General features: G+C 34.8%; 6 protein-coding genes across 9 annotated transcripts in view; 3 read left to right on the plus strand and 3 right to left on the minus strand.

Annotated features, from left to right (window-relative positions):
* Positions 1-8,031: 8,031 nt before the first annotated feature.
* LOC144968606 (uncharacterized) lies at positions 8,032-30,425 on the minus strand. Its single transcript, XM_078907109.1, has 12 exons — positions 29,020-30,425; positions 27,435-27,568; positions 24,152-24,300; positions 23,518-23,626; positions 22,691-22,764; positions 21,687-21,756; positions 21,308-21,449; positions 18,218-18,349; positions 17,393-17,529; positions 16,904-17,038; positions 15,225-15,296; positions 8,032-14,170 (listed from the first exon to the last, which is right to left on the minus strand). The coding sequence occupies exons 1-12, from the start codon at positions 29,513-29,515 to the stop codon at positions 14,054-14,056; spliced, it is 1,767 nt and encodes a 588-aa protein (XP_078763235.1). The 5' UTR covers positions 29,516-30,425; the 3' UTR covers positions 8,032-14,053.
* Positions 30,426-34,637: 4,212 nt separating this feature from the next.
* LOC144968607 (E3 ubiquitin-protein ligase SHPRH-like) lies at positions 34,638-68,613 on the plus strand. Of its 2 annotated transcripts, XM_078907110.1 has the most exons (31): positions 34,638-34,848; positions 37,578-38,179; positions 40,065-40,236; positions 40,630-40,857; positions 41,617-41,689; positions 42,302-43,166; positions 43,652-43,759; positions 46,258-46,384; positions 47,193-47,272; positions 48,948-48,992; positions 49,710-49,788; positions 50,202-50,365; positions 50,746-50,853; positions 51,463-51,537; positions 52,077-52,159; positions 52,444-52,570; positions 53,898-54,074; positions 55,195-55,302; positions 56,082-56,218; positions 56,979-57,152; positions 57,387-57,455; positions 58,000-58,130; positions 58,633-58,706; positions 60,141-60,284; positions 61,804-61,908; positions 62,370-62,435; positions 63,282-63,467; positions 64,335-64,427; positions 65,866-65,952; positions 66,301-66,479; positions 67,068-67,917. In XM_078907110.1, the coding sequence occupies exons 2-31, from the start codon at positions 37,595-37,597 to the stop codon at positions 67,786-67,788; spliced, it is 5,370 nt and encodes a 1,789-aa protein (XP_078763236.1). In that variant the 5' UTR covers positions 34,638-34,848; positions 37,578-37,594; the 3' UTR covers positions 67,789-67,917. The 2 variants fall into 2 exon arrangements, with proteins under 2 accessions (XP_078763236.1, XP_078763237.1); XM_078907111.1 differs by lacking the exons at positions 34,638-34,848; positions 37,578-38,179 and adding an exon at positions 39,399-39,450 and having other exon boundaries at positions 67,068-68,613.
* Positions 68,614-79,246: 10,633 nt separating this feature from the next.
* On the minus strand, positions 79,247-91,124 carry LOC144968608 (akirin-2-like). 2 transcript variants are annotated; one of them, XR_013644613.1, is made up of 5 exons: positions 90,674-91,124; positions 87,409-87,732; positions 85,782-85,853; positions 80,852-83,885; positions 79,247-80,307 (listed from the first exon to the last, which is right to left on the minus strand). XR_013644613.1 is itself a non-coding variant. In XM_078907112.1 (4 exons), exons 1-4 carry the CDS (start codon positions 90,852-90,854, stop codon positions 83,875-83,877), a joined length of 588 nt encoding a protein of 195 aa, XP_078763238.1. In that variant the 5' UTR covers positions 90,855-91,109; the 3' UTR covers positions 79,247-83,874. The 2 variants fall into 2 exon arrangements, 1 of the variants encoding a protein (XP_078763238.1); XM_078907112.1 differs by having other exon boundaries at positions 79,247-83,885; positions 90,674-91,109.
* Positions 91,125-98,418: 7,294 nt separating this feature from the next.
* Positions 98,419-121,440, plus strand: LOC144968609 (uncharacterized). Of its 2 annotated transcripts, none has more exons than XM_078907114.1 (18): positions 98,419-98,670; positions 102,541-102,666; positions 103,474-103,640; positions 103,846-103,913; positions 105,515-105,621; positions 106,880-107,014; positions 108,267-108,333; positions 108,961-109,440; positions 111,368-111,480; positions 111,774-112,257; positions 112,778-112,853; positions 113,467-113,702; positions 114,222-114,397; positions 114,728-114,936; positions 115,246-115,413; positions 116,099-116,180; positions 116,796-116,896; positions 117,583-121,440. In XM_078907114.1, the coding sequence occupies exons 2-18, from the start codon at positions 102,639-102,641 to the stop codon at positions 117,643-117,645; spliced, it is 2,760 nt and encodes a 919-aa protein (XP_078763240.1). In that variant the 5' UTR covers positions 98,419-98,670; positions 102,541-102,638; the 3' UTR covers positions 117,646-121,440. The 2 variants fall into 2 exon arrangements, with proteins under 2 accessions (XP_078763240.1, XP_078763241.1); XM_078907115.1 differs by having other exon boundaries at positions 98,451-98,512.
* A 2,324-nt stretch (positions 121,441-123,764) lies between these two features.
* Positions 123,765-124,304, minus strand: LOC144969361 (uncharacterized). The gene has a single exon (XM_078908470.1). It carries the CDS (start codon positions 124,302-124,304, stop codon positions 123,765-123,767), a length of 540 nt encoding a protein of 179 aa, XP_078764596.1.
* Positions 124,305-131,049: 6,745 nt separating this feature from the next.
* Positions 131,050-144,179, plus strand: part of LOC144968610 (transportin-3-like) — a 24,497-nt gene continuing 11,367 nt past the window's right edge. Inside the window, exons 1-16 of the mRNA XM_078907116.1 lie at positions 131,050-131,299; positions 132,840-132,929; positions 133,494-133,535; positions 133,891-133,962; positions 134,716-134,789; positions 135,651-135,708; positions 136,384-136,485; positions 138,230-138,376; positions 139,239-139,313; positions 139,923-140,023; positions 140,821-140,896; positions 141,369-141,431; positions 142,016-142,162; positions 142,556-142,663; positions 142,920-143,014; positions 143,345-143,484. Of these exons, the coding sequence (XP_078763242.1) occupies positions 131,183-131,299; positions 132,840-132,929; positions 133,494-133,535; positions 133,891-133,962; positions 134,716-134,789; positions 135,651-135,708; positions 136,384-136,485; positions 138,230-138,376; positions 139,239-139,313; positions 139,923-140,023; positions 140,821-140,896; positions 141,369-141,431; positions 142,016-142,162; positions 142,556-142,663; positions 142,920-143,014; positions 143,345-143,484 (1,507 nt within the window). The 5' untranslated portion in view covers positions 131,050-131,182. The remainder of the gene's footprint in view (positions 131,300-132,839; positions 132,930-133,493; positions 133,536-133,890; positions 133,963-134,715; positions 134,790-135,650; positions 135,709-136,383; positions 136,486-138,229; positions 138,377-139,238; positions 139,314-139,922; positions 140,024-140,820; positions 140,897-141,368; positions 141,432-142,015; positions 142,163-142,555; positions 142,664-142,919; positions 143,015-143,344; positions 143,485-144,179) is intronic.

Raw genomic sequence — 144,179 nt, forward strand, 5'->3', positions numbered from 1 at the left:
TATCTTCAAAACAGGAAAAGACTCATATATAAACAAAACAAAAATAAACCCAGGCTGTTTCCGTCTAGAAAAAGACTCCAGACAGGGCCGGTGCAAAAAATCAAATGATCTTATTCCATTAAAGGGACACAAGTCACGTGGAAAGAGCAATTAATGATATGTTGTGAGCTGGGTAGACATGACTAACGGTAAAGAACTCAATAGCCCAACATGACCAATCAATCTCTCGCCAAAGGAAAATGCCATCCATTGTCACACTTTATGTTACAAAATCGAATTATTATATTTTAGACACGTTGAGGTCATTTCATCGTCAGTAAAAATGAAGAAGATGGGATAGTCTAAAAATAGTGGACTTACAATTAAATAAAAGCCCCCGAGAAAAACGTAAGACAAAGGGGACCTGAGCAAAAAATGGGGATTAGAGGTAGATTTCAAAATGGCACTATCATTGTGCTTAGTTTGAGATCGCTTAAAAGTCCCATCCAGTCACAAACATGGAATATGACTGAGGTTTACACTCAAACCATTACAATATATTATATTAAAAACAAAAAAATAAAACAAAAAAAAAAACAATATCATTACATGACAGACAGATAATTTAAAAGGGAAAAAATATTACCTCCCAAAAGAAATTAAATAATACACATTTGACTTTCTCTCTTAGCTAAGGACTCCGACCAGGGCCAGGACAAAACCAAGTAATATCATTCCAAAACAAGGATAGAAAGCAACATTCAAGAAAGAGGGGGGATATTAGGTAATAAAGCAAGAGTGACCTCCCTGCCCACCATGAGAGGCAGATCTAAAGTTCTGTCACTGTCAGTATTGATAAGTAACCCAAAATAGAAACTACTCTGGGTGGTTGCTGACTCGCTTCCGGTGGAGAACACAAATCTCGGGGAAAACTATTCTATCTCAGCAGAGGATAACTTAAGCTTGAGAATTTATGTAGTGCAATATCCAATTAATGTGCTAAAAGGGCTTCATAAGGGTCCCAAGCCAACATCAACAGAAAACGTGTATGACGAAGTTTGCGACATGACGCCTATAAAGCGCTATCTTATGTTTATTTTTGTTTTTAAGGGTTTTACGACGCTTGCAACACGTTAAGGTCATATCACCGCCAGTAAAAAGGAAGAATATGGGATAGTAAAAAGTTTTAGAATTACAATTAAAGCATCCAAGAATAAGGCAGACAAAGGGGAATTGTTTCAAATAGGAAACAAAAGCGCTATCTTATGACAGAGACAAGACTATTACGGGTCAGGACACATGACTACAAAGAGAGAACGCGACTAAAGAGCTTCCTCCAACGACTCAGTTTTGCGCTGCCCACAGTGGGACTAAAAGGGATCCCAATAGTTCAGTTGATAAATGTTTTGTTTGTTTTTAAGGGTTTTACGGTGCTTGCAACACATTAAGGTCATATCAGCGCCGGAAAAAAAAGGAAGAAAATGGTAAAGAACCCAAGAAATTTTGTTTTGTTTTTTAGGGGTTTTACGGCGCTTGCAACACAATCAGGTTATATCAGCGCCAGTAAAAAGGAAGAAAATGGGATAGTAAAAAGTTCTAGAATTACAATTTGAGCACCAAAAAAAAAGTAAGACATAGGGGAACTGGGAACAAATAGAGATCAGATGTAGATTCCAAGAGCATATCACCAATGTACTTAGTTTGATATCACTTATAAGTCTCATCCGGACACAAGCACAAAATCCAACGAAGAGGAATACACTCCAATGCTTACATTATACATTCAAAATAACAAATATAATATTACATGACAGAGAGATGATTTACAAGGAAAAATATATCATCTCCCAAAACAATAACTATGCATTTGACTGTTTCCCTCCCAGCCAGGACTCCAACCAGGGCCAGGACAAAACCAAGTAACCTCATTCCATGACAAAGACAGAAAGCATGTTGGAAAACAGATATAAGGGGATAGAAGACACAGTATGTACCTCCCTGCCCAATATGGGAGGTCAGGAGCCCCACCCAGTCGGTTGATAAAGCACTCGCTTCACACACAAGGGACCACCGTCTGATCCCTGGTGCAGTTGAGATTTTTTTTTTCTGACCCCCACCCTCCACACAGCAGTGAATGGGGAACTGTTAGAGCACTTTGTGATAGACTAGCATCCTATCAAAAAGGTAGCAAGTAATTTCTATTGTCCGTTTCATGCAATAGAAGCCGGGATTATCTCCAGCTCCATGAGCCTAATGGCTCTGAAGGACAACTGGACTTAAGTTTGTTTTTGTTTTTAAGGGTTTTACAACACATTGAAGTTATATCAGCGCCAGTAAAAAGGAAGAAAATGGGATAGTAAAAAGTTCTAGAATTACAATTAAAGCACCCAAGAGAAAGGAAGACAAAGGGGAACTGGGAACAAATAGGGATCAGATGCAGATTCCAAGAGCAAACCATCAATGTACTTAGTTTGAGATCACCTATAAGTCTCATCCGGACACAACCACAAAATTCAACAAAGAGGAATACACTCAAATGCTTATATTATACATTAAACATAATATAATAATACATAACAGAGGATGATTTACAAGGAAAAAAATATCATCTCCCAAAACAATAACTATGCATTTGACTGTTTCCCTCCCAGTCAGGACTCCGAACAGGGCAAAGTAATCTCATTCCAAGACAAAGACGAAAGCATGTTGGAAAACAGATATAAGGGGATAGAACAACTGGACTTAAACCAAGGACCTAAAGGCCAGCTGTGTAGTGTCATAGTCATAGTACAAGACCACAAAACTGCACGATTGACTGGAAGGATAAATAATAACATTGAAAATATAAATAAAGAAACAACAAACGCTTTTCAGAATATTAAATTATATTATGTAGAACCAACCCATTACAATGTTATAAATGATTTTAAATGTTTCTACTGTACATAAGTGAAAATTGAGTATATTAAAACAAATATAAGAGATCACCAAAAACAAAATAATCATCTAATTTATTTTCAAACCCCCCACCCACTCCCTAATCCCTAAACTTCATAAAAAGGCAAACAGAGGCATTCGATTTAAAAGAATAATAAATTTAAACATTCAAACAAACCGTAGCCTCCGTAAACTCATAGCCTAACACTGACCAAAAAATATATGTCAAAAGACAAGCCGATGACCACAAAAGACAACAAATCATGAGTTGTATTTAATAGTTTAACCAATGGGATCAGTTGTTTCTCTGAACATTTCTAACGTCAACTCACTAGGAGCTGCAAAAACCTAAAAAATATATGTCACAGCGGGTCTTTGTGTCAAGCAATAAGCTAACGAAGGCTCCAAACAAACACTGTATGGCGATAAGTGCCTGAAATAAATTCCATTTTTTTTTTTAAAGGACATTTGCACATTTTCAAGTTTTATATTTACAGTATTTGAGCATACTTGAAATGAACTGGTGGAAATTACGAGGGCATATATCCACGTTCTCCTGGTGTAATGTAACTTGGTCAACTCATCTTCCACCCCATCCAATTATTTCTTGTTTTTTAAACATTAAAAAAAAAAACAAAAAAAAACAAAAAAAAGAGTACCAACTCTTGCCCCAATACATCTCGCAGATTGTCTTTAAACTATAGAATGATGGATAAAATTGAGCAAAAGCAGAAACAAGTATGAGGGGTGAAAAGTTGTGAAAATGAAAATTATTCAAATGTTTTTTTCTTCTCTACATATAATATATGGTTGTTTCTTTTAAAAGACTTTGATAGAATCAAAAAAAAAAATTGAAACTCCCTTTATTCATTATCAATAGAAATTCATTGGGATCTAACCCGAGAAAACGCTGAGATATTGTTTTTGTTTGTTTGTTTTTAAGGGTTTTACGGCGCTTGCAACACATTAAGGTCATATCAGCGCCAGTAAAAAGGAAAAAAATGGGATAGTAAAAAGTTCTAGAATTACAATTAAAACACCCAAGAAATAGTAAGACATAGGGGAACTGGGAACAAATAGGGATCAGATGTAGATTCCAAGAGCATTCCACCAATGCACTTAGTTTGAGATCACCTATAAGTCTCATCCAGACACAAGCACAAAATCCAACAAAGAGGAATACACTCAAATGCTTGCATTATACATTCAAAATAACAAATATAATAACACATAACAGAGAGATGATTTACAAGGAAAAAAAATATCATCTCCCAAAACAATAACTATGCATTTGACTGTTTCCCTCCCAGTCAAGGACTCCGGCCAGGGTCGGGACAAACCGAGCAATCTCACACCAAGACAAAGACAGAAAGCAAGTTGGAAAACAGATATAAGGGGATAGAAGACACGGTAAGTACCTCCCTGCCCACTGTGGAGGTAGGGAACCCCACCCAGAAACGCTGAGAGAACCAGGGCATCAGCTGCAGTGCTGGTTGTTGTAATGCTTTAAAGTCATTTACAGTGAATGCCTCTCTCCCAGATAACGATCCAGCCAGGACCAGAAAAAGAACACAAACGAGTGATCTAAATCCAAAATAAAGATTTTTTTTGTTTTGTTTTTAAGGGTTTTACGGCGCTTGCAACACATTGTTGTTTGTTTGTTTTTAAGGGTTTTACGGCGCTTGCAACACATTAAGGTCATATCAGCGCCAGTAAAAAGAAAGAAAATGGGATAGTAAAAAGTTATAGAATTACAATAAAGCATCCGAGAAAAGGGAAGGCAAAGGGGAATTGGTTCAAAAAAGAAACAGGTGTAGATTCCAAAAGCACTCTATCAAAGTACTTAGTTTGAGATCACTAAAAGTCTCATCCAGACACAAGCACAGGTCCCAACTAAGAGGAACACACTCAAATGTTTACCAATCATATAATATAATGTGTAAACTAAATATAATACAATGCATAACAGAGAGATGATTTACAAGGAAAAAAATATCATCTCCCAAAACTATAACTATACATTCGACTGTTTCCCCTCAGCCAAGGACTCTGACCAAGGTCAGGACAAAACCAAACAATCTCATTCCAAGACAAAGACAGAAAGCAATTGGAAAACAGATAAGAGGGGATAAAAGACACAGCAAGTACCTCCCTGCCCGCTATGGGAGGTAGGAACCCCACCCAGGGCAACACATTTAGGTTATATCAGCGCCAGTAAAAAGGAAGAAAATGGGATGGTAAAAAGTTCTAGAATTACAATTAAAGCACCCAAGAAAAAGTAAGACAAAGGGAGACTGAGAACAAATAGGGATCAGATGTAGATTCCAAGAGCATACCACCAATGTACTTAGTTTGAAATCACCTACAAGTCTCATCCAAACACAAGCACAAAATCCAACAAAGAGGAACACACTCAAATGCTTACATTATACATTCAAAATAAAAATAATAGTACATAACAGAGAGAAGATTTACAAGGAAAAAAATATCATCTTCCAAAACAATAACTATGCATTTGACTGTTTCCCTCCCAGCTAGGATTCCGGCCAGTGCCAGGACAAAACCAAGTAATCTCACTCCGAGACAAAGACAGAAAGCATGTTGGAAAACAGATATAAGGGGATAGAAGACACAGTATGTACCTCCCTGCCCGCGATGGGAGGCCAGGATCCCCACCCAGTTGCAACACATTAAGGTCATATCAGCGCCAGTAAAAAGGAAGAAAATGAGATAGTAAAAAGTTCTAGAATTACAATTAAAGCACAAAAGAAAAGGTAAGACAAAGGGGAATTGGTTCAAATAGGGATCAGATGGAGATTCCAAGAGCACACCGTCAAAGTACTTAGTTTGAGATACCTAAAAGTCTCATCCAGACACAAGCACAGGTCCCAACTAAGAGGAATACACTCAAATGTTTACCAATCATATAATATAATATGCTGCGAAATCGAAAGAGAATACAAACCCAACCCCCAACAAGCTCACCAAAGAATAAAAGAACTATCAGGGAAAAGGAAAAGCAAAGCAGCAGGAAGTTGTATCCAGAACAAACAAGGGGAACTGCTATTTGAAGAACAACATAGAGAAAGCCGATGGGTAGAATACATAGGCGAACTGTACAATGATCCAAATAGAAATGAACCACCACTGAAATTCAAAGAACCATTAAGCGGACCAAAAATCACCAAAAGTGAAATTGAACATGCCATGGAATGAATGAAGGATGGTAAAGCAACAGGCCCTGATGAAATATCTGTAGAGGTATTAAAAAGCCTAGGAGATCTAGCAATTGATGAACTTCACATATTATTCAACAATATATACAACACTGGGAAAATACCAGAAGATCTCTGTAACTCTATTTTCATAGCAATACCAAAGAAAGCAGGTGCAGTTAGATGCGAAAATTTTAGAACTATAAGTTTAATAAGCAACATCAACAAAATACTGTTGCGTATAATTATCAACAGGCTAAGGAATAAGATTAACCCGAAATCGCAGAAGAACAATATGGATTCCAACCTGACAGAGGGACAAGGAACGCAATATACCTCCTCCGTGTTTTAAGTGAAAGAGCTATACAGGTTCAGACCCCACTATACCTCTGTTTTGTCGACTACAAAAAAGCTTTTGATAGAGTACGCCACGAAGAAATACTAAAACAACTGCACTCCATTGGCGCTGATGAGAAAGACCTCAGACTCATGCAAACATTATACTACACCCAGCAGGCATCTATCAAAATCGGAAACTCTACAGGAAATTCCATTCCTATTAAGAAAGGAGTCCGTCAAGGGTGTGTTGCCTCACCAGATCTGTTTAATCTATACCAAGAAACAATCATGAGGGGCATAACTAATATGGAGGGAATAAAAGTAGGAGGTCACAACATAAATAATATAAGATATGCAGACGATACGGTACTCGTTGCAACATCAGAAATCCAACTTCAAAAGATTGTTGACAAAGTGGTAGTAGATAGTGAAGCCAAGGGAATGGAAGTGAATATCACCAAAACGGAATGCATGGTAATACAGAAAAACCCCGAAAACAACAACACCTGCAATATAACGATTCACGGCAAGCAACTTACCAACGTAGAAAGTTTTAAATACCTGGGTTCAATAGTGACAACAGATGGAAGATGTAACCGAGACATACGAGCAAGAATAACTCAAGCCAAACAGGCCTTTATGGACCTCGGAGACATTTTGAAAAACAAACAGATGTCGTTCGGGATTAGATTCCGAGTCTTGAAGTGCTACGTGTGGCCAATCTTGTTATACGGATGCGAAAGCTGGACTACAAATGCAGAAACACAAAAGAACACTGAAGCTTTGGAAATGTGGTGTTTGAGAAGGATGCAGAGAATATCGTATACTGCACACAAAACGAACGAAGAATTGCTAAAACAAACATACCAACAAAGGAAACTAATGCCCTTAATAGCGGATCGACAACTATCCTTTTTCGGACACATAGTAAGGAAAGATAAGAATGAATACCTGGCAATATGTGGAAAAATACCTGGTAAACGCACCCGGGGGAGACAAAGAAAAACACTCATAGACCAACTGAAGGGCTTCACCAACCTAACAATCCAAGAGCTGTTTGAAAAAGCAAGAGACAGGGAGAAATGGAGAGAGATAATTCATGCAGTATCCAAAGCCTGGACCGGGCATGGAACCTAGAAGAAGAAGAAGAAGTAAACTAAACATAATACAATGCATAACAGAGATATGATTTACAAGGAAAAAAATATCATCTCCCAAAACTACAACTATACATTCGACTGTTTCCCTCCCAGCCAAGGAATTCCAGCCAGGGTCGGGACTAAACCAAGTAATCTCATTCCAAGACAACGACAGGAAACAATTGGAAAACGGGTATGGGGGGGATAGAAGACACAACATGTACCTTCCTGCCCACTATGGGAGGTCAGGATCCCCACCCAGCAAAATAAAGACAGAGAGCAATGTTTGTTTTTAAGGGTTTTACTGCGCTTGCAACACATTAAGGTCATATCAGCACCAGTAAAAAGGAAGAAAATGGGATAGTAAAAAGTTCTAAAATTACAATTAAAAAACCCAAGAAAAGGTAAGACAAAGGGGAATTGGTTCAAGTAGGAAATAGATGTATATTCCAGGAGCACGCTATCCAAGTACTTATTTTAAGATCACCTTGAAGTTTTTTTTTGTATATTCCAAGAGCATAACATCAATGTACTTAGTTTGAAATCACCTATAAGTCTCATCCTGAAACAAGAACAAAATCAAACAAAGAGGAATACACTCAAATGCTTACATTATACATTCAAAATAACAAATATACTAATAGATAACACAGAGATGATTAACAAGGAAAATAATATCATCTCTCAAAACAATAACTTTTGTTTTTTGTTTTTAAGGGTTTTACGGCGCTTGCAACACATTAAAATCATATCAGCGCCAGTAAAAAGGAAGAAAATGGGATAGTGAAAAGTTCTAGAATTACAATTAAAGCATCCAAGAAAAGGTAAGACAAAGGGGAATAGGTTTAAATAGGAAATAGATATAGATTCCAAGAGCACACTATCAAAGTACTTAGTTTGAGATCACCTAAAAGTCTCACCCAGACACAAGCACAGGTCCCCACTAAAACGAATACACAAAATTTTACAAATCATATATAATATAAAGAAAACATAATACAATGCATAACAGAGAGATGATTTACAAGGAAACAAATATCATCTCCCAAAACTAACTGTTTCCCTCTTAGCAAGGGCATCCGGCCAGGACCAGGACAAAACCAAGTAATCTCATTCCAAGACAAAGACAGAAAGCATGTTGAAAAACAGATATAACGGGATAGAAGACACAGTATGTACCTCACTGCCCACTAATGGGAGGTCAGGAACCCCACCCATTCATACTTATACAAGAAGCCCTATTGTGTACTACTCAATGTTGATTTAAAATAACATAAGCTGCCTCAAGAGTCCTACCTGTGTAGATAGTAACAATAACAAATTGATACATGTATAAGTTTATGCAATGACGTCATATGCAATCCCTTCTATCATAACATTACAAAAGTGTAAGAGCAATTGTATGAAATGATATGAATGATGATTCCAAATAAATTAGTTTATTTAACTAAAACAATTACTGAATGTCTCTAATGTGTTTCTTTAGGGTTCCTATAATATTATCATCATTATTTAAGTTTTTTAAAATGAAATATGTGTTTTCCTGTGAATGTACGGCAATGATCAAAATGGAAAGAAATCAACTGAAGTGATTTGGCTCATGATAAATGATTACAGTGATCGGATCTGACATTGAAAAAAAAAAAGAATTAAATAATAATTATTTCAAAAGCATTCATATATAGCGCAATATCCACTAAACATGCTCAAAGCGCTCAACAGGGGCTCCCAATTCAACAGCAACACAAATTGTAAGTCAAGACATAAGGCCTTTAAGGCTTTTTTGTTTTAAGGGTTTTACGGTGCTTGCAACATATGTAGGTTATATCAGCGCCAGTAAAAAGGAAGAAAATGGGATAGTAAAAAGTTCTAGAATTACAATTAAAGCACCCAAGAGAAAGTAAGACATAGGGGAACTGGGAACAAATAGGGATCAGATATAGATTCCAAAAGCATACCTCCAATGTACTAAATTTGAAATTACCTATAAGTCTCATCCGGACACAAGTACAAAATCCAACAAAGAGGAATACACTCAAATGCTAACATTATACATTCAAAATAACAAATATAATAATACATAACAAGAGAGATGATTTACAAGGAAAAAAATATAATCTCCCAAAACAATAACTATGCATTTGACTGTTTCCCTCCCAGCTAGGACTCCGGCCATGGCCAGGACAAAACCAAGTAATCCCATTACAAGACAAAGACAGAAAACATGTTGGAAAACAGATATAAGGGGATAGAAGACACAGTATGTACCCCCCTGCCCACTATGGGAGGTCAGGAACCCCACCCAGAAGGCCTTTAAGGGTGATAGACAGTGAGTATAATATAAACATTGATAAAGATGATCATAAGACATTTATTTTGTGTCCTATGAAAGTCGTTCAGATGATAACCAATTAAGGCAAAGAGTGAGAGAGTGAAGTGAAGTGGCACGATGATCTGATAACATGTAGACAATGAATACAATTACAGTATTTACAGCAGCGCCTCCTGTTAAAAAAAAAAATGATGTATTAGCAAAGGGTGAACATATAAATGCATGTTGAGGGATTGATTTGTCACTTGTGTCAGTCTCTTATTTCTAACATTACATCGCTAACTGAATTGTTTGATTTTAATGGTTTTCCTGCGCTTGCGACACATTTAGGTCATATCAGCACCAGTAAAAAGAAGAAAATTGACTAGTCAAAATATTCTAGATTTACAATCAAAGCACCCAAGAAAAAGTAAGACAAGGGGAATTGGTTCAAATAGGGAACAGATGTAGATTCCAAGAGCATACCATCAATGTGCTTAGTTTGAGATCACCTTAAAGTCTCACCCAGACACCAGCACAGGATCCCACTGAGAGGAACATACTCAAATGTTTACAGAATGCATAACTAACAATACATAACAGAAAGATGATTTACAATGAAAAAAAAATCATCTCCCAAAACTATAACTATACATTTGACTGTTTCCTCTCTCAGTCGAGGACTCCACCCAGGACTGTGGCAAATCTAAGTAATCCCATTCCAAGGCAAAGACAGAAAGCAACTCGGAAAACAGATATAAGGGGATAGAAGACACAGCGTGACCTCCTGCCCACCATGGGAGGTCAAATGACCTCGCCCAGCTAACTGAATTAGAAATATAATGAACCATGCCCTTAAGGCTAATGATCAGCTGATGTGGTTTATTTTATTTTAAATGTATAGGATTTTTCTACCCTGAGAAAAGAATGCTCCCTTATAATTATTGGTTTTTAGATTATTTTTTTTTAAAATGTGATTTGTCTCATCACTGCATAGACGAATCTAAGGGGCAGAAGCAATGACATAAACATTAATTTTATAACGTGTAGAATTCAATTTTAAAAAGGCGCATCTCTATCAATGATATATGAATCAGATGTTAACAAATTGAACATCATGGATCAAACTTACATTTCTTGAAGAATAAATTATAAAAAGATGTGATGTAAATATATCAATAAATAAAACAATATGAATAACATTGTAAATTTATGCTTAACATTGACAAAATGGCACAATCTTTTCCAAAACAAATATACAACATAGTTTAAAATTGGTATAATTATCAAAATAATCTGTAACAATTTTTTTTTTAATTCCAATTTAATGACAAAGTTTAAAACATCTCTTAATGATTAAATATGTACTCATTATCATGATCAGCCAAAAACTTGATAATAAAACTCATTGGGGAATGTCAAAATAGACATCTAAATGTTTTGTTTGTTTTTAAGGGTTTTACGGCACTTGCAACACATTTAGGTCATATCAGTGCCAGTAAAAAGGAAGAAAATTGTATAGCAAAAACATTCTAGATGTACAATTAAAAGGACGAAGAAAAAGAAAGACAAAGGGGATTGGTTCAAATAGGGAATCAGATGTAGAGTCCAAGAGCACACGATCAGTTTGAGATTACCTAAATGTCTCACCCAGACACCAGCACAAGATCCCACTAAGAAGAATACACTCAAATTTTACAAATCATATGTTAACATAAAAAAATACCAGTACATAACAGAGAGATGATTTACAAGGAAAAAATATCATCTCCCAAAACTATAACTATAATTTCGACTGTTTCCCTCCCAGCCAAGAACTCTGGCCAGGGTCAGGACAAAACTAAGTAATCTCATTCCAAGACAAAGACAGAAAGCAATTGGAAAACAAATACAGGGGGATAGAAGACACAAGTACCTCCCTGCCCACTAAGGGAGGTCAGGAACCCCACAAAGTACTTATTGATGATTCCTCATCATAATAAATTTGGATGAATGATTTTACATAAGCGTAACAAACACACTGGTTAAGAATCATGCTCTTTAAATGAAAACACGAACAAAATCTGTTACAAAATGGAATTATATATCTATATATTTACAAACTATTTATTGATGTTTCTTCAGCGTAATAAAGTTGTATTATTTGAATTTGTAAGAATGATAAATAAAAGTATAACATATACACTGGTTGAACAGTCTATAGAATGGAACTGTCCTCTTATTGTCAACTTTCTGGATTACGAGAAGGCTTTCGACAGTATTGACAGAGCAACATTGTGGAAAATTCTGGCACAATATGGACTCCCTGAAAAGATAGTAAACCTCATTAAGGAAATGTATGAAGGATCAAGTTGCAGGGTTGTACATGAAGATCAGCTTACTGACAGCTTTGAAATTAAGACTGGTGTCAAGCAGGGATGCTTGCTCTCTCCATTCCTGTTCATCCTTGCCATTGATTGGCTAATGAAGGAAACCTCCAAAGGGAGAAGAAATGGGATACAGTGGACCCCCTGGACACAGTTGGATGATCTGGATTTTGCAGATGATCTGGCTCTTTTGTCCCACACCCAGGACCAGATGCAAGCAAAAACCACAATTATAAACAGCCTCTCGGAATCAATTGGTCTAAGAATTCACCCTGCAAAGTCAAAGGTCTTGAGGATAGGTACGCGTCAAAGGGAGCAGATCAAAGTAAAAGATCAGGAACTCGAAGATATAGACACTTTCTGCTATCTCGGAAGTATAATTGACAAGGATGGAGGCACGGAAGCAGAGGTGAAAGCACGAATAGGAAAGGCACAGGCTGCATTCACATCTTTGAACAGAGTTTGGAGAACTAAAGATATCTCCCTTCAACTAAAGCTAAGAATTTTCAACTCAAACGTGAAGTCTGTCCTACTGTATGGATGTGAAACTTGGAACGCATCACGGGCATGTATAAGGAGGGTACAGATTTTTGTAAACAGGTGCATGCGTAAGCTACTCAGAATAAAATGGATGGATAGAATAAAAAAATGAAGAAGTATGGAAAAGAACACAGCAGAAACCAGTGGGAGAGGACATAGGAAGAAGACGATGGAGGTGGATTGGACACACGCTTAGAAAAAATGACTCAACTATAACAAAGAAAGTATTGGACTGGAACCCTCAGGGCAGAAGATCAAGGGGAAGGCCACGAGGAACATGGAGAAGAATTAAAGAAGCTGATATACAGAGAAGTGGTAAGACCTGGAATGAGATAAAAAAGTTGGCTCAGGATAGAGAAGGATGGAAACTGTTTGTCTGTGGCCTATACCCTGACCCAGGGTGAAAAAGGCAATGATGATGATATGCACTGGTTAAGAATCACACTTCTAAATGAATACAAGGAAAAATTTATCCAAAAAAGGAATTCTATATATATTTATACAGTACATATTGATGATTCTTCATTGTAATCAGTTTGTATGAATGACAAATAAGACCCATTAATGCCTGTGACAAATTGTAATTCATTATTACAAAAAGTAAAATACAAAAAAAAAAAAATGAAATTAAGTGAGCTTTTATATAGCACAATATTCACTACATGTGTTGAAGACTCTATACAATGGGTGCCAAGTCAACAGTTCACACGCCATAAGACAAAACATGATGCCAATAAGGCATTATTACATTTTTTCTCCGACTGAGAGAATTCTGTAGTCATCTAGGATCTCATTTTACACCTGAGTATAAGATAATGTGAGCAAAGAGAGCCTTTTCCAAGGATTCCGCTTTGTGCCATCCACAGTGGAACTCAAAACTAAAGACCAACAGATTATAAGTTGAGTATCAGACCATGAGACCTCAAATCCTGACAAAAACATATTTTCATCGTAACAGGAGCTGTCGCGTTAACAGGGATTAAATAGATACATCTTTGAAAATATGCATATCAACATTTATACTCAGTCAGTCAGTTGGTTTAAATGGAAAGGAGAAACAATTATCAAAAATGGTATAAAAACTCTTATTTCAAATGTAACTGGTCAATACATTCCTACTTGACTTCAATTTATTAACCCATTGTAATATCATGTTAAGTTATATCATAGTAAATTCAATAAACCAGAAAAGTCACTTCCAACAGAAGAAAGTTCAAGAAATCCACACTAATGACTTGGAAACTGAATATAATTGATTGAGGATGTGCTTTGCCTCCTCTGATGGCAGATGTCGATAAGGAGCTGATTCAACTCCTCAAGAACAGGCCGCTTGGTCCTTTCCATCTGGTTTTAAAAGTGAAAAATAAAAAATATATAAGTTATTGATCGCCTTACATAACATATCCCAACTCATTCATGTAGCATTCCTTCAAAGGACAAATGAGACGTATACTTTTCATCTCTTTGACTGAAATAGTAGTATCATAGCGGTGTTGTAGTTCACACCAGTCATTTGTTTTTCTGAGGAAAAGTGTTGACAGATTGTTTTTCTTTATTAAATAAAATACCTTTGTATTTTTGGGGGTCCCAATAGTTTAGCTCAGTTGGTAGAGCGCTCACTTCACTTCACACGCAAAGTGATCGAGATCAATCCCAGGTGAAGAAGAGATTTTTTTTTTCTGACCCCGATCCACCCAGCAGTGATATTGGCTCGCTGGGTCTGTTAGATCAGGTGAAAAGTACTTTGGGATAGACTAGTGTCTTTCCAAGAATAACATGAGCTTTTATATAGCGCAATATCCACTAATGTGCTCAAAGCACTTTACACCGGGTCCCTGACCAACAGCAACATGTAATATGTAGAACGATACATGATGCCTGATAGGTGATATTACAAATTTTTTCATATAGAGACAACACTGTTTAATGGCCAGGTACTCATTTTACACCTGAGTACGGTGAGAGAATGTGAGTAAAGAGCCTTTTCCACGGACTCAACTATGCACTGAGCGAGGCTCAAACTCAGGACCTTCCTATCCGAAAGCGAACGTCATACCACAGGACCACATAGCCGCACAAAACCGGGATAAACTCCAACTCTATGGGCCTAATGTCTCTGAAGGACTATTTCTTCTTTATTGTTGTATATTTGGATACAAAAACGCCTCAATGGTGGTGAGTCATAATAAAGGCATGGTCTATCCGTACTCCATGGGTTTTTGTACACATAATGTTCCCTGTGTTTCTACATTTTTAAAAATAATATTTCTCAATTTAACTAGAGCAAAACTCAATTTTTAAAATGAAACACATTAAACCAGAAAAGTCACTTCCAACTGGTGTATCCAATAATTTGTAGGTTATTTTTTTATGTTGTGATGATAGAAAAAGCACTAACCTCCCAGCAAGACTTGAAAATGATTGTGAGTTCTTTCACACTTGTAGGAATCACAGGTTGTTGTTTAGTGATCTGAGGTAAGTATAAAACAATCACAGATTAGTTGGATAATTAAAAGATTTTACCCTTTTATTTATCCATAACGATGTGGAAACTCTTAACATCTATAAAAAAAAAAGAAGACAAATGATGTAGAAATTCCTTTTGACCAGTTTACACACCAAAAAAAAAAAAGACAAAAGATGTAGAAACTCATTTTGGATGACCAGTTTACACACACACACACACAAAAACAAAAACAATAGGGAAAAAAAGACAAGCGATGTTGAAACTCCTTTTTGATGACCAGTTTACAACCAAAAAAAAAGAAGGAAAAAAAAAAAGACAAGAACTGTAGAAACTCATTTTGGATGGTCTGTTTACTCATAATGAATAACGGTAGATCAATATCTACTTAACAAAAATAATTTCATGAAATTATTTTAATTTAACAGTTGAAATGTAAAATATTTTGACACAAACCAACACAAGTATATAGAGTTTCAAAAATCTAAATCTTTGAGTAAAAATAATATATATCAGCAACGAAATAAAACTTTGGTGGATTTGAGGTAAAGTCAACAAACAAGCACAAAAAAAACGAGAACTTAAACATTCTTTGTAATAACCATAACTAAAAGATTAGTAACTAAGAAAAAAAAATTTATTTCAGAGTATTAATTGACTGGTAATGGTATCATTTGTTAAAAAGGTGCTAGAAGTTTTGGACTAAAAAGTATTGAACCAAAAATGAATTTAATAGCTTCAATTAGATTTTAGATTAATTGATTTTGTTGTTGAAGAATAAATGTGTCCAAAACATTATGCGTAAAGTATTTTTTCTGGACATAAAGAGATAATATATTTCCATGTCTGAAAACAAAAAATGATTATTAGATTGATTAAATAAATGATAAATGGTGGTGAGATTGTTTTGTTTTTGTTTTTAAGGGTTTTACGGCGCTTGCAACACATTAAGGTCATATCAGCGCCGGTAAAAAGGAAGAAAATGGGATAGTAAAAAGTTCTAGAATTACAATTAAAGCACCCAAGAAAAGGTAAGACAAAGGGGAATTGGTTCAAATAGGGTACAGGTGTAGATTCCAAGAGCACACTATCAAAGTACTTAGTCTGAGATCACCTAAAAGTCTCATCCAGACGCAGGCACCCACTAAGAGGAATACACTCAAATGTTTACAAATAAAATATATATAATACATAATAGAGTGCATAACAGAGAGATGATTTACAAGGAAAAAAAATATCATCTCCCAAAACTAACTATACATTTGTCTGTTTCCCTCCCAGCCAAAGCCAGGACAAAACCAAATAATCTCATTCCAAGACAAAGACAGAAAGCATGTTGGAAAACAGACATAGGGGGATAGAAGACACAGTATGTACCCACTATGGGAGGTCAGGAATCCCACCCAGGGTGGTGAGATTAATAAAAAATATTTTTTTAAAAACAAGTAATAAAATGAAAATTAAATAGCAAAGAAATAGAATTAAAAAATATACCTCATTAACTTTTTTGAGAAGTTTGTATTATATAAGCGGAACTAAAATGGTGAGGATGGAACTATGTTAAAAATCTCTAATTGACAATTTCTAAGATATTGACAAAACTTCCAAATTACCTTACGACGAAGTCCTTCCAGCGTTTCATGCTGAAACTGATACCACACAGGTTTTCCAGTGACAATCTCATGCAACAAACACCCAAGACCCCAAACATCACTGGACTCATCAAGACTTTTCGCAGATGCTAATAACTAAAAAAAAAAAAAAAAAAAAAAACACACACACACATAAAAAAAACTACACTTTTTTAATACTTCCAAAAAATCAAATTCCTCTGTTTTAATATCTTGTGGTAACAAATAAAATCACAGTTAAAATACCAATTGTTTAATGATCAATGTTATGTAAAAATGCTTAGAGCCTTATAAAGACAGTCAAACATTCTCACGTTCAATCAGCTTTATTAGCTGGATTCTCATTTCTTCATTTGATTTTCTCAACAGAACTACACTTAAAATAATTTATATGTCATATTACTGTCATGACATTTACTAATTATGACTTGACCTTAATTTTGCTGAGAAAAAAGAAATTGAATCTCTTACCTCTGGTGGATGGAGGTGTAAAGGTAGGTAAGCGTCCAATTGTGCAATATCATCCTCAACCTGTTCTTTCAATGTGGAGGCTGTAAAGTCTGCCAGTTTCACTTTTGTTAGAGTTTGGTCAATTATTATATTAGAACCTACAAGAGTTTCAAAAAGATTAGAAAAACAAATGAACATGAAAGGTTAATTTTAAAATATTATCACCTAAATTAACTTCTGCTCCCAATCAAAATACTACTGCTGCTGCTATTACTACTACCACAGAAACGGAAAAAGGATTATGAATCATTCACAATTTCACAGCCGAGTAACTGGTATATCATGATGCCATGTGCTCCCCACAGAATAAACAGTAGCACTATTTTATGCGAAAATATTATTGTGAGTAAATTTTTTTGTGCAAAGTTTTTATCTATTGAAAATAATGAGAGGAAATTCAATGGGGAAAAAAGACAAGAACAATATTCATGAATGAATTAAACTAATTAATTCTAGTCCCTTTGCTTAAACAAAAATATGCCTCAACTAAAAAGGATAAACAAGTCTCTTGAATTTCCGTTTCAGAGACTTTTATTATATTTAGCTCCCTGTCCACCCAGAAGTGACTGGCTAGCTGTCTGTTAGACCTGAAGGAAAGTAATTTGCATCGACTAGTATCTTGTCCAGATGGTAGCCAGTAATTGCTATTGTCCATTTAATGCTATAGGAACTGGGATAAATTTCATCTCCATTGGCCTTATGGCTCTGAAGGACTACTACATTAAATCTGTAAAAAAAAAATTAAAAAAACAAAAACAAAGACAAAGAATAATGCAAATTTCATACCTGACCAATTAAGGAACAGGATCCCTTTACAATGAAGATATTGAAGTATCTCAGTCAGCTTCAGCATAAGATTAACAATCATATCAAGAGACTGGATGGGCTGTCTTTCCACCACCTCTCTCAGAGATAGATCTGCCATGAAAATGATGTTCAATAAAAAAATAAAATAAAAATAACAGCTAGGGGGCCAGCAGTTCAGCTTTTTTTTTAATCTGCAGACTTCAGACTAAACTTACACAGTATATCAAATGTGTTAGCCGGCAAACAGATTAAATCAGAGGCAAAATACTGACAGACCATTATTTGGAAGTTTGAAAATGTTGGCAAAATGACAATCATAATAATATGTGACCCACTGCCTCAAAACGGTATTATGTCAGCAATAAAAATTTTGAATATTTCATATGGTACAGAAAAACCAAGGATTGATTCGTTGACTGATTAACTGATTAATTTATTTAATGTAAGATTAACTGACCAATTGATAATGATGATAATTTTTGGTGTCGAATTGCCACAATCGTAACAAATTGAAAACGAAATGAATATGTTTATGTTGTGTATATCGCACGTGTGAAAGAAAGAGAGGAAGAGAGAGAGAGAGAGAGAGAGAGAGAGAGAGAGAGAGAGAGAGAGAGAGAGAGACAGAGAGAAAATAAGTAGGAGTGAAATATCTGTTCAATGTTACAGTTATCGTTTAACGTTATAACAAGTGTAACTAAATGACAAATTGCCATATTTATGGACAATAAAGATCTATTATTATTATTATTATTATTATTATTATTATTATTATTATTATTATTATTAATATTCTGAAAATGAATCTATAACCAAAAATATCAGACTTGGGTTGAGCTTAAATAATCTATTGAAGACAATGAGTATTCTAATTTGAGATTAAAAACTGGGATTTCATATTTTTGCTCACCTTGGCTTGAATTTGACTTTTTAGCATCCGGTTCATCCTGATATAATACCGTTTTGACATGAAGGGTTACATATATACATGTGTATAGTGCTTTTCATACAGAAGCATCTCAAAGTGGTAATTGCCTAAGCTCTGATAAACAATAGCCTAAGATGTAATGATAGAATATCTTTAATAAACTAAAAATAGGTTCTGCTCTCACAACCCTGCATACATGAGAAATACAGCCATAATCTAGCAAAATCACTGTATATAATCGGATACATAAGACATAAATTGATAATGTTGAATAAAACAATATTAAATTAAACAAGCATGGGGTAAGAACAAAAATACTTTTTTATATGCAGATAAAGGATTAACAATACGATTTTTGTTACTATTAGAGAATAATATGGGCATAAAATCATCTATGATAACATAATCTTGTAGGTGAAATGGATCTTATATATCAGTAAAATATTCAAAATTATAAATGAAAATCAATGGTTAAATTATTAAGATTAGGATAGTAAATTTTGTGATGTCAAAAATTGTATATCAGATCCAATTTGATTGTATCACATTTTGAATTATGTAGGTGCAATGCTAAATCAAATATTGCCTCCTATATCTAGAGCCTTAAGAAAGCAAAATGTTTCTTTAGTTTTTCAAAATAACTTAGTATTGGAGTATTTTTGTGGCAAACGTAACAAAAACGACCTTTTGCAAAGCTGCCGTACTGAAATTTGTAGTTTCTTAGGGAAAAAAAGAAAAGTCACCAATAAAGTAGATTGTTTTGTTTTAGTTTTTAAGGGTTTTACGGCGCTTGCAACACATTTAGGTCATATCAGCGCCAGTTAAAAGGAAGAAAATTGAATAGTGAAAAGATTCTATATGTACAATAAAAAAGGACTTGAGGAAAAAGGTTAGACAAAGGGGAGTGGTTCAAATCGAGAACAGATGTAGATTCCAAGAGCACACTATCAGTGTACATAGTTTGAGATTACCTAAATGTCTCACCCATACACCAGCACAAGATCCCACGAAGAGGAATACACTCAAATGCTTACATTATACATTCAAAATAATACATAACAGAGAGATGATTTACAAGGAAAAAAATATAATCTCCCAAAACAATAACTATGCATTTGACTGTTTCCCTCCCAGCTAAGCACTACGGCCAGGGCCAGGGCAAAACCAAGTAATCTTATTCCAAGACAAAGACAGAAAGCAAATTGGAAAACAGATATATGGGGATAGAAGACACAGTAAATGCCACCCTGTCCACTATGAGAGGCCAAGAACCCCACCCAGAAAAAAGGAGATTAAAAAATTATAAGTTGCCCTCAGCATGATCAAAAATGCTCCGAAGTTCTACATTTTGGCTCTCTGAGAAGGCACTTTTCTTTTAAGTATTTTAAGAAAGATTTATTGACCCACAGACACGATTTGCAGCTCTGGAGCCGGAGCCAAAAATTCATAATTCAACGGATTTTCCATTATACAAGGCAGGTCCTGCTTTTGGCACAGTCTCATATACAGATTAAATCTGTATAATTGGTAGGTCTGTATATTGCCCTGTTTGGGAACGTGGTAAAAACTAATTAATAAAGGGTTGGCACTATATCATGGGATTGGATGGATCTTCAGAGTCCTTCAGAACCACTGGGCTCAAAGAGCCAGAGTTTATCCTGGGTTCTCTAGTGTGAAACAGGACAATAGCAATTGCTTGCTACCCTTTGGAAAGGTTGCTATCTATCGCAAAGTACTTTCCACCAGATCACTGATAGGTGGACAGGGGGGCCAGAGAAAAAAAATCGACTGGACATGATTCAACTCAGCCCCTTTGCATGTGCAACGAAAGCTCTACCAACTGAGCTATAGGGAAACCCTGGGGTTGGATGTATAGCAAGGAATTATTGATCATAGTAACAGTACAAAAGAAAAATGTGGGGGTGAGTTAGGAAATTTTTTAAACACACTTTACTTACCCTCAATATTGTATTTCTGATAACCATGACACTACAAAGACACACAGAAAAAATATGTTGAGATGAAAAGAGAGAAAGTTTTGAACATACATAGACTCAAAATTGCAGTTGGTGATCAAAGTGCAGTGACAAGACAAAATAAAATCGATGTGAGAATAGAGAAAAAGTTTTCAATAAACTCACCCTCAAAATTGGTACAGACAACAAACATTTCAGGGTTTACGAATAATGCAGCCCATAAATGTTGGATGACGCCGGGATGTTTTATTTCAAGTAGGCTTTGGTAGAGCCTTTTTTGACCATCACCTTCAACTGGGGCTATTACCTGTATTGGTGAAAAATCAAATTTTGTTAATATGATTGCTTGGTAATCAGGATAAAACTAGGTTTTAATTAAAAATCTGCCATGATAAATAATTCCCCTCCAATGAAAAATAAAACACTTAACAGAAAAAAATACACAAAAACAAAAAATAATTTTGAATTGGTATAAATGCGACTTAGTGTTTTCATTTCAATCTTCTTTTTTTTTCTAAATAATGGAAGAAGGGTTCAAGCTCACCTTTTTAATCACCCAATAGTCAGTACTGTTTTTTTGGTCTTCACTTGTAGGTGAGACAAGAAGAGTGTTTCTGAAACAAATACACACACACACACAATGGATATAAAGCATATCAATAAGTCATTGACTCCAAGCAACATATTTTCTCTCCTTGACCATCACAAGAAATAGTCAACTGAAAAATTAGGTTATTGATGAATCAACTCGATAGCCAGGAAACTAAACATTCATATAATAACTTTTTTAAAAATTAAAGACAAGAAAAATATAACCAAATGCATTTCATCACCTCACAGGAAATGTTATAATTTGAGTTGATTTCAAGAAAATACAGTTGTTAACCGCAGTGCTCAAAGTGAATAATAAGGAACATCCCTTAAACTCTTGTGTTCAACATGAATCAACAATCAATCATTCGTTTGATTTTCAGTCACGTTGATCTAATGTTGAGAATGAGCTCTCAAAATATTTCTTGAGTTTTTGTTTTGGCCTTACTCGACTTATCCCCATCTCTCCTCATGGAGAATTGGGCCTTTAGGCCCATGGAGCCAGACTTTATTCTAGTTTCTATAACATGAAATGGACAATAGCAATTGCTTGCTATCTATTGAATAGGATGCTAGGCTATTGCAAAGTACTCTCTACCAGATCTGACAGATCAAGCTACCCAATTACGGCAGGATAGAGAAAATCTCAATTGCACCTGAGATAGATTGCAGTTCCCTTTGCAATATCAAACAAAATCCTTTCTTCTTGATGTAAAGCAGTTGACTAAATAGACAAAGAATTGTTTGTTACCATCAAGCTCCAAATTGAGCATTTCACTACACCTTCACCACCCCTTGCCACAAGTAAGAATATTTGACCCAAAAAATCTTAACCAAGGATTTTTTTTTCTTTATTGTGTCTGTACATCTAGTCATCAAATTGTCTTTGTTGAGACATAACAGTGTCAATCTGGAGAATTATCTGTTCAAGAAAAACACCAATACAATAATCCTCACCTCGAGTGTCCTAAACGGACGAGAGCAGTCCAATCAACATCCTCCTTCATGTATTCTGGGTAATCTGAGTGTAGCTGGAATTCAAAAGCAAATCTAAGAGATATTGATGTCTGCAGTTAGGATAACATTGAGACATTGAACATAGGGATATCATTTAATCAATAGGTAAATAAGTGCAACTGAAAAGTGTTTTTCTAAATCCACTCCATGCCATTGAGTTCGTCACAATATTCCATTTAACCGCTTGGCAGACCTCAGCTCATGTCATTTAAATGCAGTCATTTTCCGGCATTTTAGAAATAAGATGGTCACAATAGCTCAACTAGGAGAGCCTTACATCAAAACGCATACTACAAACATAAAATCAAAATTTCTAAAGAGAAAAATCAAAATTTAGAGGAGGAAAACAGTGTCAAAATCCGGTGAATAATTTCAATTTTTCACCACATAAATTATGACTTAAAATACATTTTAAATTCAAGAAAAAGTAGTGAGCTTAAAATCCAATCCGACAAGCTCATATTTGCATGTCTAACAACTGAACGCGATTATGACTTAATGTTGTAATGGACAATATTTTGCTTTGGTTTGAGAGTATTTCCATAACAACAATGAGACAATATACATGTTGATCTAAACAAATCAATTAGTAAGCAAAACAAAAAAATTATTTCTTCAATTGTTGTCTAAAATTCAGGTTAATAATCATATTCTTCAGGAATAAAGTGCCATTTGGTGAAATTCAATGTTTTATCCAGTTAAATACACTCCTTCTTTGAAAGAAAATCCCCAACAGTGGGAGGCAGTGAAAATGAACATTGCTTTACCTTGATAAATTCTACTAGTTTAGCACTTGTAGGAATGAAAGCACCAACGGCAAAATTTTCTGCTCTTTCTTTCATAACACAGACAATCTCTTCAGGACTTGACAAGTGTCTGGATGACGATTGAAAAAAAAAAAAAAGAAAGAAAAAAAATTATATGAACAGCGGCCTGTGATTAATAAATAATTTATAAGAACACCCATTATGCACATATCATTTGCATGTCAAATAATCTGCATGTAAAATTTTAAGTCTGTTTTATGAATATTGATTTTTTAAATTGCCTTTTTTAGTTCTAGAATAAACATACTTATGAAGAGTCCACACAATTAGCAACAGCTTAATATAAATATTTTGTAATTGGTTGAAAAAGGATTTTGAGCCCAAAATGATATGAGTTTAACATTTTGTTCTTTTGTATTCATTTTTGTACATAACTTAATAGTGTTTGTTAATTTGTTGAAAGTCATAATGAGCTGCAATTTACAAGAACTTTGCCAATCTGCTGAAACTAACAATTGTGAGCATATTGAGCACAGTGAAGTGTTTTAAAACTTTACAGTGATACGAAATTGATCTTATGATATTAATCTTACATTCATCTTATTTGATATCAATTTTGTAACATAAATCTTACTTTGGAAATATATCACACCAATAATAAGGACAACGAGTCAGGGAACAATTGGACGAATGCAAGTACATATTTATGAGTATCGATTCTTCTTTTGATGCGCTCTTCACAGGAATAGTATAGTCCTCCAATGTCTTCATGTATTTTCTGATCTGAAAATAAAGATTGAAAAATGTGTTGAATTTTGAAAGATGAGGCTGTTTAAAGTCACATTGATTTACAGCTTTGATCCTATAATTGTTTTGATAATCAAACAGTATTTCTGAAACTTTTAGGTCCAGTCGTTGTAGTAAAAAGTCTCTTAATAATTACAGAAGGTTTCCTAAATGTGCAACTATATTGTGTAAGAAAAAAAGAGCTGAAATTCGACAACTTATAGCTTCAGAAATCATTGCCAATATCTGACAATGACAAGAATAGTGACATGTAAAGCAACGAAATATTAACATCATAAAAACAGTTATGATGAATAATCTATCAATACTTTAAGAAGATGTAAAATAAACTAAATATCATAATGGTACACTAATTACAACTAAAAATATCAATTATTATTTACGATTGCTAAATCATGGCCTACCTTCATTTTTCTTTAGGAAGACTGCAATGTTAATGAATACAGTGAAAAAACTCAAAAATTTGATTTTTAAAATGTTATCCTCTTTAAAGTTATTGAACTTCAGTGCTTAATCCATCTTTCTCAAATAAATTTAACTTGATATTTTTCTCTATGATCTATGACCATCAACTTATATTGAATTATGCAATAGTTTAAATAAAGAAATATAATTGTTGTAGTCTTATCAAAGTATTTTCTAGACAGAAAATGTTGGACAATTGTTCTTGCTACAAATAATCTCACTATCTAAACTCTACAAATGAGACTCGTTGAATGTTTAAGCAAGACAATTCCAGCCTATACCTGAAGATGAAACACACTACTGTGGATTCATTAACATTGCAGTCTTCCTCAAGAAAGAAAAATGAAGATAGACCATGTGTGTGTTGAACCCATGATCTCAAGACGTCGGGGAGAGTGGCTCAAGATAGACTAGAGTTTGAAACCAATTTTTTTGGAGTGGTGGATAACTCATATGGTATAGTCACACTCTCCCCGGCCAAGCGGAGTTGTCATTCCATAAGGTTGCAGTTTTGAGCCCCCATTGCTGCCAAGAAAATTATATTCTCTATTGTCTTCTGACACTTTCCTACTCACTTCATTTCTTGTTATAATCAACATAAGTGCCTGCTCCACCCACTTCTCTGAAATAATATTCACCCCAAATACTAGAGCTTACTCCATGTCTCAATCTTTTCTATACATGTTTGTATTGATAATATGACCATTAAGCTTAAATTAATGTTGGCTAACAAACTTGGGGTCCTTTGTGTGTGTTGAACACCCATGACCTCAAGAAGTGAGGGAGAGTGGCTCAAGATAGACATAGAGTTTGAAACCATTTTTTTTTTTTGGAATGGTGGACAGCTCATACAGTAGAGTCACGCTCTCTCCAGCCAGGCGGAGTTGTCATATTAGTAAGGTCACGGGTTCGAGCCCCCATCACTGCTGCAAAACTTTTATTCTTTATTGTCCTCTGGTACTTTCCTACTACTTCATTTCATGTTATTATCAACATAAGTGCCTGCTCCAACACTTTTCTGAACTAATGAAAATAATAGGTTAAGTTCATTAATGAAAAGAATTAGCCTCATAGGAATTGGCCAAAATAATTTGGAAAAATTCTGCTCACTTATTTCCTGCTATACTTAAGTGGCACTGTAAACAAAAAATTGTCTGGTAACACAGATTAATAAAAACAGCATAATGGTTCTTATGCAACTTGGAATCTTCACCAATTTATTTTAATATCACATTATTGATCAAGACCATATTTATTTAAGGCTGTTGATTAGTCTTTTAAGTCAGCCCCAGACTTTTAAAATTGCTTAAAGGAAGACATCTTAAGGTGAAAGAGAGAGCAGGCATAAGAACCTCGCAAATCTCAGAGTTGAACAGTTAAAAAAACAGGGCATCATGGAAGAGTACGTAGCATTTGACATAAGGCATACTAGCAAGATACAAGCAATTCAAGTCATAGCAGCTATCTCCAGTCTGGTATTAGTTTGAAATTTCTTCTGAGCCTGGCCTAAATTAATTCCTTTAATTATAATAATAGTTATACAATACAACCGCTCTCTATAATGACGGGACCAGAAAAAAAATGTCATTATAGAGAGTGTCATACCGGAGAAGCCAATAATGGGGGAAATGAGAGAGCCAGCCATTGCTTTCTTGAAAACTTATCGCTCTTAGCTTGTCTACAATTACCATCTCCTGCTCTATAATAATCGCTCGACTATGAACTACACAGCATTGTTGCACCAGTATCAACATTTGTCTGTAGTCATCACTTTTTTCTCTGTGGTTCAAATCATTGCTGTGCAATTTCCTCCTGGTTCTTTATGATCAAGAACTAGATGTAATAGTTAATCCTAAGGCTTGATTCATAGGTTAGGACTTCAAGTTTCAAGTTTACTGTTAGGCTTTCGCCAATAATTCATAATATTTAATGGCAATATACAAGAGATAAATAAAGCAATACAAAAAGCTAGCTTAAGTGGTGCTGCGAGTTGCAAAAGCATTTACTAACTGGTTGACTGACTAGTGGACATTCATGCAATGCCAAATGCCAGCTAACTTTTCATCATGCTTTATTTCACCTACGAAACAATAAGGGGGGTGAATATCATTGGTAGGCCAATCAAGCATTTTATTTAGCTACAAACTATGGTATTTCATTGGCCAGAAGGCCAGCATTTTCAGTGAACCAGAAATTTTGTCCTTGCCCGTCGATTTACAAGTTGACAACTACTACTATACAGGATCTTTTCTAAAAATGTATGTTGCTATGGCGAGTCTTTTATCACTTAAAATATATATGGTAAAATTCGAGTTGAAGAGAGGATGACATAAAAACAGATGTCTTTATGAGTGGGCTGCACTGTATAAATTTTATGTGTTTCTACCGTATCTATTTCTCTAGAAAAAAAAGAATGATAAAATAATCTCAATCTTATATTTTATCATGAAGTGATAAGGGAACATAAAGTAAAAAAGTGTAAAACAAACTGAAAATAATTTAACATTACTCAGTAGTTGCCATATTCTGCAGCCATCCTATATTTCGTCTTTAGTTTTCATTTTAAATATCTTAAGCTTCAGCCCCACCCCCTCCCCCCTTAAGATTCCCTGCTTTATTATTTCACATTACAAAGTCAAACATACCTCAGCACATTTATGACACACAGAATCATAACATCTTGCTGAAGTCTCCAGAAGTCGCTGGATTTCATGATCAATACCAGAATCTATGCTTGAAGAAAGTGTGTCCTTGTTATCGCTTATGGATTCTTCATCAACTGTGATAAAATAGGAAGCAAAAGAGGTAATAGTATTATCTAATACTAATATCAATTACGATATACAGCGTGTTAGAACTCGTGCAATTATCTGACAAAGACAAATCTTTACACCAGGAAGGCTTCCAAATTTAATGTTCCTCTCAGACGGAACAAGGAAAATATGTGCCATATGCCTCTCCTAAAAATAGTAGCCCTTCAGTGCCATTAGTCCCATGGAGCTGGAGTTTATCCTGGTTTCGGTAGCATCAAAGCAATTGCTTGCTACCCTTTGGCTAGGATACTAGTCCATCTAAAAGTACATTCCATCACATCTAACAGATCCAGCTACCCAATCATTGCTGAGGGGAACTTCAACAGAGATCGATCTCTGTTCCTTTGCATGTGAAGCGAGTGCTCTACCAACTGAGCTATCAGGACCCCAATGCCTTTCCTAAGGACATACTACAAAAGAAAGAACAAGAGAGATGACAATAATTGATTTATGACCCTCTACATCAATCTGCTATGTTAGAATAAAGCAGGTGCTGAAAAATGAATTAAAGTTCAAATGAGCAGAAATTAGAAAGATCCAATTTTAGCCTTTTGCAGCCAAGAAAACCACAATCATTCTCCTCAATAACGATAATAAAAGATGCATCCAAAATTTCATATTTTGTAATATGGAATCAATTTTCAGCATTTCATTAACCCTTGCATAATAGCGGTTTGAGGTCATATTTAATAAACTAAGATTTTCCCTCAGCAGGATTGAATAAGACTTCAAATTCTGAATATTTAGACTCTGGCAGAAACTTTTTCTTTACTTCAGTTTTATTAAATAAAACAACAATAAGATAATATGCTTATGTAGTTATGCAGTTGGAGCCAAAATTTGTAATTCTACCAATTCTGGCTTGGACCCTCCAACCTAATTCAGGATGTGCTGGGAGTCAAAGGTCTCAACATAACATAAATAACGTCAAATGTTTTTTAATTGAGCAAAAAAGGGATATAGTAAACAATTGTGAGAGAGTTAAAGTATACACTTTTAGCTTGGAGCCCCATGTAAAGTGCTTTAATCACATTTATTAGATATTACACAATGTAAAAGCTAATTTTTTGCAGGTTTAATTTTTTTTTATTTTAGCTATGATCACACTGTCACCAAGTTGAAGACAAACTGAAACAGGATAGGAACAGAAAAGATCAATAAAAATAAAAGAAAATGCAGCATTTCCATCCAAAAGATTTTTCTTTTCATCCAGATTTTCTTATTTTATTCTTATTCACAGGCAATACGTGAATATTTCTTTGTTCTCTGACAGCTCTTATGTCATTGATGGATTGTCCAGATGATCAAGAGAATTCTTAGATTCTTACTGTGGATCTTTGATAACGGCAGGGTGTCATAGGCACCTTGCACCCACATATAAATAAAATGATAAATGAAAGTATACAACCACATTTACCTGCGGCAGGTCTTGTCGTGTGTCCAAAGCTCGTGTCATCAGAATTTGGAATGAAGTAACTTACTGAGGCAGAAGTTAAATGACTCTGATTTCTTCCTGACATTAAACCTACTGCCCCAACTGAAATGGATCTATGAAAACAATGGGAATTATCATGGGAAACATTATTAGTGGAAGAGTCTGGTCCGTCATCGCAAAGGCCATTTTGCCTCTCATTGTCACTGGAGGTCTCATCCGTGGTTTCTTGTACAGCCTTAACTTCATTGAAAAAATAAATTGGATCCGATTTTGATTTATGAAGTCTTGGGTTGTCTCCTAGCCCACTAGTGGTAACAGCATTTTGTTTTAAAAGTGGATAATGGTGGCTTTGATGGCCAGATTGATTGGGTGGGTCCATTTGTTCTTCGGCATCTGCAGCTTCCTGAAGACGTTTCCTCAAGGCATTTCGTTTGGAAAGAGTAAGACCTGGAGAATAGATTGCTCCTTTCCTTTCCATTTATAAACTCTGACTCATAACTGTAGGTCTACATAAGATCCTGTATACCCGATTAATTTGCCTGAATTTTTTGTCACAATATCAACAAATCCTTATCATAGAATGAAAAATAGAGCTTCTACTTCTAGCAAAATCGATATTTTTTATTAAAGTTCCAGTACCATACAACTCTAATCGGAATACAGGCCAAACATGATCTTTTCATAACTCGGCCAGTCATAGCATTCTTGTTTTCTTCACTCTACAGTAAAAGCTGAACTTGAACAGTTGATTATCATAACAATAGGTAACTTGGAAGATGGTTGATCAGGATCCTCCTCGAATTAACAAGTCTTCCCAGCACAGTTCTAAAAGTCAATTGCGCGGATGGTGAAGAACGATGGCATTTCATTAAATTATACGAATCCTCAAGATCAAATGAATTAGGCAGTTCAGTAGGAATTCACATCATCATAAAAAAAAAAGAGAAAATTCAGAGAACAGTTCATCCCGAGTCCTTTGTAAGGTCAATAGAAAATTTCCAATCTTACGTAAAAAAAAAAGTCATTATAAAATTTCAATCTAAAATAAATCCCAGGACTTTCCTTCGGTTTTCTTTTCACTTGACAATATCCTAATTTGACAGATGAGAAAATTGGTTAGCTTGGTGGGGTTGTATCATCCACATCACAATAAAAAAAAAAAAGTCAACATAAATTTTGTAAATATTGCCTGCACGTGTATGCATCGTAGTTTAAAATTTCCTTTGCAATGTGTCTGTGGGTATCTATCTCATTAGATAACAATCCTTGTTGATAAGCAGAACAGATAAAAAATGCACTTTTTGTGTGGCAACATCTTGTTCTATCTCACGCCCGTGATTTCAATTTCCGACTTCAGACTTCAGTTTCAATTTCCACGAAAAGGACGAGGCGATAGATTAGAACTTGAGAATATAGAAAACTGCAAATTTTCTTAAATGATACGAATCAATTTTGACCAATTTAATACAATTTGAATTTATTAATTTTTTTTAATATTTTTTTTTTTAGTAAGTGACCCGTTTATTCAAAGTCGGGACAATAGCTTCATATATAGGTATCATTTTTTTTTTATATTATTATTTTAGACAGTAATAATAATTAGTCAATCCGAATAATAATATTAGGTATATTACCCAGTCTGTTTTATATAGCATGTCAATATGAAAAGAAGAAGAAAGAAGAGGAGGAGGAGGAGGGAGGAAAGGGAGGGGGAGGAGAAGATGAAGACGAAGTGTCGGGTGCAAATCCTTCGTCATCGCAATAATAGAAAATAAAAAGGAACATTGAAAACTAATAGTGCGAGCAGTAGCGTGTGTACTCCTGGGTGTATGGAGTATGGAGTATGAATGAAACAGGACCGTGGCGTCAGTGTCAGTTTCTGGGTAAAGTCTTGGAGTCCCCATTACTCTCTACATAACTGGTAATAATGGTATTGTAGAAATATGTTGAGCAGCAAGTGATTAACTGCTCTTTCCAGTTACCAAAAGCAGAAAGGGCTCCAATCTTGGAAAAGCTCGATCCAGACCCAGTCTGAATATGATTGAGACACTTAAATACGACCCTTAGTAATAATAGTAATAATAATAATAATAATAATAATAATAATAATAATAATAATAATAATAATAATAATAATAATAATAATAATAATATTAATAATAATAATAATAATAATAATAATAATAATAATAATAATAATAATAATAATAATAATAATAATAATAATAATAATAATGATGGTGATGATGATAATGATAAAAATAATATAATTATTATCATCATCCTTATCATTATTATTACTATTATTATCATCATTATTATTATCAATTATTACATATTATCATTGTCATATAACTGTTTTTTTTTTATTATCAGCGTTATTGTTATTATTATCTTTATTCCTGTTACTATATTACTGATGATGATGATGATGATGATGATGATGATGATGATGACGACGACGACGATAGAAATTCCATCATCTTCATTATCATCATCATCATCGTTATCATTATATCATGTATGTCCATTGGCAATACAATTGAAAACAGATTACTTACGTCATGATCAGATCCGAACTATCAACCAAGCGATTATACACCCCGACGATATGATGCATTGCGTTTAGTTTAAAATAACTCACAACATCCGCAAGTCTGATTTCACGTTTCAACAAACAAAATAATATGTAATCCAGTGGCGATTGGTAATAGTGGGCAGGGTGGGCAAAGCCCAATACAGGCTGGGGGTTTTGTTAGTTTTTTTTTTTTTTTTTTTTTTTTTTTTTTTTTTTTTTGTTTTCTTTTTTTTTCAGTTACAAGATGATTTACCACATCTTGAAAGCACTTAATTTACTCGCGTAAAATTAGCTGATAAAATTAAAATTTGATTCTTCGGATTCATGGAGCTTTGATTAATTTCGATATGTTTTAGGTATATCGTGAATCAGCACGCACTCCACAATCCACAAAGCAGTATACGTTCCTGCTAATTTTACCCCTACATTTCCTTCACCTCTCCCACACTATGACCTCCGACATTCTCGGCGAACGACGGTATCATGTCTGAGCGCTGTCTAGGTAGGACAAAATTTAAGAATCTATGTTCTGACCGACTCGAACTTTGGACCTATGAATAATACATACATAGAATTTGTTGATAAAGATAGTACATAATTGAAATATTGCTTGGCTTATGATAATACTATTATGCAAAATATGTCCTTAGGAAAATCACAGTATGGTATTAGTGTTATTTATTCACTTATTAATCTTATTTAGTAATATATGAATTTACAACTACTTCCATTACCACTACTACTACTAATATTACAACTACTATTACTCACCACTACAACAACAACCACTACTACTACCTACTATTCCCACTACTACTACTACTACTACTACTACTACTACTACTACTACTACTACTACTACTACTACCAGCGGCGTAGCCTGGTCATTTAGGAGCATGGGGCTGGATTTGAGATGTGTTGTCGCATGAATATTATCTTTTAGTTATGGATATGAGAGAGAGAGAGAGAGAGAGAGAGAGAGAGAGAGAGAGAGAGAGAGAGAGAGAGAGAGAGAGAGAGAGAGAGAGATTTGATGCACTCAATTATTTTACCTAAGATTTGTGTATTCTTTGTAACTTGTTCACAATGCCTGGCTAAGGATAAGCGATAGCCACTGTCAATCTGTGCACCTATGTGAACAGTACCAACGGTTTTCAATCTAGTGGTGATATTTAAATGTAAGTTAGACTTCTGATGGTTCAATGCTCTCTGTGGTAAATTTTTCAAACAGGTAAATCCATTTCTTGTCCAACACAATTTTGTATTGCTGTTATCGCCAAACAAAATACAATTAAAACAAAATAAACTCTTCTTTTCTATTCTCACCGTAAGCCAAGGAAAACGACTGTACCAATCTTTATCAAATTAAATGACCGATTCTGTTTCCCGTCTTTAATAGTGAGTACAAAATCGTTTGGTTGAAGGGGACCACAGACTACTAGGAGTCTTGTATTCTCTATGATGGGGACCGAGACTTTTAATCAAAAGTTTATTTTCCCTTTTCAAAGAACTGGTATTGATAGTCAACAGGTAATAGACGTGATTCATCACACTTAATAATAGCAATTAATTAAAATTTAAAAAACAGACACTGCACACATCAGACTAACACTCGAATTATCAGTAAACATACATACAGTCTCACACTCAAGTTAAAAGGGACAAGTGGAATTCAATATCACATGCCTGACACGCCTCGAAGAGGGATGGGTAACAGGTACAACACGATTGCCATTAATGGAATAATTAGGTCATTGTGTGTGGCTGCGAGTAAGAAAGCCACAATGACTCAGTTCAAAGTCAAGATGCCTCTTCATGCCCACAGTCATAGCACACGGCAAACGTGAAATGCATCGCCTGGTTGTACCGTGGGAATATGGCTGGAAGCCTTCTCAACCTTTAAAGCCACACGCTGTACTGATTGGTCAGGGGCACGAGTATGACTCGAGCTGTAGTTAATTCTAAGCGGTGTGATTGGCTCAAGTTTTGAGGCTCTGTAAGGGTTTTTCAACACCAGGTCAACAATGAATTTCATTGTTTGTGAAACAGAAAATTAAAAGTGTGACTTTTTATTGTTAAATTATTACAAATTATCAAGACAATGACGACCTGTGGCTTAGCCTTAATAGCCTTTAAGGCCCTACGCCACTGACTACTACTACTACTACTATTACTTACCACTCCAAAAACTACTGCTAATACTACCACTTTTACTACTAATACTACCACTAAAATCATTACTACTACTACCACTACTAATCCTACCACCATTACTGCTACTACTACTACTACTACTACTACTACTACTACTACTACTACTACTACTACTACTACTACTACTACTACTACTACTACTACTACTACTACTACGACGACGACGACGACGACACCAGGAATGGTAGTTTTTTTTTTACTGCAAATTATGAATCAAAAGCCGACCAGAGGCGGTTGGAAGAGTTGAAACATCTGACTGTTGCGAAACTTCATTCAGAAATGTACTAAGATTTTTATCATAAAGCGCGAAGTTTATGAAAATGGTTTGTGATATTCCTTTTTTATCATTACAAAAAAAAAAAAAAAAATACAAGTGAACAGAGTGTAGACATTCATTTTGTTTAGAGATTCGTTGAATCGATCTAATCTAGGACTGGGAGTAGGAGGCGACTAGTACTAGTGAGTTTACGAAACTTTCTGTGACGAATCATCCAATAATCTAGATATTATTAACAGGAGATTACATGAAACGAAAAGCTCTCAAATTAATCCTTGCCATTATTCACACAGCAAAATAAATAAACAATGAAGAGTAAATAAGTTCACACGTTTGCGTTTATTAATCAGATGTGTCAACAAGCACGAGCTCCCTCTCATATTCGGCAAACATTTTAAGCCCGCAACTGCCGGGAGTCACGTGACACGTGACATCACTCCCCATTGTCAAGCGGCGTGAACTAGCCTAATCCCATTTAGAACTTATAAAACGAAGGAGTGAGAATACGAGCGGTTAAATTGTATAATCTTCAGAATGAAAGATTGAAAAAGCCATTTCATCACAAAAACAATGGAGACTATCGCAAATTTTCAGTTCTCTCACATCGTCGTACATCTCCTTTCACAATGATATTCTTTTGACTCAGACCTGCATTTTTTTTTTAATGTGTGATAAATAAAACTTTTCATATAGTCTGCTAAACGAGGCTTCTCTTCATTTCATCATAGATCAACTTACAAAGGTAAACGTCTTCATCAAATTTTAGAAGATTGGTGCTGACCGGCTGACCAGCCTCCAAATAAGTCCGCCCTAGTCCTAGCCTAAACGCCCAAAAGGCTGTCTTTGCTGACTCAGATATAATTAATTTTAGAAAGTGATAAGCATTGTATTTTAATACAAATGCTGTATGTGGAGAATGGTCAACTTCTGCTATGCTGACTCAGATAGAATGCATTTTTAATTGCAGTAAAAACTGGCTTAACTGTATTCGTCGATTAGTAGTAGTTAGAGGGAGTTTTGAAGTTGAACAACATTTTAAAATTTAACTCACTTGAAACCAATGTCATATGAAAGACCTGGCAACACTGATTACAAAACAGTTTGAATTTTGTTTCTATCTTGATTAGAAATGTAGTTACGGCAGTTCAAAGCCTGAAATTTCAGACTGATTTTGACCCCAAAATTATTACCATTGAAAAGTTGTGACCGAAATCGCGTGCCTTTGCCGTTAATAAAAAATGGTTAAAACAGTCAATATGGAGTTCTTATTAGCAGATTATATACTAAAATGCTCGTCTTATCGAGGACAATTCATATAAAGAGAAAGATACAAATTTCAAAATAACGCATTATTACTACATAATATTACGCAAATGTTACATAATTAAAAAATTGGCTAGATATAAGAAACATAATTTTCTATTTCACTTTTTGATTTATCCCCAATATATCTCTGAAATAATTGCAAATATTTCCCCTCTTTGATTTAATACATAGAATAAAGAAGGGTTTGAGAAAGTATGAAAAGATATAAAAATGTTGCGTATTGACATAATGAGTTTATTTTTATCTCTGGCCATTTCATTGCAATATAAAATGGCAGAATGAAAAAGTTCAAATAAATTGAAACGGATTCACACAAAGGCAGCTTGTCTATTTTGATTTGAAGGAAAGTTCTTTTTTTTTTTTTTTTATTCTGCTAAACCACTTTGGGTTTATTGCTATTACTATAACATCATTTGGACTGACAATTTAGATAATTTTATTTCCCCCCCCCCTTCTCTCTCAATGTGTGGGGTGTCAAGATTTATAACTAATAGAACTTACCACAATTATTAAGACCTTTAGATTGTGAATACAAACGATAACAAAATATCTAAACATATTATAGGAAAGAAACTTGATGGCAAAATGAAATTAAGTTGAAGCAATTGGTATTTTTAAAATATCGATATTATTATTATCGGATTTTACAAGAAAAGAAATAATTGGATAATGTAGAGAGATTTGAGGACAAAAAGAGTTTAAGAAATGGAAATTGTTTCTTATATTGTCTTGTAGGAAGAAAAACTAAGTACAAAATCATGTGGCGAAGTTACCCGATGTGCGGCGATTGTACCCGACAACAGTGGCAGTTAAAAAAAGGACCCTTGTGAATAAAATACAGTATGAATCTACGTTAACACTTCATGAAAATATAATTAATTGGCCAGGTAAACCAATTGTCAGTGTTTGGATTGCCCGATTGGCAAACTAGCTGCTCACGGCAGGCCAGAAGTGAGAAATTGAAAAAATGGCAAAATTACTCAATTTTACCCTAGTCTTTGTCCCCTCACTGAACACAACACTGTATTATTTGTTCAAAATGGCTTGAAGTTGAACATTTTGTGTGACTTAGAATTGAGATTTTGAACGTTTCAACTTTTCCTTCAAGTCTTAAACTTGACAAGATCATGTTTTGTTTTGTTTTTGTTACCCCAATCCAATCCATGAAAATTTCCTCGTCCCCACCTCTCTACGATTATTTGTTCACATCTTGAAATCTATCAGCTTATCTGTCAGATTACTTTAATCAGAATAGTTCTGTCCCTGTTTATTGTATTATTTACAGTCAATAAAAAAAAAAAAATTAATGTAGTTTATTTATATTTTGCGCCCAATCCTCTATCCAATAAATCTACTACTGCAAATATAGAACGAACCCAAACAAAGCATTTGCAGTACTACTGCAAATAACTGAAATAATGATATCTACTATTCGCAGTACTACTACGAATAGAGGAAATCATTATTCGCAGTACTACTGTGAATAGAGGAAATCACTATTTGCAGTACTGCTGCGAATAGAGGTGGCTTTAGGTTAATACTACTTATAATAATAATAATAATAATGATTAATAATAAGTTGAGAGTGAGAGAGATTGAAGAAATGTCATTTTGTGTCATATAAATCACCCAAGAAATGGCTTCCAAATAGCCGACGATAAATAAATATAAATATGATACTAGATTTGATATATTATGGAAGATAACATTTTTATTTTCTTTTATTTTAGTTAATATCAAAAACTTTTAGAATTTAAAAACTTATTTCATAACTACAGTCACAGTCAAATTGATTCATCTGATGAGGTAGTAGTAGTGTATGATGACTAGAATCTGATAATCTGTTAATATTATTAGGTCTGCAAGTCAAGTGAAAAACATCTCTTCATTATTTATTTAGTTCCCTGAAATGAAAATAAGATGGTGATAGCGTTTAGTCTTTTTATACACTTGAAATTTGAAAATTTGTTACCAGTCACTTGTTTGCACTACAAGAATATGATGTTTTTGACATATTCAAGAAGGTTGCATCCATTGAGAACCAGTTAATTGTCAACATTTGAGTGATAAATAGATGAATTTCTTTTTTTCCAGAATGCTATTGGAACTAATTCATTTTGTTCTTTGTTTTTGTTTCCTATTCAGCAATAATACAATACACAATGGGGAAACGAAAGCAGTCAGTCCCCAAGCAAGCTGATGATGCTAAACGGCAACAACTGCAATGGAACATGACAGATTTGACCGGTGGCTCTAGCTCATTTATTGACAATGCAGACCACCCCTTGCAAAGTGAAGAAGCCAATTTAAATGACTCAACTCATTCAGAGAGTCTAGGCACATCGTCAGTAGAAAGTGAGACAAATTCACACACTCCTGTACATGCATTACGTGTGGATGCATTTTATCAAAATTTAGCTTCGTGTCAGTCAAGGTTGACCTTGATTAATGGAGACACAGTGAGAAATAGAAACGACATGCTCTACTTTGGAGATTTTAAAGTAAGACTAGTGTCTCATCCATCAACAACTCCATTACCTGATTGTCTTCCTGAATTTAAGGAATGTTGGCTTTACATATTAAATGTTGAAGATTCACACATGTTGTATTTTGAAATGGAAGACAATGATGAAAATGTGCTTCAAAAAAAGACAAAATCAAGACAATCAAAGTTTGGAGTTTATTGGTTTGCTTCATTAAGTGTCCCTGTCAAAGTTGTATCTGGCCTGAAAACCAAGTCTTTTAAGGTACGTTGTTCACACAGACTCTTCAGTTCTATCTATGATTTGACACTTGTAAAAAGTAATGAACAAAAGTAGTGCAAATAACATCTTTTAAACAAGAGACTTAAAAATCCTTCTTCAGTCAACAGCAGAAATGATTGATTTAATTTTAATTTAACTGACTTTTTTGATGTCTGAAGAAGGGTTTTGAACTCAAGACTTCTATGTTAAGTACATTGTGCTCTTTTTTGAAACTCTTTTTTTTTTTTGTTCTATACAGTTTACAGTTCATAATCTCTAACAGCTTTGTGCACACCCAGTGTAAAAAAAAAGAAAATGTCAGAAATCATTGTATTTCAATTAAGTTGAAAGCTATTTCCAATTATTTCAGAGGTTTTATACTTTACATCACCCCCTCACACATAAACACACAATTCCAGATTTATAGAGTGACAAAATCACTATATGTACTATTTGAGCTATATCCAAAAACACTGCCAAGATTTTTGATTTAATGACTCTCAGATACAAGATGAAGTTTTTATATGCCATCTAGTTCATGATGAAGTAACATTCAGACTAGAGCCACAATTTCCCGCAAGATTTTAGTTGCTGGCAACATGAATACCAACTTCCGTAAGTAACCACCTCATGAATACTTTCGAACAAAAGGTAAAATGAGGCAAATTTTCCTCTGATCTTTTCAGAGCAAGCATTTTGATTATTGGTACCACATGAATCAGCGGATAACTTATTTTCTTGCACAAGAATGAGAGACAGAATAATAATAATAATAATAATAATAATAATAATAATAATAATATATACTTTATTCATCCAAAAAAAATGGAAATTCGTTTACAGACGTGGCATGCATAAAAATGTATAAACACAAAGTTGAGAATCTATGGCGACAATACATATATACCTATATGCAAATGCACAAAAATGTAAAAATATACAACCAACAACCAATACAACACTTTATATTATATTAATTTGATAAATTGAGATAGGCCATACCTCTGGCAATCAATTTTGCAATCAAACATAACTTTTACCATAAATTTTACATCAGTCGACAACAAATACCAGGTCTGTAATATTCAAGCACAACACCAGATAAAAAATATTCAAACAATGACACACCGGATCAGGTTGTTGGCTACCAAAGTAGTCAACAACCAGAGCTGGAGGTCACGAGATAAGAAAGGTCAATCTTTTTTCACCTCGATTTATGTCAGATTGGCGAGGAGCTCAAAATGTTGTACACAGAGTTTTCTTCATGTTTAATGGTGATATTTGATTTCTATTAAATGCGTATTATAGCCAAGAATCTTTTATGGCGTTTTTACTGAATAATTATGAATATGTTAGAATTTTTTACATTATTGTTCCGTTCTAATATAAAAATCAGATCTTGGTCTTTTTACTAAAATAATTCTGGCGGATTGAAAAGTATTCATGATCTGAGATTTATGTCAGATTGATGTTTGATAGTCCATCGAGGAGATCAAAATTTTGTGTGTTTTCTTTATGTTTACAGGTGATATTTGATTTTTATTAAATAAGTATTGTAGCCAAGACTCTTCTATGGTGTTTTTACAAAATAATTACAAATATATTTGAACTTTTTAGATTATTGTTCTGTTCAAATATAAAAATATTAGATTGGTCTATTTACTAAAATAATTCTGGCTGTATTCACATATTCATGAATACATTTGGTCTGGGATGCAAGTTGTCAACACCTGCGATCTGCTGCTTGTATTCGAGTTATCCAGGATTCATTCACTTATTCATCACAGGTCTAATTCAGATATATATATGTGTGATTATTAAAATGAAGGACAATGTTGTTCAAATTTATTTTTATGTTTTTTGTTGTTTTAAAAAAATAAATATTCAGGTTGTGTTTAATGAATACTGTGCAGTAGCACATCAACTGAGCCTCAGCATTTATGGAAATGATGGAGTCATAATGAGTCTGTCTCATCCCAGTGAATGTATTCGCATTAAAGGAACACAACTAGCCGTTCAAAGTCTCATGGAATATTACTATGATGTTTTTTACCCTTTCAGTAAGTGTTTATATTGAACTTCTTCCAGTCCATATTTGTTGTTATTGTTTAAGATGTTTTTGTAATTGTATTCAATATTTTATTTAACCCCAAGATTAATTGCTAAAATTCAATTTTTGCTTGATCTAAAAATGAACATATGTTACATTGATGATGATAATCAATTATATACATTTTAAAGCATGATTATCATCATCGTCATCATCATCATCATTATCTTTATTATAGTTATTATTTTATTTTAATTTTAAACCACTATTTGAATCTTTTTTAAAAATCCTCAGTCAACAATGATGGATCATAGCAGATACTTATAATAACTTATAATAAAATATTGATATCATTTATTTTTTACACTATCTTTCAATGCTTTCATTTTCATTCCTTTTCCAGATTTCGAAGGGCGTAAGGTTGTAAAAGGTCATAATTTTTCACACCTCTATGAGAGTGTCATGCTGATTCAGAAAGAAAACTTATCAAATGATCTGTTGTGGCCAGATGAAGTGGAGGGGATTCACCACAGTTGTCTGAAACCAGTTTTGCGTCCATATCAAAGGGAAAGTGTGGCTTGGATGTTGAGACATGAATGTAAAGGCCAAGAGATTCAGTCAAACAATAAAGGTTAAATGTCAAATGCCTTCAATTTCAGTTCAATTCAATTCAAATATTTCATTAATTATTAATTGTCAGCGTGTTGATACAAATTTATTAAGACACATATAGAAAATAGATAAGATAAATTTCCGTAGTAAAGCTTCTGTTTGATTTTGACTGACGGTTTAAAGAATATATCGTTTATATTAATTCAATATACTTGCATATCACAGGCTTTAAGTGGATTTTAAACTTTGTTATAATAAGCATATTTTTTCCTTCATATGTCAAAATCTCAAGTTCAGATGTAAATATCAATACACAAACACACACACACACACACACAAAAGGAGGATTAGAAGTAATACCTTCCTGCTTAAGTTTTCTTTTATAGTTGTGTTTTATTATTAAGAGTTGTTTAATTTAAGATTGTTTAATTGTTGTTATAATTGTAAAATTTAAAATTTCATACCGACCTTATCCTTAGTGAGACTTAAAGTCAAACTATAAATATATATATGTAAATTATTTTTTGAGGGAGTATAGTTTTGTTCTGCTGATTTCTTATAATGCTGATCATTTAATAATTTAAGCAAAAGAAAAAAAAATTAATTAAATAAAAGTATAGACTCAATATGCACAACTAAATTTTGAAATTTTAGATTTTTTTAATGATCGTGGAGATCTGATCTTTTGCTTATATTTTTTAAATCATGTTTATATAACAGTTTACAAGCCTTGAGATTTTACCAATTTTTCCTTTTTTTTTTTCATTTATTATAACAGCCATTCACCCGCTTTACTCTGAAGTCAAATTGAAAGATGGAAACATTTTGTATTATAACAGATGTGGTGGAAGGTAATTTTAAAAACAAAACTGATAATTTCCTTCTTTTTTTTCAGGCATCTATTGATAATGTTAGTTAAAATTACTATTTTTCTTGTTATTAATCTTTTATAAAGAACGTTTACATGAATTATTTGTTGTTAAATTTATGGGGTATTGGAAATGATAATGAAGAAAATAATTTTTGAAAAACCAAACAAAAAAAAACACAATCAAAACTATCAAACTATTTTTACAGATTTTGTACTTTGTATGACTTAATCCTAAATATTTTTCAGAAGTTATCTATACCCACGGTGACAGGCTCTCAATGTAAAATAAAAATCACATGTCATTTTCAAACAAACAATAAACACAATTTAAAAAATTTTGGATTTAAAAAAAAAGGTTTTTTATTTATATTAACATTATTTACAGGATCATTTTGATACATTCAAGCAATTTTAATTAAATGAATAAAACTTAATATGTATGATAATTGTTAAAAATTCCTATTCTATAAGGAAAATCTGTCTTTGCAATTTGCAATGCTAACATGGCCACGCTATTTGTGTCTCGTAGTTATAAAATGAGCATTTTTAATGAAATCTTTAAAAAAATAAAATTCTTTATTCTTCTTCTCAGTTTTATCAGAGATCGTCCAGAAATGTTGAGATCTTTAAAAGGAGGAATACTGGCAGATGAAATGGGTCTTGGTAAAACAGTGGAAGTCCTCTGTTGTATGTTACTGAACCCCCGTAAGGATGTCCAGTTACCAGATCAACTTCCTGCTTTAGATGACGAGGAGGAAATCGAAGACAGAGATGATTCAAATATGGAGGATCTAAATGAACGTGCAAAACAAATGTCTCAACCTGAAGATACAGATTCCACATCAAATTCTGAAGTCAATAATAAAGGGGAGAACGTGACACAAAGTGATGTAGAAGTTCCTAATAATAAAGATTACAAATCTAAGCAAAATGTCACAACGTTACCAGATGTGATATCCTCTTGTGAGGAAACATCTAAAAACACAGCAATTAGGGACAAAATTATCAGCAGTCAAAACCAAGAGAGTTCTGTTGTTTCTGAAAACAGGGAAAGGCTATCAATTAACTCTGAAAAAAGAATGGATATTACTGTTAATAAAAGTGAAAGTCGGGTAAACAAACATACTAACTCCAAGGAGGAAAGTAAAATCAAGTCAGCAGGATATTCTTGTCAGAATAACTCAAAGAAGAGAAAATCAAAGGGAACAGTTGAATATGTCCCTCGATCAGAGGATGACGATCATTTCAGTATTTTTTCATCCAGACCCGTCCAAAGAAAGCAATTTTTTGAATGCAGTTGTGGTCAGTTAGACAATGAGGAGGAAACGATACGCAAGGGTCTTCACAAAGTCGCATGTCTTAATTGTGGAATGTCTCAGCATGCAGAGTGTATGAACTATGACCTCAAAGATCCCCACAGGGGTTGCTACCTTTGCCCTCATTGTCATGCTGTCTCAGTAAGTAAAGTCATCATTGTCTTCTCCTTCCTTCTCCACCTTTTCCTCCCTCACTTTATTCTCTGTTTCCCCTTCTCCTCCAATTTATTTCTTTTTCACCAGCCTCTTCTTCTCCTCCTCTCCTCTCCCCTCTTCTTCTCTTCTCTTCTTCTTCTCTTCTCTCTTCTTCTTCTTCTTCTTCTTCTTCTTCTTCTTCTTCTTCTTCTTCTTCTTCTTCTTCTTCTTCTTCTTCTTCTTCTTCTTCTTCTTCTTCTTCTTCTTCTTCGTCTTCTTCTTCTCTTCTACTTTATTTCAATTTTCTTTAATATATTATTTCTTGTATATCAACCTGAAATAAATTTAAAGCCTCGAAAATTATATTTAAAAAGGCTTTTTGTTTTTTTGAGGATTTTTTTTTCATATGATTCTTCATTAGTGAATTTTTTGGCAGTATAAGTTCTGATTTCAGTATTTATTTCATCAATGTCTTTCTCTGGATGTCACAGAGTAAAATCAAATCAGGGGCAACTCTCATCATCTCCCCTTCCTCCATTTGTCACCAATGGATTGATGAGATCCGAAAGCACATCAAAGAATGCAGCATCAGGGTATTTGTAAGTAACGTGACAATATTTTTAACTTATGTTTTGTTACTTCAATTAAATTATTTGAAACTTTGTGACTGTGGTGTTTTTCTTTTTAACAAAATTTTGCTGCTTTGTTGTCTTATGGTATAACAGTTGGCTTCAGGTAGGTAAGTACCTGGCTCAAGTCCCGTTGTCGGTGACACAAATTTGAGTCCTTTAAGAAGGCTCTTTACTGGCATTCTCACGCTATACTTAAGTGAAAAATAAGTACCTGTCCAATAACAGCATTTGTTTCTGTTGAAAAATATTTGTCTCATCCGACATTTTATGTGTTGCTGTTGGGTTTGGACCCTTTGTAAAGTACCTTGAGCACATTTAGTGGATACTAAGCTATATTAAAGACCCATTTTTTAATTGTTGTTGCTTTTTTATTTTCATATTTTATGTTGGATTATGTTTTTATTAACGTTATTCTTTGTCGCACATAATGGTGTTCTTAGAGTCTGTTTTCATATTATGTCTGGGAAAGACAGTAAACTAATCAATTTCAGCCTGCAATAAATCTGTGTAAACTTTAGATCAGTTTCTCAAAGGGAGCAGGTGATCAGTCAAGTGTTTTGTTTGAACAGTATAATAAAAGAGTATGCTTGTCTAAGTTTATGTTCTAGCTACGTATAAAGATAGAAAATTCTATTTTGTGTTAATTTTAAAAAACCAAACTATTTTTAACTATCACGTTGTTTAAGGCATATGCAGAGGAAGGATATTGGTCTGTAACTCTTGCTGCTATTTAGGTCTTTTTCAGATTTTAGTAGTGCTATCACTCTTACTTGTCACCAAAGCTTTGGTATTGTGGACGATTCAACACAGTTTATAAGAATTAATAACCACGTCTTTGTTGAGGGACTGAAATGCTTTATCATAAAAGATCTACTTCCTGTTCACTTCCTTGGGCGATCTTTTCCATTTCCCTTTTCAATTCCTTAAGTTTTCCCTTTTCTCTGCGAGTTGGTTCTCCATTTTTGATATGTTGGTTTGCTACATCGTTTGGTGTCACTGCTGCAACTCTGGTTTAATAAAGATTTGAACAAGTGTATATGAAAGGTGCCAGACGAAGCAAGAAAGAAAAATTCAAGAAAAATAAAATCCCAAAAAATCAGTCTCCCTCAACTGGGGATCGAACCTCAGACCTTCTGATTACCGGTCAGACGTGCTGGTTTGTTTGTTATTTTCTGTATTTAGTTTTTTTATAGTTGATCAAGCTTTCTTTCTGCTGTGGGTTATGTTTGTGCTGGTTATAATTTCCTTCCATTTTTCTGAATTCGTTTAGTTTATTCACCTCTGCAAATGCCTTAGGAATATTGGCAAAGGAAAAGGAGGATGTGATTTCTTCAATTTTTAAGCAAATTATGGAGAAATAGGCCTCTTTGAAATCATTATACTTGTAATGTTTCACGGACTGCAAATAGTTTGTTAGATTATATGTATAGATGTGTTTAGTTTATAAAGTATCACGCTTACTGGTTGGGGTTCTGTCCTCCCATAGTGGGCAGGGGGGTTACTTACTGTGTCTTCTATACCTCTATATATCTGCTTTCCAACTTGCTCTCTCTCTTTGTCGTGGAGTGAGATTACTTGGTTTTGTCCTTTCCCTAGTGGTAGTTCTTGGCTGAGAGGGAAACAGTCAAATGTATAGTTTTGAGAGATATTTTTCTCTTTGTGGATAATCTCCCTGTTATATATTGTTATATGTGTTGTTTTTAATGTCTACTGTGTAAGCATTTGAGTGTGTTCCTCTTTTTGGGATTCTGAGCTGGTGTCTGGATTAGACTTTTAGGTGATTTCAAAGTACATTGATGGTATCCTCTTGGAATCTACATCTGCTCTCTATCTCTGTCTTACTTTTTCTTGTGTGCTTTCAAATGTAAATCTAGAATGTTTTTAACTATCCCAGTTCCTCCTTTTTACTGGTGTGATATGACCTGAATGTGTTGCAAGTGCTGTAAAACCCTTAAAAACAAAAAACAAACAATATAGCGCTTGGCCTTCATGAGTTAGTAGCTATGGTTCATAATAAACTTTTTAAACATTAGTATTAGGCCTACTCAAGACTTATGGAATCATTTAAGGAGGTCAGTGAATATTTGTTGTCAACATAAACAACAAAACCTGGCAAAGGATTTAAAGGTAGTTTTGTAGTTGGCCTATATACAAAATATTATTTAAATTGATGTGTTTGGTGTTGGCTCACTTGTAAATCAGTATTGCCTGAGAGATCCAAAGACCTATGTTGCAATTCTTAATTTTTTTAATGTGGCACTTATTTTTTGTTGATTTGCAAACCCGATCGGTCTGCGTTTAGAGGTCTTGAAAAAAATGATGGTGTCTTGAAAATTTTTTCAAGATTGACTGGGGACCCTGTGTATACATAAACCTCTTTTTACTGAAGTGTGTGGGTGAGGAAGGTGGGGGGGGGGGTGGTTGCTGATCAACCTGACATCTTTAATGTTTATCTTTTCATTCAGATTTATAATGGTGTGAGCAAGCACGGTTACATTCAGCCACAGACACTAGCCCACCAAGACATCGTTATCACAACCTATGATGTGCTGAGGAGGGAATTAGACTTTGTGGATCTACCTCACACCAACAGTAAGTTATCTATTTCAAAAAGGGTAATATGGGTCAATTTTTTTCCGATTTGAAATCATAATAATGATTGAGATTAATATTTTTTATACTAGTTATTACTGCACATAATTTTTGGTACTAAAGACAATACTTATAATCGTTTTGTTTGTTTTTCTTTTAAGGCTTTTTTTTTGATTTTGTGACAATTTTAAGGTCATTTGAGTGCCAGTAAAAAGGAAGAAACTGGGATAGTAATTTAAAAATTATAGATTTACAATTAAAAGCACCTGAGAAAGAGTAGGACAAAGAAGAATGGTTCGAATAGGGCACAGAATGAGATTCCAAGAGCAAGCTATCAATGCAAAAGCATCGTTAGATTAAAAACTAAATTATAACAGTACATAACAGAGAAATGATTCACAAGGAAAAAGGTTATCATCTCCCAAAGATGTATCAGTACATTTGACTGTTTCCCTCTCAGACAAGGACTCTGGCCAGGGCAGGGACAAAACCAAGTAATCTCATTCCAAGACAAAGACAGAAAAGCAACTTGGAAAACAGGTCTAGGGGGATAGAATAAACATATTACATACCATAATATGAAAAATTTGCTACAAGTGCTTTATGGGAGGACCAAATACTCCACCCAGATACTGGTAATCATTATGCTATTTACATGGCTCATAAATTCAGTGTATATATTTATCTTCTGTATAAATTTTCTTTATCATCATCACTGCATTCTCAACCCCTTTTTCTACACTGCTATTATAAATGTATAATCATTGCTTGACAATATCCACCTGTTGGTCCTTCTCATTTGATGTAGGTGAATCTGGCAGGCGATTTCGCCATCCAAAACGTTTCTTGGCCACACCCTCCCCTTTAGTAGCTGTTGAATGGTGGCGGGTAAGTATACTTTAGAAATAGAATTATAATAATAAAAATATTGCATCTTACTTGTTGAGCGCTCTACCATATCACAAGGAAGTGCTCAGAGTGCTTTACAGGTATGTCATCACATTCTTTTGGGAAAAACGATATCTTAGATGCTTTTTAAACATGTCGTCTGACAAACAATGTCATGTATATTTTGGAATGTGGTTCCAAAGAGTTTTGATTCTTTAAACTAAAAAGAGTTTCTTCCACATGAGATCCACAAGCTCTTCCTTGAAATGGCAAGCAGTTTTCCATTGGATGACGAGCAAAGAGATTGAGTTAAAACTCCAATGTGCTGTATAGAAGTGAATGATTAATTGATGACCTCAGTATTAAAAGTACTTAAGTCACGTTTTTATTATTTTTAAGCTCAACATTGATAACCTTAAAGTATAAACCTTTAGTTCACTCACCAATTATTTTCATGATAAACATTGAGTCTTATCTCAATACCACAATTTTATTTTTTGTATGCTCCCCATAGCCAGATCCAAACTTCAGTCTCCATCTTATCAAAATTACTTCTGAGACTTAACTACGTTTAGCACAAGGAGGCTCTTTCATTTATGAAATACAGAAAGTATCCCACCTGTAAACTTCAATTTTGTAATCCAGTCTGTCAAAATATTTTATTCATTAAGGATGCTTTTTGAGGGATTACAGTGGTTTATTACCAATATCTTTTTCCTTGACTCATTTAAGACATAAGATTTTGACCTGCCAATTTCACCTTCGTGTTTTAAATTCTAAAGTCTTGTTTAAATTAAGGTAAGGATTAAAAAAAATTTTGAAACGCTGATCATGGAAAAGAAAATAAACCAATAAAAGTCAACATCAACTGTTTGAAACACTACCATAATCGTTTTCGAGAAAGTTAGTTTTATTGTGCAACCATGTGGTATGACACTTGCCTTTGGGGCAGAAGATCCAGGAGTCATGTCCTGCTCTGAGCCACACATAGTTAGATCCTTGGAAAAGGCTCTATACTCACATTCTCTTGCCATAATCAGATGTGCGGCTATGTGGTCTTATAGTATGACACTCGCTTTCAGATCGGTAGGTCCTGGTTTCGAACCTCGCTCGGCGCATAGTTGAGTCCTTGGAAAAGGCTCTTTACTCACATTCTCTAACCGTCTTCTTCAAGTACCAAGTCTGTGCCAGACATCGGTGATCATGGTACGCCATTCATCTCTCTGATCAGATCTCACCGTACTCAGGTGTAAAATGAGTACCTGGCCATCACCAACATTGTCTCTGTCGGAAAAAGATAGTAACATCGCCTAACAGGCGTCATGTCTCGTTCTTCATGTTACGTGTTGCTGTTGGTCAAGGACCCGTTGTAAAGCACTTTGAGCTCGTTTAGTGGATATTGCGCTATATAAAAGCTCAAGTTTAGTTTAAAATGATTACCTGGCCATAAATGTGTTGTCTCCATTGGAAAAAAATCCATAATATTCCCTGATTGGCACCTTATCTCGTCCTACATGTTGCTGTTGACTAGGGAGCCCTTGTAAAGAGCTTTGAGCGTGTTTATTTGATATTGTGCTATATAAAGGCTGAAGTTAGTATTTTTTAATTTTTAAAAAAAAAATAATAATATGAAAAGACGAAGTATTGATTTATTACTTTTTTTTTTTAACTCTAGATTTGCTTGGATGAAGCTCAAATGGTGGAGTGCGTGACTGCAAAGGTAGGTATTCTCAATTATCTTGGATCTTGTCAAATCATGAAACGTTTGTTTGTCGTGACATTGATGCGATGGTCAATAATGTCTTTAAGGTTGACTGATTTTGTGTTTGCTCAGATCACAGATATTTGTGTTAATACAATAAACTATTGTCAGCAATACAATCTTTGCTATGTGCTCAAACTCATAATGAAAAAGCAGTGACCACAATGTAACTTAGCACCTAAAATTGGTATTATTTAGGGGCGAAACTTGTGCTTAAGTTAATTTAATGTTAAAACAGTAATAAATATCAAATTTTTCTTTTACACACTTTAAGAAATTATACTCATCTTTCTCAATAAAACACGTAGAATTCACTTTTTTTCATATTTTTGACAATAAATTCAATTTTAAGCCTTTAAATCATTATCTTAATCTTAAATCTCTCAACGTCAGGTTGTACATTAGGCCTGAACAATTTCCTTCCATTTCATCCAGTCCTTGGCCACGGTCCTGGTCCTCTGTCAGGACTGCCTTCCAACTTCGTCCCTCTCCAGCACTCAAATCATCCTGACATAATACCATTCTGAGGCAAATGGTCACATTTTGTAAATTCAGTCATATTTGATTGGTTTGGAGAAACGAGAAGGGAGGGGTGGGGGGTAGTCTGTGTTATGTTATTGGAATTCAGCAAGACATGATCTTTACTGTCATGCTTAATTATCTTTTAATTTACAGACTGCTGAGATGGCTTTGAGACTTAAATCTGTAAATCGCTGGTGTGTCACCGGAACCCCACTAATGCGTAGTGTTGAAGGTAATTTTCTGACATTCTGAAAAAAAAACAAGATCATTTCTCATTACCCCTTTCATCTTTCTCTCCCTCATTAACAAAATGCTACATCTTTTTTATTTTTCATCCTTTCCCATTTCCCTCCTTATTGTCTTACTCATTCTCATTTTCTTGTTCTTCCTTTCCTGCCCCTCCATCGCTTTCACCTTTCCCTCCTCATTTTCTCCTTCCTCTTCTTTTTTTTTATTTGTCCTTATTCTCCTTGTTATTTGTGGTCCATTGAAATCCCATTTTGATCTTATTTTACGATTAAATTATGATTAGTGTCTAAAAATAGAATGTCTGGAAATAATAATTGCCTTCTTAATACAATTGATGACAACAGTTGGTCAAGATATTTATTTCTGATCCAATTCTTTACTCTCTCTCTCTCACAGACATCTATGGCTTATTGTTGTTTCTGGGAATGGATCCATATCAGGTACAACAATGGTTCAAGCTTCTAGTATGGGATCCATTCTGTCATGGCATTTTGGCTCCAATGCATCACACTCTGGCCCAGGTGCTATGGAGAACTGCAAAGAAGGATGTCATTGACCAGGTTGATTTTCAATTTTAATTCTTTACTTCATTATTCACACATTTTGAAATACTTGTCCAAACATAATAAAAAACAACAACAAAAAAAAACAAAAAACAGACAAAATAAAAACAGAATTGGAAGTTTTTTTGAGGAATGTGGACAATAATAATTTTTGAAAACAAATATTACTATTAAGGTCTCAATTCAAAGATTAGGTTTGAATTTTGCGACTGTATCTTTTTTTTTTCTCTATTATTATTCTCTATTGTTATTTATTTTTTATGCATTACATCAAACAGATTTGGAATTTAGATGTTTATGATTTTATTCATATTCTTTCGACTTTTACAATTATAATCCAAGGCTTAATTTTGAGACTTCTTCGTCTTGATTTACAGATTGATTTGCCCACACAAATGGAGGAAGTGTACTGGTTGACCTTTTCACCTGTTGAAGAACACTTTTACCGTCGTCAGTATGAAGTCTATCAGAGGAATGCTTTGTTGGTAAGAAATAGAAGTACACTCTGTTGTGGACATTGGGAAAGGGAATTAGATTTTAATTAAATTTTTAGGTTATTGAGTTTAAGAATCAGATATTCTCTATTGACCAAGGATTTATATCCGAATTAAGTATATAATGGGTAATTGCAATGGGAGAAATTGCAAATTAGTCAAGTTTACCACCCCGGTGTGCAAAAGAAAAAATAGTATGTGATTTTTTTTTTCATTATACACCATATGACGAACTCTTTGGAACATTCAAAATTTGTATGTTATATGATTGTAAAATATACAAAGGATGAAAAAGGGGGAAAATGTAACTTAAGAAATAGTTAAATATGAGAGCTGTAAAATGTGAGTTCATTATACAATAATAATAATATGATCTCTCTCTCTCTCTCTCTCTCTCTCTCTCTCTCTCTCTCTCTCTCTCTCTCTCTCTCTCTCTCTCTCTCTCTCTCTCTCTCTCTCTCTCTGGTGGTGGTGGGTGGTGTGGTTATTATTGTTACTATTGTTTACCATATATTTCAAGTGTTTTTTAAAGAGTAATCAAAATGACGAGAATAATGATTGATGGACTGTTGAAGATTTAATGCTTTTTTTTTTTAACAGAGTAGAAACAGAACCTCGCGGGGCCAGGATCCTTGCACAAAACTGCACGCCTTAGACCGAAAGACAATGAATGAGGTACCTATCCATTGATCGTTAATTATAGGAAAAGTGATAAGACAATGAATGAGGTACCGATCCATTGATCGTTAATTATAGGAAAAGTAATAAGACAATGAATGAGGTACCGATCCATTGATCGTTAATTATAGGAAAAGTAATAAGACAATGAATGAGGTACCGATCCTTTAATTGTTAATTATAGGAAAAGTGATATTTTTTTTATTTTCTTAAGACACCAACATTCCAGAGAGATATTTTTTAGAGGAAAAACAGTTTCAAGGTAGACAAAACAAGCTGTTTTATATGTTTGTCAAAATTCATTCACCTCTTTTCTGTATACATAGGCAATTAGTGTTTGAACCAGCTTTTTGTTTGGACAGCGGGGCCCACCCACAATTAAAAGGGTTAATTGATGACTTTATATGAGCTTAATTTACTTATAACTAAGTCTTGATCTACCATAACCCAAGTCCTGTTACATGTTTGCCTTAATCCTGATTATTATAGATACACAAAAATTCTTCTTTACTTACTCGCAATTCTCGTTTTCACAGCTTCTCAGTCCATTGTTTCGTCTGAGACAAGCTTGCTGTCATCCTCAAATTGTGAGAGGGGCATTTCTGCCCATTAACAAAACGTGAGTGTTACAAAGTGTTATTTGTTTTTATTCATTTTCTATTTCATTGAAAGAAGATTTATGATATAAAGTGTTTAGTGTTGTTTCGTGGATTGCATCTCATTGGGATAGTCTTAAAATAATAACAAAACATTGGGTTGTTTTCCATCTAAAATGTAATTTTATTTTTGAGCTATTTTGCTTCATTTTTTTTTTATTTGGTCATTTATTTTTCTTTTAAAAGAAGGCGTCAGAATTTTACAAGCACTTTGAAACTCAACAAATATATAATATGAATTATTCAGGATGATGAATATGGATGAAGTGCTTGATCACATGACCAAAAAGGTCAAGACAGAGTGTGAAGAGGCACACAGACAAATCGTGGCCTCCCTCAATGGCATGGCAGGACTTGCTATCATCAGAGGAAAGGTAAGATATGCATCCTTATAGTTATAGTCATTCAGCGGACATATTCTTAGAGAAACAGATAAATATTTTCTATTATAAGGTAGCAAATGAAATAGATTTGTTCAGCAAATTTTATACCATGAGCACGGAATAGATGGAATTAATGGAAGCTTCAAGTCAAGGGGAAATCAAGCAATTTTATATTTTCAAAAAGAAATGAAAACCATTTTCATGTATAATTAAAATTATGTGTCTATCAAGAAAATGAATGTTGTGGTTTAAAAGTGTAACCGTGTTCGTACTGAAATAATGTAAGCAGCACTGTACAAATTTATATCATTTTATAATAATAATAATAATGATACTAATAATGAGTTATTTATATAGCACTCAACTTCCACATAAGTGCTCAGTGTTCATTGGCATGAAATAATCATAATATCATAATAAAAGTCTTAATTATGATATTTTTTTGTATAGAACACAGACACATGCCAGAGAATCCAAGTCATTATTATCAAGTAGATATTTAACCCTCTGCAAGATTATTGTAGGGCAACTTGTTCTATACACCAGTGCAAACCTTACTAATGGTGTGTGACTGCCCTTTTTTTTAATCACCTGGTCCTCCAAGTTGGGGGTTGTTGAAGGGCTAACATCCCTGTTACAGAAACACAAGACAGACAAAATCAAATCCTTTTTTTAGCTTGAGGGACCGAAGACATTCTGCAATGACAGAATTTATGAAGGACAACAAAGCTGTTGACCCAGATGACATCTTCGCCAAACAAGCAGCTTTGAAAATTGCGTCGTGGAATGTTCGCACCATGTATGCAGATGATCAAGGGGAAGGCAAAAGGGAACATGGAGAAGAGTTAAAGAAGCTGATAAGTTATTGAAAGAGATAAAAAAGTTAGCTCAAAATAGAGAGGGGTGGAAACTCTTTGTCTGTGGCCTATAGGCTTACCCAGGGTGAAAGAAGGCAATGATGAAACCTTACTACATTGTCTTAAGAAAACAAGCACTTATCCAAAATTGGAGGTCCTGATAGCCTCAGTTGGTAGAGCACCCACTTCATATGCAAAGGAACTGGGATTAATCCCGGGTGAAATCGAGATTTTTTTTTTTTTACCCTCCTGTCCACCCATCAGTGATTGAGCAGCTAGGTTTGTTACATCTGGTGGAATGTGCTTTGCAGTAGACTAGCCAAAGGGTACCAAGCAATTGCTACTGTCTGTTTAAAGCTATAGAAAGCGGGATAAACTCCTGCTCCATGGGCTCTGAAGAACTGATTTTGTCCTACATTATTTTCCAATATTTTTTACCCTTATTTTTTCTTCTTTGTCAGCTCTTAGTCGCTGTAGAAAAATATAGAGAGGTCCTTAGGTCAGTAGAAGAGCACAAAGACCAGTTTCGTACTGATGACCTACAACAGCTTCATGCAATGGACAATCTGGCATATGTTTTAGATCAGAAACCAGAGGGCCTTGCACCCACTCTCAGGGATGGCAGTCTCCGAGAACAAGTAAGAAAATCAATTACTTGTAAGCTGCATATGGCTGTATTTCTAACTTTTTTTTTCATTTCTTTTGTATACATGTGTAGAAACAATGCTTGCGTGTATGTTTGTGTATGTCTGTGTCTGTATTTGTAAATGTGTTGATGTTCATACCATGAACCAAACTGTTTGAGCATTGTTTACCTCACATGAATTGCCTTTTATTTGGACAATAAAGATTTTATTTATTTTATTGTTTTTTCCTTCCCCTAAAGTCCCTAAATTTTCCCTAAATCATCTTAAATTTGTTGTTTAATTACTTCCAGAGATGACCCCATCAGTTTGTTGCCAGGAACTCAATGTTTTGGTCTTTTTGGGAATGAACATTAAATGGAAAAGAACCCTTCATGAGTGTGTGTGTGTGAATGCATTTTTGTGTGTTGTGTGTATATATGATTTGTTTTTAATACATGTATTCTCATAATTAAAAGGCTTGATGCCAAGTAGAGAAAGAAATATGAGATAAGGTTTTTATCGAAAAGAGGGAGGAGACAGAGAGACCGGGGATGTGAACAGTACTGGGGAATGAAGTCCAGAATGTGGAATGTAGACATAAGTGGGAAGTGAACCAGGGATGTTATAAAAAGTGGAGACAAAACCCAGGACTTTGAGATATGAACACCAGTGGGGAGTAAACATGGTGCTATGGGATGGAAATGCTAGATAAAGTGCACAATAATATTTTACTAATAAAGAAAAAAAAGTGCCTTTGCATGGCTTTGTCATCAGTTGTAGTTTACACACTTCACAAAGGAAAACAGATCCAACAATCTAATGTCAACAGGAATAAATCATTTTATCCAAGTGAGCAAATTGGAAGTTAATAATCTTGCCCAATGAAAAAAAAAAATCCAGTGCCTGAATAGGAGCTCGAACCTGGGACTGCCTGGGCCACATTACAATGCTTCAGCTACTCTGCCACCTGACCTCCCTCATTAACTTATCTGTTTGAATGGTAAATAGCGCCTAGAAGAACATAACTTTCTCATCACTGATAGAAATATATCTATTGCTTTGGAATGTATTGCTATGTTAGAAGAAGTGTATGGATTTGCTATAACAAATGTTTTGATTCTATCTATTCCAGTGTGAGGAGCTGAAAATAAAATACATGGCAAAAGCTTTGTCGAAAGTGACCACCAGTGAGGAAGCCTTGAAGGTTGTGACCATCTCCAGGGATGAATTGGTACATCAGGTGAGGATATCGGTTTCCAAACCATGGAATTTCAATTCCTCTTGAAACCCTCAAGTCACCTGTTTTTGTTCTTTTAGAAAACATTTAAATTTGAAAACTGAATTGGTTAAGAGTTATTTCAGATTTGACTTATTTTTCTATTTTAAAATGATTTGAAATTTCATTTAAGATATTGTTTTGTAAAAATCTTACATACTTGTATTTGATCCGTCAAATAGATTTAAAGCATAAGTAAGTGTAAGCACATTTATATATAACTGATTTATTTTAAGCTCCTTAAATTTTGGATAAGTATGTTATACAAAACAGCTTGCTATTTAGTTAATGCTATTTTAAATACTATTGTGTTTTTAACTCTCTTTATTGTGTGATATGGTCAAAAGTCAATATTCTTAAGTCTTTAACTGGTTTGAGTATGTCAAAAGTCAATATTCTTAAGTCTTTAACTGGTTTGAATATAAGATAAGCACCTGATCATAGCTTCAAAAGAACTCTTTGCAAAACTTTCCTTTTCAATGAAAATACAGAAAATACAATCCACAAAAGATTACATTTGCACGAGTTCAGTCTGATGATGACATGCCCATCTGGCAATTAGAAGGTTTGAGGTCTGATTCTCAATCGAGAGAAAAGGCTGATTTGGAGGGGATAATTCTTTCTTTCAGTATGTTTCCTTTGTCTGGTGTTGTGCTTGAATTTATTTTTTAAACCCCATTACCTGCTTCTTGATTTTTCAATTTCATGTATAAATTTTTGCTGGTAATGTTTCTCCCATGTAGCTGGCCGAGTTGGATGGAGACTGGTGGGCAGATATCGTGGATGTAACGGTACAGAGGGGGATAGACGAAGATTTGATAGACAAGGTCAAAGATGATTTGATGAAAACCTCCACTGTCAAAGGATCCATTGTTGATGTGTAAGTGACATACTGATTTAAAAAAAAAAAAAATTTTGGTTTTATTTAAATCAGACCAAAGATATTTCTCATTACCAATTCAGGTAACATCTTTTGTACAGCTTTATGGTTTTGTGGTGTGATACTCAACTCCTGATCTGTGATCCCTGTTTTGAGATACATTGTCTGCAAAGTTTAGTCTTTGGAAAAGGCTCTTTCCTCACATTCTCACCCTGCTCTTTGGTGTAAAGTGTGCCTGGCAGATAAAAGTGTTGGCTTTAGTTTTTAAAATTGCAATATTGCCTCACAGGCGTCATGTATACTCCTTCATTTTAAGTGTGCTGTTGGCTTAGGACATTTTGTAAAGTGCGTTGAGTACATTAAGTGGATAATCCTTAATGTTCTAATTGCAGCTTATCATTTTATAGCTCCTTGTTGTTTAATCATAGATTGAGCACTCTAGCTCTATACTTTGATAAATGCTGAGAGCCATTTAGAAAATGAATCTCTATATATTGTCGAATGTTGAGAATCAATTAGAGAAACACCACCCACAACCTGATTACAGTCAATAAAGATCTGTTGCATTTGGAGGATGTGTGAGAACCATAGAAGCTGTGGAAGCATTGCTTACAGTTGACTGATAAGTTTAAGGCCTGTAAGTCAGATTTGTTAGTCAAGTAAACATTCTAAACAGATTTAAGGGGTTTTGGAGGTTTTATTTACTTTTGATTTAATTCTGTTTTTAAACATTTTCATTTCATTTTTTTTCCTTCTCTAGATTCAACCAAGCCAATGGGCTAATGTACGTCATTGATACGCATCTACAAGCAATGGCTAAAGCCAGAGACACTTTGAATTCAAAACTAACTGAATTGGCAGCAAACGAGTCGTCCGATTTGGTTCAAGAGGCAGCCCTCTGTTGTATGAGACCTGTCAAAGACATTCTCAATATGTAGGTTTTTCAATGTGGTCTGAAATATTTTGTTTTGATAGAGAAAGCACTCAAATATGTCAGCACTCACAGGTTTTCTCCCCTGTGAGTCCTAAAAATCTCAAACTGAAAATGCAACTATTATTCCTGTCAGATAAACAGTTCATTGTTTACTCATATTTTTGGAGTATAATGTCGCATCTTTACTCTTTATAAATTTTAATGCCATATTCCTTTTCTTTATTCTTTCTGTAGATGTCCATTCTGCAAAGTGGATGAACTTTTCAATGAGTATGAGTCGAAATTGTTCTTGTATGTAGAAAGGTAATGAAATGTTCCTTAGTATCTAGTGATACATCTAAATTATTCATGTATGTAGAAAGCTAATGGTATGTCAATAGATATCCATTGACATTTCTGAAATGTTCATGTATGTAGAAAGCTAATGGTATGTTAATAGGTATCCATTGACACATCTAAATTAAATAAATTGTTCATGTCTGTCGAAAGCTAATGAAATATCAGTAATTATTCAGTAAGATGTCTGCAGTGTCAAGTAAATGTATAATGACTGCACTGTTTTTCACTTATGGTTTCTCAATATGTAATTTATCAATTTGAATGAATATTACTGTCAAATCTACGTAATAAGTAAAGTAAAACTTCAAGGGAACAAATGCAATATAATTATCATCAAAATATTGAGTGCAGATGGAGATATACTTCTATACTATGTTAAGACCAAAAAAAACAAAACTTATCTGGGACAAATTATGGTTTCGCCCTGTATGAGGTTCTGAGCCTAAGATTTTCTCTTCTAGAATTTAAAAGTTTGATGCCATACCTTTTACAATATAATATTTCCCAGAGGGTTGACAGTAGCTGGGGATGAGTCGTCAATGTCCTATCAGGTCAGCACCAAACGCCAAGGCACCTGGGCTGACAGTGAGGTGGAAAAAGTACTGAAGGCCATCCTAACCTTTTACAGACTTAATTTCAGTGAGTAGAACAGTTTGCATCAGCAATATTATTTATCTGTTATACAAAATGCTAAGGTTGATTGTTTTCTTGTTTGTTTGTTTGTTTTTTTTTAGTCATTAAAAAAAGTCCAACAATTTTCTGTTAGAGGAGAAGGAGGGGTTTGAGTGTATATCATACCCCCCACCCCAAATTAAAACTTTAAAAATAATGAATTTTCTTAAGATAGTATCATTATTGGCAGTAATTCAGCGGTGTGTCGATTAATGAGTTGTTATTTTAAAATCTGATTCAGGCTTTACCTCATGTTTTTCTTCAAAAGGTAGAAAAGGATTTAAAAAAGAATCAATGAAGGAAATCTACCCTTGCTAAACTCTGATGTTATTTTAGTGATGACTTAGTATCAGAGACTAAGCTTGAAATTTCCCTTTGAAAAAAAACTCGATTATCATAATATATGAAGATAATGAAATTGACTTTCTCTGCAAAAATTTGATCTTTGTTTTTTTTTTCTGTACTTCAGATACTGACAATGACACTTTGGAAGCTGCAAATCTACAAATCAAATATCTGGATGTATTGAAAAAGGAATTTAGAGTAAGGTTGCTTTTATTTTAAGCATTAATTATTATAACCTGACATTTTCCTTTATCAATTAATTTTCTGCTTTTTTTTTTTTTTGTTTTTTTTTTTTTTGGGGGGTTTTTTTTATCATCATCATGGCATATCCCTCCTGGACGTGGCCTCTGCAACTCCCAACCGAAACAAGATTCTGTCATGCGCCATCCTTCCACATTCAGTCGCTGGCTTATGTCATCCATTCGCTGATGTCTTGTGACCATCTTCTTGGTCTCCCTTTCCCTCTTTTACCCTCCTTAATATCCTCAAGGGTGTCATGTCTTTTGATATGTCAAAAAATAAAAGCAAGTTTTAGTTTCTGTATCATCTTGATGAGATATGGTGTTAGTTTCCTTTGCTGTCCAGGGAATGCAGATAATTTTCCGGCAGCATTTCATTTCAAATGCATTGATTATATTCTCATCGGTTTTTTTGTGATTGTCTATGATTCCCATCCATATAATGCTGACGGAAAATGCATGTTCTTCATATTTTCATTTTCAGTTGGATGCTTTCACTTTGCCATAATTTCATCATTTTTGTCAATTTTGTTTGGTGCTATCCTCCTTTGGATATCAGGGGTTGATTTTTCATTTGACTCTATTCTTGCCCCAAGATATACAAAAGTGTTGACTTTCTCCAGTTTTTCTCCATTAACCACAGTCTGAACTTTAAGACTTTTATCAGTATCCATTACTTTGGTCTTTTTAGCATTTAGGAGTAGGTCTTTGTCCTCACTATGTTGTTTTACAGATTGCACAAGCCTGTCTAATCCAGGAGGCGTTATTGACAGGAGTGCAATGTCGTCAGCATATTTCAGATCTAAGATTGACTTGCCCATTTTTTTTTTAATGGGCAAGGATTTTCCTTTTCTTTGTTTCAACTGCCCAAGTTTTGAATGGTTTGCTTGATGAATGGGTTTTTTTTTTTTGTCCTCCCACAGTGAACAGGGAGGTCACTTCCTGTCTTGTATTCTCCTATATCTGTTTCTAACTTGCTTTCTGTTTTTGTCTTGGAATAATTAAGTTTACTTGGGTTTGTCTTAGTCCTAGAGTTCTTGGCGGGAGGGAAACTGTCAAATGTATAGTATTAGTTTTAATTCATCAACTGTTTCATTTTGATATGCGGTATGCAAAATCTGTTCCATTTTTTTCTCAAATTTATTTTTGATCAGCTAAAAATATAGAATATTCATTTCACCTCTCTTTTGTTTTTTGTTTTTTTTTTTTTTGCTTTATTTTTTCTTCTTTTTTTCCTATCAAAAGTAAGACCGGGCTTAGCAACAAAATATAACAAGATTTCTCTATTCATTACTCTAAAAATGCAATATAAATGGTTTGTTCACCTTTGATTTTATTGAAATAGCATCATCCTCATGAGAATAATTGTCATCTTCATCATTGTTCTTCACAGTGTTTGCGTTCTGTGTGGCTGGCACACAGAGAGAGAGTTTCAGCTGTAGATGAGTTAGCAATGGCAACAGAAAGATTGAGGCTGAGAGAAGACTATGAGCCAGAATCTGCCACCAAAATTCTCAATATCATCGAACTTCATGAGGTGAGTACAACTCTTTACTTTCAATAATTCTGTCCCTCCTGAAAAATGCCATTTAAAAAAAATTAATCCATTTCTCTTAACCTCACAATGTTATCAGGCCTACCTTTGTATAAAAAGTCTTTTGTTTTCTAACATACAAAAAAAAACAACTGTTTTTCTTCACAAATGTAGGAAATAAACCCAATAGATTTATCTCAATGTTCTTAAATTTTATAAATTTCAATTATGATATTTCACAATACTAAAGCCATTAAAAGCCAAGCATACCATCACATAAAGTAGATTATGTTCCACTCTTATGACGTGATTTCATCATAAAGCAACTTAATAATTAAGTTGATTTCGTCACAAAAATTACTCCTATTTTGTACTTCATTTGCAAGTTGAATATGTCATTCTATTTTTTTTTTTAAACAAAAAAACCTTGATTGACTAACTATGCTACAACTTGTTTAGAGAAAAGAGCAAAATTATATATCTTAGTTTCAGTCCCTAGGGTGACTTTGCACCCCAGGCCTATGTCTTTCTTCACAAAACGGTCAATTTTTAACGCAGAAACTTCAAATTTGGTGACTTTTCCAAGCTTGACACGCAAATGATGTGGTCTAATTTTTTTTACCTGATGTAAATATGTAGTTTGACCGCTACAAATGAGTGATGTACACCACGGAAAAGTTTCCATTTCCTGGACAATAAAGATTTATAACTATTAATTATTATATTTATTATTATTATTATTATATATATTATTATTATTATTATTATAATATTATTATTATTATTATTATTGATTATTATTATTTATATTTATTATTGTTTTTATATTATTATTTATATTATTATTGATTATCATTATTATAATTATATTTTATTTTATTATTATTATTATTATTATTATTATTATTATTATTATTATTATTATTATTATTATATATTATTATTATCATATTATTATTATTTATTATTATTATTATTATTATTATTATATGATAATATTATTATTAAAAATTTGTGTTTGTATTATATTATATTTGAGCATTATTACATAATGATTAAATCAATACATACCATCATTACTAGTACAAACATTTTGGCATTGTACATCAATTCCCACTGACATGTGGCGACATTTACATAATGCTAAATCGCCTATACCTCAAAATATCAACAAATGCTTGGTTAATAAATTCATGTGATTTTAAGAGGGAACATCCATTTGCTCAAAATTTCATATTAATTAATTTTATTTAAAGTTAATTATATGTTATTTATATTATTTATCATTATTTTATTTATCCTCACTATTTTATCATCATGCTCATTGTCAGAATTGCGAATTGAATTCATCCTTTTCCCATTTTGGGGAGAAAAGAAATATACAGAAAGAAACCTGAAATGTTTTCACTGTTTGTCATCATTAATTAATTTGAAGCTTACAATCAAATTTATCATATTTTCTCAACTATTTACATTCGTTCTTGTTTCTCAATGTGAATATTCATATTCATGTATTAATCAGATGAATCATCATGAACTGAAGTGTTCATCAGATGAAATCATTGGACGGAATGAACTGAAGAAAAAGCAAGGACAGTTGATTTATTTGACCAACTTGGCAAAGCAGGTCTGAACAAGAAATGTGATTTTCATGTTATTTGGCTAATGATAAAAGCCTGTGTCTCACTTACTTTTTTGAAAAAAACAAAAAAACCTACAGGTATTAGTTTGTAAAAATATCTCTCTATCATTTGTTAGTTTTATATATAACATTATAGTATTAATAATAATGATGAACTTTTCTATTGGGCCATGCTCCTCTCGTAATCAGGAAATTCCGTGTACATTAGAGCAAAACATCATCTAAAACATCATTGATAAGCACAGGTTGTAATAAAATTAAAGATAAATATATTTCATTGTTGATATGCTTCAGAAAAGAGCTGGGTCCTAAGACATTTTTAAAAAGTGTTTTCTGTTGTTTGTTTTTTTGGGTTTTTTTTTGGAAATGATAATATTCATATCCTTTCTGGTATAGAATTATGTTTCTATATTAACTCCATGACTATCCATTTTTATCTGTTGTAGAGTCACAGCGGAACTGAAGATAATCCTGATCTCTGCCCCATATGCCAGGGTAAACTTGGTGTAGAGGTAAATTAAACAATGAAAATGTGACTCACCATGTCAATCTGGTATTAAGTCGGAATGAACTATTTGAAAGATATTGAGTTTAAAGCCAGAATATTTTAGAATTTTGAAATTTAAATCGTTTAAAGTTTTAGAAACAAAAGCCATTCTCCTTGTTGCCGGATTTTATTTTAATCAAATTCTATAACCTAAGCTTAAAATTAAATTTTATGCATTTAAGTTTACTCAGACATAATACCATTTTGAAAAGCTTGGTTTTACATCCTCATCAATTAATTGTATTACTTTTTTAAAGTGAGTCCCAAGTCTGAATAGATGTTTGGAATTGATTGTTCTGACAGCAAAGCAATGTTCTGGGTCAACAATATTATGTGGATGACCAGTTATTTTTCTTTTCACGTTGCTTTTACTTTTGCCAAGTCTAAAGATACCCAGCTACCTATTTATTGTTGGGTGAATTGAACAGCAGGATCCAGTCCTGTCCTTCAGATAATGCAGGGACAGGGAATGCACCAAACATAAAACCACCTACCCTGTCATTTGTTTATATGTTTGTATCATTAAATACTTTGAATGATTTCTTTATGTTTGAGCTATCAATTAAGATGATAAAACTTCTATTATAGACTTCAGAACTGAGGTTAACAATGGATTAAATGATAAATTAATTGCATTTATAAGGGAATTTATCATTTAAAAGAGCATAATTAAATAAAATGGATTTTTTCCATGGTAATTTTAATTTGAATATACAATTGTTAAATGCTTTTTTTTTCAAGTGCACCCTTTGCCTCAAAAGCATTTTTTTTTCAGCTCATCTTAATTTTATCCTATATTATTTTTTTCCAGTGGAGTGTGTTGTTGTGTGGGCATTGTTACTGTCTCCAGTGTATGCGTACTATGATTGACAGAGTTCTACTACCATGTTTGTTGCACCGGGAACAACGAGTTAAATGCCCCCTCTGCCGAAATGTTACAGTAGTCAAAGAAATAGCTTACGTGACAACCAAAAAAAGAGAAGAAACAGAAGTGAAGGTATGGCCTTTATTATTGTATGGTTTAAATAATTTTCTTATTTGTTTGTGAGACCATTTTATTATGAAATCATTAATTTGCATAAGTTAATTTTAGATTTTTTCATATCCTAAACGTATGGTTCAAATTTGCAACAGGTGCTTATTATTGAGAAAGAAATAAGGTCATTAACATTTAGAGGCAAATAAAGAATTGAAAACCTTAACTACACGACAGCAACATACACAATAAATTTGAAGAGAGATGAAACTAACTTTTTGCAAGTTGTGTTGGGTCACATATGTATTATTTAAAACTTTTCATTCTTCTTTACTTTTGTTATTATGAGTTCATGCTGTGTCAGGGTCAGTTTTTGTGGGTTTTGTTTTTTGTTTTATTTGAGGTTGTTTTTTTTTTTTTAGATGATGTTTACTTGGAATGGAAATGGCAATAAATGCATACATATATACATTCTTTTCAACTCAACCTCTCAACTAAGCAAAAGGGACCTCGTCAGTCACACATGTGGCTATGTAATCTTGTGGTGTGGCACTCGCTTTTGAATTGGAAGGTCCTGGGTTTGAGTCTCGCTCTGAACAGCCCATAGTTGATCCTTGGAAAAGACCCTTTACTTCACATTCTCCCACCATACTCAGGTGTAAAATGAGTACCTGGCTGCTAACAGCGATGTCTCAATCGGGAAAAATAAATAGTAATATCGTCTAACAGGTGCCGTGTTTCATCTTACATATTGATTATTGCTGTTGGCTGCGGATCCCTTGTAAAATGCTGTGAGCACATTGAGTGGATATTGCGCTAGATAAACGCTCAAGTTTCTTTCTTTCTTTTATTTTTTTTTTTATTGATGTGTCTTTTTTAATTGAACAGGGGAGCCACTCAACCAAAGTTCAAGCTATACTTGACTGCCTTATCAAAATCAAGAAAAAAGATCCTGCAGCAAAGTCCCTCATTTTTTCAATGGTACATAAGAAAACTTTTGTTTCTTTGCTTAGCTACTTCATTGTGGTACCAGACAAAAAAAAAAAAAAAGAAAGAATAGATTTATGGCTCTGAAGTTAATTCACAAGATAAGATGTTTGTTATTAATTTATTTTATTTTTTGAATGAGTAAGGTTTTTAATATTTCATTCTGATTTGGATGGGTTAACTTTTTCGGCTGTACTGCTGTTGTCACTTCCTGGTTCTAAGTCTTTGTAAGATAGGAAGATTGAATGTGGAGCCATCACAATATATATATATATGAGGGGAGTTAGCTGGAACCACGTAGAGTGCTCAACATTTTCTTGGATTTATTCTCACCTCGTTTTTTAACATATTCGCCAACAACGTTGTTTCGTTCAGGATTCCTGGAGTCATAAGGGAGGTCATTTAGAGGTGTCTGGGAGGAATGTTGTTGTGTTCTGTCAGTTGGCGCCAATGAAGTTAGGCATAGGTTCCACCACACAGTAAATACAAAAAAATGCAACCCTATGCCTAGAAGAGAAATATCATATAGTACAAAAAAAAACCCCAAAAAACGCCACACTAAAAAGAAAAAGAGAGATATTCGGCACGTGCTTACAAAGGAAAAAATGCTTACTGTCCAATACACATTACACAACCCAATGATACAACCACTACTCCAGACAACCCCTCCTTCAACACTACACCACACCCAGTTTGCATACATATGCACACACATGCGCAACGTACATTGGAAACAGCATTGGCACCAACTGACAGAACACAACATTCCTCCTAAACACCTCTAAATGACCTCCCTGGTGACTCCAAGAATCCTAGACGAAACAACGTTGAATATGTTAAAAATCGAGGTGAGAATAACTAAATTAATAAATTGATATATATATAATATATATATAATATTATATATATATATATAATATTATATATATATATATATACACAAGTTACAGAGGCATCAACATTTGATCTTATTGTTAAGCGAAAAAGCACTGATTGCTGGCTCAAACTCTAACTGAAACCTCATAGAGGAGCTGCTTTTTAAGTTACAGTCAATCTCTCCTAAAGAACAAATATTTTTTTAATTTTAAGTAAGCACTATAAGTTATAAGGTAAAGTTGTATTGTTTGTTTTTTTATTTTGTTTTTTTATTTTTATTTTTTTTGTGTTTTTGCATTTCAGCCTCTTGATTTTTATCATAAGAACTGGAGGCAGAACTTGCCACTCTAGATTTCAACTGGAATTTTGTTTCTATGGATTAAGTGAAAGAAAATAAGATAGACTAACGTCTATAGTGTAATTAATGAGGTTGCTGTTATACCCGAACCAGTTAAAGTTAAATTGATATCAATTTGTTGTTCAATTTTGCAAATTATGAAGTTGACAGAAAGTAAACCGTATTTTTTGTTTTCTTTTTTAATCTTTAATTATTCAGTGGATTAGTGTGCTTGATATCCTAAGTGCTGCCTTGGTGGAAAACAACATTCCCTATCGAACCCTCCATGATCCAAGCCATTTTCAGGTAAGTAAAGAAGCTTGGAAACATGAGTTATTTTTAGAGGATATGGTCAGTAACATTGATTTTTTTTCCCAATTGGTAAAATCTGTCTCAGGCTCCAGATATTTGATATTTTTAATGCATGGAGTTTATAGGTCTGAAGGACAACTTTTTACATGGGTGTAAAATAAAGAAAATTTCTCTTTTTGTCAGAAGTTTAAATTTCACTGCTCTTTCATTTTGAGGAGATGATATGTAAAATAAACGCAAGTTTTATGAGTTTTTATTTAAACTCTTTGAACGTTGTAGGTCTTCAGTAGCTATGGTGACTTGTTTTAGATTATAAGTGCCATACATCTCTGTTCCACACAGAAAAATCTTACAAGTTTCAAGAAAGATAACTCCATCCAAGTGCTTTTACTACCTCTTCACACTGGAGCCAATGGTTTGAATCTTATTGAGGCCAATCATGTACTCTTGGTAGAGCCTGAATTGAATCTGGAGGAGGAAGCACAGGCAATCTCTAGAATATACCGCATTGGACAGACTCGGTAAGAAGTGTCAGGAGTCTTTTGACTTCCTACGATGAGCTGAGAGATCACTATAACTGTGTCTTATATCCTCCTGTATGTTTTCCTTTTCCAGTTAGCTTTCTGTCCTTGTCTTGGAATGAAATAACTTGGTTTTGTCCTAGCTTGGCCAAAGTCCTTGACTAAGGGGCAAATAATCAAATGTGTAGTATTAGTTTTGAGAGATGATATATTGTTCCTGGTAAATCATCTCTTTGTTGCGCATTGTCATGGTTTTTGTTTTGAATATATTTTGTAGATATGAATGTATTCCTCTGAGATGGATCCTATACCTAATTCTGGATGAGCCTGTATACAACAGATTTATAGAACAAGAAAACGTTCGACAAGCGTCATTTTAAGTGTAAAACTGAAAATGATAAATTAAGTCAAGGTAGTTGTAGTTTGAAAGTTGTATCTGTGTGATAAATTGCTTTCTTCTATTCTTTTAATGGCTGCACTCTCACATGCGTTAGGTATTATTTTGACAAAATGCAGCATTTGTGTACCACTCAATTTTATGCCTTATTGATTCTTTATGGGAAATTTTTTTTTTTGTTTGTTTTTCAGACAAACCAAGATCCATCGCTTCTTGGTGCGTGGGACAATAGAGGAAAAGATTTTCCATATGGTGAAAACTTTGAAGTCAAGCAAGGCAGGTGATGTTGAGGATGCAGATAATTTGGAGCTTACCGTTGGTCACATTACCTCTTTGTTACAACAGCCAAGCCCTGACAACGATGACGATGATGGTGATGAAGATGCTTTAGAGGAAAGGGTGGGTAATGGAGAGTCAATTCAAGGACAGACTTCATCACAAAGTGAGCCAGGGCCGAGTGTTGAACATAGTTACAGTAGTGTAGGTAATAATATTCCCCCTGTTGAAACTAATGAGGGGGATAACGATCATGATGTCACAAGAATTGAAGAAACGTTACCCAATGCAGAGCACAGTTACAGTTTAGGTTATCCGGTTGACTCAAATAGTGAAGAAATTGAGTCAACTGCCCTTTCTCAAACTGACTCTGCTGGTGACAACAATTTGGTGGAAAGATCAGGTACTGAAGAATTTGACTTGAATATTGTGAACAGTTTAGAAAGTGACAATGATAGTACGGAAACTGTGGAGTATCAGACTGCACCATCGTCTTCAAATGATGGAAATCAAAATGGGGGTGATGTTTATGCAAGTGAGAACAGTCCTGGAGATTTGAATGATAATATGGACGATGAGGACCAATCTCAAACCAATCTTCCTCATTCAAGTAGTGCAAACGGTGATATGAGATAGTGGAATTCCTACAGTACCACTGTTTGGGTTTTGAGTCTTGCAACCACACATGATATTAAATGTTTTATGCAATGGAGTATAATTATTTTCTAAATGAAAATTGTAAAATAAATGAATATTTTTACTTCATTTAAACTATTGATTCCATGAGTATGTTTGGCTTTGTCATGTAAGTTGAATTTGTAATGATAGATATTGATCCATTAAAAATGATATTAACATGACTTTGAATGTACTGTATGTTCTTTGATTTGTCTTTTTGAACCTGCCATGGTGCCTCGAATATCATGTATGATCATGGTAATTAAGGTAACTGAAGAGCTGTGGAAAACATCAGTTAGATTAACTCCCCTTTTTTCTTTTGAGGGGGGGGGGGGGGGGGGGTGTAAGTGCTCGTGAGAATGTGTACATCTGGCAAAAGTTCCTCGATTGATCTGAAAGAATTCTCATTTATTGCTTCCTTTTGTCTTGTCTTTTTAATTTTTTTTTTATTGCATACCAGTTGTTATATATATTCAATTGTATAGAAAATGGTTTTGAGTTATTTATACTCACTTAAATTGATGCATTAGGATAAAAATTTACTAATTTAGCTGAATGAAGTAATTTGGTCATATGTATTATTTTCTTCTATTATTGCAACATAAGAGAAATTATCCACATGTCGCTTGAAGTACTTTTTGAGATATGGCGGATGAAAGGTGTTTTGAGACTTTCCGATTAAGATTGGGATCTCCCAATAATATATATGGTCGGGGTTTGTTTTGTTTTTTTCAATTCTGCATACTGTCATAACATTTTAAAGTAAAATTGGATTTTGAACAATTTAATGTTTTGTTTTGTTTGGGGTTTGTTTTTTTTTTTTGTTTTTTTTTTGGGGGGGGGGGGGATGTTGTGTGTCTTTTTCTAGGGTTTTTTTCTGAGGGAACTTAAAACATTGAAATGATGTTACATAAACCTTGAAGCCGTATTCTCCAAAATCTCCTCTACAGATTGTCTACTTCAAAGGCCATAACTCAACCAATGTTAAAAATATTTTTCATGAAATGATCGGCAAAATGTATGGAATTGTCCACTCTTTTAAAATAACTCAATGTCCATAAAATGCAACATGTGGACGATTTTCTGAGAATACCTCACATATTTATTTCAACTGATCTCAAAGCAAATTACAGTGGAATCCACATAAAGTCAAAACTCTTAGAGTCAACGTTTCATTAAAGTCAACTCTTCTCATTGCTTCCAAATTATCTGTCCTTTCATTAATAAAGAAAAAGTCAACCAATCTCTCTAGTCTGGCAGTGTCTGCTTTATCAGGATTCCACTGTATTTATATAGTCACGTGCAAAAGTAAGTTAACGCTTATTTCCTCCTGTATATCTTTTGACACAATCCAAGCATTACGTTATGATTTATATCATTGGAAAGGTTAATTTAATACCTATTCAGTAAATGAAATCATTTTCCTATCTTTTCATTTAATCTAAAGATGCAATGCTTAGAAATTGAAGGACAGAAAGTTCGACATTGCAAAAATGTGTGCAAGTAAGAAATTTTGTAAACGCATGCTGCTGCCAACTGGGGACATTTAAAAGATAGGATTTTTACAACAATTTGAAACTTCAATAACCTTATTGAAATATACATGACTTCACTTGATTTGGTTAACAAAATATCAACAGTATCCATCTTTTTTTCTCTTTAGTAAGTATACTGTTGCAAACAATAATCATCTCTCCATTTGATTGGGCATGTTTAGGCTGGGTTGTCTGTTGCAAAATATTCACACATGTTTGAGTATATCATGAAAGGTTAACTACAAATCTAGAGCTACAGTGAAACCAGCCAAGCCAAAGACATAATATGAAGGGCAGGTCGTCCAAAGAAAACAATCATAGAAGATTCTAGTATTGTGCACAGCATCAATAAAGTCCTTTTAAATCAATTGTTTCAACAGCTAGATAGACTGACATTAGTATGTTCATCATTAGTTGCAGATTGCTATCTGTTGGAATTAGAGCAATGATAGTGATAGAAGTGCAAAAACCTTTATTGACCAATTTAAACAGAACAAACTGTTCCAAGTGTGGACATGTAAATATCTTTGGTGATCCCAGGAACAGTGGGCAAATGTTTTGTTCACCGACAAGTCAAAATTTGAGACTGATTCTGCTGGCAGACGAAATTTTTGTTACAGGAAGAAAATATTCAGATCAGAAACAGGTGATGTGGTGTTGTGGTAGACTAGGGGGGGGGATTATGGGAGGTCAAAAGACATCCTTTGTGAGAATAGATCTGCACACATGCTGCACGTGCAAGTATTAACTGTTTATGAATAAAAAATTATTTCAAAGCACAAAGATAAAACTTGCAACCATTGACAATGGGGCACACAATAACAACAACTTCACACACTGAAAAGTACTCATAATAGTGGTATATTTTTAATATGTTTTTAAAGTCCACTAGTATATAACATAATTCTAACTATTTTGTACCAAATTGTATCATGACTGTTCTAATGAGTGTGAACTTACTTTTGCACATGACTATAATTTTGTTATTATTTATGTTTAAGAAAGAAAAAAAAGTCAAAGTCAATTGTATTGTCATTCGAATACCTTTTAATTACATTTTTTTTTTTTACATCACCATTCCCAAGTTCATTCCTAAATATTCAAATAATTTGGCATAATTATTTAAGTTAGAAAATAGCAGCTTTAAACTTTAAATTGAACCATTTATATATAGCACAATATCCACTAAATGTGCAGCAACACGTAACATGTAGTACGACTTATGTTAGGTGATATTACAATTTTTTTCCAATATAGTCAATGCTGTTAACGGCCAGGTACTCATTTAACACCTGATTACAGTGAGAGAATGTGAGTAAAGAGCCTTTTCCAAGGACTAACTATGCACTGACTGAGGCTCGAACCCAGGACCTTCCGATCCAAAAGAGAGTGTCATACCACTAGACCACATAGTCATGAAAATAATAAAAAAACCCGATCATATGTATATTGGGAGATCCCAGTCTTAATCCGGAAGAAAATAGCAGCTTATTATTATTGTCAAAGGTTGTTTCTCATGAGGAGTGTTTTGTTGGTGTAAGATATAGCTTGTCATTTTTTTTTCTCATTGTTATCCTTTTTTAAAATTAAGTAAATGAGAATCAACAATATTTGCGGGGAAATAAAAGCTATTATGAACCGATATTCATCTGTTTAGATTATTATACTACTGTATTGTGGAAAGTAACATAGATCAAGATGAATTTTTGAGCCATCAGTGATTAAAATCGGTCTGATAATGAAATCTGTAGGTGTGTGCTAATGAATTTGGCAATAACAGAAAATGAATTGAGTAGAAAAGTGCCAGAAGACAGTAGAGGAAAAATTTTTTTGCTGCAATGGGAGCTGGTACGACAACTCTGCCTGGCCGTGAGAGGGATGCTATTCAGTCGACGCCATCCACCACTAAAAAAAGTGGTTTCAAACGTAGTGTCTATCCTGAGTCCCTCTTCCTTCTTGAGGTCACTCCGCGAAGGTTTGTTTACAATACAAGCCAGCAGTAATGCTAAGGCTCTATTCTCAACACAAACATGTAACATAGAGACGATTGAGACATTGAGTAACCTCCGATATTGGGGTTGAATTCAGAAAAGCGAGTGGAGCAGGCACTCATGTTGATAATAACAGAAAATGAAGTGAGTAGAAAAGTGCCAGAAGACAACAGAGAATAAAAATTTTGCGGCTATTGGGGGCTTGAACCCGCGACCCAACATATGTGCCTGCTCCACTAACTTTTCTGAATTTGGCAACAGGGCGGCCAGATGGTGATCCACAGTTATTTATAAATAATCATTTGAGTCAAAGGTGGTATAATTATGACCCTTAATTTAAAAAAGGTTTGCAAGTTATTCGTATATCAATCTGTAAAAATTAGTTTTATAATTTGTAGATTGTCCATTAATTCTTTGATAGTTGACAAAAATTTAACATGGGCTGTAAAGAACAATTTTGACCCCCAACCCTATTTTATTAAAAGAATAGATAAAAGTGTTTATATTTTTCTTTCTTTTCTTCTGTTTTGAGAGCAATTTTACAAGTTTAATCATGCTGTTACTCGCTGAAAATGGGATGTTGTATCATTTAGGCAAAGGGAACTGCTACAATTTTAGTGAGAGATTATTTCAAAGTCTCTTTGAATCCCGATTGTTTAATTGCTAGAGCACTCGATTTACATGCAAAGGGACTGAGATTGGTCCTGCATGAAGTCGAGATTTATTTTTTTCTGAGTCTTGGGCAATTTTTAATGTCTTCTGGAAATCAATATACCTCAAATTTTTTGTGGATAATCATCAGTGTGTGATTCGACAAAAGGGGCATTGATGGATAACTCTTGGGTGAGTTTAGTGACTTACAATTTCGCTGTATTATGCTATCGTCTGTCATACTTTTTGAAATAATGTTCAACTCTTATTTATTGGATTTATCACTGCATACTACTTATCATGTAGTAGGTTTCTTTATCATTCCTTCCACCACCTCCCCCCCCCCCCCCCCCCCCCCCGGTCTAGAGTCTAATCTCACACAGTTTTGAGGTTGCTTATATTTCTATGAATCAAGAAATCCTATCGATTTACTTCTTCTCTGATTCATACGGCTCATAGGTGACTTAAACTTAAAACAAACAAATGTTTGTGGTCGTCCTGCAAGAAGGACCTTTATGTTGTAAAATTGAAGACATGGCTCTATTACTATTAGTTGATGTGTATTTTATCTTTGATTTGTTTTCAAGTCTGTGGTAGCAACTGAAATTTTACGATTAAAGTAAGGATAATTACATTACAGTTATTTTACAACCTGTATTTTACAGGAACATTTTTTTTTTTATTACGTGGAATAATAAATCTTGATTGTGATATTATTTTTACACTCATATGGAGTGAGATCTTTTGTTTACAGATTTTCAGATTTTTTTTTTTAATGTTTGATGTATAAAATTTTTTCATTTATATATAATCTTTGGAATGTGAAATCATGATCATTTGATAGTGTTTATAATAAAAATAATAACCTATTTTGTTATGGGAAGAACCCGAATTGGCGGCATCAATATTGTATTATAATTATAAGTGTTATTCTTTGTAAAAAAAAAAAATAATAAAAATAACAACATGCATTAAATGTTAATATCTGAACGCATCTTGTTTTATATCAGAATATATATCTGGATTTTATTTGGATATTTACAATCGGGTGATGAAAAGCCTGTTAGGCGATAATACAATTTTTTTCCGACAGAGACAACGCTGTTAACGGCCAGGTACTCATTTTATACCGCAGAACAGTGAATGTGAGTAAAGAGCCTTTTACAAGGACTCAACTATGCGCCGGGCGAGGCTCAAACCCAGGAACTTCCGATCCGAAAGCGAGTGTCATACCACAATACGATATAGCCACATTGTTATGTGTTTCTGTTGGTCAGGGACCCTTTGTAAAGCAATTTGAGCACGTTTAGTGGATAACGCGCTATACAAAAGCTCATGTTTCTTTTTTGTTCTACTACTACTACTACCATTTTCATTACTATTACTACTCCTATCACTATGTACTACAATTGCTATTACCAACTACTCTACTACTAATACCACCACTACCACCGCCACCACCACTCCTCCTAATCCTACTAATACCTCTGTTACTTCTACTATAACCACTAACATTACAACCATCTCCATTACTACTTTTAGTACTCTTCACTTCTACTATTTTTATTAAATTATTATTATTATCATTACTATTATTATCATTATAATTACTACTACTACTACTCTATTACTATTACTCATGTTACTACTAGTGCCGCGCTGAGGACCGGACCGAGGACCGGTCTTTTAGCTGTGAACCGTGGTCTGGTCCCAAAGAGGAAGACCGCCGGCGGTCCTCACTTCTTATCACCTTTCAACGGTCTGGCGCCATACTACTTCCCCAGCGATTCGTTGCCTCGGTCCTTTGCCTATCTTCCACCAATCACCACCCATCCCACTTAATTAATCGCACCCACCCCCCTTTGCCATACACTAAACGACACAGACGACCATAGAGGCAGACGACCACCTCCCTCCACTCCGCAAACCGCCCTTTCGTGTGTGAGATGGGGGAACAGGAGGCGCACGCCTTGGACGATTCCATTATACGGGGTAAATTTCAAAATTTACTACACCATAATGATCGCAATGACAATGATCTATGATGAAGGCATGACCCCTCTTCTCTAATGGGTTATTGTTTGAAATGTATGTGACTACTAAAGATGTGTGTGTGTGTGTGTGTGTGTGTGTGTGTGTGTGTGTGTGTCTCAAACCTAGCAAGTTGCAAGTCTGATTTTTTGTTTTCTTTTGTCCATCTCTTGTCGCCACTCCTTTCTATCGCATTGTTGTCATTTAAAATAATACAATAATATTAAAATTTCGTTTGGTGTTTTAACTAATCAAATAATATGAGTTTCATTAGTTTCTTCCTTCCAAAAAAACCAGTTATAACGTCTGTATTTTTAAAAGGTCCAATAGAATATTTGGGGACCCCGATAGCTCAGTTGATAGAGCACTCTCTTTATACGCAAAGGGCCAGAGATCGATCCCGGGTGCAGTCGAGTTTTTTTCTGAATCCCTGTCTACTCAGCAGTGAATGGGTAGCTGGGTTTGTTAGATCTGGCGAAAAGTCACCATCGACCCCACTTATTACTTATTACTTATTACCGCATCCACCCCCTCTTATTATAACTTCACGTCTCTCTCTTACTCTTCAATGCTCGCTGCCCTCTCATGTGTGTGTGTGTGTGTGTGGGGGGGGGGGGGGGGGTAGGAGTTGCGTGTGTGTATAAACGCCACGAACAACTCGATCAACGCCTTGGGTGATTCCATTATCTCCGTTAATGGGGATAAATTTCAAATTTTATTCACGCTAAATTATCGAAGTAACAATGAAGTACTGTGATCAAATAAAGAAGGCATCACCCCTCTTCTCTAATTAGGTTACAATTTGAAATGAGTGTGACTACTCCGTGTGTTTTACTCCTGTAGACCACGGTTTTCATCGTGTAGCGGTCTTTAACGGTTCAAGAATGAACGATCCCATGGTCCCAAAGGTCAAAACGGTCTCTCAAGAATGTTCAATGTCGAAAAGGACCGCCGGTCCTAGGACCGGTCCTTGCGGTTTTCATTTCCCAGGGACCGTAGGACCGTGGTCCTTAAGCTTGCCAAGGACCGCCTCGCACTAGTTACTACTACTAAACTACTACTATTACTCCTCCTACTACTACTACTACTATTGGGTGGGGTTCCTGACCTCCCATAGTGGGCAGGGAGGTACTGAGTCTTCTATCCCCCTATGTCTGTTTTCCAACATGCTTTCTGTCTTTGTCTTGGAATGAGATTACTTGGTTTTGTCCTGGCCCTGGCTGGGAGGGAAACAGTCAAATGTATAGTTTTGGGAGATGATATTTTTTTCCTTGTAAATCATCTCTCTATTATGCACTGTATTATGTTTGGTTTATATATTTTATATGATTTGTAAACATTTGAGTGTATTCCTCTTAGTAGGGACCTGTGCTTGTGTCTGGATGAGACTTTTAGGTGATCTCAAACTAAGTACACTGATAGTGTGCTCTTGGAATCTACATCTGTTCCCTATTTGAACCAATTCCCCTTTATCTACCTTATTCTTGGATGCTTTAATTGTAATTCTAGAACTTTTTACTATCCCATTTTCTTCCTTTTTACTGGCGCTGATATGTCCTGAATGTGTTGCAAGCGCCGTAAAACCCTTAAAAACAAAAACAAACTACTACTACTACGACTACTATATACTGCTTCTACCACCACCATCACTGCTACTGCTACTACATGTACAGCTATATTGGGCTAATGAACCGTTCGTGTCGTTTCTGTCTCGGTGGACACACCCAAAGTTTCTGGCATGACGGTTTTTTGCATCGCTTGCATGTCGGCCGCAAAATCTACAGCTTTTTACAATTAAAAAAAAAAATCTAGATTTTATAAATGTGTGGGAGTAGCATCCGTCAACTGCGCAGGCCTATTTATTTTTTGGCAGGGTTTTTTTTTTTTTTTTACACTGCTTTAACAAAGGAAATAATTGCACAGCAAGTTTTTCACAGCAACACCATTACCAAAAAAGAGCTCCATAATCACCGTAGGCTGAACTGCTGTACTGTAATGGATTGCTTATCTTCTGATCAACCAATAAGTACGGATTGACCCAGGGTTCTGGTGAGCACCAATGGGGATTGAACCAGGGACCATTTGAGATGGAGATCCACGGAGATAAAACCCAGGATAATGGGTGGCCAATATTAGAGGGAAGGAACCTTGTGACCCTGGGTTGTAGATAGTGTAGTGGGAAATGAATTCGCGGACAAGACGGCAATGTAGACACAAGTGGGAAGTGAACCTGGGTACACCCTGGACTATGGGATAACAACCATTGGACAGTAAACCCAGGATTTTGGAATGTGAACACAAGTGCAGTAAACCTGCATCCACTTTTTGAGATAGATACTCAGAACAAAGTGAGGTGGATTGCAGCAGGGAGTGAACCTGAACTATGTAAGGTGAACATTAGTTGGGAGTGAATATGGGAAATATACACAAGTGAGGAGTACACCTGGGACTATGGGATGTTGAAACCAGCGGAGAGTAGAGACATGACTGTGAGATATGGACATCTGAGAAAAGTAATCTTGTATTTTTGGGATAAGGACACCTATGGAGAGTGAATCTGGGATTATGGGAGTTGGACATCACCGGGAAGTGATTATGGAACCACAGGATATGGACTCCGGTGGGGAGTGAACCTGGAACCGTGGGAGGTGGACACAAATGGGAATTGAACGCTGGACAATGTAATATGGACACCAGTGGTATTGTTACTCGAATGTGAGGTTTTATCCATAGAATACCCCTGACATTTGAGATTGAAGGTAGGCAATTACTGCGACAGCTTTGTTGAGGGTGATTTTTTTTTTAAAAATCTTATTATTAGCATTTTGTAATGATCATTTTTTAGTTAATCTCTCTCTCTCTCTCTCTCTCTACCAATTACTCAGGCTCACAGCGCTTTACTCTTTCATGAACTTATACTTATTGTCAGTTTTTACGAACATCAATCGAACTTTTTTTTTGCAAATTTTGTTGGTTATTTTTGCTTGCAAAATTTGGGTATTTGCAAAAAAACCGCCATGCCAGCCAAACGAAACTATCAAATCAGATTTTGCCTCCGGCACAAAAAGACGTATCGTTTATTGATCTTTTCCGTGTTGGACACATGGCCTATGTCTCATCCTGACACAAGCACAAGTCCCCACTAAGACTAAGAGTAATACACTCAAATGTTTGTTTACAAATCATTTAGATGTACACATAACAAACAATACAGTGCATAACAGAGATGATTTAAAAGTTTAAAAAATATCATCTCCCAGAACTTTAACTCTGTACATTTGACTTTCCCTCTCAGCCAAGGATTCCGACCAGGGAAAGGACAAAGCCAAGCAATATCACTCCAAGACACAGACTCTTATTTAAAAAATTGAGTTTTTTTTCAGCGCAATATCCACTTAATGTGCTCAAAGCACTTTACAAAGGGTCCTTGACCAACAGTAACATGTAACGTGTAGAACGAGACATAACGCCTGTTAGGCGATATTACACCTTTTTTCCGACAAAGACAACGCTGTTGACGGCCAGGTACTCACTTTACACCCGAGTACGATGAGAGCATGCGAGTAAAGAGTCTTTTCCGAGGACTCAACTGTGCACTGGGCGATGCTCGAACCCCAGAACCTTACGATCCGAAAGTGAGTATCATACTCATACCACAAAGACTATATTTGTTTTCCAACTTTCTCTTTTTGAAAGAGAGAAAGCAAGTTGGAATTAAATAGTAGAAGACAGTTCATGAACCCCACCCAGTGTCCCCACTAAGAGGAGCACACTCAAATGTTTACAATTACAAGATACACTCCATCACGGTTTCCTCGAACTCATTCGAATGTCCCGAATTATTTTCTTATTATTGTTATCATTCCATTCCTTCCACTAATTTTCACCTTGAACACGGTTTCCTCGAACTAATTTCACCCAGCCAACGTTAAAAAATTAATTAAATTTTGTTTCATTTTAATTGCGCCCGGTGATTTCGACCACTGATGACTTAACTGTGATATTGATAGTTACTTATGCATTGTCACAGTAAAGGTTGTTCACAATTATCTTATTAAATTTTACTTTATTGAGAACTGAATTCATCTCACTCCAGTTATATTTCAGTAGGCTTAGATAAACTTTACCTTCTAATATTAGATCGTCTTTCCTTTTATAGCCTTCCCTCGAATTAATTTCTAATTAGTGAATACTTTTCGTTCTACATTCTGTCACGTAGCCACTTATTATAAAAGCTGATAGGTCTAACATTCGACACTCACTTTCTCTCCACAATCTATGCCGGACGGCCAGTCACTCTATTCCTATATATATATTGTAAGATTTTTATCTTTTGGGACTTTGTAGATATTATATCTACACCATTAAGACGCCGGAGCTTTTAACTTTGATTGTATAATCTTCAAGGATCAAACCCAAGCCCGCTGTACTACACTATAACCTCTTACCAATTGCCTGGAAGTGGAATTTTACGAGTCCAATCCTGTTATCAGAGGAATAGATCATCCAAGCCCATCAACTGCCTGGAAACGTAAACTTACGAACCTGAGATATTATCATAAGTTACGTAAAATATTCATATCTCTATTTGTAACTGCCACGATCACTGTTTATCTCTTTTAATTAAATTTCATCATTATTTTTATTTCATTGTAAACAAATCGTTAATTGTTTTTCATTTATAGTAACTAGTAAATTCTGGGGCCTCATTCTACATATATCTTTATGCATAGTCGAGTAGCTCTTTACTCACTTGAGACCATGACATGCATGAATCGTGTGTATCTATCTACAATGCATGTGTGCATATGCAATATACACACAGCCACTCTCACTCACACACTCCATCGCCGCTTCACATAAAAGACACTTCTCTGCTTATCTTTTCACTTCACATAAAAGACACTTCTCTGCTTATCTTTTCACTTCGCCATTAGTTCCAAATTCAATGCCATGAGACATGACGTGATCATGTTAGGGTACGGCGGTAAAGAAATGTGATACAGCAATCTCTATCTCTATCAAAAGACACCACCCACCCAGGAAAGGATCTCAACCCACATCCGGGTTGTAGAAAAAAAAAAGAAGAAAACCCCATTCCAATCTTTTACAAAAAAAAAGGGGGGGAAAGTTATCACTACCACTTTTCCATTCACAAAAATGAACTGGTGGCACCAATTAATAACAAAGGAAAAAATAAATCACTTATTTTGACTATGAAATTTAATATGGTAATTATATACAACATGCTGTACAAAATCTGGAACAAATGAATGGCAATCATTAGTCTTTAAAATCTTAACAAATACAATGATGTAACAGTCTCCACAATGGAAAGGTCAACATTGAGGTGAACGACATCATAAAATGCCATCTATATACATGATAACCTCACAAATAAAACTCATGATTCTGTTATAAGGAATTCAAATGCGCGTGTGACACTTTCACCACCCGGGAAAAAGTAAGGCAAAGGGGAATGGTTGAAAGGGAGTAGAGAATTGGGTCTGTCTCAAGTCTCAGAGGGAAGCGTACTATTTGTGTGTCGAGCCTTGACGATTGCTATTTTACGATGTATGGGGTTATTACACTCATTTTAGCGCCAGTGAAAAGAAAAATGAGAAAGACAAAAAGGAACTTAGGCAGGGCTTTCCAAAGGCAATCTATCCATGTCTTGTCTTGAGACCAACTAAAAGTTTGCCAAGGACAATACAAGATGAAACATGCCAAGCATACTTATAGGGGCAAAAAGGACCAAAGAAGACAACAAGTGACCTCTGCAACCAACAAGTTTTATGTTTTTAAGGTTTTTACGGCGCTTGCAACACATTTAGGTCATATCAGCGCCAGTAAAAAGGAAGAAAATGGGATAGGAAAAGGTCTAGAATTACAATTTAAGCACACATGAAAGGGTAAGACGAAGGGGAATTGTACAAATAAGGAATTGGTGTAGATTCCAAGAGCATACCAACAATGTACTTAGTTTGAGATCACCAAAAAGTCTCATCCAGATACGAACACAGGTCCCCACTAAGAGGAATACACTCAAATGCTTACATTATAAATTTAAATAACAAATATAATAATACATAACAGAGAGATGATTTACAAGGAAAAAAATTTCATCTCCCAAAACAATAGCTATGCATATGACTGTTTCCCTCCCAGCCAGGACAAAATCAAGTAATCTCATTCCAAGACAAAGACAGAAAGCAAATTGGAAAACAGATATACAGGGATAGAAGACACAGTAAGTGCCACCCTGCCCACTATTGGAGGCCAGGAACCCCACCCAGTGCAACCAACAAGAAATTTTTGTTTTTGTTTTTAAGGGTTTTACGGCGCTTGCAACACATTTAGGTTATATCAGCGCCAGTAAAAAGGAAGAAAATGGGATAGTAAAAAGTTCTAGAATTACGATTAAAGCACCCAAGAGAAAGTTAGACAAAGGGGAACTGGGAACAAATAGGGATCAGATGTAGATTCCAAGAGCATACAACCAATGTACTTAGTTTGAGATCACCTATGTCTCATCCGGACACAAGCACAAAATCCAACAAAGAGGAACACACTCAAATGCTTACATTATACATTAAAAATAACCAATATAATAATACATAACAGAGAGATGATTTACAAGGAAAAAAATATCATCTCCCAAAACAATAACTATGCATTTGACTGTTTCCCTCCCAGCCAGGACTCCGACCAGGGCCCGGAAAAAACAAGTAATCTCATTCCAAGACAAAGACAGAAAGCTTGTTGGATAAGATATAAGGGGATAGAAGACACAGTATGTACCTCCCTGCCCACTATTGGAGGCCAGGAACCCCACCCAGTGCAACCAACAAGAAAAATCAAGACCCCACACAATTATGGTAAGACGCATCCAACATTATACAGTGATGAACAAAAGGGGTATTGTCACTGAATGTTAAAAGACCAAATTCATAATAATTATTTAATCATACTAGATTGTCTGTTTAAAATATTATATTTAACACATAGTTCAGTCAATTGCATAAGGTAGAAACGGGTAATTAAAAAAAAAAAACTCACCATATTACTACAATTAAAATTACAGGTGACTCCAGTTAATCTGATTTTATGAAATGGATTTATACAAGACATTATCTAATGTTTTTTAAAGGATTTTACAGCACTTACGACACAAGTCATTTCAGAACCAGTAAAAAGACAAGACAATGGATTGTTAATTGTTTTTAAGACAAAGACAGAAAGCACGTTGGAAGACAGATATAGGGGGGATAGAAGACACAGTAAGTGCTTGCAACACATTTAAGTCACATCAGCGCCCGTAAAAAGGAAGAAAATTGGATAGTAAAAACATTCTAGATGTACAATTAAAAGAGGAAAAATTAAGACAAAAGGGAATGGTTCGTTTTTGTTGTTTGTTTTTAAGGGTTTTACGGCGCTTGCAACACATTAAGGTCATATCAGCACCAGTAAAAAGGAAGAAAATGGGAGAGTAAAAAGTTCTAGAATTACAATTAAAGCACCCGGTAAGACAAAAGGGAATTGGTTCAAATAGGGAACAGATGTAGATTCCAAGAGCACACCGTCAAAGTACTTAGATCACCTAAAAGTCATCCAGACACAAGCACAGGTCCCAACTAAGAGGAATACACTCAAATGTTTACAAATCATATAACATAATATGTAAACTAAATATAATACAAAACGCATAACAGAGAGATGATTTACAAGGAAAAAAAAATCATCTGCCAAAACTATAACCATACATTCCACTATTTCCCTCCCAGCCAAGGACTCCGGCCAGGGTCAGGACAAAACTTAAGTAATCTTATACCAAGACAACGTCAGGAAACAATTGGAAAGCGGGTATGGGGGGATAGAAGACACAGCATGTACCTCCCTGCCCACTATGGGAGGTCAGGATCCCCACCCAGGGGGAATGGTTCAAACAGGGAACAGATGTAGATTCCAAGAGCACACTATTAGTGTACTTAGTTTGAGATCACCAATAAACCAGCATAAGATCCCACTAAAAGGAATACACTCAAATGTTTACAAATCATGTTAAAAATTTAAAAATAACTACAATACAGAGAGATGATTTACAATGGAAAAAATATCATCTCCCAAAACTAACTATACATTTGACTGTTTCCCTCCTCGCCAAGGACTCCGCCCCGGACAAAACTAAGTAATCTCATTCCAAGACAAAGACAGAAAGCAATTGGAAAACAGATTTAAATTTGAGCTTTTTATATATAGCAAAATATCCACTAAACATGCTCAAAGTCCTTTACAAGGGGTCCCTAGCCAACAGCAACATGTAACATGATGCCTGTTAGGCGATATTACATATTTTTCGGACAGAGACAATGTTAATGACCAGGTACTCATTTTACACCTGAGGATAGTGAGAGAATGCGAGTAAAGAGCCTTATCCAGGGACTCAACTATGCGCCGAGCAAGGCACGAACCCAGGACCTTCCAATCCGAAAACACATGTCATAGCACAAGACCACATAACTTAGGAGGATAGAAGACCCAGCAAGTACCTCCCTGCCGACTATGGGAGGTAGGAAACCTCATCCAGTCTTGCATGTTTCTTTCAGACTTGTCTGACAGTTTCATACACACTGCAAGGACAAATTAATTTATAGAAGAGGGGGGAATCCAAACAGTTCCCTGTGTGAATTCCACCCACCCCAAGCCCGAAGCCAGGACGTTCACTTGTTCAATGTACTTTGACATGGCATCAGAGGAAAATGAAAAATCAAAATTAAAACGAATCTTCAGGCACCTCCCCTTCAGATGCACTTGACACCACTGCAAAATATTTTTTTTCTTTTGAGAGGAGGAGGGGGGGGGGGGGGGGGGGGGGGGGGGCAGTTCTCCAAGAGAAGGGCAATTTAAGTCCAAAGTTTTAAAAAAATCAATACAGTGGACCATTCACTCAATTCCTCATCTCAAGCCAGTCTCTTTCTCATGTGATTAAGATGAGCATAACAAACAATGACCTGTAAGTGGGGAGGTTTTGTGTCACTTTGCAGGTAGCATTCATTTGGCCGAAATGTTTATAAACAAAAAATAATGGGTAAAACTTATCAAATATAAATGCTTATTTTGATATGTGACTAAGCTGTTCATGGACATTGCTTGTTTTCTGAAAATCGGCTTTTGCCAGTGTTAGGACACAAAACTCTCAATCTTAACCAGGGCCAGAAGGAAACCATGACAACTCACCCCATGAAAAGGATGAAAATTTCACGGGAGCACAATAATAGGGGCTATAAAGAGCATAACAAAGGGCTTACCTGCACACCCAACCCACTGCCTAGATTTGATAATGAACAACTAATGACTTCGTGAAGTGGCACATTCAAACTTGCAAAAAAATAATAATTCATAAACATGAGTAGACAAATTTCTGTCCATTGTCATGTAATATTGCAAAACAAAAGTTGTTCATAATAATGTTAACAGTTGTAATAAATTCTACATAAAAAATGTAGAGATATTTTCATTAAAAATAAAATATAATAATAATCATAATAAAAATAACGTCATTACCACATCACAGCTTATGTACACATTTGTTCCAGTCATGCACTAATCCTAAAGAAGCACAAGTTTCTTGGAAATATCTGAAATTGCCAAACCACAACTCCCAGATCTATCACAAACATAATCATTCCTTCATCACAAATATTCAATTTTGTTTTGTCTTTTTTTTCTTTAAGTCGAATCTCAAGGAAATCTAGCACATCACTTGCATTTGTCCACCCAACCATCGTGTCAACACATTCCAGAAAAACAGGTACAAAAAATCTGGCCTTCACACATTAAGAAACATCTGAAATGGGAAATAAATAAAGGAATTCAAAATTTAAGACCATCTATAACGATTTGCTTACTACATTGCAACATGCGTTCGTAGAATTCAACAAATCCATAAGTTCAACAACAGGGGCATAATTTACAAATTATATCCATTGTCTTATTCACAGCATCAATGAACAGTTTCAGTTTTGACAAATTAGACTGAGTGAAGAGATAAGAAAGAGCAAGTTGGGTTGTGTGTAGCATTCATGAACCTGATAATGACCAAATATTGGACACAACGACAATACGTCTTGTATTCAATAGCTCAACCAATAGAATCATTTAATTCCTTGAGCACCACTAACAACTTACTTTTCATTTTGTTTTGTGATCGCCCTCTTGAATTTTTGCTCAGTCTTTGACATAGCCATCTGCCTGTCACCCAAACAGGGGTGAGAATGACTAGTCACAAAAAAGGAGGAAATTTTTCATCTTGCACAAAATGACCCATCTATGCGACCATAACCTATAAATTTGAATTTCACTAAATGTCACTGAGATGCGATCTAAAATTTGTCTCGCAGCAATTTCTAACACGACTCGGTGGAATTTCAAAAGTTGAAAAGTGTAATTACAACATTTGGTGGTTGTAGTAAGGATGATGATGTAGTGGTGGTTGTAGTAGTAGTAGTAGTGGTCGTATGGATGATTGTGTGGTGGTGGTTGTAGTAGCTGTGGAAGGAATGATGATGTGGTGGTAGTTTTAGTGGTAGTGGTGGTAGGGATGATGTTATACTGGTTATAGTGGTAGTGGTGGTAGGGATGATGTGGTGTTATTTGTAGTAGTAGTGGTGCTAGGGATGATGGTGTGGTGGTGGTGGTGGTGGGGGGGGGGGAGACTTCTCTACCAGAATAATTTATGTATTGACCTTATGAATTCTATATTTTAAAATAAAAGAGAAATAAAAAGAAAGGCCAAGGGGGGGGGGGGGGGGGGGAGAGAGAGAGAGAGAGAGAGAAAGAGAGAGAGAGAGAGAGAGAGATTAAAAAGGCAACAGGTACCGACAACAGAGAAAAAAAAATCCAGACCCATTTTTCTCTCCCCTTCTCCTTCAACCATCAACTAGCTAATACAAGAACACCATTGGTCGTCTGTGTCAACTGTGACATCCGGTGCTATTCTGTCTTGCCCGACGTCATAAAAACGGGACCGTCACCAAATTTAATGAGACTGAACACAGGTGTCAAAATATGACATAAGACATAATGGTGATTTTGATGGTTTGAGGAAAATGTTTAGTTTGACACGGCATATTTCTGAGAAATTCTCAAAATCACTGTTTATTTATCCAAAACAAATTTGAAAAAGGAGGAAATGTGATGGGGATGGGCGGAGGCAAACTACCATTTAGGCGGAAATCCGCCTTTAGGCGGAAGATTCTCAGCCCTGCCCAAAGCAGTCAGCCCCACAGTTTGTGAATATTTATCACAATATTTTGTTGACACGCAGATGAAGGAATTGGATTGCGATCTCTGACAATGTCATGCATTTATTCTATCACCGGTGAGGCTGATTGCTGTGGGTAACAGGGGTATTAATTTTAAAACATCTACTAAGTTTCAACTTTACTAAACTGCATCTGCATAACTTGGATGTAGTGTAAAACTATAGATATTTTGGTCATATAACAAATTCTGGATAAAATAATTCATAATTTACACATGAATCATGATGAAAAAAAAAATAATGAATTATGCAACACAGTTTGGCCTCAAAAAATGTATAATAAAACTGTAAGTAAAAAGTCAGGTCTGATGCTCGGTGAAGAAGTCTTAAATTGCCCTCTTGCAGTAGTTAAATTTGAGAAATCCAAAACAGAGATGAATAAAAAAAATAATTTTCTTCATGAATTAATAGGGTACTTACAACTCATTGGTGCATTTCCAAAACGTTTCTGCAACTGATCATGATTGAACTTTAAGAAGGCTTCATATTGTTCTGCAGATTAAAAAGATCAAAAACAAAACAATAAATCAATGAACTAATGAAAACGATATGTTGCTTACTTAAAGCCAAGTAGTAATCGCAAATCTAACGTCTAAACAAATCCATCTACATGGAAGTGCAGATTTGCAAACAAACATCAATCATGTAACTATTTTCATTCATTCTTATCCCAAAATGTACAATTCATTTTCATATTTTTCATCCATATTCATTTTCACTGGCAAACAAACAACAATCATGTGACTTATTTTCTTATATTTTTATCCCAAAATAATACAATACATATTGAGAAGCATCACCATCAACCTTACACACAGCCAAATGCAAAATAGAAATTTCATACCATAATTAAATTGTGGTAAATGAGAGAAATATCGGAAAAATGAAAACAACAGATAAACTTCACCCTGCATTTAACCCTTTCGGATGGAAGCCACCTACACAATTTCACCCCCTAAGAGTGGGACCCTCCCGGGCGACTGCAGTTAAAATGTCACCTTATTACCAAAATAAATTTATTAAAAGAAATGGAGTGCTTATTTGCGGTAGTACTGCAAATATTGATTTTCACGGCAAAATCACTATTTGCAGTAGTAGAAGCGCTCTCCTGACACGATAACGACCACTACCAGACATGCCAAATTGAAAACTTCAAATTTAGTTATTTTTATGTCAATTTTTAGTAATTTGACAAGGAAATTCGTAATTTCTGAAATTGTGTATGAACAACCACAATATTATTATTAGTATCACTATAGTAGTAGTAGTAGTAGTAGTACTAGTAGTAGTAGTAGTAGTAGTAGTAGTAGTAGTAGTAGTAGTAGTAGTAGTTGTTCTTATCATTATTATTATGAATAATATTAAGTATTAGTATTACTAAGAATTGAAAATTCGTAATTTTCCACAAAATTTAGTATTTGGCCATGAAATTTGTCTAAAATTCGTAAGATTCGGCATGTATGCACTACTACTATAACCACCATCACATCATTACTAGCACTATCATAGCAACCTCCACATCGTTATCAAAATTATAGCAACCACCACTAACCTCCTCCTCATCACCAACCATGCTACCACTGCTACTATAACCACATTATCATAAGTGACTACTGATTGAAACGGGACTTTAGCATAGAGAAAAGAGGGTTGGTCAACGGTGCACAAAATTAAACATATTTATGAAATTTGGCATAGACATAGATAAATGAATTATCAAGATGCATTTTCTTTTTTTTTTTTGCCACAAAAGTTTTAAAATGACGTAATTTTTATCAAATTATAATTTTTGACAGGTGTCAACATTGATTTCTATCACATTAAAAGAAAGCTTGATCTCTGCTCTTTAAAATGATACCAGAACCGTTCAGATACTGTGAACAATAATGCATTAGTGATTATGTGAAATTGTGTTATTTTTAACCCAAACTTGCGCCCAACTTTTCCAATGGCTAATCGATACCTGTCTACAGGCTGGAATCATGCTACCTACTATAAAAGGTGCCGCCAGTATACCAGTGTGGAATATGTGAAAGGGTTAACATACCTGACAGTTTACTGTTTAAAACTTTATCATAGTCCTCCTTGATTTTTTCCTCCCGCTCTTGAACCATACGTTCACATATCATTGTAACCTGTTTGAATGTGAAAAGAGGAACGTCTTTCTGGCGCGGAGATGAACTTCCCGAAGGTGAAAGTTGAGAGGTGGAAAATTCAATTGACTGTGATGAGCATGAAGGTGAAGGATCAACAGAAACTGTATTCATTGGGCAACCAGTCATAGGTGGAGGACTTGAGCTTGTAGGATAAAATAACTGTTTTCTTCGCTGCATACGTTTCAATTCTGACCCAATTCGAGCTGCTATTTCCTCTGAAATACAAAATTGTAATTGTTATCATCAATGCAAAAATGAATCACATAAGTCAACAGCGCATACCGCATAAAAAGATTTAATCAGTATACAAGTTACAACAGTTTATTGAAAATTGTTTTTAAAAATTGATCAGAAAGATGTGTTTAAGTCTTGTCAAAAGTCTGTAAACCGGTTGAGATGCACGGAAATGGATTTCTTTTCATTTTTCATAGGTAGCGTCAATCGCCAAGGACCATGTTGTACATCAACTATGCCTGTGTCCTTTTAACTGCCACGGAGTATCTTTAGTGTCATGAAGTGATGTATTGCCACGGAATGCTGTTATTAATATTAATTAATACTTTCATTTCCTCTTCTTTTACATTCTCTCTCTCTCTCTCTCTCTGCCATTTTACCTTTTTCTCTCACACACTCTCTGTAAATTTCTCCTTTTCTCTATCTCAATTTCTCTTTTTCTCTCACACACACACTGTCATTTTCTCTTTCCCTTCTCTATGTCATTTTTTCCTCTCTGTGTGTTTCTCTGTCATTTTCTCCTTTCTTTCTCTCTCTAACACACACACATACATTCATTGTTATTGATATTAATGCTCTCGTTTTCTCTTTTCTTTCTCTCTCACTCATTCCCTCGTTTACTTTTAGCCACAGACCGTGCCAGTTGGTAAATCACCAACTATCTACTATTAACTGCCAAGGATTGACGTCAATACCTACTCTCATTTTCTCTCTCTCATACTCATTTTCTTTATTTCTCAAATTATCTTTCTTTTCCCTCTTTCATTTTCTCTTTTTTATCTCTCTCATCTCCTCTTTTTGCCTCGGACCATGCCAGTTGGTAAATCGTCAACACTTAACTGTCATGGAGTATGGAGTGATGGTGATAAGCTAATAATATTAGTCCTCTAATTTTTTCTTCTCTATCTCCATCTCTGTTTCATTTACTAATTTTCTCTTCCGCCCCCCCCCCCCCTCTCTCTCTCTCTCTCTCTCTCATATTTTCTCTTTTTGTCAAGGACACTGCAAGTTGGTAAAGCATCAACTATTTATTACTAACTGCCACAGATTGATCTTGTTGCACAAAGATTTTACGTTAATTGTTCCTTATTATGACGATGTGCAGTATATTTTCTTTTAAAACAAAGGAAATCCTACTCGTTTTTAAAATCTAGGACTTGGCAGGGATTTGCCACTTCGTCCTTTTTTCCCCTGCTGAATCCAAAAACAACACTAATTTTTGTTTTTATATTTTTACTCATCTTGGAATTCATGAAAAGATTTATAAAAATTAAAAACAAATGCCAACAAGTGTTGAAACGGTCCTTTCCACAACGATTGACAAGGAATAAACGATTGGAAGAAAGTGATGGGATTTGAGATTCGTATGGGCGCAAATCGAGGCTTGACTAAAATCATCGCAGGCAGCTGAAGAGTTCCAATTTGACTCCTAGGCAGTTGGTGAACCGTCAACTACCAAGGACTCACTCCTTGACAATTGACACTTCCTTTTTCATATGCGATGCATGAAATTGAAATTCATAAATGAAAAAGGGTGGAGGCTTTTTTCCCCCCGTACAATGTGTTATTAATATCAAGAATTAATGAATTTTTAAAACTAGAATATGTATTCTATAGTCAAAAATAATTTCAGATTTGCCAACCATACCAAACATTCAAAACAATTTCATCATTTTCCCCCAAAATATTTAAGCAGATTGTAGTCTCATATTATGATGAGCTGAACCAAGATGCATGGAGATGTGGCATTCCATTCATTATGGCAACCCTGCAAAATGCGGGATAAGCTGAAAGAAGAAGACGTAGTCTCATATAATTCCACACAAAAAAAATATTGTAAATTTAAACTATAGACCTGCAAAGTGTCAGTCACCATCACAATTCTTTGCATTACAAGTAGATGGGAATGTGATCCGTGATCTATGGGGACTGAATAGTTTTTGAGGCAAACCTCACTCTAGGCCTAACATTACACCACCAGATATTCATGAAGAATTCTAGTCATGAAAGCAAATACAAAAATATAGTGTGCTATGTGTATGTGTGTGTGTGAGAGAGAGAGAGAGAGAGAGAGAGAGAGAGAGAGAGAGAGAGAGAGAGAGAGAGAGAGAGGGAGAGAGAGACCAAGAAGCTTTTGAAAGGCCTCACTGTGCGACTGTGACTGAAGAAACTGCTGATAATTTGAAAGTGAAAGAGAACACTTGTTTTGTGCGGCTATGTGGTCTAGTGGTATGACACTCGCTTTCGGATCGGAAGGTCCTGGGTTCGAGCCTCGCGTTCGGCGCATAGTTGAGTCCTTGGAGAAGGCTCTTTACTCGCATTCCCTCACTGTACTCAGGTGTAAAACGAGTACCTGGCCGTTAACAGCATTTTCTTTGTCCAAACAAAAAATTGTAATATCGCCTCATGTCCCGTTCTAAGTGTTACGGTGTTGCTGTTGGCCAGGGACCCCTTGTAATTGTAACGGCTTTGTTGAGCACGTTTAGTTTAGTGGATATTGCTCTATATAAAAGTAAAAGCTCAAGTGTTTTGTTTGGTTTTTTTCTTCATGAAAAGAAAACCAGTAAAATTACGTCTTAATTATTAGTTGGCTAACCTAACAGTACTAAAAGTGTCTAGAATTTCAAATGAAGGTGAAAAATCTCTTGCCATTCCACATTCCTCGGCCAAGTTTGGGCCAAAGATCACATATCATCATGACAATGGAAAATGGTGTAGAGAACTAGTTTCCGATGACCTATCTACCACCATAGTCATCTGCCATCGAAATTGGCCTCATTGCAATTTACTTGTTTATGTTAGTTTATGAGTGAAAACATTATATCATTGTTAATTTCGTGGAATATCAAAAAGATAAGGAATGAAGCCAGAATTGGAAAGTATTTTCAGTGTGTTTGCCCATTTATTTTGAACTCGACTCACCTCTCGACAGTTTGGAAGAAACATCTGAAAAGGGAGATGGGTTTGTTTGATGAAGTTTTGTTGGAGGTGCTGATTGAGCCATTGTTATGGGCATACATCTTCTTCTCTTTATTGGTGTCGCTTGTGGACTGTGCAATGGATCAAATTCAAGGCTTCGTTTTAGCGTTGCTCCACAAGCCATGGTTTATGTCAGCTTCGGTCCTCCCTTGAAACTTTTGAATTGATATATGAATAAAATGAATAAAATAAAGTACCCAGTGTATAGACAAATACCAAAAATATCCAAATATATTGCAGTCTTTAAAACAAATCACTTAAACAAAGTGATGAATTCGGATGGCTGAACGATTTAAATTGTTCTCTCCAATAGAGCTCTTTGTCGACGCTCCCCTCAACGTTCAACGGTCGGCTTCGGGCTTCGGCATCAATCGTCGAATCGACTAGGGTTGCCAGATTATTTTTCAACAAAATGCCAGGGGAAGACTCAAAAAATGCCAAAACACTCAAAAAAATGCCAAAGTCTGTTGACTCCCATCCCACTAAGAAAACTACTCACTTTTGATAGACAATTTACTATCATATCCTGGTGGCTTGCGTGTTTTCTTTTCTTTTTTTTTTTTTTTTTTTTTTTTTTGAATTATACTAAATTTCCTGTTGGGGTAATTTTTTTTATTAAGAAAAGGTGTCATTTGAAGTATAATATACAAGAAAAGAAAATGCCAAATGAAAATGCCAAATGCCAAATGATTTTTCTAATGCCAAACGGTTTTCAAAAATGCCAGATTTTTGGAATCTGGCATTTAAAATGCCAAACTGGCAACCCTGGAATCGACTCCTTGTTTTGACAACCTCGTTTTCGGCTTTCGCTGACAGTTTTCTTACTTTTTTTTCTGTTAGCCTTTGCCCTCTTGAACCCCTCCCCTCCCATATTTCAAAGATTTTGACTCGCTGTCGAATTTTTGGGCACCCTTATTTAAATTAATTACAGTTGTGAAAAAAAGTTACGTTTTATGTTGGCTTGACAATAAGATTCCAGGTAGCATGTAGTTGGCATAACAAAGTCAAATAAAAAATTTTTAAATGCTGGTCTCAGCGTTGAATCCTTGGGTAAAGTACTTCATACACACATTATCCGATTCGACTCAAGAGGGGATAAATACCGGACTGAGGACAATGACATATAATATTTAGTTAATTCTATAACCAGAATTCCGCCTATTAAGCGGTTTGCACCGTATGAAATGGAAAGTTGGTCCCATACAGCCTGTCGGGGAAATAAAGGGGGGGGGGGGGGGAAGCATTAGAATTGTGATGGCGAAGAGCACGGTGGAAGGGAAATTAATGAATATTAATAATTATCATATATTACATACTTTTCTATACGACAAGAAAACACAATAAAGGGTCGCACAATGAAATACAAAGTTGACGAATTGACTGGCAAAACACCTTTACCCTTATCTATTATAACTACGAACATAAACTGCAGTAGGAGTAGTAGGAGACTAAGAATTGAAGAAATTACAGAAACTCACTAAGCACATATTTTAACATCAACCGAAACAGATCTAGACGAAAAGTATCAATACAATTTTTAACAGTAATTACCTTGGTCCACCTCTATACATGTAGGAAAGATCAGTTACTCAGCCAGGGAGTTATAGAGCTATGAAGAAAAGAAGACAATGTGTATGTTTCAAAGGAAGCAGATATGAATTGAGAAATTGTGTGGTTAATAGTACATGTATATCTAAAACAAGGTCACGTGCAAGTGGATAACGTTTACCGTCATCCTTCAAGTGGAACAGAAATATTAAAACAACTTCACAAACCCCTTGCAACAATTTACAAATCAATGAAAAACAACCTACATATCATTCTCTGTGGGGACTTTAAATTGCCGTACATTGTAAGGTTCGTTTATGGTGGATATTAAATGTTATTTGATAAAAAAAAAAAAAAGAAAGAAAATAAGTAATAGTGCTCCCGACCACTCAGGCGTTTTACACGGCCAGTCAGCTTCTCTCTGTAGAATCGCCCAGTTGATTAAATTTAATATACATAGTAATAGAGGTCTGCAAGGTCTATGATTACCCCCGTTACATAATAAATGATCAGCGGCGTGACGTCATCACAATATATGATGGTGCCAAGAGCAGAGATTTAAAAACTTATACTACCGACAGAATGAATGAAGATGTCGTCATTCCGCACTTTGTTTTTATTTTCAGACCGCCAATACTCTTCAACAGTCGTAACGTCACTTCCTTCCTAATGACGCATGGTAACTTCGTAACACTGGCTCTAAACTATCGGAACAATGATGGACGCCCGTATGAAATATTTCTCCGGCGAGTATAAAGCGTATCCAGAAGAAGAAAAAAAACACATACATTTGATCATGTTTTGACTTTAACACATTCTGATCACAAGACATATAAAAAGTTCTAAAAAGCATGAAAAATAAAAAGTAATGATTTTCTTTGTTTAGAACCAAGATGGCCGCCGTTGCCAGGCGGCGTGACATCAGACTATTGAATCCAATTGGGTGATAATTCTCACTAAAATAAATAACTAGACTATATAAATAGTGGTTACGCATAGTTCTGATGTTGATATGTTTCATATGGTGGATAAATGTTGTGAGTATTTTGCCTCAACGCATATAATTAATTAGAAAATGTCCTTTTTTTAAAGGAAGAGGTTTTTACTCTCTCTCTCTCTCTCTCTCTCTCTCTCTCTCTCTCTCTCTCTCTCACACTCTCTGTGTGTGTGTGTGTGTGTGTGTGTGTGTGTGTCTGTCTGTCTCTTTGTCACTTTCTCTGTCTCTCTACCTTTTTCTCCCTCTCCCTCTGTCTGTCGTTCTCTCTCTCTCTCTCTCTCTCTCTCTCTCTCTCTCTCTCTCTCTCTCACACACACACACACACATAGGCAAACACAAGAACAATAAAATAACATGTTGTTATTGATCATGAACCAATGAATTCTATTTCATGAACACATAACAGTATCTTAATAAACAAATATCTTATAAGTATCTATGTATTATTTAAGCATGTTGTTTCATTTTCCTTCCCACATAGTCCTCTGTCGTGATTTCCGACAATTAATTGATGTCATAAATAGGACCACTGGAGTTACCCTTCTGACATAAATTTTGCAAACGGTGGCCAAACAAACAGTATTATTAATAGATGGATCCATAATCCTTGGGCTCTAAAAAAGCGTGTTTAAGATGGCAAAGTTGACCTATTTTTCAGGGTCAATCAGCTGTTGTTGGACTATAGATAGTATGCAGATGACGTCACTCAGGCCTTTGTTATTGTTTTTGCCATCCGCGGTTGTGAGTTATTCTCACTAAACTGTATTAACCAGACTATAAAAGTTCATGGTTACACAGAGTTTGTGTGTCGGTCCGTTATACTTCCGGATGGCAATGTTGTGAACTCCTTGGCCAAGCGCATTCTATCTATAGATAGTATGCGCTTGGCTAAGAAGCTCTTGAAGCTCATATATTTGCCATCCGTATAACGGACCAACACACAAAACTGTGTGTATCCATGAACGTTTATAGTCGGGTTAAAACAGTTCAGTGAGCATTACTCATAAACGCGGATGGCAAAAAACAATAACAAATACCTGAGTGACGTCATCTTCGAACTATCTATTGGTTATAGTCCGCGACATCTATAGATAGAATGCGCTTGGCCAAGGAGTTCACAACATTGCCATCCGGAAGTATAACGGACCAACACACAAACTCTGTGTAACCATGAACTTTTATAGTCTGGTTAATACAGTTTAGTGAGAACAACTCACAAACGCGGATGGCAAAAACAATAACAAAGGCCTGAGTGACGTCATCTGCATACTATCTATAGATAGAATGCGCTTGGCCAAGGAGTTCACAACATTGCCATCCGGAAGTATAACGGACCAACACACAAACTCTGTGTAACCATGAACTTTTATAGTCTGGTTAATACAGTTCAGTTAGAACAACTCACAAACGCGGATGGCAAAAACAATAACAAAGGCCTGAGTGACGTCATCTGCATACTATCTATAGATAGTTCGAAGATGACGTCACTCAGGTCTTTGTTATTGTTTTTTGCCATCCGCGTTTATGAGTAATGCTCACTGAACTGTATTAATCTGACTATAAACGTTCATAATCATGGATACACACAGTTTTGTGTGTTGGTCCGTAATACTTCCGGATGGCAATGTTATGAGCTTCTTAGTCAAGTGCATACTATCTATAGATGGTTCGAAGATGACGTCACTCAGGTCTTTGTTATTGCCATCCGCGTTTATGAGTAATGCTCACTGAACTGTATTAACCTGACTATAAACGTTCATGGATACACACAGTTTTGTGTGTTGGTCCGTTATACTTCCGGTTGGCAATGTTATGAGCTTCTTAGCCAAGCGCATACTATCTATAGAGGTAATAATGATGCCCTAGATTCCAACACGACTCCATAAAGAATGTGCCAATGAAATTTCCATATCTTCACATCCTATTCTAGTAAACTCTCGGGAGAGGAGATAGGTCCCAAATTAAATTATTGGAAACATGGTAAGATTTCTGCAATTTGTTGTTGTTGTTTTTTTAAGCAAACGGGGTATACCCTCGAATTATATGTCCGTTTTACTAACATCATTTACTTGCAAGGCACTTGAGCGTATTCTGTTTCACAACCTTATGGATACATTTACTCACCTTTACTAACTAGATGACAACCAACATTGTTTTCAGAAGAGTAGATCATTTAAGACTCAACCTAGGACTTGACTCAACTCATCAACATACTCGAACAAAAAACAAAAGCGTTAGGTGCAAGAAACCAAATACAGTCAAACCTGCCTTAACGACCACCTTTACGACCAGCTCTGTTGACACCCTTGATTTTTTCCTCTATATTTGACCTCTATATAATAACGGAAACCTCTCTGACGCGCCCAAGACTAGATGTCGCTGGCCCAAGACCATCTAAAATTGTGATCTTAACGGGCAAATACCTCCAACAGAGACCACTTACTTGAGTTTCGCTGCTATTGGTCAAAGCCAAAACCTTGAGACCTAACACCTTTCGTTTTGTTTGTTTACTAACCTGCCGTAATTTATTGAGTTAGCTATCATTGCCTGGTGTGTGTTCACACATTCAGACATGTTCCATTATTGCCAATTGCAATCCATTCAGCTTTGTTTAAACAACACTGATGACAATGGAGATTATACACAATAGGTAACAGAGACAGGCTGTTCAGGTCTTCGCGTGACTGCATGGTGATTGACTTTGATGTCTCGCAGCGCCTCACTGTTACTGTGAGTTGTAAATTGTGCAATTGAGCTGTCTAGACTAGTGATTTGATTGGACTTATGTCCAATATGGTCATTCTGCTTGACGCTTTCTTTCTGGTCTTTGGTTATTGATAGCAAACTGACTTTAAACAGCTCCACGTTGTTTAAACAATGACATTTCCTTTTATGGTAATGGTGTACACAGAAACTCCTTTCCTCATTTAAAAATGATTGCGATGGTGGTGATAATGACTATAATGATGAAGATGACGTAGAAGAGGACAAAATTGAAGAACATATTAGCTTGCAGGAAGGATTTTTACCACTTAGAAGACTTAGAAAATTTATTGAGCAAGAGTGTTTGAGAAAATCATTACACAACATTGACAATATAGAAGAGGAGTTTTTCGACAGCAGACTGAAGCAAAGACAATCTTTTATCACTGACTACTTCAAAAAGAAATGAAATCAACTCATACATATTTTCCCTGAAAAATAAATAAAAGAGAAAAGAATTTTAAAACAGAAATTAGAAAAAAAAAATTTAAAAATATTTTTTTTAACCCAAGAGAAACAAAAACAAAAAAATAATAATAATTAAGAAAAAACAAAAAGAAAAATATATAAAAACCAAAAGCAAACAAAAAACAAAACTTTAGAAAAAAACCCCATCTAAATGGCCACTGGCAATCCTAAGCCTGCAACCAAATTCACAAGATAAGAATTTGGCAACTCAGAAGGAGCATTATTTTGTCATACTGATGACGATGGTGATGATAATGATGATGATGATGATGATAATAATAATAATAATAATAATAATAATAATAATAATAATAATAATAACAATAATAATAATAATAATAATAATAATAATAATAATAATAATAATAATAATAATAATAATAATAATAATAATAATAAATAAATAAATTAATTAATTAAAATTATGTCTTTTGCTCCACGATATCATAAGATATATCGTCGCCTAGGCATCCCACGAAGGAATATAGATAACTCATCAAACAAGATGTCTGATGTCAACAGGAATCACTCATGTTGTCCAAATGAGCAAATTGGGGGTTAATAATCTTGCTCAAGGAAAAAAACGAAAGTGCCTGAAGCGGGGCTCGAACCCGGGTGCAATGCCTTAACCACTCGGCCACTTCGTCCCAATAATAATAATAATAATAATAATAATAATAATAATAATAATAATAATAATAATAATAATAATAATAATAATAATAATAATAATAATTGAATCGTAACAACAACAATAATAAACAATGACTCGTGATAGGTTCCAATGCTTTGAATAAGATGAGGCTAAGAGTGTACATGCCCCCCCCCCCCCTCCTCCCGCCCTCCTATCATTAATCCTGTACATAACGACCACCTGTCCATAACCGTTTTGGCCGTTGATCTTGGGTGGTCGTTATAGACAGGTTTGACTGTAGATGGTACTTGATTTTTCAAAAACCTTCTATACCACACCACACAAACGGCTTCTTCACTGAATACATGTAATAGGCAACAGGAAACTCGATCAATCAGTTTTACCAAAAATCCACGGGTATATGTTACAGTGGATGACAAAATCAACCGGATGGTGAAAATGTTTGAACTGAAATATTGCCAAGTTTAATTAAGTCAATTTTTAAAATAAAAAATGAGTTCTTGTCATAAATGATTAAATCAACTCTTTATGTATATCTTCGGGAAATATCAAAGCTTAATTTCACTTCTAAATGTTTTTTACAGCTAATCAAGTTGAAAAAGTATGAAATTTGAGAAAAGTTGCTGGATACTTTTCCCATTCATCTGACCATAACTTCATGAAAAATCACCCGATTTACTTCAAATAAAGATTAAAATGTTCTGGGAAGCATATTCTTTCAGAAAATGCAAAAAAATGCAATCCAAAATTTCCATCTTCCGACTGATTTTGTATAGCATAAATTGGAGTCCACCAAATTAACACCCTGCTTCGCCATCTTGTGACAAAGGCCTACAAAACACTAAATTCCATCAAAATCTTCGACAAAGCACTAAAAAGACTAAGGAACAAGCATATGCTCAACTTGTCAGACAAAAATTGGAGTATGCTCGTACTGCATGGGGTCCATTTGTCACGAGCCCAGTTTGCCACAGGCCCAGTTTGTCAAAGACCAGGTCTGTCACAGACCCCACCCAGTTTGGCAGCAGCACTTGAAAAACTAAGGTGGCCAACACTCCAGTCTCGATGAGAGATCGTGCGCATACATCTATTAGGAAAAAGCAAACAGCCATAAACATTCTAGACCCATTAGCAATTAAAAAACAAAAAAACAAACAAAAACAAAACAAAAACATGATCTAACAAGGGCTAAGGTACCTACTTTTGTGGACTTTTTATTGTAAACCGAATAAATTCTACAACGAATATCCAGTAACCAATGAAAAAGGAAGTTGATTAGATTAGCGGAAGTGGCGTTAAATTTAAAGTTGTTTGTTAGACGTCTACTATCTATCTAATGGTGATATTGATGGTTAGTTTTTATCAACAACAAAAAAAAAGAAGTAAATAATAAATTTATTTTTGTGAAATATCACTTAATCACCAATACTAATACCTTTATATCACACTTCGGTTTTGGAACTTATCTATCTTCAACGATTAGGACATGCTTTGTCAGACTAAGGAAAGGTAAGAATATGAAAATAGGAGGAGGAAGTCGCACCTTGGCTTGGTGGTGACTGTGGACCGTGGACCTTACACTACACATAGTAACTTACTGAACTGCCTTACTTTACTTATTCTAGACTAGGGCGGAGTCAGGGGCGGTTGCTGGCTGTTTATTTAAGGCGGCATGGATCGAAAACATTCTCTCACTGTGCTCAGGCTCAGGTGTAAAAGTAAAATGAGTATCTGACTCTGACCGGAAGCAGTGTTTTGTGTGTTGGAGGAAAATGTTATCTCGCCCAACAGGCATCATGTCTCGTCTTCATGTTGCTTTTGGCTTAGGAGCCCTTTTTAAGTGTCTTGAGCTCACTCAGTGGATTTTGCGCAATATCAATGGTGGTGGATTTATTTTTTTAGAAGTAGATGTGTGTACCTAAAAAAAAAAAAAGGGGGGGGGGGCATGTGGGTACTACTACCGCAAACTCGGGGACCCAAGCCCAAATAATTTTGGGGGTTTGGGAGGGGGGAAACTTTTTATATATAAAAAAAAGTCTAGTAGGAGGTTTGGGAGGGGAGAGACTTTGAAAAAAGAAAAAGTTTCCCCTGTCCCAAAACCCCAAAATTATTTGGGTCCCCGAGTTTGCGGTAGTACCGGGCATGTGTGGTTTGAATTTTAAAGAGATGTACTCACGTAACTGGCATTTACGATGGGCATATATATATTATGTAAAAGAGGTTCATTTGTCGATTTTCTCTAGAGAAAAAAACTAGATCACTCGATCATTGAAGTCTATGGATCCTTTCAAACTTTCATAGTTGTTTTGGTATGGATTGCGATACACGTCTGTTCATTGAGATTTGTGAATATCATATTTTTTTAGGAAGTGTCTAGGGAGACCAAGATTTTGGTCTCCCTAGCCAAAATCGGCCAATTTGGCTAGGGGGACCAAGATCTTGGTCTCCCTAGCCAAAGTGGCTCGTTTTGGTCTCCCGACGTAAAACTGTATTTTCGTTTATAGAACTGTTTTTTTTATGTTGAAGAGGCGAGTTTTTTCTTCTATTTATTTATTGCTTACCTGTTTTTGTTGTTGCTGTTTTTGCTTTTATTATTTTAGTGGGGGGGGGGGGGGGGGGGGAGGGGTAACCCACAAATGACCAAGGTGTTTGGCGCAGGGTAGACCATGATACGAGATCAAAGAGAAAAAGCCGTGCATTTGGATGGTGTTTTTAAAACTATTAAAACTATCCTATTTTCTTCCTTATTTACTTTTTACAGACACTGATGCGACCTAAATGTGTTGCAAGCGCCATAAAACTCTTTACAAACAAAAGCTTTGTATTCGTTGTTGTACTGCATTGTACTCAATAATAAGTAATCCCCCCCCCCCCAGAAAAGTAACCAGATTTTCGGAACTACATAGGGAAAATTGAAGAACAAAAAGAAAATTCAAATTCAAATACTTTTTGTGTTGGGCGGCTGATAACTCTCTCTCTCTCTCTCTCTCTCTCTCTCTCTCTCTCTCTCTCTCTCTCTCTCTCTCTCTCTCTCTCTCTCTCTCTCTCTCTCTCTCTCTCTCTCTCTCTCTCTAAAAAAAAAAAAACAAACAAAAACGAAAAAAACAACAAACAAACAAACTAAAAAAAAAACAACAAAAACTGCCCTCCTCAACATCATAACAGTAATAGAAACTGTTCCATCGTTTTGAGTCTGAAGGCCAAAATCGTGTTTTCCTAGCAAAAATCTAAATATATTGTTAAAAAATAAAAGTTAAATTTTGTGTGGGCGACCGGCCGATAACTTGCAATCTCTTCTCTGACATTTTTTTCGTGTTGGTGGGGAGGGGGAGGGGGGGGGTGCAGGATTATTACCTAAAAAATAACCAGGGAGCATGTCTCTCCAAAAGTACATAAGAATCAACAGGGGAGAAATTCTAAGCTCCCCGGGGTAGCATCTCTTTCAATTTGTATTTTCACAGTGGATCTTATGTCAGACATATATTTATTCAATTTTTCAATGTATAGTAGTATTTTTTTAATGGAGTGTTATTCGACATCCAAAACTCTGGTGTATCATATCATGTCACCAGATTATTCAACACCCGAGTCGCACATGTGCATGTTGAGAATTAGTTAACCTCAACAACTTCTGTCATGTGAATTTATCAGCCAGCATGGTGCAGGGCTGAGAATCTTCTGCGTAAAGGCGGATTTCCGCCTAAATGGTGGTTTATGTCCGCCCATCACCATCACTTTTCCGCCCTTTAAAAAGACTCACCACAACCACTACATCAACATCCCTATCACCACTACTTTTATAACCACCACCTGTACTACAACAACCATCTTATCATCATTCCTATCACCATTACTACTACAACCACCACCACATCATCATCCCTACCACCACCACCACCACATCATCCCCACCACCACTACTACTACCTACAACCACCACCACATCATCATCCCTACCACCACCACCACTACAGCTACAACCACTACTACTACAACTACCATCACATCATCCCTACCACCACTACTACAACAACCACCACCACATCATCATTCCTACAACCAATACAACTACATCCTCCACCACCACATCATCCCTACCACAACTATTACAACCACCACCACACCATCATTCCCAACACCTCTACAGCTACAACCACCTTATCATCATCCTTATCACGACCCTACTACAACCACCATCACATCATCATCCCTACCACCATCTTTTCTTACTACTACTACAATATGTTGTAATTACACTTTCAACTTTTGAAATTCCTCCAAGTGGTGTCAGAAATTATTTCGAGACACATTTTTGATTGCATCTCAGTCAATTTTTAATGAAATTCAAATTTATACGTTATCATCGCATAGATAGGTCTTGAACTCCATTTTTGTGACCAGTCATTCTCACCCCTGAACCATCATGACATCATCACCATCTCTACCACAACTATGACAGCAACTATTACATCATCATCAGTAACACCATCTCCACAACCACATCATCACTGCTCTCATTGTAATCAGTACCATCTCTAGTGCAAGCACCACTATCACATCATCTTCCTGGTGGGATCTTTTTACTTGCATGGATCAGAGTTGCTTTCTGCCTTTGTCTTGGCTTGATCCTTTTCCTGGCCCGATTCATTGGGAGGGAAACAAAAAAATGTATAGTCGTTTTTGGGAGATGATATGTTTGTCCTCGTATATCATCTCTCTTTTGTGTGACGTTAGATTTGTTGTTCTAAATTTTGTATTTCTCTCACAAGGATTCTGTGCTTGTGTCTTGGTGAGACTTTTAGGTGACCTCAAACTAAAGTTAACGGTACTAGACTAGACGTCTAGGTTTTATTTTTTTCTTAGGTAGGTACTTTGGTAAACGTCCACTTGACACTCCAAAAGTGAGCTGATAAATGGCCTAGTGGCTGTGACCCGATTATTTTGGATTTTTGAATGATGGGTCTCAGAAAAAGTTCCATAGATTTTTTGTTTATGGATGGATTTTAAAGATTTATGTCTAATTTTCTTCAGGAAGAATTACCCTATCGTTTAGTGTTGTTATGTGTATAAATCAAAGCCAATTTAGTATATCTTTTGATCGTGGATAAAAAAGGATATAATTTAGCTTTGGATAATTTTTTAAATCTAGAAATTGGTATATCAAAATTACAGTGACGGCACATGATTTAACATCTTAACTTTTTAATAAAATTCAATTCAAAGCAAATTTGTATACCATATCCCTGGAATTCGTTCAAGTAAAGACCTTACTCAAATCTTAGCGGCCATTTTAGGCCAGCTTTGAAATCTGAAATGCAACAGTTTCAGGTCACAACGTCCATCAGTAAATCTACTATATGCATGATATTTTGTTTCCAGACCAAAGTTTTGTCTTTAAATTTGAACAAAGAATATGATGCATCTGTTTGGTGGAATTGTCATCAGGATACAAATGATGTTTTTTGAAAAGTAACAAGATGAACAACAACAGCAGTTCAAAAGTTTGTAAGTTGTTTTGGATTTACTTTGCACAATATAGAGAGTTTATTTCAGCTACTTTCTTAGAGAAGTAATACCAAATCAGTTATGATGAATTTTGTGTTATAGTGGCACTTACCATATAGAATTGTTAACAGCAGTGAGTAATGAATCAAAACAACAAGCAGATTGACTATTGTAAACAAAATAATAATGATAATAATAATAATAATAATAATAATAATAATAATAATAATAATAATATAATATATATATAATATAATATATATATACTATATATATATATATATATATATATATATATATATATATATATATATATATATATATATATATATATATATATATAAATTGGCTCACTCAAATTTAGTTTTTGATACTTAATTAAATAGATTTAAAAAATTTATAGGGTTCTACCTTTGCTCATTCATTTAGATACATTTAATAATCCTCTCATTTTCATGTGTTACTTCATAAACTACAATTCAGAAATAGATTCTTCGATTTGATTGGGTTGATGGTGTAGTGTGCTTGCTTTCGGATTTAAAAGTCATGGTTGGAACAAGATGATGAGAATAAGAGATTAGCTTATGCAAATGCCTATATGAACCAAGTCATTTCCAAATAATTGAATGGAGATGAGAGAATATTGCTCGATGGTTGCACTTTTTAACTGAAATATTTTTTTTCCAAATCTTACTCTTTTTGACAAGCACTACTCTTCTTTTAGCAATTGGTCTAGTACTTTGATAGAAGACTTTTGTTCATTCTGATTCATACTTACTGAATATATATCTTATTTCTTCTCTTTAGTTCCCAGCAATGAAACCATCAAAAATCAAATCGCTAAAATTGTTGATGATGGGAATCGACCAGAAGACTGGAAGAGTTACATTGATGGGATCAAATTAAAGGCACAAGTTATGGATGAGCCCAAGAGAAACTTGATATTAATGTATTGGTACTGCAATGCTTTTAAGGTAATTATTAAGTGCTTTAAGTACTTTGAGCACATTTAGTTCACTTTTTTTTTTAATTTAAAGAAAGAAAAAGAGATATTTCCACTGTTATAAACTTCAGCTGAAAAGTGTAAAAGGCCCTTTTTTCTATTTTAAACTGCTTTTAAAATTGTGGAATATGTGTCACTAGCTGATGGTAATGGTTTTTTATATTTTGTTTTTACAGTCCATCCCATTAACAAGCAAGTCTCTTGCTTGTGCACAGATGATTGTGGATTATGCATGGATTAAAAGGTGAGTGTGGTGTCCCAATAGCTCAGTTGGTAGAGCACTTGCTTCACACACAAAGGGACTGAGATCGATCCCGAGTGCAGTCAAGATTTTTTTCTAATCCCCCTGACTACCCCACCAGTGATTGATTAGCTTAGTTTTTTAGATCTGGTGAAAAGTAATTTGCGATAGACTAGCGTCCTATCCAAAGGATAGCAAGCAATTGCTATTGTCCGTTTCACGCTATAGAAACTGGGATAAACTCCAGGTCCATGGGCCTAATGGCTCTGAAGGATTACTTTTAAAAGGTGAGTGATTTTAGATGTATGGTTTGCTAGTACAATCCAATACATATGTGACATACACTGACCTACCATGATACAGGATTTTTATGAACACGTAAGTCTTTAATTTAATTAACGAAGGCAGATAATGTGGACGGTTTGGGTTTCCCATTTATCGACTCAACATGATGAATGAAACACTAAACATGAATCATTCATCATATTTTGTTGACAAAGGGGAAACCTGATACGTCCATATTATTATGTCCTTGTTGATTTAATTGAAGCTTCCATTCCGTTTGACTATTTGTTATTTATTTCTTGGAGCTTCAAGCAGCAACATGAGCACTATACATATGTTACTAGATTTGGATAATTTGCAGCCTCCCCACCTCCCATTAAAAAATTTTTAACGTTGAGTGTTAGACAGAAATTGCTGAAAATATGGTTTTTACCCAGAAATGGTTATTTAAATTTTCAAAAAGGTATGAAAGGTACAAAAGAAAAAAGACCTAAGAGTTATTTATTATTAATTTATTCATTTATTTACTCATTTGCAAGAGGTCTGGTGCCAGAATCTGTCTGAGACTGGGTACATATCCATTCGGCTAGATTAAATCTGGACTCTATCTCCATTTTTTCCCCCCTCAAGCTTGTTTCTTTATCAATCTTTTGCGACTCAAGAGTGTGGCAAACATTGATGAGCTCTATATTATCAAAATCTTTTTTCTGAAATGCTGATATGACCTGAGAGTGCTGAGAGTATCATTAAATCTCTTAAAGTTATGCTTTACTTTGTTTATTCGAGTGACACCACTGTCATACAATCAGGTAATGATTCTAAGAAACGGAGTGATTAGAGAAGTGTCAGAAGACAATAGAGAATAAAAATTTGCGGCAATGGGGAGTTGAACTCAGGACTAACTGTTACGGCACAGTTGACCATATTCACCACCAGCGGTTATCAACATAAGTGCCTGATCTACTCATTTCTCTGATTCAACAGTTCGCACTTAATTCTTAAGGTAGGAAAATGCCATGCTGAACAAATCTTAACATTCAATTCAATCCTAACATAATATACAATTTATGTTAATATAAACGTCACTATTGAGGAAAGTAAGTTTTGTTTGTTCAAATACAATAATCTTAAATTTCCTATCTCTGACCACTTTGATTTAAACTCAGTTTGCTTCACCTGATCCATTTGGACATAATACGGGATTGATGCAGAAGGTCACAAATATTTTCTGAATCTTATAGATTAATCCCTTTCATAAAACTGACTCAGTGAATCAATCTCTTGACGAATATTGTTCTAACCATTTCATTTAATTTCAGTCATCAGTCTATAGCAGATGCCGAAAATCTGCTGTCTTATGGACGGAGCAATTTACGTCATTTTGCCATTGTTCATATTGCAAGTGCTGAACTGGCCTTGAAAACTGGTAAGTATGATCATTATTTACTTGCATTTAATATAGGAACCTTAAGACAATGTATCCTGATATGGAAACCATGACCTATTTGAAGATACGCTTGATACTGAATCCTTATTATTTGTCATCAATTACTGGGTGTTTATTTTTAGCTTTTAAGAATGGTTTCACGTTTAAATATATCATATTAGTTTAGATAGAGAACAGTCTAATCCCAGGTAGAATGGTGTTTAGAATAATTTCTCAGCAAAACTTACTTTTAGCTTTATGATAGCATACATGCATAGGAATGTTCTGATCTTATCCTGGTACCTTTACACCACTATGACCTGTTGATTTTAATGAGATTGTAATTAGCCAAATTTGGTCCACGCGGGTGGTTGGATGGGAGCATCACCCTTGAATCATATACCTATGATGTTCGCATGGGTATACGATCCAATAGTGATGTCGTTTCTTCTTATGCTATCTGCTCTTTTATAGACAGATATTTCTGTCTTCTTTGTTTGTTATTTATTTAGTTATTTTTGTTATGATTTGATTACATTGAAGGTTTATTTTTTTTTTGTTGTCTTTTTGTGGGAAGAGACCTAAAGCAACAAACAAACAAAACAAACAAAAATTTGGTCCATTTTGATTAAAATATTTGCCATGAGAAATAATAATTGTTTATAATGCAGTCACTCTGTGCTTGTATACAGGCTGTTGTGGATATCAGAGTCAAGTATGGGATGGTAACCTGTATTTCTTCTGCTTCCTCCTCCTCAAGCTGAAACTTCCTCGTGGAAAACTCATCAGCTCAACATTCAACATTCACAATTCTTTTTGTGGGAGCTATCCAAGTTGTTCCACAGTCTTATAGTTGAGGCCAGTCCAATTTGGATTGTGGCAACATAAATTCAGATGATCATCTCTATCATAGTGGGGGTCCAGATAGCTCAGTTGGTTGAGCAATGGCTAGAGATGCAAATGGAATGGGATCAATCTCGGTTGAAACCAAGATTTTTCCTGCCCCCCCCCCCCCCCCTCATTTATCCATCCAGCAGTGATTGAGTAGCTGGATCTTTTAGTTTTGGCAGAGAATACATTGCGATAGACTATGATGCTATCCAAAAGGGTAGCAAGCAATTACTTTTGTCCATTTAGAACTATAGAAAATGGGATTAACTCTGGCACCATGGGCCCCTATGGTCTTAAAGACTACTTTTTCCCCCCCTTCATAATAGTTGCTACAATATCTGTTGATATTTTCCCACTTTTTCTTCAGGTGATAGAGATAAAGCCAAAAAATTCATTAAGGCAGCCTATTCTTATAGAGCTGAACCACAGTCACTGATAAGAGAAGCAGCAAAACGTCTTTGTACAGGTTGTCACCAACTTATGTCTGATGATGATGTCTCATGTAAGTGTTATATCTCCTTATACAAATGTGGTAAGATTTTTTCAGGATTTGGTAGGACTTTTTGAGGTAGGACATTGATGGACACCCTGCCCTATTATGTCAAATATTTGGTGAAATCAGGAGTAGTAATAGCAATAGTAGTAGTAATCGTGGTAGTCGAAAAAGAAGAATAGGAGGAGCAGTAGCAGCAGAACATGAAAGAGAAAACAACCCCTGGTCTCTGGTAGTCCCTGTCATAGCCAATGCTGCTTTCTTTGGGGATATTGAAAACTCTTCTGTATGATTTCCACTGTCCTTGTGTTTCATTTACTTAGGATTTTTTTGTAAACATTTGAGCAATGCGAATATTGTATTGTCAGAATTTAAGTTATTCATAAAATATAACCAAAGCTTCATTTACAGACACTGGGTGGGGATCCTGACCTCCCATAGCGGGCAGGGCGGTACATACTGTGTCTTCTATCCCCTTATATCTGTTATCCAACATGCTTTCTGTCTTTGTCTCGGAATGAGATTACTTGGTTTTGTCCTGGCACTGGCCGGAATCCTAGCTGGGAGGGAAACAGTCAAATGCATAATTATTGTTTTGGGAGATGATATTTTTTTTCCTTTTAAATCATCTCTCTGTTATGTATTATTATTTTATTTTGAATGTATAATGTAAGAATTTGAGTGTGTTCCTCTTTGTTGGATTTTGTGCTTGTGTCTGGATGAGACTTGTAGGTGATTTCAAACTAAGTACATTGGTGGTATGCTCTTGGAATCTACATCTGATCCCTATTTGTTCTCAATTCCCCTTTGTCTTACTTTTTCTTGGGTGCTTTAATTGTAATTCTAGAACTTTTTACTATCACATTTTCTTCCCTTTTACTGGCGCTGATATAACCTAAATGTGTTGCAAGCACCGTAAAACCCTTAAAAACACACAAATAAAAACATCATTTACAGACAACCCATGTTTAAAATTACAACTTTGTAATAATATGCATTAGGATAGGCAAATTTTGTTATTGTGGTCATGAGATAACTTTTTATTGTTATTATGATCTTAAGATACCTTTTTATTGTTATTGTGATCATAAGATACCTTTTATTGCTATTGTGATCATGAGATACCTTTTTATTGTTTTTATGATCTTGAGATACCTTTTTATTGTTATTATGATCATGAGGTACCTTTTATCCCCAACAGATCCTTGTAGATCATTTCCATTTTACAGTTGATTTTATGATTATTATTAATTTCTATTAGCCTCCTCAGGGCATGAATCAAGTGAACCAGAGATGTCAGGGGAATTCAGTAACTCTTTTCTTAGAAAGTGAGTAATCATTTACCATTTTTATATTATCAGTTCTTCCCTCTTCAAGTTTTAGATTTTGGTAATTAAGCATAACAGTTCACTTTCAATGTCAATCCTCACCTTAAATTTAAAAGCTTAACAATATTATCTTCAGGGATGCCACTTTCCCGGTGTGATGGTCTAACACAAGCTGGAACTTAAAATAAAACTTTCAGCACTTTATCAATTTAGCATTTTTACATTGTACATCATTGAAACCTCAACCCATATACCAGAAGAAAAAAAACTAGAACAGACTGTAGTTCCCTCCCCCGTCACACCTATTTACCTATCTCTTTTACACAGTTAGGTTAACCTAGTTGTTTTTTGTTTTTTTTTAGTTTATCTCTTTCCTTTATTTTAAATATAACTTTGTAACGCACTCTTCCTCTCCCATTCTCCCACTTTCTCTCTCTCTCTCTATCTTCTCTTCTCTCTCTCTCTCTCTCTCTCTCTCTCTCTCTCTCTCTCTCTCTCTCTCTCTCTCTCTCTCTCTCTCTCTCTCTCTCTCTTTATTTTACTATACATTTTAGTCAACCTGTGGTTTTGTGCCAACATTTCTACTATCTATTACTATTTGTTAATATACATTACTTTCACTTTCAGCACTGGCCACAAACAAGAGCATTCATCCTCCAACTTTCCTGGATTGAAATACGACACAGAAGAGCTTCAAGAAGGCTGTGACCTTTATTCTAGATTTAAAGACACTGGACACAGTGACAGTAGAACTAGAGATGAGGACACAGAAAATACAAGTCCAGTTAGGGGGTCTTATCAACAGGATGACTCAATGACAACAAGTCCAATCACTCCCAAGACACCTAAAACACCAGCCTTCTCTTCACAGAGATTTCAAAGTATTTTTAATTCAAAAAGACACGGTGATGATGCTACAGAGGATGATGTTGGTCGTAAACAAATGCCTGGTGGTGGTGATTGTGCACCTCACCAAGGTGGTGAAAATGATAGAGGCCTGAAAGAAAACCCTGGTTTACTAAACCTTGTAACACCCTGCATGAAAAAGAAACCAGAGGAAAGTCATTTACCCTCTACTCAAAAATTGGGGCGACACTCTAGTGTCAGGTAAGCATATGCACAATTGTATTATCTTAGATTATTTTACATCTGTAGTAAGAACAGGTTAGACAGAAATTCAAGGGATCACGTCATCTATTTTGGTTTAGAAATATATAGGTTCATCAAGCTAAGGATATTTGGCATATTGCTAATTCACATGATTGATATAGTTATATTGTTGGTTCTTAATGTCATTCTTAATTTAGTGGAAAGATAACTCTTGAATTGTGTGTCATATCTTCATTGTAAATGTTAATTATGGACCAAGGTCAGTACAAAGATAGCCTGAGATGTTTTAAAATTATCCATTTTATACTTACTTCCTCACTTAGGCCCATGAGTCCAGCTGGAGCATAGGCCACTGACAAATCCCCTCCATCTTGTTCGGCTTTATGCCATATTCTTGGCTTCTCTCTATGTTAAGCCTTCAGTTTTTAGATTCTCCATCAATGCCCTCCTCCAGCTATTAAGGGCTGCCTTCTCTTCCTCATTCCCTGTGGGTTCCATGTAAGAGTCTGTCTGGTAATATTTGTTGCAGGCCCTCTCAGGGTGTGGCCCAGCGATTATCATCCCCTCCTCTTAATTTCTACCTCTATTTCTTCTTGGCCTGTCATTTCCCGTATTTTGTGTTTCTCTCTGTTTTTGTTCTGGATATTTTCCTGGTCCTTGCAGGGATCCTTAGGTCAAATGTAATTTTTTTTTTTTGTTGAGAGAGGATATTTTTTTCCTTGTAAATCAGCTCTTTTTTTTTTTTTTTACTATTATAGTTTCTAGTTTTTAATTTAAGGTACTTTTTAAACATTTGCTTCTGCCTAAATGGAACTTAAAGATAATATTAGAACAGGCACATTAATGGAATTTATTGCCTCGGAATGTTCTATTCCCTATTTGGACAAGTCCCCTTTATTTAACTTTTTCTTTGGTGTTTTTAATTTCAGATCCACAATTTTTCCTCATTCATATTCCATTTTACTGGTGCTGAAATTACTACAAGAGTCACTTGTGCCGTAAAACTCTAAAAACATCCAATAAACTGGAAGCGTTCTTTGGGGGGATTGATTTAATTTGTTTTTTTGGGCTAGGTAGTAAGTAAGATTAGTGTAGTTAGGTTTTTTTGGGGTGTTTTCTAGTTTGTTCACAATAGCAAAGAGATGAAGACTTTTCCATTTGTTTCAGTTTATTGATTGTTTAATACTCAGTTTTAGCAGAGAATATGTGCGGCTATGTGGTCTTGTGGTATAACACTCGCTTTCGGATCAGAAGGTCCTGAGTTCGAGCTTTGCTCAGCGCATAGTTGAGTCCTTGGAAAAGGCTCTTTACTCACATTCTGTCACTGCACTCAGGTGTAAAATGAGTACCTGGCTGTTAACAGTGTTGGAAAAAAATTGTAATATCACCTAATAGGCATGTTTTGTGTTGCTGTTGGTCAGGGACCCTTTGTAAAGCACTTTGAGCGCATTTAGTGGATATTACGCTATATAGATGCTCGGGTTTATATTTATTATAAATCTAAGCAACTTTTTTTCTGCACTTTAAAATGCTTTATTGTCTTATCTATAAACATTATCCAAAAGCTGCCAGATTTGCCTTTGGAGTAGCATCCTTGAAGGATTTTCTTGCATTTACAAACATTAACATATCAAAATTAATTTGCTACCATAATAAAGATTGAAATACACTTAAACTTTGCGAAATAGTTCAATGTTTATATCAAAATTTCAGACACATATTGTTTTTAATGAGAGGAGAATTTGCTATTTAAGTCTATACATCACTCAAATCACCCCCCCCCCCCCCCTGTCTCTCTCGAACAGACTTTTTTGTCATTACCTGTGGCACATCTGGCAATAATCTGTTTTGTTATAAGTTAAGAAAATTGATCTTATTTTATTGATACATTTTTACTATTTATATCATAAAAATTTAATTACAGTAAATTGAAAAGCTTTGCACTACAACCACCTCGACGGGTCAAAGTGAATAGCACTTCCAAGGCCATTAGTGATGATGAGAATGAAGACAATGATGGATCAGCAAATGATAAAGGTACATTCATCTTCCTAGTTATTTTATTTTTGAGACATAAATATTTTAGGATCAACCCAAAATCTTTCTTAATATTTCAGAGATATAAAACAGATGCTTTACAAAGGCAATTATTGTCTACTTCATAAAATGATTGCATAAGAGATTTTTGTCTCCAAATCCCATTGTGATTTTGTATTCTGATGTGAAATAAGCTGGCATGTGTTCATAAAAACAAGGAATGAAAAACTAGTGTTAACTAATTAAGACTGTAAAGAGGTTTTCAAAATCTTAATGATTTTTTTTTCCCCCAGGATTATCACAAAAATTGGATGTCAAAAAAAATGTACAGCAAGGCCTTTTTACAACTCCAGCATCAAAATCTGTGACAACCACAAATGGAAATCTAACATCTGATTCTTTATCACAATCTGTGCCATTTGCAAGTTCCAATACATACAGTGTTCATAAAACAATGACCTGCAGTAGCAGTACAACACATACCCGTGATATGGACATCAACAGTAAAGGCCCCTCATCTTCTATCGATCGGAAGCTTTTTGGGGATGATCAGCCTCCACTTCAAAATAAGTCTGAATTTGGGCAAATGGGCGTTGACTCAAATGAAAATAAAGCAAAAAATATTATAATTAATCCTCATGATGGAAATCAAATGCCTGTGCCTAATGTTATTCCAAAAGATCAAAGGAATGCATTGGAAGATGCAGGCGGAAATCTGCGGAAAATTAACTCGAGCAAGCCTCAGATGCAAGAGAATATCATCCAGGCTAAAGCCAGGTAAATAACTTTATTCAGACTATTTCACTGCAGCATCCATATAATTTCTATTTTCTATTTATTCAGCGGAGGCTAGCTGATGGATTGATTGATAGATTATTTTGCAAATGGTTAAAAAAAAAATTTCCATAGCTCGATGAGACTCGCTCTCTTTCTATCTGTATTTTCAAGGTCATATTCATCTAAACTTAAACACAGTATTTCTAACTTTCCAATCCATTAAAGTTTCCTTTACAATAATACTTATGTTCAATGCACTCTCGAAACTTTATCAGATGCTGCTCATAAATGATGAATATATGGATATCATACATTTTTTTCTTGAAATTCCGATTATTTTAGAGTATGCACGTTTTTGCAGCTTTTTTTTTTTTCAATTTCCGCTCCCTCCTATTGAGATTATTTTTCATATAAAGCAGCTACAGTTGCTTTTTAGGCATTAAATCCATTCATGTATTAGGGAATGTGTTCCTCAGCCCTACCTAAAAAGAATAGTAAATTTAACTTTATGACTCACCAGTGAACCAAGCAACAACCCTCAGCCTTACTCTGCTTTACCTCAAGCATTGATTCCACCTGTACAGCATCCTGTTCAGGTAAGTGCATTTCATATAATATAATCACAATTTAAAAATTAAGTACCTTTTAAGAAACGAGAGCATATATTTTCTGTCCATTGAATTATTGATGGTTTTCTTAGTGACACTGAATCCCTCATTGAGTCAAGCACCCTCTGTATTTTAAGGGCTGAGGTTTAATCTCCAGTTGAGAAAGGTTGATTTTTTAAAGATGTGTTTTTGTGTGTGTGTGTGTGTGTGTTTGTGTTTTTAATTTTTATTTACCGGGTTTTGTTTTGTTTTTTCTACTTAATTTGGTGATTTATCATACTCACATTTTCAGAGAGCATGAGAACAGGTCATTTGTCATTTTGTAATATTTTATGGGATCTGAATTTGGGTTTGTCATACCAAGAACTCGTGTTTTCTATTTAGGTTTGTCTGATCTAACTCCTTGTCAATGATAAGGATCTGCTACTTTTGTATTTTAGAATTTAAACAAATCCAAATAGTTATTTGTGATTCACTGATTTATATTATGCAATGCTGTTTTCAAGTTGTCAATTTAAAAATAATTTAACAAGTAAATGGAGTGCCTTATGATTTTTTAAAGAATTATTTAAATGTTATAAAAAAATTTTCTCATGAATAGAATGGGCAGAAGTTAATCTATGTGAACAGCAAACCTTATATTGTGACCCGACTTATTGGACGTGGTGGGTCAGCAAAGGTTTATCAAGTCCAAGATCCAGAAACCTTTGAGATGAAAGCCTTAAAGAGTGTCAATCTTAGTGGTGCTAGCCAGCAAATTTTAGACAGTTATAGAAATGAAATTGCTCTCCTGAAAAAGCTTCAGGGGTGTGATTGTGTTATACGTCTTTTTGACTCGTGAGTATTTTGTTTTATTTTTGGAAAAATAAACTATTTTTTAAAAATTAACTTACAATGCAATATCTTTGATTTAAGTTTAATTTTTTACAGTTTTAACATGATTTTTTGTTGATTGTTTGATGATCTTCAAATTTAAATGGAAGTTCTGATCTTATGGTTATGAATCTTATAAAATAGTTGCCCTTAAGAGCCAAGAGAACATGGTGGTGGACTTTATATCAGTTACTATAGCATTAAACAGACAATAGCAATTACATCTTAACCTTCGGATTGGATTCAAAGTATGTTACACCAGGTCTAGCATACCCAACCACCCAATCACTTCTGGTGGATCAAATGAGCAGTAGGAACCCCCATAAGAAATTCTTATATCAGTGATTTATTCTGTATGATTTAGAAGTTTTAGTACATATAGCCAGATGGGGAAATTAAATGTTCTTTTCTGGAGCATCTCAAGCAAAGTGAAAACTGTAAATATGAGTGAAATAAATGTTCATTTCGTTTTTTCAATCCCAGAGAGTATGACCAAAGCAGAAAAAAGTTGTTAGTAGTGATGGAGTATGGAGAGACAGACTTGGCAAATTTCGTTGCAAAAAATGGTTCCATCAAAAATCAAGATGAACTTTACCCTGTCACTGTATGCTATTTATGGGGGAATATGGTGAAGGCTGTCAGGGCTATGCATAAAGAAGGTAATGTGGTGAAAACTTTATCAGAATATCCTTTCTCATTTCATCAATATTAAGAACCTCATAATCGTCTTTTGATATTCTAAATTATTTTTCTTACAACTGTTACCTATCTACTTTGTGCCTGATGGAACATAGGATCTCTTACTACTACTACTTCTACCCAATTAATATGAACTGTTATTAAACATATGTAAATATATCTGATTTCATCATGTTCTTTGTTTTTAATTTTGGTGCCAATAGTATTACTAATTGAAGTGATTCAAGACATCATTAAATGTTTATTTACTCCAACAGATAAAATATTTATTCTTGTTAATCTTATTGTAGGTGTGATTCACTCTGACCTTAAGCCAGCAAATTTTATTCTGGTGTCGGGTAACATCAAATTGATAGATTTTGGAATAGCCAACTCCATTCAGCAGGACAAAACCAGCATGCTGAAAGACCACAAAGTTGGTACACCAAGCTACATGAGCCCTGAAGCTCTTATGGCCAATGACAACACTGATCCCAATGAGCAGAGGCCTATGTATAAGGTGAATGTTGTATTCTTCATATAATATTATTGCTACCTATACAATTTTCTAAATCATAAACTTTAATTAGCAAAATTTTAAAAATATGATTCCCTCTTGAATCGACAAAGCTGAAGGACCCGTTTAGGATAGGACATATTTTATTTCATGTAAAATTTCCATATAAAGTTTCAATTGTTTTGATAAATTTGTTTGTATTTATTTTGTTTAATATAAATATTTATCTATTTCAATTTATATATTTTTAAAAAAATTTAATTCTTATTCTTTGGTTGTTTTTTTTCTCTCTTTTGATTTATTTCATTTCAGATTGGGTTTAAGAGTGATGTTTGGTCTTTGGGCTGCATCTTGTACCAGATGGTGTATGGACAAACCCCATTCTATAACTGTCGTTACAAATTAGAAGCTATTGTCAATCCTGCTCATGTTATCAACTTTCCTCCAACCAATGATGCAGCATTAACAGACATTCTAAAGGTAGCATGTCATTTTTGATTGATGATTTTTTACCCAATTTTGTAGGAAGCTATGTCATTATTTTAAGGTTTTATATTTTATTTATTTTCTCCAAATTCTGATATCAATGGATGAATGGATTCTAACTTGAGTTTTCTGCATCACATATCATTTAGACTGAAATGACCTCTCAGAAGACGTAAAATACAGAAATCAATATTTAATATTGTAAAATAAATCTAAATGAACTATATTTCATAGAGGTTTTTTTTTTCTCTACAAGAACAGATTTTTCTCTAATAATGAATGTGTTTATGTTAATGGTTTACCATTAGGGTTTCTTCGATTCATTGGGTACCCTTCATTTGCTTTTTAAAAATTTTCTTTTATAAAGTTTCCATCTCTGGATATTTATTATATCCGGTTGAATGATGATGATAGGTAATTTAATTAATCTCTTTAACAGTTAAGATGCCTCAAGCAAAAATCTGCCTAAAATTGCTTTTGTATTGTAATAAAACAAAAAAAAACTACTAAAAGCTTATGCTTTGACAAAGTTGCTCATTCTGACTTTGCAGATTTTTAAATTATGATAAAAAGAATAATGATTGCATGTACAAATCCAGAGTGAGGATGATTTTCACTTTAGTTAGCAATTTAGTCTAATTTTTTTCAAATTTAAATGTGCTTGTGTTTTATCCCATAGAAATGTTTGACACGTGATGTGAAGCTACGGCCAACAACAGAAGACCTTATGATGCATCCATATCTTACAAAACAAAGAACTGGTAGGTGTTATTGTCATATTTTGTAGGGAAGAATTTACCGCCCCTGTCCCCCTTTAGAAAAAAAAAGATCATATTCATTCATATTTCAACTTTTCCACAATGCATTTTTGTATCAGGGTCATAATGAGAACTAATTTTTTGTGGTGAGGGAAAGTGCCGGGACAGAAACAAGAATGGCTCAATGGTAGAAAGCGAGTACGTTTTTCTCAATTTTAGACATTTTCTTTTCTGCTGTTTCAAATGGGGTTTGTTTCTTGCCATATGATTTGTGCAAATGAGTTTTCACGACTATCTGGTAACAAAGTACCATTCAATGACTTTATAATAAGGTTGACTTACTTAAATTTTTGAAAATAAATTGATTTAGTGGTTATGTGAAAATTATAGAAAGCGGAAAGTATTTGCAGATGCAGCAATGGTTTTTCTAAAAGTGTTTCCACAAAAAGTGTGTTTTGTACAATACATCGCTGTTTTGAAAGGGGCTTTGGTTTGGTATGGCCAATCATTGTCAAGGCAGTGTAAAATTTGAAAAGGGCTAGATACTTCTTTTTTAATGACCTCAGTCTTACACATTTATTTCATGTCTTTTTTTTTTTTCCAATTTCAACTTTTCAGTAGAGGCAAATGTAGTTAATGATCCAATATCAAAGCTCATGTCTGAAGGTGCCAGTATTGCTACAGCATCTCCTAGGTCACAACAAGCTTTCTGTCTAAAGGTATTTAGATATATGTATATACCACTGTGTTATGTCATCAAATTTACTTATTTGTATCAATTTTTTAATAATTTGCAGTAACTTCAAATTTTTTTCTTCAAAGCAGCACATCTTTTCTCAGACCATTTGTAATAGAGCAATATGGGTCAAAAGTCTGACAAACCCTAATAGCTAAAAAAAAATAATCCCAAAAGATCTTTTGAGATTTAAATCTTACCCTCTTGATTCAAAGTCAAGACTTACCCTCCACGCTATCGATTTATAGTGCTATAACTGTGACAATGAAACAGTGGAGTGATTTAGTGAAGAAAATATTTACAAGTTATCTCGCATCAATTTTTAAACATTTATTAACTATATTGATGTGTATTTGGGATATTTACTTCATTGTAAATGTCAGTCTTAATTTGTCATCCTTTGCCTCAAAAATGCGTTATAGATACAGATTTAGTTTAAGGTACTGTATCATGGTGATGAATCATTCACGATTTTGGTTAAAACCATTTTTAAGCTTATAACAGGGGGGAAAAAATCTTCCTTTATTGATTCATGATATCAAGGCTTAATTAGAGGATTAAACTTTGTTTGAAAATATTCTTAACATGATTTTATCAAGTATCAAAGTTTGATTTTACCAAGTTACATTTTGATTCACATTATATGAATATCTATATATTTTTTTTCAGTTCCAGAGAGCCATGGAATTTATGAATTCTGCAAAAAAGTCTTCAGCCCAACAATCAAAATGAGGAGATACCCCATTCATCTTAATAAAAGTTCATAAATTGCATTACTATGTAAATTGTTTGAAGAAACTTTTTTAAAAGAATAAGCTTGAAATTAAAATACTTAATTATTGTGATGGGTGAATTGTGACAAACCTGCCAATTCGATAATACAAACTTTAAAAAAAAAATTTGATTAGCAATGGGTGAAACAATAAGGACATAGCATCGGAGAATTGATTGAATGGATATCTCTATTAATTTTTCAAGTGATTTACGCTGCAAGTAAATAATGACTCAACATAAGTGATGCTGACAGCTTGAGTGATAGAACAGAAGCATAGTGATTAAACAGAGAAAAATGAAGTGGGGTAAAACAAATGGGTAGATCCTGCAAGATAAAAGATTAGCAATGACAGATAAGACATGAAAGATTATGATTTCATTTTGACATGAATTTTCGTTCTTTGAAAAACATTAAATTCCCAAAGAACACTAATGTTATACATCTTGATCTGTGATGAGTTACTCCGTGTCTGTTTTTAGTTAGTTTCTCAGCCACTCTTTTGTCAGGACTTTTTTTTTTCCCTCATTGCCTTCAAAACTTCTTATTTTTGGTGTAAAAGGACAGTTCATAGTTATTGTCTGAAGATTCCTTAAACCTACCCTCAGGACCTATAATTTTTGACCTTCTTAAAGCGTTATTTTAAAAAATTCTGTGCGGGTTTCATCCCCTGAACCCTCACTGGGATTCTGTTTCTAGACACTGCATTAGCAGCCCCCAGAACCCTGACAATTTTCCTTACTCTTTTGATTTGGGTGTTGAAAGCACTGAATTAATTAGATTATATTACACACTGCTTCTGGCATTCAGTAATTGCAGGTTTAAATGATTCTCTTATTTTACTGATCAAAGGAACTGAATTATTGGATTTGGAAATCTAAATTAGTAGGCAGGTTTGTTGTAATGAATGTTATGCTATTTTGTTTTATCTCAATATTCGTTTAGAGCAAGTATTGTTTCTTGTTGAATTAGTAACAAGTGGGGGCTTTTCCCATCCACCTATATCTTTAGTCCTTTTTCTTTGGCTTTCTGTTCTAGTAAAGGTGACAAGCAAATATGAATGTACTTTTCTTTTTCAGAGAGGGATAAACAATTTTTTTCAATTACCTCTCTGAATAAATTTAGATTAAAAACCATTAGTGTGTTCTTCCTCTGGAAGGTGTAGTGCCTGCATCTATTTGAGACATTTCATGCTTTTTCAGGCAGGTTGCAAGGATCTTCCCCTCTTCTTTTCTTTGGTGCGTAAGGCATACAGCTGTAGCAGAAACTCTATGCATTTTGTGCCATCTTCCTTTTCTGGCTTTGATGTAACCTAAGATTGTTGCAAATTCTCCTTAAAATTAAAAACTTGAATGCAAAGACTTTCAATTCCTAATTAAGAAATTTTAAAAGTGCATTAATTATAAAGAGTAATTAAATTTGCCATTTCCATAGGGGCTTATAATATTGCCCACTGTCGTGTCATTATCTAACCTGGGTGGAAGGGTATTCCAATTTTCACTTTATCTGTCATTGAATATTCAAGTTGGCCGAGGTGAGCCAGCTCCCCCTTTTGCTAACAAGATTTATCTTAAATCTCATCATTCAAATTTTGTGGGTTCTGCACATTTAAGACAGATGGCAGTGAAAATGATTTGGAATTGAGTGGTGGCAATTTTTATTGGCAAACCATTGTCTCAAAACGGTATTATGTCAGGGTGAACAAATGTCAACATGTGACTTCAAAACAAAATTGACCAGAATCAGGGATGAACTTTTTCCAGGCTTCTAATTTTTCACTATTTTCACTAAATTCGATTTTTAGCACCCAAGTCAAAAAAGTTAGTGCCATGGAGCTGAAGTTTATCCCAGTTTCCATAGCGTGAAATGGACACGAGCAATTGCTTGCTACCCTTTGAATAGAACACTAGTCTATCGTAAAGTACTCTCTTCTAGATCTAACAGATCCACTACTCAATCATTGCTGGATTGACAATCCCGACTGCATCTGGGATGGATCTCAGTCCCTTTGTATGTGAAGCGGGTGCTCTACCAATTGAGAAAATGGGACCCATATCCAAGTCACCTTGTGATAATACCTTTTTTAGACAGTGGATCACATTTTGAATAGAGTTAAATTTCCTAAAGTAAGTCACATCATATTTCTCACTATGAGAAGCTTGAAATGTAAATTTGTGCAATACAATCATGATTCCACTTGTTCACTTTATTGTATATATTTTTTTGTAATTGATGCAACTGGTTATAGGCTTTTTAAAAATTATATGATAAAGACATCATGGTCAAATCCATATAACTCATTAGTTTAATTGACATTATTTGCATTATTATTATTATCTTTAAATACTATGGATTTATGCATTTACTTATTTAACACAAAGTGCATTAATGTAGACAATTGCAAGTGTCATCTAGTGTGGCTCAGTGGTATGGTCTTTACTTTGTACCCGAAAGATACCTAGTTCGAATATCCATTGTGTTGTGTCACCTTCAGCAAGCCACCTCTCCCTAGCTCAATTTGTGGCACTGCACTACACTGCAATGTGCTGTGGCTGACACCTGGGTTATTTCAGTCTTCCCTTGGAATAAACCCTAAGACAAATTTCCGCTTCATGATGAATAAATGAAACTTTTTATTATTTATTTACTTTCTTGATATGTAATGATGTGCTAAAAGGGGTTGGTTGTGTGTGGGTATGTGGTGGGGGGGGGGGGGGGGGGTGCTGCTGAATCATAACATTCATTTACCGTCGTAGATAGCTTACCATTAGCAAATCATGGCTCGTAGTATTGAAATTAGAAAGAATGGCACAGTAATAAGAATTAACAGAGAGGTCTGCTTATGCAAGCCGGCAATGGAGTGCGTGAGTGACTGTGTCTGCATGTATATCATACTGTATACACACATCTGCAGTGTAGATAGATACCCACGATACACTAATTCGTAACTATCAATGTCACAGTAAATTATTAGTGGTCAAAATCGCATTTTTTTAAATAAAAAAAACCTTTGATTCAATTTTTTTTTTTTTTACATTTGCTGGGTTAAATTAGTTTGAGAAAACCGTTTTTTGAGGTAAAAATTAGATGATGGTTTGCTCTTGGAATCGACACCTGTTCCCCTTTGTCTTACCTTTTCTTGGATGTTTTAATTGTAATTCTATAACTTTTTACTTGTGCTGATATGACCTAAATGTGTTGCAAGCAGTGTAAAACCCGTAAAAGCAAAAAACATTTTTTGTTACAGATTGGATTTATAAGAATTGTACGTAGTATATATTTTTTACTTGTTAGGTTAATGATCGGAGTCTTTATTACAGAAATGAATAAGAGGTCTTACATTTATAGGTACCTTAAAAAGGTTAATACAGTATATTTTCTCTAAAATGTCATCCTCATTATTTCAGCAATGATGATAAGGTTAAAAAGTATAATTTTCTGCATCTATTTGAATCTCTTGCTGTAATTATAATCCATATCGTTATCTGCTTTTTATTGTGTATTTCAATATATGGTTTAGCATGCATACACCTTGCTGATTTATTTTACAAAGTTATTCTCCATCCCTGGTGACAAGTTGACATTCTTTTTTATTCTAGCGTAATTATTCTAAGTGTAACTCACATGTTGTCATTACTGGTTTTATAGTCCAAATCCTGTTTTGGACATTACTTCAAATAGCTTACTTTCGTGACGATGGGGATCCATTTATTAATTTGAAAGAGAAAAATAAAAATTCTTTCAAAAATTGAAAATGCTTTCTCATGTGTTGGTCTTAAGATTAAGAGTGTTGTAAGTTAATGTAAGCTGTGGGACAAAAGAGTGGATATGCTCGCAGTGGACCAAATTCCCCTGAGGGCAAGGGAACGGTCTCCTTGGCTGTGAAGGTGAAGGTGCTATATATGAGTCCACCTTTGCTGTACCTGCTTCACGATTTTATTAAAATCTGTATCGTTTGTCCTGTGCATGCTGCTTTTCTTGTTTGGGACAAGGGTCTTTTGACCTCCCATGGTAGGTATAGGTCACTCATGCTATATCTCCTATTCCTATGTATGATTTACCTTTCAACGTTGCTTTCTATCCTGCCTGAGTGGGGTTACTGACCTCCTATAGTGGGCAGGGAGGTACTTACTGTGTCTTCTTTCCCCCTATATATATATATATATATATATATATATATCCCCTATGTTTTCCAACTTGCTTTCTGTCTTTGTCTTGGAATGAGATTACTTGGTTTTGTCCTGGCCGGATGCCCTTGCTGAGAGGGAAACAATCAAATGTATGTTTTGGGAGATGATTTTTTTTCCCCTTGTAAATCATCTCTCTGTTATGCATTGAATTAAGTTACATATTATATATGATTTGTAAACATTGAGTGTATTCCTCTTAGTGGGGACCTGTGCTGGTGTCTGGGTGAAACTTTTAGGTGATCTCAAACTAAGTAGTGATAGTGTGCTCTTGGAATCTACATCTATTCCCTATTTGAACCTTTTCCCCTTGTTTTATTTTTGCCTCTAGTCCCTTTAATTGTACATCTAGAATGTTTTTACTATCCAATTTTCTTCCTTTTTACTGGCGCTGATATGACCTAAATGTGTTGCAAGCGCCGTAAAACCCTTAAAAACAGACTTTTAGGTGATCTCAAATTAAGTACTTTGATAGTGTGCTCTCGGAATCTATATGTTTCCTATTTGAACCAATTCCCCTTTGTCTTAGCTTTTCTTGGGTGCTTTTATTGTAATTCTAGAGCTCTTTGCTATCCCATTTTCTTCCTTTTTATTATTATTATTAATATAGGGGCATTTTATAATTTATCCTTATTGGCCTTTGAGTGGGACTTTAAGGTGACCTCACACTAGATGTACATATTGTTCTTGGAATTGGAACGTCTATTCCCTGTTAGTGAACTGTGTGAAGTATTTGAATGCGCAAATTAAAATCTTTTAAATTCCTCATCAGCTTTCTTTTTCCTGGCGCTGAACTGATATAAAGAATTGTAAGCGATATAAAACCCATAAAAAATAGTTTTGTTCTTGAATGAGACCTTTTGGTTTTGTCAAGGCTTTGCCTTGGAGTCTTCGGCTGGAATGGGGACATGTGGTCTTGTTCTGGAATGTCTCGTCCTACATAATAAGAGTTGATGTTGGCTCATGACCCCTTCTAAAGAGCTTTGAGCACATTTAGTCGACATAGCTCTTTATAAATGCTCACATTAAAAAAAAAGTGGTTTAGGGTATTAGACTTTTCCACAAGATGGGAGTCATCTAAGTCAATCGATATTAGGAGTAAACGTTAACTGACCAAAATGGTAAGGGGGGGGGGGGGGGGGGTTATGTTGGTGTAGAGCAGCATTGGAAGGGGATAGTAAAGGCGGGCATAGAATCTGACCCATGCTTTGTAGAACTTAATCTGTTGAACGACTTTATCAACGGTCTTTTTGTTGTTGTTGTTGTTGTTGTTATTGTTGTTTCTTGGTCAAACGTGACTCTTCCGAACCTGCCGCTTGTATGGATTTACATAGACAGGTTGGGATGAGAAGGGCGGTAATTTCCTGCCAAATTTACATATAGCGGTAATTCCTATTCACTCACTCACTCAATTCCATGACCGGATGGTCGTCGGATGGACTTGCGTGAAGCAGAAGTTACAGTCTTCCTCCATGCCTGCCTGTTGCTAGCCCTGTAATGCAGCTCCGGAACCGACATCTCTGTCCATTCTTTTATATTGTCCAGCCACATCTTCCTTTGGCGCCCTCTTCTGCGCTGGCCTTCGACTGTGCCCTGAAGGACTGTCCTGCTCAGGCTATCGTGTCGAGTATGGTGTCCAAACCAGGACAGTTTTCTGCGCTTCACAGTCACTAGAAGAGGTTCTTGTGGGCCTGCCCGAGCTTCTATTTCTTCCAGGACGCCTTCGTTTGTGCGATGCTCCGTATATGACACGCGTAGCAGTCTTCTATAGCACTTGCTTTCAAACGCCCTTATGCGCCGTTGTGCATCCATTGTAAGTGTCCAGGCTTCGCATCCGTACAACAAGGTTAACAACACCAGTGATTTATACAGTTTGACCTTTACATTAAGACTCATGCTACTTTTCCAAATCTTTGAGTCATCACTGATGTTGCCATTGCAATTCTCTTTCGAATTTCAATTGTGCTAGTCCAATCTTTGGTTAGTGTCACACCTAGATATTTGAATGTCGTGACCTCTTGTAGTTTTTCATTTCCCATTGTGATGTTTGTGTTGCTTTCTGTGTTGATTTGTAACTTTTCGGTACTTATTTCCATTCCGTATTGCGATGCACATTCAGCTGGACGGTTTGTTAAGTCTTGTAGTTCTCGTTCTGTGCCTGCCAGTAGGTCAATATTGTCCGCAAATCTTAAATTAGACAACGGGCGGCCGCCGATGGATATCGAGGTGTGGTAACCCTCCAGCACATCTTGCATGATGTTTTCAAGGAGTTTATTGAATAGCATCGAAGATAATATGCAGCCCTGTATGACTCTTACAGCAGTGTTGAAAGGAGTTCCTAATTGGTCATTTACCAGGACTGTGCTGTTTGACCTGCCATATAATGCCTCTATTGTCTGGATGAGCCCTTGTTCAAAATTATATTTCCTCATAACATTCCAAAGACCATCATGCCAGACACTGTCAAATGCCTTCCTGATGTCTATAAAATTATGGTATAGCGCACGCTGGTGCTGAAGGCATTTCTCTGTGAGCACCCTGCAGTAGTGCCGCGCTGAAGACCGGTCTGGACCGGCGGTCCCACGGTCTTTTAGCTGTGAACCGGAGACCGGTCCCATAGGGGAAGACCGGCGGCGGTCCTCACTTCTTATCACCTTTCAACGGTCTCGCGCCATAGCCTACTACTTCCCCAGCGATTCGTTGCTTCGGTTGCCTATCTTCCACCAATCACCACCCATCCCACTTAATTAATCGCACCCACCCCCCTTTGCCATACACTAAACGACACAGACGACCATACAGGCAGACGACCACCAACCTCCACTCCGCAAACCGCCCTTTCGTGTGTGAGATGGGGGGAACAGGAGGCGCACGCCTTGGACGATTCCATTATACGGGGTAAATTTCAAAATTTACTACACCATAATGATCGCAATGACAATGATCTATGGTGAAGGCATGACCCCTCTTCTCTAATGGGTTATTGTTTGAAATGTATGTGACTACTAAAGATGTGTGTGTTTTTGTGTGTGTGTGTGTGTGTGTGTGTGTGTGTCGAACCTAGCAAGTAGCAAATCCGATTTTTTGTTTTCTTTTGTCCATCTCTTGTCACCACTCCTTTCTATCGCAGTGTTGTCATTTAAAATAATACAATAATATTAAAATTTCGTTTGGTGTTTTTACTAATCAAATAATATGAGTTTCATTAGTTTCTTCCTTCCAAAAAACCCAGTTATAACGTCTGAATTAAAAAAAAGTCCAATAGAATATTTGGGGACCCCGATAGCTCAGTTGATAGAGCACTCTCTTTATACGCAAAGGGCCAGAGATCGATCCCGGGTGGAGTCGAGTTTTTTCTGAATCCCTGTCTACTCAGCAATGAATGGGTAGCTGAGTTTGTTAGATCTGGCGAAAAGTCACCATCGACCCCTCTTATTACCTCATCCACCCCTCTTATTATAACTTCACGTCTCTCTCTTACTCTTCAATGCTCGCTGCCCTCTAATGTGTGTGTGTGGGGGGGGGGGGGGGGGGGGGGTAGGAGTTGCGTGTGTGTATCAACGCCACGAACAACTCGATCAACGCCTTGGGCGATGCCATTATCTCCGTTAATGGGGATAAATTTCAAATTTTATTAAATTATCGAAGTAACAATGAAGTACGGTGAGCAAATAAAGAAGGCATCACCCCTCTTCTCTAATTAGGTTACAATTTGAAATGAGTGTGACTACTCCGTGTGTTTTACTCCTGTAGACCACGGTTTTCATCGTGTAGCGGTCTTTAACGGTTCAAGAATGAACGATCCCACGGTCTCAAAGGTCAAACCGGTTCGAATTTCCAACAGTCTCTCAGGAATGTTCAATGTCGAAAAGGACCGGTCCTTGCGGTCTTCATTTCCCAAGGACCGTGGTCCTTAAGCTTGCCAAGGACCGCCCCGCATTACCCTGCAGTAAATATTTTTTCCACGGTACTTCTTCCTGTTCTGAATCTTGCCTGTTCTTCTGCCAGTAGTAATTCCTATAAATAGTCGTAAAAATCTTGCAATTTGTTTTCATAGAGATTTTTATCCTCAAATTCAGCTTTTATCGACAAAAGTCACAGATATTTTTATTTATAATTTCTTTTTCTTTGTTGTTGCCTGGGTTCTCTGGTCGGGTTTGCTCTTATTAGCTCTGGTTATTGTGCCGTGAATGACAAATTTTTAATAAACTTTCTGGCCGGAGAACATTTAATCTTACTGTACATTTGGCAAATTGTATTTTTTTTTTGTAGCGCTAAGACTCCGAAACCACTAGATCCCCAAAATTTGCTTGGTATTTACAGTTGGCATGAAGATGGCTTGCGTTTATCATGAGATTGAATAGACATCGTGATGGATTTATCGAAAAATAAAATGTTTTTGTCAAATCCCAACGAAAACAGACGCGACCCTTTTAGCACGTGGGCTGTGTATTAACCTTTCGCTTAACACGTATGACACTGAGGTGGGAGTACTTGCATTGAATCGATACCAGTTAATGGTTCCCTTCATTGTTTTGAATACAACCGTTTGCTTAAAATTTACAATCTTTTTTTGCTCTTAACATTGGAAAAGTATTTTACGATAAGTGAGCAAAATAATATAAAATATTAAGTGCAGAAAATATATCCCCGTGCCCAGATACAAAGCTCAGTGGAGCTCTCTTACGATTTTTTAAAGGCTATTTAAATTCTCTATCGGGTAGAAGAAAAATAAATAACCTGTATTTTTATAAGTTTTATTTTCTTTTCATTAAAAAGAAATATTCATTCTTGTAATTCACGCTTAGAAAAACAATTTTCTTATTTTTTAAATATTTATTAATCTATTTGTGGCGATGGTTATGAATTCTGGCCCCAGAGTTTTGTCCTTGGGTTTACATTCTTTTTTTACCAGTGGCGGTTCTAGCCTATTTATAGTGGTGGGGCAAAGATGATTCGGTCATATATATATATATATATATATATATATATTTCAACTTTAAAAAATAAAATATTTCAACCACAAATAATCACATTCACAATGAAATGACAATACCAGTAGATTTTAATTATTCCAAACATAATCAAAAATGAATCACGAAAGAGAATACAACAGAAAAAATAAAGCGACGAGACAAAATGCGACAACACCTTGACAATACAAGTCTATTTCGTTCACTCGAAAAATTAAAGAGATGCTTTAATCCCTCAACGGCGAGATTGATATTTCTGTTACATTTTCAGAAGTACGTAGTAACTTTAAAGTTTTCATCGAGAAGCAACAACCGCGATATGACTCGAGTTTCATTCAGAGCTCAAATTGCATCATTTTTACTGCTCTCTTGGTGGTTAGAATGATTGTGCCGGTGGTGGTAGTGGTTGGAATAATGGTAGCGGTGGTGGTGGTGGTGGTGGAGGAGGAGGAGGAGGAGGAGGAGGAGGAGGAGGAGGAGGAGGAGGAGGAGGAAGAGGAGACGGTGAGGGAGGATGTAATTATGGTAGTGGTTTTGGTGGTGCTGTTGGTTAGAATGATAGTTGTGGAGACGATGACGAAAATTATATGATGATGTTGATATTGTTTTTATTGCTATTGTAGTACGTGTTGTTAATGTTGTTGTTGTTGTTAATGATGGTGATAATGATGGCAACGACGATGTTGTCGACAATGATGATTGCCGTACGAGATTACAAAGTTTATTCAATCTTAGGCTTTCGCCATTAAATCATACAATTTGATGACAACATACATGAAATTTAGGCTTTCGCCATTAAATCATACAATTTGATGACAACATACATGAAAGTGGAAAAAAATGGTAAATGGAACCAACCAAACAATAAATTGATACCATTAATAACCACAAAACATACAACAATCGTAATACCACCAATACGTACAATATAATAATAATATAATAATAATAATAATATAATAATAATAATAATAATAATATAATAATAATAATAATAATAATAATAATAATAATAATAATAATAATAACAATAAATAATAACAATAATTTACCATCATCATTACTACCACCACCATCACTATTACCACCACCACCATCACCATCATTATTACGTTTCCAATCCGTTTTTCTCGTTTTTTAAAAATTTGATACCTTAATAGACGAAAATTCCGGTGATTTTTTTAAAGGATAGTTAAAATAGCTACGATTTTATTAACCCTGAAAACTACGATTTTTATTTTCCTATTTCAAGTAGGCAGGTCTGCTATGACAAGTATCAGTTCCATAGTCAAAAAAAGACAAATAAAAACAAAGTTTACTTAATCTTAGGCTTTCGCCAATAATTCATACAATACAATTAAGACAAAATAATGCTACCGATCTCTCCTCATGCATTCGTTAGACTATAACAATAACGACCGTGTTATCTTTACTCCTTACCCAACCAACCCCTAGCTTCCCGCCTCTTCATCGCGAACTATCTTACGTATGTATTAGCTTCAGGACGGGCAAGTATGGAATCTGCCCACCCTTCCTTTAAACGTCTTTATTTCCTCTATAACTTAGAATTCAACTCTCTCCTTTCTCAGAAGAGTATTTCTCGTATACTAATTCAATTGTTGAGTAAACCAAAATGGCGGTTGTATTTTATATATTTATTTAGTCGTGACTTCTGAATAAAAGTGTTTTATTAGAGGGAATGCAATAGAAAATACATTGTTTTGCAAAAATATTTAGTCTGGCAATAAAAATACAGCGGTAATTATTTTAAGAATTAAAAAAAAGGAACAAATTAATTTGTTTAAAAAAAAAAACCAAAAAAAAAACAAAACAAAAACAAACAAATAAGACAACAATTTAAATAAATGAATTTTGAGAAGCACTAAAGAAAACGAGAAAAAAAGAAAGAAATAATTTAAATGGATAAACAAATATATTAAAACAACACAAGTTAATACTAACTTGATATAATATTAGTAAATTGATAAATTTAATTCAATACTGGAACCTTCCCAATGTTATTACATCAATGGTACCAGCACAAGTAAGGCAATAAAGAAGAAAAAGTTCGTTTGCCAAAATCTCTATTTAGTGCTCACTGGTTTATAAGGTGGGCTCATTTGAATTAGCCCGACCTAGAACTAGAGAGGCCAGACAGCAAAATCACCGTCAGGCGACGTGACGATGAGATGACGATGTGGGCGGAGTGGAGTCGTTGGGAAAGGGGGGGGGGGGGTGGTGATAAAAAAGAACAGGAGCGTATCCTGGTTTATGCATTACGGGGTGCATGGTGATTCGCAATCTATCAAATATACATACAAATTGATTTCAGTACGAAGTATCAAGTTTAAGTACTAACTTTTAAAATTATCTAATTTAAACTAGATTATTTCGGACATGGTAATACAGCATATAACTTGAAAAAAAACAGGCTGGTATTTGCCCACCCTGCCCATTATTACCAGCCGTCCCTGATTTTAACGTTATCAACATCAATAAACTGTTGGTCTCTAAATGCAGCGATTATATTGAAAAGGCTTTAGTAAAATAAAGCGCTTAACAGGCAAATCGCACGGTTAAAAAAACAACCAAAAAAGAAAACAATAAAAACAAACAAACAAAACAAAACAAAAACAAAAAAACCCAAAAGCAAAACCAAAAAAAACCCAAAAACAAAAAACAAAAACAAAAAAACAACCAAAAAAAAACAACAAAAACAAACCAAACAAACAAAAAAAAAAAAAAAAAAAAAAAACCCAACAAAAAACAAATCAAAACCAAAAACAAAAACAACAACCCATAAACTACTTTAAACGAGTGAGGATTCTTAAATCATGAAGACGCATTTGTAGATGTACAGATCTATCATTCGTGCACTCCACACTTCCAAATGAATGGATGGAAATTGCCCTGATCACAACAGTCGCATTGTTTGTTTTCATTTTCCTTCCTTTTTTAATTTTGGTTTAAGTTGGCGATGGTAAGAAATTTAAACACCGTAGGTTTTAAATCATTAATGAAAATAGATGATTTCCACTTCCTCATCTCTTTCAGGTCTCTTTCAGGAAAACAGACCGAGACAAAAAGGCGTTAGGCGCAGAGCAGCGCCACAAAGTGAATAATATAAGGCTTAGTTAGAATTGCAATTGTAATAGTAATAGTAGTAGTAGAATTGCAATTGTAATAGTAATAGTAGTGGTTGAATTGCAATTGTAATAGTAATAGTAGTAGTGGTAGTAGTTGTAGTAGTAGTAGTAGTAGTAGTAGTAGTAGTAGTAGTAGTAGTAGTGGTGGTAGTAGTAGTAGTAGTAGTAGTAGTAGTAGTAGTAGTAGTAGTAGTAGTAGTAGTAGTAGTAGTAGTAGTAGTAGTAGTAGTAGTAGTAGTAGTAGTAGTAGTAGTAGTAGTAGTAGTAGTAGCTCGTTGAGTCCTTTATTCACATTCTCTCACCGGGTACTCGGGTGTAAAACGAGTACCTAGCCGTTAACAGCGTTGTCTCTGTCGGATAAACTTGTTTTATCGCCTAACAGGCGTCGTACATTGCTGTTGGTCAGGGACCCTTTGTAAAGCGCTTTGAGCACGTTTAGTGGTTATTGCTCTAAATAAAAGCTCACGTTTTTTAGTAGCAGGAGCAGCAGTAGCAACAGCAGCAGCAGCAGCAGCAGCAGCAGTAGTAGTAGTAGTAGTAGTAGTAGTAGTAGTAGTAGTAGTAGTAGTAGTAGTAGTAGTAGTAGTAGTAGTAGTAGTAGTAGTAGTAGTAGTAGTAGTAGTAGTAGTAGTAATAGCAGCAGTAGTAGGAACATCAGCAGTCGTGGTAGGAAGGAAGAGGAGGAGAACTTTTATTTCATAGATTTGATAGACAATGCTGAGTCGATATAAGTCTGCAAATATTGTCCATCCCCTTGTTAGTGTTAGAATGTCTCTTATACTTTAAATCTAAATTCTTGTTCTCAAAGAACTTTGTCCAAACGTGCTCTTTATGCATAAAAATTGTTGTATCTTTAAAAAAAAAATAATTAAAAAAACTTTATAGGGGAGAACTACTGAACTAGCAAAAATCACCTATCTCCATGACGTAACTATAGTACTATAGTCGACCATGCCTATCTCCCAAACAGTGCGATAATTCGGCACTTTCCGAATTATTTGTCCCGTCTCATTTAAATCTCTACTTTTAAATTCTCATTTTACATCCAACTTTTGATTCCACACTTCCGCTGTTTATTCTTCACTACACTGTACTGTTCTGCTGTTCAATTATTGTTGAGATAGTCACAACTTTTTTTTTTTTGAAAGTTTTTTTTTTGTATCGTCCGGAAAGTATTAAATGAATCAATAAATGGATGAAGAACCATCACTTGAGACAGTGCAGCAAGCACTTCTGGCGCTGTACAAAAATCCAGACGTCAATGGGAAGGAAAGGGCATCTGTATGGTTAGGAGAATTACAGAAATCGGTACGTTTCTCAATCTTATTCATCAACAACTCATTCCACTTTATTCTCACAAATGATAAATTATTACAGACCCGTACTGAATGCCACTGATTTTTGTATGAGTTTCAGCCTCTTTTATGGGCATCATTAGTGATGTTTCAGTCGATTCCTTTTACTTTTATTGTCATCTGCTGATGTCTGTACTGTTGGGGAGGCCTTCGGAAAGCTCCTCGTGCTAAGGGAAATAACCCAAATAATACCTCAACTAACCCTAAAAAAATAAAATGAAATCTAGTCCCTTTAAGTTTAACTAACCCTAATAGAAATAAATCCTCCGACCTCGAGCTAACGCTAATAGTAGAAAAAACCCTGCACTGCCTTTCACCACTTTCATTAAACAATGGTCAAATTATGAAATTTTAAACTTTCACTAATCTATCAAGGTTTGTTCTGGAGTTTTTAAAATGCTATTAAATATTGACAAATTGAATAAATAAACACCTGACAAAAGATCAACGGTTAAGAAAATATAATTGATAGTTGAAAGAGATGCTAGACCGAGGAGCTTTCGGAAGCCTTCTACTTCTGTGTTTTTGGTTATTTGTTTTGCTTTTGTTTTTTTTCTTCTTTTTTTCTCTTTTATGTTTTATCGACAACAAAATGTGACATTATTGTTTGTAAGAACAGTAATCATGAAGTGTTGATTGCTTTCTTTCTGTGCAAACTGTTTAGAAACCCTTGTCTCCAATCCCACCAATGTTTATCATCTGTCAAGCGTTCTTCTTGGATTTAGTGGCGTAGTTTGTCCACCATGTCAAGTTTTTTAGTGTTCGTCAGGGGTGGTTTGTCACATTCCGATGAATCATCTTCATCTTCATATCCAGGCGTTGTTTTTTGTGTGGCTGACAGAGCCCAATAGTTCCTGAAATGTCAGTTCATCACTGTAATGAATTGATCGAATGCTTTGGCCAAAAAAATTGTGTGGAATGGGAACATCATCGTTGATTTCATATGGCTGTTGGTTGTCACTCCACCCGCAGGTGTAGCGATTAAGTGGAGATGGTGTGCGATTTAGCGGAGCGATTATATAGAAAAAATTAAGTTTGTCGGGAATATGTAGCGTATAAGCGAAATGTGTGATTAACTGATGTGCGATTAAGCTGAGTGAACTGTATTAGTATTTTACTTTTCCCTTTACAAATTTATATCTTCTGGCTGAAGTAAATGAGATATGAAAAATAACTGCTCACCCTTCCAGTCAATGTCTTTGACCATGACCGTGACCCATTTTAGGAAAACTCCCATTTTCAGAGCAGACTTTTAAAAAATTCACCATTATACAACAGATAATTTGCATTTCAGGTTTCCCTGTAATCAAACGACTAACAGAATATGATGGAAATTCGAATGATGAAAAAAAAATAAAATTTTAAAAAGCCTCTTACAAATAAAAAAAACACACTTCATCTTATTGTATAAGATAAAATATACCTTCACAAACTAAAGAAACTACAGTGTTTATATCATATTCGTGTAATGAATTTCATATTTCCCATTCCAGGTTTATGCATGGCAGATAGCAGATCAATTGCTACGTTTGAATCAGAGTTTGGAATCATGTTACTTTGCAGCCCAAACAATGCGAACAAAGGTAAATATTTGTTATAATGATTCCATGCATCACTTTGACTATTTGCCTCTCTAGAACTTCTTTTGTTGATGTTAGCTCTCATTATTGCGATGCTCCCAGACATGAACAGAGATGATGAGATATGATATTTATTCACAATAAGATAATATTTGGGTATTGTTTTTAACATACACATGCTGCTATAATTCAATGAAGCCCTTGCTTCAACACTCAATAAAATAGAATGCAGCTGGCAAGGTTTGAATCTATGATTGAACGTGATTGTATTAAAAAAATATTGTCATTATCAATCAAGTCCCAGGATAGTAATAGCATTGTATGTAAAACATTACATTTACCTTAATTACAATAATGCAAAACACAAAAACTGAAAATTCATTGCATTAACGGTTTCCTTAACTTTAAGTGCAATGAGATTTCATGGCTCATGACATTGATTATAGATAAGATTATGAATTCTTACTAAAGATGTGGAAAAAATGAAATGGAAGAAAAGGAGACTCACCAACAACAAAATCTCTTTTATTGTTGTTTAAATAATGTTTTTTAAATTATTGTTTTCAGATACAGTATGCATTTCATGAGTTGCCAGTTGATTCTCATCAAGTAAGTCCTGAAAAATCTTTCGCACCATTTTGTGACAATATGCATGAAACATTTTTCCCCATAAAATATAAAAGAAAATTTTGATTTTTTTGAAAATCATATTTTTTTTTCTCTTACAAACTATGATACATTTGTAAATATATTATGTTGCTTACACTTGTCTTATGGAGTTCAGAGTTCATGATAATTGTGAAATGTTTTGTCCAAGGCATAATGACTGCAGTTTTGATTTAAAAGAAAAAGACATATTAAGATTAAGATGAAATCTGTCGTATAAATTATTGATATTGTTGGTATTTCTGTGTGAAAAGAAAATGAGTTAAAGAAATTTTTCTTTAATCTTTAATGTTTTCAGTCTCTGAGAGATTCTTTATTGGATCATGCATCTAAAATTACGACAGGAACACCGATTGCCATTGTAACTCAGGTAAGTGGGTGTACGATAACTGAAGGAGACAGGTGTTTGGCTACATGATCTTTTAGTATGACAATCACCTTTGCTCTGAACAGTGCTTAGTTGAGTCTTTGGAAAAGGTCTTTTACTCACATTAACGTACCATACTCGGGTGTAAAATGATAACCTTGTCGTTAACAGCGTTTCCCTTGTTGGACAAAAATGTAATATGGCCTAACAGGTGCCATGTCTCATTTTACATGTTAAGCGACCCCTTGTAAAGCGCTCTAAGCACGTTTAGTGGATATTGCACTTTATAAATGCTTAAATGCTCAAACAAGATGTAAAGCTTACAATTACAAGTAATTCATTATTTGTCAGTTCAAATGGGCTTACAATTTTAATGGTTAATTGATTTGTGTCTATCATATAATTAGCTTAAATTTTCTACATTCGATGCAGTAATAGTCTGTCTACTTGCAACTTACTTTTTAGAGCCGAAGTTATTTTCTTTTTCTGCTCTCTTAAATGGATGTTAAGAATTGCTTCAAATTACCATTTAGGTAGGCCATTATAATAATAATAATGTTAATTTTTGAAGACTAGAAAGGTTTCCCATGATTAGGACTATGCATTTTATCCACATTCTGGTAAAGCGCTAACTATTTTGTAACAATAAGGTTTGTCTTTAACATTGATTGCCATGCCATGTGCCATCTTGGAGACAATACAATTTCTTTAACTTTCTTTTGGTTCTTTAAAAAAAAAACCCAACTCCTATCATAGCTATCACTGGCCCTTGTGGACCTTGCACTTCAGATGGCATCTTGGAAATCAGCAGTGCTTGACCTAATTGAAAAGTAAGTTATTAAGTCTATGGTTCAGTAGTTTTGACTAAGTATCCGGTTGTTGTGAAGCATGCGAAATTAGGTGTTCGGCCCTTTTCTCCTTGATGCATCAAATACTGTAAAGCGATGATTTTTTTTTTGACTCATCAGCATGGTCTCTTGGCAAGGTTTTAATGCCATTGATTAGTTTACACATTTTCTGTGCATGAAAAATGTGCCAACACAAATTGTGCTATTGATTTTCATTGCCTTTCTTGGCACCTCAATATAAATATCAGAACTGACTGATGTTGACTCTCATAAAAACATGAACAGGGAGACACGATCATATATGTGATTTGCAATCTTGTAACACAAGGTAAACTGCAGAATATCAAGAACGTACCATAACCCCCCCCCCCCACCTTTTTTTTTTTTTCCCCTTAGATATACACATTGACAGTACTACTAAATCAGTCAGTTAATTTTGAAGAATAAAATTCAGCATTTAGATGACCTTTTGGAAAGGTGGTGATGAATGTGACTCTTTTGGATACTACTGTTTATGTTTATACTTTTGCTCTCAGGTTGTGAAAGTAGAATTGTTTGAGTGTGCTTTTTGAACATTAAATAGACAGGAAAATAATTTTGAAGTCAGCTTGTTTGGATAATTCTTAACGGGGACTAGTTGTCAGCTAATAGCTCCACAAGTTAATCTACTTAATTTACCTTATAATTATTGAGGATCAATGAATTGCCTAACTCTATAGATTTTTTGATGGTTTTAAAAAAGTATGTCCTCAAATGAAATCTATTACATACAATGAATATTTTTGGATGCAAATCCTTAGTGATATCATTTAAGTGTTATTTGTTATTAATTTGTTGTTTCAGGTTCAGTAAAGATCATCTTGGATTTTTGCTAGAACTTCTTACAGTTTTGCCTGAAGAGGTAATTTTAGTAGTAAATAATAACTTTATATTTTTATATGGTGTGGGGGGGCGGGGGGTCTGTGAGGTGCCGGATGGTTAAGGTATTTCACTGTAACCCGGAAGGTCCCACGAGCCCTGCTTCCAGCACTTTCATTTTTTTCCTTGGGCAGGATTATTCCCCCAATTTGCTCACGTTGGACAACATGGGTGATTCCTGTTGACATCAGACATCTTGTTTGATTGATTATCTATATTCCTTCCTGGAATCACCTAGGCAACGGTATCTAATGATGCCATGGCGGAAGGCGTCATTTCTAAAATTTTGTTTGTCCAATGATTCACCAAATTAATGATCTCCCATTTTAAAAAAGAAGACGAGAAATAGGATCTATTTTGACACCTGATGTGTGCATCATCATACAAAGAGCATATCAGAGGAGGGTTAATATCTCTTCAATCGTTTAAATGTCCTCAAAAACATACCTGTCTTACCAATGTTTAAAAATTAAAAAAAAAATTCTAAAGCATATGTTAAGTACAAAGGAGTATGTGTGTTATATAGATGTCCATACTACATTATTAAATTCACTAAAGGAAAGAATCTCACCCATCAATGTTTATCTATCAATGATCTTATATTTTTTATTCATTTTTAAAATTATTATTTTTTAAAAGATCAATATTGTTACCGCAGATAAACAGTCGATCTCTTCGTCTTGGTGCCAATAGAAGAGATGAGATTACAGATGAACTAGTGAAAGCCAGTCCTACAGTTATACAATTATTGATTCATGTAGTAAGTCTACACTTTATTTTTTGAACATAAGTAAAAGATGTCTTCTCTTGAGTCTAAAGTTTCAGGTTTTTAAAGATTTGTTTATCTGTCTATTTATATATATATATTTATTTATTTGTTTATTAATTATTTTTTATTGGTTTATCATTTCTTTTAGCATTATATCCTCTCTGAATTTTTTATAACAAATTGAAATTGGAGTTGTGGCCATATGATACTATTACTACCACTACTACTACTTCTATTTTTTTTAAAAACGTGAGCTTTAATTTAGTGCAATAACCACTGAACATGCTCAAAAGTGCTTTACAAAGGGTCCTTGACCAATAGCAACACGTAACATGTAGAACGAGACTTGACCCCTTGTAAAGCGCTTTGAACACATCAAGATTTTTAATTCATGCATTGGCAATTTTGACACATGTCGAATCTGACATGGTGTGGGTCATTTGCCAACTTTGAAAATTGTCAAAAATGAAAATAGAGAGTTATTTCCCTTTGACCAGAAAGCTTTTCTAAGCCCACATTATTGCAATTTGCTTCATTTTAAGCTTTTTATTCAATGCAAACACTCATCTACAAATTCTCAAGATTAAAAAAAAAAAGAAAATTAAAATTGAACTTTATATAGCGCAATATCCACTAAATGTGCTCAAAGCGCTTTACAAGGGGTCCCTGGTCAACAGCAACATTTAACATGTAGGACGGGACATGACGCCTGTTAGGCGATATTACAATTTTCGGACAAAGACAACACTGTTAACGGTAAGGTACTCATTTTACACCTGAGTATGGTGAGAGAATGTGAGTAAAGAGCCTTTTCCACGGACTCAACTATGCGCCGAGTGCGAGAATTGAACCCAGGATCTTCCGATCCGAAAGCGAGTGTCGTACCACTAGACCACATAGCCGCATAGTCCATTAAGATGGACTTGGGTGAAGAATCAGCTATTCAATACTATGACTCTGAAGGTTATGAACCTGACAGTGGTAAATTGTGGTTTAGCTATCTCATAAGTCATGATAGAGACTCAGACAATGGTTGTGACATTTTTGATTTACTGATGTGGCTGATTTTGGTGATAATGAGGCGTGATACTCAGTCATTTGATTCTGATATTGTTTAGGTTGCCGACTGGCAATTGCCGTTTGCTAATTCCACCTCAGGAATCACGGTAGATATAACAGACTTTAGTCTTGTTGATTTTTTCCCCCCCCAAGAGGCAGTGTGAGGGGGGAAGGTTGGGGGGTGGGGGGCAACTTTACTTTTTTCAACACAAAATGTATGTAAAATCATGAAAATTTAACTTCATACTCATCATAAAACTCTATGACTTATCCTCATACAAAAATTGTGATGTTTATCAAAATATCTTGTCTGAAAAACAACATTGAAAATAAAATGACCTGGACATAACCCCTTTCTCTAAAATATAAGGCCAGAGGTCATGCGACCTCATTTGCATGATAAAATATATTTTCATTAACATTACTAAATCATAAGCATTCAATGAAGATTTCTTGATGCTATCTTGTGTAGTTTAAGAATTACAATGTTTTTCCTGTAACTACCCTATTTTCTTGTAAAATGTAAAAAAAAAGTTTGGCAAAGGCTGTGTAGTCAATCCCAAAATAGCTGGCAACGTAAGGGTTAAAAAAAGTACTGTTTTGATTTTAAACTGATATTTTCATGAGATAATTGTTAAAGATTATATCATTACACAATATGTTGTTTTGTCTATAGAATACAACAAATGCAAGTGAGGAAGAAAAGGATCAAAGGATGCGTGCTAAGACCTTCAAAGCATTAGGAAGTTGGTTTGCTGTTGGAGCTATTGGCCAAGAGAGTATTCTCTCTACACAACTCTTAAATTTTCCCTTCCAAGTTTTAGTAAGTAGTTTCTTGCAAATAGCCCTTGTAATTGGAATTGGTCCATGTTATTTTAAAGAAATGATTAGTTGTGAAAAGAATAAATTTATTCGACCTAATTCTACCTTCTTTACTGTTCCATATTTCTGTCAATCAAATTTTTCATGCAGATTGGAAATTTGGGGACAACTCAGATTTTGTCCTTCAGATTAAATTTTTTTTTAAGCAAGTCGTTTTGGAAAAAATTATAAAAATTACTCATTAAAAATGTCCCTGTGATTCTGATTCCGAAATTGACTATAGACTGAGATATGATATTAGTGTAATGTTTCCTTGTTAAAATGTAGAGAATGAATATAATATGAAGAACAAAAAAATAAAATTTCATATTTCAAACCACTATTTGACATCTAGTTAACATTGACATAATACATTTTTGAGATGGTGGATCACATTTATTTGGATTGTCTTTTTTTGTATTCAATTTTTACTGTAACAATTTTATATTTAAAAATATTATTTTTAATTTACATTTGTTTCTATCCAGTTGGTAGAGCACTTGCCTCACATGCAAAGGGACCAAGATCGATCCCGGGTGCAGTCGAGATTTTTTATCAACTTCCCCCCCCCCCCCCCCCCCCCCACCCTGTCCATCCAGCAGTAAACAGGTAGCTGAGTACTTTGTGATAGACTAGCGTCCTATCCAAAGGGTAGCAAACAATTGCTAATGTCCATTCATGCTTAGAAACTGGGATAAACTCCGACTTCTTGGCTCTTACAGATCTGAAGGACTACATCCATCAAGTTTAATCATCTTAAATATATTTTAAAAAAAAATTAATTGTGAAAGATGTTAAGAATTTTTTTGTTTTTAAATTCACAGATAAGTACTCAGAGCCCTGCATTTCTTCATGAAGCAGCTGCAGATTGTATCTGTTCAGCTCTTTATTGTTCAGAGGTAAGTCATAAATAACCGAATGAAGATCTTGTTGTTACCAATAATCTGTCCTTTTTGATTTTAATATCATGTAGGCACATAATGAACTACTATATTAATATTCACAGACCTGCCATTTAAATATATTTAATCAGTATATTGTTAGTTTGGTCCCGATAGCTCAGTAGAGCACTCGCTTCTCATTCAAAGGGACGATGATCGAATCAAGGTGCAGTCAAGATTTTTTTCTGACTCCCCTGTCCACCCAGCAGTGATTGGGTAGCTGGATCTGTTAGATCTCGTGGAAAGTACTTTGCCATGGACTAGTGGATAGCAGGCAATTGCATTGTCCGTTGCATGCTATAGAAACTGGGCTAAACTCCGGTTCCATGGATCTAATGGCTTTGAAGAACCACTTCATCAGTATATTATTGGAATGCGTTTGTCACCGATTGTGTCCCTGAATTGTGTAAGACAAAGTGAATACTAATAAAAAACTTTTTTGTATGGTGCATGTGCAAGGTCATCGTCCAGGTCGCAGTCATAAACCTCACCATTGGTGTCTTTTTTTTTTTTTGTTTGATTGTTTTTCTTTGCTTTCATTTAATTCAACCAATTTTCCATTTGCAGAACCTGGGCCAATACCAAAATCTAGCCCAACAATTGTTTCAGGGTGTCATGACCCTAGTACCAGCCTACCAGCAGGCAGACAAGGAAGAAGAATTAGACAAGTAAGACTTAGGAAGTACAATATGTAAAGCAGACTAAAACACCAAGTCGACGTTGGGGAGTTTTATTATGTTGAAATTCACAAAATGTTTTTAAAAATTTTAAAAATAAATTTGATATATTTCAGTGTCATTCAGTTGTTCTTTGTATTGTTACACAATTAGATATTTAAACTAAAAAAGAAAACAGAAAAGTTGACTGAAATGGAATTTGTAATTATTTAGGTGATTTATAAAGAAGTCCTGGTTAACTTGTATCCATGCTGATCGAAAAATAACAGTTTTAATTTTGGAACCTCAATTTGCTGGAACCTCTGTATAAAATTTAAAAATTTGCATTTAAAACCAAGTGAGTGCCTTGTTTATGATTCAGATATATTAATCATAATTTCAAAACCACTGCAATAATGATGACGTTTTTATTGATACCCTATGTATTTAAATAGATAAGTCCCAGGTGAAATAAATATTCTTACCCTCCTGTCGAATCAGCATTGATTGGGCAGTTGAGTCTGTTATATCTGGCAGAAAGTACTTTGCGATAAACTAGCATCCTTTCCCAAGGGTTGCAATCAATTGCTATTGTCTGTTTCATGCTATAGAAACCAGGATAAACTCTGGCTCCATGGGCCTTACGACTCTGAAGGACCACATTATGTGTAGTAATAACAGTCTGTGCTTATATATAGCATGATATTTGACACATAGAGTAATTAGACATCAAATCAAGGAAGTGGGCTTTATGATTTTGTATATGTATTCAATATTCGAATTTCTTTAATTTTTTTCTTTTCTTTCAGATGTATAAATTATTGTCGTGTTTTTACCGAGCTAAGTGAATCTCTGTTTGAAAATGTGCTTGCAACTCCGAATCAGGTGGGTGTATTAATTATTATGTATTTTAGAAACCAATTTAACCCGAGGATGAGTAAAGCAATAATGATAATAATAATAATAATAATAATAATAATAATAATAATAATAATAATAATAATAATAATAATAATAACAATAATAATTATAATATTATTTATTAATGGGGATGATGATGATGATAATAATAATAATAATGATAATAATAATAATAATAATAATAATAATAATAGTAAAGATATTAATAATAATGATAATAATAATAATGATAATAATAATAATAATAATAATAATAATAATAATAATAATAAACGATTATGATTATTGTATGAATTTCTGTCTTACTTGAACATTTATGATGTTTTTTTCATTACAATCACCAAGGCTGAATTGACCAGCACCATATGATATAGTAAATGATGATTATACCGTGATATTGGCCTCAATATTTTTTCTATACTCTTGTCATCTCCAGGGACTTGGAACTTTTCAGTTGTTGGACCTTTTACTCATGTGTGTGGGTCATCACCTTTATGAGGTTTGTTAGTTCTTTTATTAATCAGTTGGTTTTGCCGTCATGGAACCTAATTGTTCATTTTCTTTTTAATTAATTCTCTTATCTTTCTTTATTTGTCACCAACCGTCTCAAAACAATATTATGTCAGGATGACATTTAAGCAAAAAATTGAATTCATTTTAAAATCACTCGAATCACAAAATGTTAGTTCTTGAAATGGCACAGATTCTATTTAATAAATCAAAGTTATTATCACTCAAATTTCATAGTAGAGACATAAAATTAAGTTTTCTGCGTCTTGTACATACCAGTATATTACCATTTTGAAACGATGTATCACATTTTTGGTGCATTTTGTTAAAAGGAAAAGAGATTAAAATGTTAAAGTGTCAATCATTACTTTGATATCAAGTTTTGTTTCAAGAGTTCAGCATTATTGATGCTGTATAGAAATTGAAAAGTTTATTTCGTATATGCTGTCATCAAGATCAAGTGGCAATGCTGTAAAAAGTAATAAAATCATTGACTTAAAATGTTAGATTTTAATGGTTTTTATCATTTTTATTTTCTCTAAAATGTTTTATTAAAAAAAAATTTCAAACCAGGTTGGGGAAATCACATTCAATTTCTGGTATCGTTTGTCTGAGGATTTGTACCAGAGGAATAATGAGGAAATGATAAATTTGTTCCGTCCTTACATTCAAAACCTGATCATGTCATTGGGTCAGCACTGCCAGATGGATGAGGATCATGTAAGTAAGAAAAAAAATAAGATCTTAAAATATGGATTGAAATTGGTCAGCTTTCTCTCTTTTATAGAACTTTCAATAATGATTGTTATTTCGAACACCATTGTTATGCATTGAATAACAATGAAAAAATGGATAGAAGCTTCAATTTAATTCATAAAGACAATTGATGTGGATGTTTCAGGTTTCCCCTTTGTTAACAAAGCATGATGAACAAAACATGAATATGAGATAAGAGGATGATGTTTTGTTTTGCTTATTGGCTTTAACAAAATTTCATTGTCTTTTCTTAGAATTTTCATTTATTGTTTTGATGTATCACAGATTAGCGTTAAGAGATTGTGTTATAAAAAGAAAATTATAGAGAATAAACCTTTCAATTCCTATCCTTTACAGGAAGGTGTGCCCGAAGAATCTGGTGACTTTGGTGATTTCCGTGTGCGTGTCTCAGAACTTATTAAAGATGTTGTTTTTATAGCCGGTTCATCTTCTTGCTTTGTTCAGGTTAGTAATTGTTTCATTGCGTTATTTGTAATGTAACATAAAATTGTTTTCATCAGAACACTATGATTTCTGATTTCCTCATGTTTTTGCATTTTATTTTTGATATATTTATCAAATAGACTTACAAAATCTTTTGATTTCATTTTTTTTTACTCACATTGAAATCATAAAATAGATTACTGCATTTTCTAGACGAAAAGTGTTTTAAATTCATTTCATAATTATAATATGTTTCTGTATATTTTTCTTCACTCAGATGTTTGAACATTTAAAATCTCCAAAATGTCAATCTTGGGCAGTGTCTGAAGCCTCTCTCTTCACGATGACTGCTGTAGCCAAAAATATTTTACCGTAAGTTTATAGTTGTCAAGTCCGTAACAGGCTCTTTTGCGTAGCATTATAACATTCTTTTATTTTTATAATGATAAGAACATTTGAGATTAGCTAGTATGTCAAAGCTTAGATTGTATATCAAAACTTTTGATGAATTATTCCTTCTATTGAGAAATTGTATAATCAAAAGACTAAATTATAAAAAGCCTCCACTTTATGGCATTAAAAAATATATATTATAATTCACAAGACGTTTAAGATAGAAAAATGGTTCAGTGAAAGACACATTTTATGAAATTTAATTATAAAAAATTGAAATAAAATATTTTTATTTGCTTGTTTTTTCAGACAAGAAAACGAAATAGTTCCTCAGGTTGTGCAAGCAATTTTATCTATGCCTCCCACTACTCACTTGGCTGTTCGGTATACAAGTATGCAGTTATTAGGGGAACTTGCTGAGTGGATTAAACATCATCCTCAACTATTAGGTTTGTTTTATTTTGTTTCCTCTTTTATCCTTCTATATCCTTTCGGCACGTTTCCTATATTTAAATCTGGGTGGTGTTAGACTAGACTCACTGATATATTTATTCTTTGAATACTTTTCTGACTTGTTTGAACCAGTCTCCTTTTTTGTTTCACTACAGATAGCCTTTAAATCTAAAACTTTCAAATTTGCCGCAGGGAGTGATCGACTCCTCAAAGCAAACAATTCTATTTTCTTGGTCAGGAATGTAGTGGTTAAGTAACTCGAATTTGATGGTAAATTTGAAGCATGTTCAGGATACTCAGGTCTTTTCATTTGATCTCAGGCTTGGTCCCATATAGGCCTATTGCATAGGTGTTGACTTTTAAAAAAAGGTTCTGGAGCCAGATATATGTTGAATTTAATGTCTAACTAAACATTTTAAACCTTGCTTACCCCCCCCCCCCCCCCCACCCTACCATTTGTTCTTTATGCATAGGTCTCAATTTTCCGCTATCCCCATTATCTCGGCAATGGCCACGCTATTGCCTTTTCCTCCACTTCGCTTGGGTGAGATTTGTTATAACTGTTCAGTCGGCACTGTGGGTAAAGGTCCTCCTTTTAAAAACTTTTGAGTTGAGACCTATGTTTATGCGATACACTTTATTTAAATTTGCTGATCCTGACAGCTGGATATACATTTGTCCAATTTCCATA

Source organism: Berghia stephanieae, chromosome 3 (assembly GCF_034508935.2).
Source record: "Berghia stephanieae isolate SIO BIC M18660-M18661 chromosome 3, UCSD_Bste_1.3, whole genome shotgun sequence".
NCBI classification, from domain to species: domain Eukaryota; kingdom Metazoa; phylum Mollusca; class Gastropoda; order Nudibranchia; family Aeolidiidae; genus Berghia; species Berghia stephanieae.

Bases quoted from the DNA above. Each gene is read 5' to 3' on its own strand.
- LOC144968606 (XM_078907109.1), bottom strand. From the start codon at position 29,515: ATGGAAAGGAAAGGAGCAATCTATTCTCCAGGTCTTACTCTTTCCAAA. The intron at 18,350-21,307 runs GTGAGTTTATTG...TTTTCATGGCAG, and splicing joins TGTCTGTACCAATTTTGAGG to ATCTATCTCTGAGAGAGGTG. The intron at 14,171-15,224 runs GTTAGTGCTTTT...TTTTAAAACCAG, and splicing joins TTTTCAAGTCTTGCTGGGAG to ATGGAAAGGACCAAGCGGCC.
- LOC144968607 (XM_078907110.1), top strand. From the start codon at position 37,595: ATGGGGAAACGAAAGCAGTCAGTCCCCAAGCAAGCTGATGATGCTAAA. The intron at 46,385-47,192 runs GTAAGTTATCTA...CATTTGATGTAG, and splicing joins GGATCTACCTCACACCAACA to GTGAATCTGGCAGGCGATTT. The intron at 47,273-48,947 runs GTAAGTATACTT...TTTTAACTCTAG, and splicing joins TAGCTGTTGAATGGTGGCGG to ATTTGCTTGGATGAAGCTCA.
- LOC144968608 (XM_078907112.1), bottom strand. From the start codon at position 90,854: ATGGCTTGTGGAGCAACGCTAAAACGAAGCCTTGAATTTGATCCATTG. The intron at 87,733-90,673 runs GTGAGTCGAGTT...TTTGTATTTCAG, and splicing joins TTCTTCCAAACTGTCGAGAG to AGGAAATAGCAGCTCGAATT. The intron at 85,854-87,408 runs GTATGTTAACCC...TTTAATCTGCAG, and splicing joins TTTAAACAGTAAACTGTCAG to AACAATATGAAGCCTTCTTA.
- LOC144968609 (XM_078907114.1), top strand. From the start codon at position 102,639: ATGAACAACAACAGCAGTTCAAAAGTTT. The intron at 103,914-105,514 runs GTGAGTGTGGTG...ATTTAATTTCAG, and splicing joins GATTATGCATGGATTAAAAG to TCATCAGTCTATAGCAGATG. The intron at 109,441-111,367 runs GTAAGCATATGC...ATTTAATTACAG, and splicing joins GGGCGACACTCTAGTGTCAG to TAAATTGAAAAGCTTTGCAC.
- LOC144969361 (XM_078908470.1), bottom strand. From the start codon at position 124,304: ATGAGGAAATATAATTTTGAACAAGGGCTCATCCAGACAATAGAGGCA.